Genomic DNA, 143,480 nt, shown 5'->3' on the forward strand with positions numbered 1-143,480 from the left:
GACCACCCTAGTGCAAACAACCGCCTCTCTGCCCTCCCAGCCCTATCATTTTTCATCTTCTTCCCCTGTTGTATTTTTATAGCCCCTCTCACTACCTGGCATTTTATTTAATTTTTATTACATGTTTACTTGTTTATTGTTGACAAATAAACATGGATGACAACCAAGCCATGCCTACTGGTGGAGACACACCTACTAACTGCTGCTGGGCTAGAGGGAGGAGCTGGGTTTGTTTTTTATTATTATTATTCTCCCCATGAGCCTCCTTGTGGGAGACCGCTGAGCATAAGAGTTACTTATGCAGGTTCAGGTGCCAACCTGCCAGGATTAAAAAGCTGGCTCCACCACTTGCCAACTATATGGCCTCAGGCAAACGTCACTGAACTGCCTCTGTTTCCTCATTTCTACCTACCACTCAGGAGTTCTGTGAGGGTTAATGAAGCAATCCATGAAAAGCATTTGGAGGGGTGTCTGGCACAAAGTAAGTGCTTAATGCATTGTTAGCTATGATTGTGGTTATTTTGTTAGAACTCGTCATTATACTTTTTTCTTATTGTTCTATTGTTATTTATTTTATTTCATCCTCCTCCTCCTCATTATTATTACTCTTATTTTGGTTTCTTCTCCTTGCATGTATTTTTCTTCCTCCAGCCCTAAGGATGCATGGTAGATGGGGAAATGAAGGCCCAGAAGCCCAGCGGTGGCTTGTCCGAGGTCTCAGAGTTCACCAAATTACCAAGAAGACCACAGCTTCTTGCTTTCCCTGAGCCTGGGACTCGTGGGAGACCTTTTGGCCACTGTGGCAGACTCTGGGTCAAGCTGCACAAGCTGAGTGGTGCCAAGCTCAAGGAGACCGACACTTCTGGGCTAGACTTGGTGCTGTGGGGTCTACTATCTAATGTTGCCCAGGACCCGGACACTACTGATCTCCTTCCTGCAAGGCTGAGACCTTTTGATCCCAGCTGTAGGCCGAGCCCCATCTCTGGCATTTCTCCAGGCACTGGGCAGCCCCAGGCGCACCTGCTGGAGTCAACATCAGAGCCTTGCTGTGGCCTGGCCCTGGCCCTGCATCCTGGTTCAAGTCACAGGGCTCTGACTAGTAACAGTGACCAAGTCCCCACTTTGATCCCTGGTTCCATCCTTGGTGACCTGAGAGCTGAGCCCTGCTTTGCCTTTACTGGTCCCCTCACAGACTAGAGTCTGGCCCTTTTTCCCCTGCTGGAATCCTGCCACTGCAGACAGACACCCCACTCCAGCTGCCACATCTTCAGTCGTCCCCTAGAGTACTTTGCGTTTCCTGCCCGTGGACTCCTTTTCAGTTGCCATGCTCTCCCCCAAGACACTGTATGAGACTGAAGACCTCCACTGCCTCCCTGAGAGTCCCCACTCCTGGTTGTCGCCTCAGCTCCCCAGAGAGCCCGTCCTGCTTGCTTTCCTGCAAGTGTAGCAAGGCTTACCCTGTAGTGCCTGCCCAGGTCCTGCCATCTCTCAGGGCATCCAGGTTTGCTGAAGCCATTATCCCATGACAAAGAATTTCATTCACCCACCAAGCCTGGCAAAGAAGTTCTAAAGCATTCACTGCCACTAACACAGGGTCTCCCTGAGTCATGTCTATGGGCCATCCTGGAGCCCTAGGAGGTCTCCGCTGTGTCATTGGCCCACAACTTGTTCCAAGCCTGTTTTCTTCTTTCTCCTGCCCTGTTTCTCAGTCCCCTTACCCTCATCTGTGACTCCTTCTCCCTTTCCCTCCCCTCCCTTGCTGGCCAATTTTCCACCCTGTGCTTAGCCCTGCCAGCTTCTCTCTGACCTGTGAGGGCCAAGACAGCAGCCCTTTTGTCAGAGCATTTGGAGCTACTACTTCATGTAGGAAATCGCTCATGTGCTGGGCCGATAATGACCAACAACCCTGCTGATAATCAGATGCTCGTGGGATTCAGTCCTTGGTCGCTACTACTTCCTGTGAGGCCCTGCCAAGCCAGTGGTGGCCTTGAGCGGCCGTCACACTTAGAAATGAAACCGAAGGCCTCTCCAGAGAGGTGGAGTGGGTTGGCCCAAGGTGAGCTCTGCTGGGCCTGGCTAGGAAATGTAGCAGAGCTTGGTCCTTGGGGAATTTCGTGTCCCCTGCCCTGCCTCTGACTCTCAGCCTATCAAGCTGGCTGGGGTAGGGGCCACAGGAGCTAGGAGGTGCCAAGCTGACCTACTTATGGGCAGAGCCACCGTGGCAGTGGGCAGGGACACTGCGTTCCTGAGCTGGGAAGTCTGTATTTCCCACCCGAGGCCCTGGTGACTGGGAGACCAGACTTTCTAACAGCAGGAATTTCACTTCTCCAAGGGGCATCTAATGGCTTTTCTGGAGATCATATTCAGGCCTGCCTCAGTCTCTGGCTGCTTGTTAATGGTCCTGTGACACACAGAACCCTAGTCTCCATCCCATTTCCCAACCATCTCTGGGCCCCTCCCTTGGGCAGGAGGAAATTCCTGCCAAGGCAAGGGGCATTTTGTAGCAAAGAGACGATTAGCTGCCTTTCATCTGCCAAAACTCCTCATTTAAAATGGTAGTATTCTGTCTCTGGGAGAGGAATGGATAAGGAATTCCCAGTCTTTTGTGTCTGGCCTCTGTGGTGAGGAAAAGGGGGACCCACAATTTACAGATGAGGAAACAGAGGAAACAGAAATGAGGTGGCTTTCCTGAGGGCACACTGCTAGAAGGTAGCAGAACCAGCATTCAAATCTAAGTCTGTCTGGTTCCAAAGCCTCAGCTTCTTCAATAATACCGAACAACATTTCTTGAGAACTTACTGTATGCCAGGCACTATACTAAGTGCTCTAACTCATTTAATTTAAACCTCCCAACCAGATAGGTACTATTATTATCCCCCATTTTACAGGTGGGGAAACTAAGGCAGCCCAAGGTCACCCAGTTAGAAGGTAACAGAACTTGGATTTGAATCCAGGCAGTCCACCGCCACAGTTCGTGGGCTTAACCAATGCATGCTAATATCCTCAAGGCTAAACTGGCGTGAGAGGCCCAGAACTGCAACCAAAGTCTCCTGGTCTCTCAGGTCAGTATGCTGTGCATTATTGCCTCCTGAATGAATGTCCAAAGGCACAGCTGGTGCACCGCCCCCCAGGGGCCTGAATCTAAAGAAGGGGGTCATTCTAGGAGGCCTGGGTTCCTGCCATGCAGCCTCCATGGCTCTCCATCCTCAAACATCTGGCTGTGGGGGAAGAGGAGATACGCTTCCAAGGAGGGAACACTGCTCCACTCTTGGTCCTTGTGTTACTCGCCTGCCCCAGGCAGGGTGCTTCCCCTCATAAGCGTGTGTGCAGTTGGAGGTAGGTGGGAAGGACCCACTTGCCTTGCCTCTGACTGACTATCATTCTGACAGGGCCCAAAAGAACAAACATCTGAGACGGCCCAGAGGCTAGAGAGAAGGTGAAAGATTCGTTATCACAACCTCCCCAGGGTCCAAATGAGGAAACAGAGGGCCACAGAGTAAGTTGTAAGCAGAGGTGGAGGGATCCTTACAGACCCTCAAGACAAACCTTTGGACCAAACCACAGATGAGGAAAGTCCTCAAACATAGGCAGAGCCTTGCTCAAAGCAGGCTTAAGATCTTCTAGGGCCCCAGGATTTGGCCCTTTGCCTAACCAGCTAGAGTCTTAGAAAGGGAAGCGAGGCCAGAGGGAGTAAGTTATTCTGGGACTGTGATGACATGTGCCCCAAGAGACCCAAGCCCGGCCCTCTGCCATGGGGTCCCTGAGAGCCTTCTGGCCACCAGCCATGGCACCTTGCCTGCTGAGGCTTGGGGGCAGGGGGGATCACTGCTTCTTAATGGCTTCCTGCCCAGAAAGCTTCTAGAAGTGCCTGATGCTAACTCTGTTTCCACTGAAAGAGCTGACTTCAGTGCATCCAGAGGGTTTAAGATCAGATTCCAGGCTAAACTGAATGTGGAGAGTTCTGAGCATGGAAGTAGATAAGGAAGGGAAGCCATCATCGCCTTAGAAGATGTTCAGAAAAGGACATATAGCCAGGCTATCTGATCTGGGAGAGAGCTGTGTTGCCCTGAGGCAGGGGGATGGAGGAAATGACCTTTGAGGGCTGGGATTCTCTTTGGGGCATTCCCTGGCTTCCCATGGATGCCCAGGGGCAGCACACTAGTTCTGAGAGGAGCAGTAACTGTCCAGAAGGGACTTTCTTCCAGACTTGCCCTGTACCTAACTCCAAACAGGCGCCATACAACAAACTTGACACTTAGCAACCTGTGAGCCCGCCTCTCATTGTACAGCTGGGAAAACTGAGGCCCAGTAAGGAGGGGTCTCCCCAAAGTGCCAGAGTGACTCATGATTCATGACGTTAGAGCGGGGTGGGAGAATGACCCTGGGACCCAGGGCCCAGAGCCTCCTGTCAGAGAAGGTTTCCTAAGGCCACAGACTTTCCCCTTCTGTGACTGTCTCCACACCAGCCTGGGTCCTGCCCAGGTTGAGGGCTCTCCTCCCTGGGTCCTTTTCCTTGGCACTCTTTCCAATGCCCCTGTGCAGTCTGGGTTCTACCCAGAGGCCCCCAGGAAGGGCTGGTGTGTCATTTGCAGGAGGCAGCGTGCAGGTGGCGGGACCGGCGGGTGAGCCACAGTGGGCGGACGCTCCAAGCTTCGGAACTGTAATGTTTGGGGAATTTCAACTGGCATTGCTGTCCAGTCCCAGCCAACTGGTTAACGGTGCCGAGTTTGAATCAGTGACCCGCCTCCTGGTCCCTCCTCCTCAGCCTCTCTTCCTCCCTCCCTCGGGCCCTCCAGGAGGCGCCTGGAGTGCAGGCGAGCTGAGCTCAGGCCGCTGCTCTCCGCCTCCTCCCTCTCCGAGCTGAGCTGGCTGATGGAGCGCAGGGCTAGGGCTGGCTCTTGCCGAGACCCTGGTCCCGGGTAGCCTGGTCCCCGGAGAGGGAGAGGCCTGTGCCCAGCAGAGCTCTGCTGGGCCCTGCCAGCTCCCCTCACCCCACCATGCCTCTGTTGGACGTGTTTTGGGCTTGCTTCAGGAAAGTGAAGGTAAGAGGCTACCCAGACCCAGCCCAGCCCACTGCTCTGGTTCGAAGGAGGCAGCTGGGGACCACTGTGTGCTGGCTGGAAGGCAGATGGGCTTCTGAGACTACCTTGGAGCTAGAAAGGCTTGGGTTCAAGTCTTGCCTTTGTCACCAGCTCTGTGATCTTCTGCTGCTTTCCCACGAAAATAAGTCGGCTAGCTGGCTCTTCTTCTAAAACCTACCTCTGTTGCTTCCCTGGCCTTGTCACAAAGGCAAGAATCTTAACCTCTCTGAGCCTCTGTTTCCTCAGCTTTAAAATAAAGACAATAGAGACACCAACCTTATAGGGTGGTGAGGTTGGTGTTATTGTTTACATATTAAATGTATTCAAATATAAGAGATAATATGTGTAAAGTTCCTAGCGTAATGCCTGGCATGTGGCATCCATACCATGTGAGTAATGGTAACTATTATTATGATTATTGTTACTAATTTCCTTCAACATATATGAAGTACCTACTCTGTGCTAGGCACCATAGGAGTTACACAAAAAACAAAAGGGACATGGCTTCTGTCTAGGCACCATAGGAGTTACACAAAAAAACAAAAGGGTCATGACTTCTGTCCTCAGAAAGGAGGTAAGAAAATGACAAATCTTTATCAGGCACCTACCATATGCCAGACACTCTGGTAGACGGTTAGTGGACCAATAAATGTTTGCTGAGTGCCTGCTGCATCCTGGACACGGGGAATATACGAGCACAGCATCACCCATGAGGATGTGGAGGGCATGGTTTCTGCTCTAGAAAACAAGGGAGCTGATATTTATTTAGTATCTGGTATGTATCAGACATAGGCACTTTCAGTCCGTAAACTGTGGTGGTGATTTTCACCACAAGCCATTGTTTTTCTGCTTTTATAGATGGGGAATGGACACTGTGAATGATTAAGAAATATTTACAAGGTCATTCAGATATGACTGGCAGAGTTGGGATCTGAACTCCTAAGTAAGTCCATACTCTTCTTGACAGTATATGGCTTCCCACAGCTGAACTCGGTAGGGAGACTTTTAAACAACTAGCCTGACTATACAAGACAGGATGAAAGTCAAGCTGGGATCCTTGGAGGGACTTGGAAAGGTTTCACAGGAGGTCACATTTGGGCTGAGCTTGAAGGAAGAGAAAAGTTTGTCAGTCCAAAAAGGGGGGAAGGGCATTCCAGGCATGCCTGGCAGAGGGAACTTCATAAGCAAGAGTCTGGAGGCAGTCAAGTTCTGGGTTGGGGGAGGGGCTGGTTTCATCATGTGCCTTAAGTGCCGGGTTCGAGGGGAGAGGAGCTAGAGAGAGGGAACCAGGGGCTGCCTCCCATACAATTTGGAATTGATCTGTGTGTTCATCGTCCTCACCTAGTGAGGGTCCCAAATGAGCTTTTCACTCATCTGCGGTAAAACGGGAGAAGAATGGGGCTGATGCAGTGCAGTTTTCAGAAAGCTAAATTAATTCAACTCAAAGGACTATTCTTATTTAGAGATTATAATGACCTTCTTACAGGGGTGGGGTTCAAATGATCTTTCTCTTATGAAATAGGAGTGTGAGGTTTTTAGAATACCTGTCCTCAGCAAAATAAAAAAGTTTGCAACACCCTGACTGTTGCCCTCCTCATTTATTTAAAAATTATCTTCCTTGTTCATGAAATTCCAGAGTCTGGGGACTGCTGTTTTAGGGGATGGGGGGATTTCAGTAAAGTAAGGATATAATTAAGTGGACAGTTTTAAGAATAGCACTCCAGCAGCCTTGGATAGAAATGGTGTGGAGGGGCCCAAGTAGTGACGCAAAGGCCAGGAAGGTGGCTGCGATGGCAGTGGGGATGGGTGGGGAGGGGATGATGGGGGATGGGTCTAATGATAAGAACAGGACAAGTGGGAAGTGAAAGTACCCGTGAGGTTGGATGCCAGACTGGCACCACTGTCCACTCTCTGGAGAGCCATTCTGGGTGCTTGGCATGGATTTAAATCCCTTTGCACTCATTACTCCAATCTGTCAGACTCCCAGCAAATGCTCCCAACCCATGTCAGCCTCCTAGAAACTGTTGGGGCCGGACAGCCCCAAGAGAAAGTCAGGGCCCTTTATCCCAGGTCCCAGACACTAGCACACATGCACACATTCACTCATGTGCATGTCCACAAAGATGGAGCCTACACATGCGTTTCTGCACACTCTCAGCTACACACACATATGCATAGACACGCCATTCAAGCGTATGCACACACACATATGCACATAGAGACAAACACACACACAATCACATATGCACACACAGATATTACATATCCACAAGCATGTAGACTCACATACGTGCCCACATGCACATACAGAGGTAGGCACGCCCGCACACAAATACATACCCTCCCATGCACGAGCTTGCAGGCACACACACAATTATGGAGGCATACAGAAGCATGCACACGGTGGAAAGGCACATGTGCACACACAGTGTTGTGGCAGATGCGAATCAACACATGGTTAGATCTCAGGGGTAAGAGGCAGCCTGCCAGACTAACGCACACCTTGAGTTTTGTGTCTCTTTTTCCAACGCTGCTGCTTTGAGGCCTCAGGGGCATGGGCTGCTCTGAGCCACCCTCCCTCTCTGAGCCAGCTCCCCTCCTGAGCAATTGCATGGCTGTGCGGGAGGGGAGCTGTGGCAAATGCAAGAGCTGCCTGCAGAGAGGGGCATGGCTGTGGCCAAGCCTGCTATAGCTGAAAGGGCCATCTCAGACGTCTCATTCGACCTTCTCGTGGTCCTAATAGGGAAACCGAGCCCCCAGCATCCTGCACCACATGGAGCTGTCCATCAACTGAGGAGGTTTGAGGAGGGAGGAAGCAGAGAAACTTAGAATCCCAGCCCCCACCCCATACACACAAGCACACATACTAGCTGTGTGCGTTTGAGCAAGTCCTTTCTGAGCCTCAGCTTCCTTGCCTGCAAAATGACACTATTCGGAGCCTGCCTCACAGAGATGATCTGAGGATTCGGGGAGGTTGTGTCTTTAAAGTGCCTGGCGTGGAGTAGGTGGTCAACACACATGACTTGTTGGAAACAGATTTCAGAACTGTACACCGGGGGTGTCAAAGCAAAGAACAAGGTTATTCCATGTTTGGCAATTCCAGGGTTCAGGTCTCAGGTCTTGTCTTCTCCTTTGCCACAACTCCCCTTCAGCCCTCTCCTCTGGCCCTGTCTGACTCCAGGACCAGAAACAACCTGTTTGGGAGCGGAAGGATGACATCTCAGTGATACTGGGAAGGTGGCGAGAGGTCAGGCCAAGGCCCAGAACTGCTTTGAGCTGCACTGGGGTTAGGGGTAGCCAAGGGGCAAGGCGTTTGGATGTGAGATGAACCCAGTGTAAATAGTTCCGTCCGTGTCTGATGTATCTTCCCTGGACACCAATGAGTGTTGAGAAGGTATCCATGACTTCTCAGCAGAGTACCATATATGCATGCGAGTCCCCCCAGCTTCACACTCACACGCGTACACACGGGACCGTTTCTCTGATGTGTCCTTTTGCCCCATTCCAGCAACTAGCATGGTGTGATGCACATAACGAGTGCCTGGAACATGGATACTCTTTCATGTTACTGTCTTTGTATCAGGTGGGCATATCAAGTCCTGGAGGGTACTGGCCTGGCAGGTAGAGAATCCAGCTGGAGCTCCATCTCAGCCATGACCTCTAGGTGACTTTGAAAGGGACAATACTCCCTGCTGGCCCTCAGTTCTTTCCCCTTATAACAGAGGTAGATAGTCACACAATATCAGAGATGGCAAGGTCCATAGAGGTCATCTGTTCCTTCATCCCTTTTCCTCCCTCCAAACTACCGATGAGGAAACTGAGGCTCAAAGAGGGGAAGAGATGTGCCCAAGGTCACACACGGTGTCAGGACATAGTTGGATCCACACACGGTCTGCGTAGTAGACTGTAGTCTCCCTACTGCTCTGTGGCAAAATCCAAACCCAGCTCGTCTCTGGTAGAATATAACAGCAATACCAGCGGGACATGCCACACACATGCACATAAAGGCATGTGGTAATAACACTGTCTCACCTAACTGCTTCTATGGGAGACAAAGCAAATCACAGATAGAAAATTCCCTTGTAAACTAGGAAGCTTTGTCAAGGTTGGCCACCCAGTTATAGTCCAACAAGCGACACCATGCTTTTCCCCAGTCATGTGCTCACACAGCCTGGCATATGACTGCAGATGTGCACAAGGGCTCTCCTGAGTTCACCCAAGGACACACTCTAAAGCACCACCTAGTCCTCAAGGCAAAAGGATGGCAATGGGCACTGGCAAGGTAAGATGGGGAGCAGGAAGCAAGGCTTTGACTCTGACTCATGTGTTGGACACAAATTCTTACTTTGCCTTTAGCTTCTTTGGTACCAAAAGGAGTATGAGTGGGGGCTGCTGGTGGTAGAGGACAGGCCTGATGATATGGCTGGTGGAGGCAGAAGAAGTGGAAAAGCCTGCAGATTGGCAGTGCCAGGGTTTTTTTCCCCTGCCCAAAGCCCTATAGAAAGTTAGAACTGATATTAGCTACATTTATAGAGCACACAGTATGTGGTAGACATTGTTCCAAGCCCTTGACATATATTAACTCATTTCACCATCACAATCACTCTGCAAGGTGAGTACTATTATTCTCATCATCCTCATTTTACTGAAGCACAGAACTTTTAGGAAACTTATCCAAGGTCGCACAGCTATTATGTGATAAACTTGGGATTTTAAACGCAGGTAATCGAAGTCCAAAACCCATGTTCTATCCACTATGTTTATGTAATCTCTGCCTCAGTTTTTTCCACCTATAAAATGAGGGGGTTAGATTGATTTATCTCTGAAAGTCCTTCCAGCTCCGGTACTCTCATTATATTTAATATTGTTGACTGAAAAAAAAAGCAGGACTCTTGCATCTTCCCATACATAGAAAAGTGCTAAATGCATTAACTTGAGATGTCTGGTTTTCTTTAATTAACGGTAATCCTTTGATGTTCCAACTTCTTTGTTGCAAAAACCCCATATAGCCAGGGTTCTCCCTTACCTCTTCAGAACAGTCCTTCAGAACTGTCTGAGAGGCTGTCTTCCAGGCTTGAAGTCCTCAGAAAGACTGCCAAATAAAACGTAATTCTCAACTTTTAGGTTGTGCGTTTCTTCTCTGAACCTTTAAGCCAAGTGAAAAAAAGAACTGCTCCCAAATGTCAGTGATTTCTACTCAAGGTCCCTGGGGAGTGGAGCTGAGCCCAGGTTCGGAGAAATGAAACTGCCCTGGAGGCTGGTCCTCCCAGCAGCTCCTAGGGCCGGAGAAGAGCTGGAGGGCTGGGAAGCTCTGGGAGCCAGGGCCTGGCCTGCATTTCCAAATCACTAGTAACAATAACAGGGAGCAGCAGCTCAGGCAGTCTGTGCTGGGATGTGGGGTCAGAGGTTTCACAGTGGGGTTGGGGAGTGGAGCTCCTTGACTGCATCCCTTTGGCCCACCCCTGAGCTGCCGCTGCCGCTAGGGACCTTGGAGTCCAGCTAGACCAGCAGCTCCAAGGCTGCAGCTGCCAAGGGACAGAGGAAAGGAAGTTCTGCATTTGGGGAATAGGGCTTGAGGCCCTGGAAATGAACATGGGTTGAGGACTTTCCCTGGCCTTTCCAGCTACTCTGGCTTCGGTCCCCCTGAGAGTTGAGAGAAGAATGTGGTATAATGATACAATGTAGTAGCTGCCGGAAATGGAATGCTGACCCACAAGCCCAGCTTCGGCCTCTTCTTTCCCTCTCTGACTCTCGGTTTCCTCATCTACAACATGGGGATAATAGTCTCCACTTCAAAATTGGTTGCTCTAGGTGATTCTGGGTTCATAGCTTGGGCCCTCAGTTTCCTCATCCATAGAATAGGGAGAAATTCTACCTGCCTGAGGAGAGCCTAGATTTGGGGACATCCTGTGGAGATAAAGACAGTAGGAAACACTGATGTTACTACACTGAGGCTTTGAAAGTGAGTTGTTTAAGCCGTTCCCCTCACTCCTCCTATCCCCACCCCTACTCCCACCCTGGGCCAAATTAGTTCAGAGTCTGGGAGAGAGTCCCCATTCCACCCTGGAACCATTGCGTCTCCTCCCTCCAAGTCCCTTCCTGCACTCACCCCATCTAAGGCCCCTCTCCTAGAAGGACTCCCAAGCTCTGGGCAGGAAGGAGTGTCCCTGTTGGCTGGTGGGAAAGTTAAGTCTTTGGGATGTGACATTCCTGAGATTATCCAGAGAACCCCTGGGGGTTGCAGCTGCACTCTCTCTCCTCTCTGGCCCGGCTCTCTGCCTGCTGTGGAGGAGGGGAGGGCAGTAGGTCACGAGGCTGGAGAAGGCTGGGGGGAAAGGGGCTCAAAGGCAAGGAGCCAGGCCTGGAGTGGCCCTTCAGGCCAGGTGAGGAGTAGGGAGTGGGGAAGGAGCAAAGGACACCCCACCAGGACTGGCAGGAAGGGATCAGGGCAAAAAGAGCCCAAGGCAGCAGGCTATCTGTCACAGGGTGAGTTATAAAATGATATACAGATCAGCATTCCTAAGGCTACAGGTCGGATCCCCTCTTGGGGGTGGATGAGTGGGGTATTAGACCATGGTAGTTCTGGTGGGTGGGAAAGGAGAGTCAGGACTTCTGAGAGGCTCACATTCCAAGCTAGTCTGGGACAGCTCGCACCCTCAGAGAAGGGAAAAAAATCCCCTCTGGGGATTCCTCAAAGTGCTGTCCCAGATTGAGTTCTACAAAGGCCATCTCGAAGTCATTTCTTCCAGTGTCTTTTCCCAGCTGGGACTGTCCCTCACCCTATTCCTTGTGATGGAAGGATAAGAATGGTCAGGGACCCACTTATTACAGGCAACAAGTCTGAGGCCCGGCAAAGAACTGGTCAAAGGCATGTGGTCAGGCCCAGAATGCCTGATGTCACTCAGTCCCACTTTAAACCATGTCTCCCCTGTCCTTCCCAGGGGAGAGATTGGCATCCCTCAGGGCTGTAGCATCTCACTCACAGCAGATATCACACCCTGAACATGAGCACATGTTCCCAGGCCATGGAATGGGGTTTAAAAGTGACACCATGACACTAATACTCCAATTGAGGCTCAATCCAGCCCCAGCATGCACACTGCAGTCCATGTACCCAGCTACCTTCAAGCTGTACTGTGAGCTCCTTTAAGGACCCAGCCTGTGTCTTATCCACCCCTGTGTCCAGTCCGACACAGCCTCTATTTTAGGCCCAGCCTAGAGGAAGTTGGCTGAGTGCATAGAATATATATGTACTCTCATGCACATACAAGGAGCCAAAGCCACTGCACCTTCTCCCGACGGAGAGACCCCAAGAGACAGAGGAATCAGCTACCAAGGGATCAGGGGAGTCTGCTTCTCACAGTGGCCATAGTCTGTGTTGGCAACACACAGGCTGGGTCTGAGGGCAGTGAGAGCCCACTCAGGAGGGAGGGAGGGGTCAGGCTGTGAATAGGGCTCTGTGTGGCCCAGCTGAGAGGACTGGGGGAGGCTGGAATGTCAAGAACGTGCTCTCATGACCAGATCCAGGCTGGGGCCTGTGGCACAGGGCTGGCCAGGGGTTGAGGGGGAGCAGGGAAGCCAGGCAAGGAAAGGACGAAAAGTCCCCACCAGCCTGTGCTCAGATAGCAGGGTAAGGGCTGGGCATAGAGGATGCTGGGAGAGCAAGCTCCAAACCCGCCAATGATGCTGAGGACTCCTCAGGTCTGGACAAAGCCTGTCAGTAGCCTTTGCTACTCCAACCACCCCTCTCAGATCCCGCAACTTCTCACCCAGCAACCAACTTCCTGTTTCCATCCCCCTTTGGGCTGTGGCCCTCTTTTTTCACTCTTTGAACAGGATTCCCTTTTTCTGTCAAAAACTCTGGATCTGTCTCTTTCTGTCTAGCCACTCTGTCTCCCACTAGATGGCAAGCGCCTCATGCGTAAGGTCCATATCTGCTTCTGTGCAAGTTTGTATCTGCAGGTCCACCACAGGACCTACTGCATAGTTCTGAGTCGATGCTGCACACAGGCTTCAAATCCAAGAGATTCAGAGCGAGATTCATTACAAAAGGAAGATTCCCCTCCCACTTACCCCCAACCAGGCCTTTTGCTCTGTTCCTGACCTCAGTTAATAGCACCTCCATCCACCTGGTTGCCCAGGCCAGAAACCTTGCTTGGACTCATCCTTGACTCCTCTCTTCAACTCCCATATCCTGTCATTTACTGTGGTTCCATTATATAGACAGTTCATATACTGGTCCCCTCCTTTCTATCCCAAAGGCCACTGACCCTATCTGCTCCAGCCTCCCCGTGTCAAGTTTTGCCTAACCTTCCCCACCCCCATTCCCAATGAATTCCTCACTCAACAGATAGAGTAACATTCTGAAACATAAACCTGACTCTGTTACTCCCCTGATTAGGCCCCTTCAAGAGCTCCCCACTGGGCTCTGGATAAAGTTCAAGTTCTATCACATTGACCTACAAGGTTCTTCATGATCTGGCCCTGACCACTGCTCCACACATAGTTCTTACTCTCTGTCTGGCACTCTGCTCTCCAGCCAGACTATACACAGTTCCTTAAACCTCATGCTTCCACACCTCTTTGACTTTTTTTTTGCTCTTCTGGCCATGCTTTTTTTCCAGTACTTACATGGAATTGTGATGATTTGTACTTGTGGCCTACCCCCTTGTCCCCACCTGGCTGTGAATTCCTCAAGGGCGGGGAACATGTTTAATTTATCTGAATCCCTGGGTACCTATCAAAGGGCCTGGCCTTTAGAGGCTCATAGTAAATGAACGAATGAATGAATGAATGGCACACTGGATGGGAAGACTGTCACCACCAATCCCGGCCTTGTTCCAGAGTGCCTATTTCTGCAACTGCTGGACTCCTGGCTCCTCTGTCCAGAATCTCCACATGACAGGAATATGTTCTACAACCCAGAAACAAAAAGAACCTTTGCCCTGTAGCAAAATTCTCTGATGTAAAAGTTCATACCTCAGTTTCCCCTGTAAGCCTCTCAGCTACCAAAATAGCACCAAGATCAGGGCCCAAAGACAAGTGGGTTTCATGGTCCTGGTCTAGGCCAGGTTATCCTGGACCCAGAGTGAAAAAGAATAGGATGCAATAAAACTGGGAGCCCCATAAGCCTAAACTGTAAACTTGGTTCTGCCATTTACTAGCTGTGTGGCCTTGGGAAAGTCATTTCTCTTCTCTGGGCCTCATGTTCTTTATGTGTCACATGAGTATAAGAAAACCTACCATGTTTGTGATAGCCAAACACGTTTACTTATTTGTAACCTGTAAATTCCTGTGTAAATTTAAAGCTTAATTAGCTCCTGAACGATCTTTAATTCTCTTAAACCTATGGTGCGTTGGGGGTAGGGTGGGAGACGAGGGAATTTAATAAGACTAGAACAGGATTACAGAGTAACAGTGTGCCCTACCCATCAGTTCATCTCCTAATATTCCAGAACTGTCACATTTAGAACCTCACAAGGCCCTGCTTCCACCTTCCCTCCCACCCCCTCAGCCTTTTTTTTTTAACTCCCCTTTTGTCCACCACTGAGAATTATATTGACTTGCTTAATCATGGGTCCACTTTGGAACTTTATAGGAGAATTTCATATCTTTCTTTCTCGATTGGTCTTTCCCCTCTCTTCACACCTATCTCATTCTAGAACTGTCCATGTCCCTCACATTAACATCCCTTGTGGACTTTTCCAATGAACAGTCAGGGGGGACACCTCCTACCCCTACACTCTCTTGTGGCCAATTGTGGGTTGGAGATTCACCAGATTTTGTCGTGTGGTCTACAAGGGTGGATCTGACTTTTGGTCATTTCAGAGTGATCTAGAGCTGAGATTAATGTCCTGGGACTAGAAATCATTGTAGTCAAGTGTCTGCACCTGGTGTGATGATCATTGTGCAGTGATAAGACAGATAAAAAGTACTGTGGCAACTCCTTTCCTTATAATATTTTGGTTGGCTTAGAGACTAGCTGCATGAAGCCAGGAGAATAGGCAAGAAAACCCTTCTACCTCTAAGAGGAGCCCTTCTTTCTTTCCTTAACTATTGAATTCACATCTATACCACTATCATTTTAGCCCAAGCCACCAACATTGCTTACCTGCACTACTGCAAAAGCCTCCTAAGAGACCTCCCTGCTTCCTCTGTAGCTCCAAAATCCATTCTCCACACAGCAGCCAGAGTGATCTCTCTACGATGGAAGTAAGATCTTGCCATTCTCCTGTTCTATGCCTTCCAATGGCTACCTACCATCGTTTGAATCAAAGCCAAAATCCTCACCCTGGCCTTCAAAATCCTGCAAAATTTGGTCCTTGACTCTCTCAACCTCTGTTTGGAACGTTCTGCACCCAGATAGTCACATCGCTGGCTCCTTCTTGTCACCCAGGCCTTGCTCAAAGTTCAGCTCCCCTGAGAGATGCTCTCTGGTCACCTTTTCTAAAGCAATCCCCACCTATTCTGTCTACCCTATCATTCTCTACTTCATCATGTTTTTTAAAGTTTCTCCTTCTTGGTTCTTAGAGATGTCTGTGATTTCCTTATTGATTTATTTGTTTACCTATTTATTGTTTGTCCCTGCTCCATGAGGACAGGGACCTTATCTGTCTAAATCTATGCTATATCCTTAGCATCCTATTATAGTGTCTTGTAGGGCATCGGTGCTCTATAAATATTTGTTGAATAAATTAATTTATAATATTGTTTATCATTTAAAAATGCTTTTGTGTATATCAATTTCTCACAAAATCTGTGACGTTGGGATTATTACTATCCTAGACTTATGGATGCAGAAAGTGAGTTTCAAGAGGTTATGGGTGATGTCCAATGTTATATAACCAATAAATAGGGGAAGGTGGCCCTGAACTTCAGCTTTCCAGTTCCAATTACTGCTTTTCCCACCAACATACCTTGCTTCTAACCTGGTTGATGCTATACCAAGGATGGCATGTTCCAAGCAAATGCTGACTGATTCTTTGATAATTTTTATTGTCAGGCCTTGGAACGGTACTGTGACCTGCACAGACTGCCTCTGATCTCCTGACTTGGGGGTGCTCTTATTCCATGAGAATGACATGAAACAGAGGAGTCAGCCAGTGGAGTGGGAGAAAGTAGTATGCAGTGGGCAGTCAGGAGTCTGGGCTTCTAAGCTCCACTTTGCTCCCTACTTGTACTCCATTTTCCTTTTCTGTGGGCCTCCATGTGTCTTCCTGTAAAATGGGTAGATTGAACTTGCTGACTTCATAGATTCCTTCCAGTTCTGATATTGTGTAGGGCTCTGCAATGCCTTAATTTCTTCTCTGTTTCCTTTACAGTGCTTCCCATTGCTGCAGGGGAGGAAGAATGCCGGTAAGTGCATGAGGTAGGGCTCAGAAGTGGCACGCAATGGCACTGAGCTTCTCAGTGGTCCTCACAGACTAGCTGATCGGGTCCCTGGGCCGTGGAGCCGATGTCCTAGATGCTGAAGCTGGAGATGTTCTCTGTCTCCCTCCAGTGGGCATTTCCTGGGCTCCTCAGCCTGGTCTTTTGGAAGTGAGTGGGTATGCAGAACTTCTGTATTTCTCAGGTTTTCTCCAGCCAGGGAGCCAGGGGAGGATCTCCCTACAGAGCTATCAGCAAGTGGCAGCCACCCATATGCTTCCCTTGTTCTCAGATGCCTTCTTTCTACTGGGAAGTATATTAGGGTGGGAGATATGTTGGGAAAGGGAACAGGTAAGATGAGGGTGAAGGAAAGAGACTTGGCTTTTGGAGTTCAGTGTGTGATATTTCCAATGCTTACCTTGTGTGGAAGTCTACCAAGAGGGTTAGTTAGGACTGAAGGGATAAATATATATATATATATATATATATATATATATATATATATATATATATATATATATATAGGCTTGAGAGAGAAAAATCCTTCCCTTTCCTCTTTAACAAGTTTCTTTGGGGCTGACTGCTTATCTGCCTTCTGCCTCTGGTGTCCTACTTGGGTGTGGACAAGTGGGGGGCATTCTGGAGCAACTCCCTTCCATTGAAGAGGGCACAGTTGTCTAGAGGGGGATGACTTCTTTGGGGAGGAAGAGAAAGAAGGATGTTGGCCAGGAATGAATTTGCTGCCAGAGCCTGGACTCCTGGCATCAACCAGGCTCTGCTGAGGTCATCTAGGTCATCCTCCTGGCTTCAGCCCGATCTCAGCCATTTCCACTGGCTTCAGGTTTTCAGCAGGATGAGTTCAGGACTTGAATGAGCATGGCTGCTAGACAGCACTTAGGGCTGGGGGGTCATGGAAACAGAAAGACACCAATTAAGAAGCGACATGCTAAGCGCCTGTGCGAGGCATCTTGGGAAGATGTTGGAAGAGACAACCCGAGCCCTCGCTCCTGATCACCTCCCCAAGTTGTTGGAGCTGGTTTGGACACAGTCTTAGCAGGAGGCAGAGAGGGGATCTGGTTATCCCTCAAGGACTTTTCCACCTCGGACCCTGAGATCTTGGGTGGTGGCTGCTCAAAAAGAAGAGCCAGCAGGGCGAGGTGTTTATTTACATTGCCATGACAGCAGATGAGAGGGGACCTATTTTGGAGCAGGAACACTGCTTTGATCAGCATACAGCATACATCTGTTTCTCTGTGCCGCACCCCCTCCCAAGCCTCCCCTGTCACCATTCCAGGGCTTCTTGCTGAGCACAGTTCCTGCTTTGCAATAGAGACTTCTGGGGGCACAAGATCTCTGGGCTGCCCATACCGGGGGAAGGACAAACTTCTCCATTTCAGAGACACCAGCTGCAAAGGCTAAAAAGAAACCCTCAGGCCCTGAAATAGTGACGCCCCCCCCTCCCCCGAGACAAAAGCACTCTCAGCAACTGCCAAGTTGCCTCATTAGAATGTCTGTGCCAGGACGAGTTGCCAGTGCTGAATCCCGGGAGGGTGGGCACCAGGTGGTCGGGTGGTCTGTGGTTTCTAGAGGAAAGAGGAGTGTCTTTTAGAGGGCAGGGTCAGGCAGAAGAGATTGCCACCTGCAGAACTGAGTTGGGACTGATTTTTGTGCTACTTCTTTAGGTTAAAGTTTGAAAATGTCTATTTAAGGACAAGTGTGAACACATTGTCTCAGGCTGATCCAAAGACAATCTGGCACAAATTAAGAGTTTATGTGGATGTGGCAGGGGAAGCAGCGAGGCACTGACAATCAAAGGACCTGGATTGTATACCAAATTTCATAACCAATTCACTGCGTGGACCCAGGCATGAAACTTCCTCTCTCTGGACCAGTGTCCACATCTGTAAAATGGAGCTTATTGCATGGGGGTCTTGCATGGATCGCAAGAGGTAGAGCATTAAAACATCAAAGCACGGGCTTCCCTGGTGGCGCAGTGGTTGAGAGTCCGCCCTCCGATGCAGGGGACACGGGCTCGTGCCCCGGTCCGGGAGGATCCCACATGCAGAGGAGCGGCTGGGTCTGTGAGCCATGGCCGCTGAGTCTGCGGGTCCGGAGCCTGTGCTCCGCAACGGGAGGGGCCACAACAGTGAGAGGCCCGCGTACGGCAAAAAAAACCACAATAAAACCCCATCAAAGTGCTGAGCAAATGTGATTATTTTTGAGATACAGCTCAAGGAGGGAGATAACTCTTGGTTTGTTCAGTTATTGATTTTTTGGACTAGCTAATGACTTCACCTGTTTTAAAATTCAGGAGGTATGAAAATAAAAATCTCCCCACTTCTGTCTCTCCACCACCCAGCAATCCTCTTGGATGTGACCAATGTTACCAGCTTCTTGGGCCCTTGATGAATTTTGAAGCTCTAGAGGAAGTGAGCTGTACTAGCCAAGACTTCAGTGGAGGCTGTAGATAGATGCCTGATTTGGGTTGGGAGTAGGATTGAGGGGAGTGTGCAAAAAGGGCAATGGGGCTTCCCTGGTGGCGCAGTGGTTGAGAGTCCGCCTGCCGATGCAGGGGACGCAGGTTCATGCCCCGGTCCGGGGGGGATCCCACGTGCCGTGGAGCGGCTGGGCCCGTGAGCCATGGCCCCTGAGCCTGCACGTCCAGAGCCTGTGCTCCGCAACGGGAGAGTCCACAACAGTGAGAGGCCCGCGTACCGCGGAAAAAAAAAAGGGGGGGGGGCAATGGAGAAGGAATTGCGGGGCAGGAAATGTGGAGCAGTGGTGGAATAAGCATTTGTTTGGGAATCAAGAGACCTGGGATCCAGTCTTGACTGTATGACTCATGGCTGAATGATCTTAAGAACCTTCCCCTTTCTAACTCTCAGTGTTCTATCTGTACATTGAGCCTGTTGTGTTCTCATATGCCAGTCTTACAAGTTCCACCAGAGTAGAGCAGAAGTGGTGGAGGGGAAGACTGACCAGGGACATTTTAGAGAAGGAGAAGCCAATACACTGACTCAAAGCTGATAATTGAGTATGCTTTTCATATGTAATCTTCTTCCTATTAAGATTAGTCAATCAAAGGGTTCTCTGCCACACTACTGCTTTTGTCCTAGTGGTTTCATTGACAGAGCAAACCTTTGGCACCATCTGCACAGGAGAACATTAGGAATGTCCACTGGCTTCAACATATGTAATGCTGCCCAGGCCCAGGAGGATAGCCTGAATAAACTTTGGTCGTCCTGCTATCATGGCCCAAGAATCCACTAGCACAATGTTTCCCAAATTTCACTTATTGGTGAACCAGCTTCACAATTTTTGCCATTATTTCGTCCTGTGCCATTATGTACTTATTATGTTTCTTTAACTCAACCCGATTTTAAACAATAACCTCACTTTAAGCCGTAAATATCTATGAAATGAGGGGTTGAGGTACTAGTTACAGCTTTCCTAATGCATATTGAATTCAAAATATATCTATCACAATTCAAAACATCAGTGTATCACTCCAAACCATCCCATGCATATATACCCAGCATTGGAAACCACAGAGGTAGCGGTAACACAAACCGGCAGGTCAAGAAGGCCTTTAGACCTTTGGAGCTCACTCCAAGACTCACTAGGTGCTCCCGGGCTCCCTGCATCACTCCATACTCCTTATGCTGTGTTACTTAGGGATGAATTGCTCCTGAGATGGAAATAGGTTCTGGAACCTAAAAGGAGCCCCTTCCCTCCAAACAAAATCCACAATTCTGAACTGCCTCACAGGTATTGAAGTGAGAACACTTGAGTAGAGCACCAGAAGTTCTAGGTTCCAGTTTTGGCTCTGCCCCTGACCAGCTGTGTGACTTTGGGCCTGCCCCTTCCCCTCTCTGGGCCTTCCTGTTCCCAACTATAGTATGAAGAGTCTGGTCTAAATGACCTCTAAGGTATCTTGCTGCTCTGAAATTCAACGACTTCTTGACTTGCAGACCCTACACTTCTGTTTAACTCATTAGCTCCCCTTCCCAGCAGTCCACAGAGGTGAGAAGGCTGCTGACCTTCCCTCCCATTGCCCTTGCACCAAATCCTCCCTGAGGCCCCTTGCTCCCAGTGCACAAGGCTCCTTTTGTTGCCTGGAGCCATTCAGGGCTTCTCTTCAAGCTCTCTTGTTGAAGTGGCTGAGGCGACCTGTGGGGTAATAGTTGGCCTGTAACAAGAGCCCTGGCTCCCCAACCCAACTGGCTCCAGCCTGGCTGCAGGCTTGGACTCAGCACCAGACTTTGTCCATCAGTTGCCCAGACCCCTCCCTCCAGTTCTGAGAGGGCAGAGAGACTAGTTTAAAAGGGAAAAAATAGAAACTAATACATTTATTTAAATGCATTTATTTAAGTTGCTCTTAGACGTCACTTCTAAGGCTCAAGAGGAGAATAGCCCAAAACACTGAGTCTATGAAAATCATCAGAATAATAATAATTCAATTAACTTCCTCTCTTTTGAAAATGACCAAATCATTACTGTAACTAATTCTTGACAGATCTGGCCATTTAACATTTGCCATTTTATGAAGAACATTTGCAGGGCATAGCTTATCTAGCATTTGACAGATATTTTACCCAGCAACTTGGAATAGTATAAAAACCGACTTAGGGGGTATCTGGAATTGATTATCATTTGAGACAGGAAATCTTTCAACCATGGTCTGCAGTGAATTCAGCCAAGGTAAAAAACACTGGACTGTGAGTTGAAAATTCTAAGATCTAATTCCAAGTCTGACATTAACTCCTTCTGTGACCTTGAGTTAGTTGCCTCCCCTGCCTGGACCTCAGTTTCCTTGTATGAAAAATGAGAAGGTTGAACTAGACGGTCCCAAGGTCCTTTGCACTCTACTCTGTGTCGTCCTCCACCCCCTGTCCCTGCCAGAGTCAGGCTGAAAGGAGGGAGAGGCAGGGATAAGGTCAGTGAAAAGGGCAGTTTCAAGATGTTCTTTGGGATAGGGGAAGGATTTCCAGACCCACGGAGGAGAGTAACAGCTTCCTTTGGGGTCAAAATGGGCTGGGAAGTCCAGGTCCCCGATGCTTGCTGTCAGGAGTACAAAACAGAAAGCCAAGTCCAGGCTTACCGATACGAGCCAAGCAAATGTCCTGAGGCACAGCTTAGTTGGCCATTTTCACAGCCTGGGCCAATCCAGAAGATCAGAGCAAGGGCTGCGTGGCATGGACAGCTACCCAGGGGCTGGGGAGGGAATGGGAGTTGCAGATGGAATGACAGGTCTGGAAAGCGTTATTGGATGCTTCCACCAGAAGGTCACATGAATCCTTCAAACTCAACACTAAAGAGCATAGTTCTTCATCATTCTCCTGGAAACCTTCTCCTTCTCTGGGATTCTCTTGCTTGGTTAATGTACCATCATCCACCCAGTCACTCAAGCAAGAATCATGGAAATCGCTTGGGCTCCTCCCTATCTCATTCGCTACCATGCAGTCACCAAATCAAGCCCATGAAACTTCTCTGTAATGTTTCTCAAATCTGCCCCTTCTTTTCCACCCACACTGCCATAGCCCTGCATCTTGGCCCTTAGCATCTCTGACATGGATGGTTGCTACAGTTCCTAACTGGTCTCCCTGCCAGCATGCTTTCCCTTCTAGTCCACCTCCCATACTGCTGCCAGAGTTCTCTCTTTAAAAGAAAAATTTGGTCATGCTCAAAAAACTTTGATTGTTCCCTACCTTTTGTCAAAGTCCAGATTTTTTGCGTTGGCAATCAAGGTTCTTCACAAGTTAATAACCTATCTTTCTTACTTCATCTCACACCACATCCCCACATTTCTGAGCCCCATGGGACAACTCAGAATTTCCTACGCATACAATGAACTCTCATATTGGACTCTCCACTGTGGGTGTCTTTGCCAGTCCTTCTACTTGGCTTGTCAAGCCATCTTCTGGTCCTCTGGACAAGCCCATCTTGTCCATATTTCTATTATAACACATCATGCAGTTCTGCATTTGCTTCTTTTCTTTCCTGTATCTTCCATGGACCATGAGCTCTTCGTGTACAATAACTATATCTGACTGACCTCTGTATTCCGAGAACTAAGCACAGGGCCTCACATAAACAACGAATCTGCCAAGGACTGTCTTTTATTTTTGATGGCGTAGCAAAGGAACTTCTGGTGATTAGACTAGTGACTTCTTTCTCAGCAGACTTTCTTCCCTATCATTTCAGCTCTGAACTAGCTATTACAGATGAACACAGAGCCCCCACTGGCTCCAGATGACAAATTGTCTTGAGACAGGGCTTTGAGGGGCTTAACAGTTGCAGCCAATGGTACAGATCCATGTAAAACACGTTTCCACCAAACCCTTGAAACTTGGAGGTTGCCTACATCTCAGGGCAAGAAGGGCACCTAAGGACCGTATTCGTATTAATCAATGGCTTACAAACTGAGACCCGAGGAACTGTAGAGTCCCCAGAGACTTACTGGGAGATGTGAGGAGAGGACAGATTTGGGGGGGGTTGCTTCACTCAACCAATCTATTTCACCTCTTGGAAGTTCCATAAAGATTTCATTTGGAGACTGAAGTTGGCCACATAAAAGTGGATATTGGAGACCGCTGCTCTAGTCCAGTGCTCACCTGCTTAACAGGCTCCCTTTATACCATTCCTGCTATGTGCCCAGTCAGGCTCAGACCAAACTCTCCAGGTATCGTCAAGCATCCCTTTTCATCCTGTACTCAGTCGAAAGTTCTTCTCTATATGCAGCCAGAATCTGCCTCACAACTTCCACCCAGTGGTCTTGTTTTCACCCCTTGGAGTCTCATGAAGTTGTTCTATTCATTCTTCCCCTATGACTAATCTGATGTCATTTAGAATTTCCCAAAGTCTGAGATGGAAGGAACCTTGTAGCTCATACAGTCCAATACTCCCATTGCAGTTGGTGAACCTGAAGCTCAGAGAAGGTAGGTGATCTGAAAAACAGCAGAGAGCACTTAGCAGTAAAACTGAGGCCAGAACCCAAGTCCCCACTCATGTATACTATTCTCCCAGAATCTGTCTTTCCACAGGATGAACAGCTCCCACTCCTAATTTCTCACAGTCCTGATGACTCTTCCCTAAACTTACTCCCAATTGACAGTACCCAAGTGCTGAAGATCAGCAGCTCAGCTGGTGAAAGCTCCGTGGTGTACAGGCTTCCATCAGCCTGAGGTAAGGGCAAAGGCGAGCAAACTGGCATCGCAAGCAGAGCTGTTTCCTCATCACAGCCTGGATGCTGTTCTCCTCCTCTTTCCGTGGGACTAAATTCCATTCCTATAGCCCTCCTCCCATGGCAGGGCAGCCAAGGGGCAGCTTTCAGAGGCCCCTTCTGACCTGTTTGCTAGAGGGTCCCTGCTGTGTGACCCTCCACATCCCCAAACCAGAAACAGGAAGAGTTGATTTGGTTTACGTTTCAAGAAGAAAAATGAAAACATAGGAAGTAGGGCTCCTGAGAACAGAGGCTTCCAACTCTGTGTCCATGTGCCCCTAGAGCAGGATATTTCAGGGAATACATTCCACAGGGGAAGGGAATGGCCTCCTTATTAAAAACAAAATACAAAACCCTTCAAGGTTTGGAAAAAGAAAATGGCCAAAGGAGACCCTTAAGGAGGGGAGGGGCAGTTGTTTCAGAATCTCCAATGCTCCCCGCCACCAACCCCCACCCCCCGCATCTACCACGTGGCACTTTGATCATACTTTGATCTCACTGCTGTTATCAGCACATCTGGCCCCCAGAGATGCCCTGTTCCCTTTAACCTATGGCCCAAGAGAAGGTCCAAGAACCTTTTCTTGTTTCCCTGAGGATCATCAAAGTAGGCTGGCACTTAGAACCTTCCTTTAAAACCAAGCCAAAAAACCCAGAATGAATAATGAATTCATTAACAGAACATGCAAATGGCAGAACAGCATTCAGACTTTGCAAAGTACATGCTTCTTGTCTTGAGAAAACGAGCAAAAGCAGGGAAGCAATTTGCCAATCCCTAAGTATCTCACAGGATAATTACTTCATTGCCCCACATGAGCTGCTGTAAATTTGCCTGACTTTCTCCCCTCTCAGCTCTCTGTTGCTGGGAGGTGGGTGCTATCTTGTTTCCCAACCACAGTTACCAAAATGGCCAAAGCAAAAGGTCTTTTGGAAAAAAAAAACCTTCCAGAACACCTAGTGTCCTTTCCAGTTCTGGTCTCTGGGCTGAGGAACATGGCTAGTTCACAGCTAGTTGACAGGGTAGAAGTGCGGATCATCTGGGTGCCAGAGAAACATGGTCCTGCAAAAGAAACAGTTCTGGCCACCTCTGAAGCTTCTACAGAGCTTCTATATGTGTCACATATGTGAATGCATGCACACACACATACAGCCTCTTCACCAAAATCTTAACCTTCACCACACAAAAACGTGCTACTGTCTCTTGCTTCTCAAAGGGGTCTCTGTGTCCCCTTGGGCCAGAGGTAAGCAGAACCTCTTCCCAGATGTTTCCAAGAGCATCTGTATGGAATAGCTCATTCTCCCTAAAAGATCTGGGGGGAAAACATCATTTTTAAATTAGAACAAGCATAAATATATGTAACGGAATAGCATGCAAAATTCACATGAATTTGTAAGATAAAAGTGGAGACTTCCAAGAAATTTCTCACTTATGGCTGGCTACATGGGCTCCCCGGCTCTTTGGGGCTGTGTGGGGAATGAGTTCATTCTGTTCAGTCGTTTGGGGGTACTCTGGTGCAAAAGTTTGAGAAGCACTCACTGAACTGGTAGGCTCCCTGAGGGCAGAAACTTTGTCTCATTCCTCTCTGCATCCTCATGCCTAATACAGAGAGAGTACTCAAGAACTGTTTGCTCCATCCTTCTATCAGCCTATCCATCCTCCCCAAGAAACCAGTGAAAAAGGTGGCTTCAGGCTGATGAAAAGGGCTCAGTTTCTGAAGAACTCAGACAGCTCTGGGTCTGAATTCTGACTCTGTCACTTATCAGCTATGTGATCACCTCTCTGAGCCTCAGTTTTCTCACTTTGAAAATAAAGATCCAAACACCCAATTCCTGGGTTGTTGTGGGAACTAACTGTGATAGTGGGAGTGAGACGGCTCTATAATCTCCCAGGCAATACACAAATAATAGTTATTAAATGATTATAAACGTGACCATCATGACCAGTCCAAGCAGGAGAGTGGGGGAAGGGAGAGATGTTTTCTCCAGTCCAGAAGTGTGACTTGAGATTAAGAAGGCAGGAGCTGAGGCCTCAAGAATGAGTCCCTGGGCCTCTCTGATGGGGAGGGCCCAGGTTGAATGGCTCTGGGGTCCACTCCAGGGAGACAGTGTGTATAGGCAGCTTCGAGCAGAGTGATGGAGGTATCAGATGTGCCTCTGTATACTTCCAGTCTCCAAAGACCAGATGGGCTTGCTTTCTCATATCTGCCAATGAGCCCTGTGGAGGCCTGGCTCACAGCAAGGGTCACACGTCAGCTGGGCTAAAGTTACAATCAGGCACGATGGCTTGGTGGCTAGCAGCTCTGTGGCCTTGGGCAAGTATCTTCTCTTTCTGGGCCCCAACTTCCCCATCATTAAAATGAGGGGATTGGATAGAGTGACCTCTAAGGCCCTTCCATCTCCTACACACTATGGTTGTATGGCCCTTAATCGGAAAGTGGTTTGACCTTGTTTTTCCAAAAATGTGATCAATCTGATCATCTGATAGTTTGATACTGAATCCTGGAATATAGTGAAAAGTAGTGTGGGGAGGCCTGGCTGGGACCCCTTCTGCCTCCTGGTCCCTATGGCTCCTTCTGCCTGGGTCTGGCTGGACTGGCCCATCTCCAGGGCAATTTGTGATCACGTTCCAGGTGAGGGGCAGGTGGGTGAAGCAGGTGTTTCCCAAGGCTGGGACTCAGGGCCAGGTACCTCACAATATAAAATGAAGAAAGGAAAGAAAACAGGAAATCCTGTCCACTCTATGCACCTAATTGTTCAGGAAAAATTCCTTCTAGGCAGGGCTGCTGTCGCAGAAGTCAGCAACAGCTGCTGGGCTGGAGAGCTGCTGTGGTCCCTGGGATTCTGAGACTCCTCACACCCATCTCAATCTGTTCAGACCTTTGCCGTTCTTTGACAGTCAGTTCAAATACTGTCCCCTCCCCCCCTTCAAATCCTCTGCATACTGTTTATCTGCCTTAGAGCACCGATCATGTTCTGCCTGTGTTGGAGCTATTTCCTTCACATAAGGATTAGAAATAAACTACATTCTCTGAGGAGAGACTTTAACCTGAATATCTGGATATAAAATGGAGAGCCAAAGTCCTATAACTCCTAACTCCCACTTTTAAGAATTAGCCAACTTTAGGAAGTTTTTCCGGTAGTTTCCAGAAAGCTTCTATTGTCAAAGCTATTGAAAATGCGAGAGAGCATGATGCTTTGGAGGGACCACTGGCTCTAGAAATTAAACACCTGGGTTTGTGTCTCAGCTCTCCACTTGCCGGTCAGATCAGCTAGGGTGAAATCTGTCTTCTCGTTGACTCTCAGTCCTCTGCTCTGTAAAATGGGATAACAGCTCCTCTCCTGCTATCTCACAGGGTTGTTGTAAGGACCAAATGAGACAAAAGAAATGAAAGCATTTTGGAAACTCTAAGGGATGCTCTATTTATCTCCATGCTTGTCTTTGCAATTTGACTGTAAGCACCTTGAGAACAGAAACCTTGGTCCATCTGGGGCTGGGTCCCCATTGCCCCTAGTTCTGACAATTTGTCTGGAACAGGCAAGAGGTGACTGTCAGGTGGGGCGTGTTTTCAGAGTTCTCAGAACACACACACACACACACACACACACATTTGTGTGTGTGTGTGTGTGTGTGTGCATATACATAGATATAAATATGAGAGAGAGAGAGAGAGAGAGAGAGAGAGAGAGAGAGAGAGAGAGAGAGAGAGAGAGAAAGAGAGGAAAGTGGCCAAGAAGATTCAATTTTCTAAATGGACCAGATATAAAATGGTTGCAAATTAAAGCTAGAAAACTCCTCGGATATCATTTACTACAATCACTGCTCCCCTTCAACCTTTAACAGATGGACAAACTGAGACCCAGAAAAGGGAAGGGACTCACCCAGGGAGTTAGTGGCTCTGACAGCCAAGTAAAGGTAGGGAGAAGGAGCAAGGCTTTGGGCTGGAGGATTCAAGTTAGGGGATCCAGCCTGGGGAAGATGGGTGGGGCCCGAGAAGAGATGAATGTGGCCAGAGTGGGAGGATCAATTAGAAGAATCAGTCAGGACCAGCTGAGAAATTTCCCTGGTAAGTGGAAATATAAGAAATATGAGGGTTGTGGTTTAGCAAGTTATTATGAGCCTTGCTGAGCAAGGAGAGGGAAGGGAGAGGAAGAGAAAAACAGAGGGGGCCAGAAAAGAAGAAATATAAGAAGGAAGGCTGACCTGGGTGAATGGAGGACATTTAGAGTGATGGGTCAGTAAGGGCTGAACTGAGCAAGTCAGCAGAGCCTTGTCACCTGTGGGACATCCAGCCACCTTACAGGTTCCCACCGGTCTGCTCCCTGGCTTCTTCTAGGCTCTGAGCATGCGAGCCAGTTCTTCTTTTCTTTTTTTTTTTTAACATCTTTATTGGAGTATAATTGCTTTACAATGTTGTATTAGTTTCTGCTTTATAACAAAGTGAATCAGTTATACATATACATATGTTCCCCTATCTCTTCCCTCTTGCGTCTCTCTCCCTCCCACCCTCCCTATCCCACCCCTCTAGGTGGTCACAAAACACCGAGCTGATCTCCCTGTGCTATGCGCAGCTGCTTCCCACTAGCTATCTATTTTACGTTTGGTAGTGCATATATGTCCGTGCCACTCTCTCACTTTGTCACAGCTCACCCTTCCCCCTCCCCATATCCTCAAGTCCATTATTTTCTTAGCAAACTCAGTCTTTTCCCACTGCCCACTGTTTGGGGAAGTGGCCCCAGACCATAGGCTTTATCTCTGCAGATTTGGGGCAAGGGCACCCTGAAGCCTGGCCTGGCTGGCTGTCAGAACAGGAATGTACCCACTCTACAGCCACGGTCTGGTTTTAGGTGCACAGTCACATTGAGAGGTGAACTCAGCGCAGCTTTCAGATGAAGCGTAAGAGAACATACCAATGGAAATAACCATAAGAATAACAAAAATAACTAAATATGTATGGAGAGCCAATAGTTGGACCGATCAAGAAGGAGGGCACTAGAGCCAAAATGCCTGTATTTGATTCCCAGTTGTACTCCCCATTAGCTGTGTGATCTTGGACAAGTTGCTTAACTTCTCTGTGCCTCAGTGTCCTATGTGTAAAATGAAGGTATCAATTGTGCCTTCTTGAGAAGATTTGGAAGGAGCAAATGAGTTGACCCTGGTACAGCCTTTAAGCGATGCCCAGCATACAGTGCTCAATAAATGGTAGCTATTATTGTCATCGTCATTACGTGCTGGGCACTGCTATAAATGTTTGACTTGTTTTATGGCCTGCAATGATCACTCAGAAGGGAACTGAGGCCCAGGTGTAAGGACATGTCTAGTCCATTTGCTTTTTCTTAGACGCAGACTTTTTTCCCCCAAACCGAATCCTGTGTGGAAGCTCAATGTATAAAACAGATAAAAAGCAACATGGCTCTGATTGAAGCAAGGTGGGGTAGGGATGGGAACCTGAGCTTCCAGGCTCAGCCTTCCTTTGTTCTCCCCTCCCCCAACATCCCCATGGTAGGCCTTGAGGCTCCTCCCCAGCCACTGTGAGGCACAATTTGCAAGCCTGCTGACCTAGTCCATCTAACTTTTTATGCGCAGATGAAGATATCATTAGACTTGAAAGGGCAAGTGACATGCCCAAAGGTTATACAGCAAGTCAAAGGCAGAAGGGAGCATGGGTGGCACCACCAGGCATGGAGGACAGTAACTTGGTCAAAGAGAACAGCCTCCTTGGTTAAACTAGAACATAGAACTTCCAGGCTTGGGTGGAGAAGAGCCAGGAAAGGAGGGGTGAGCAGGAGGGGAGGAGACCCTGACCCAGAGGCCCTGCCCCTGGGCCCTGAGTGTGAAGAGCCCCTCTGGACCTTCCTATCAGGCTGGGGCTACCCCAGACTTCAAGACAACAAGACAAGGCCCTGTCCTCATGGAGCCTCTCACTACACAGGGTGTGGGGTTCTGTTTTGACAAGGACGTGGTCCCTGTCCCTGAGCTCTCCAGTCTGGGGGATGCAGCTGATGTGGGGCTAAATCCTGCCATTCAGGCCTTCTGATTGAACTCTTGGTGGGAGAGAACATTTTCACAAGGCTCCTTCTCCTTCGGGGTTCCAGGACAGCAGCCTGGCTTCCAACGCATTGTTGTCAAGGAAGTACAGAGGGACAGCCTGGCTCACCATCCCTTTCACTGCTATGTGTGTGGACGCCCCCCTCTGTTCAAGACTCACCACTGTTTATCTAAGAACCCGCGCGTGGCCAGTTTTTGTTTTCAGACTTTGGCGTGGGTTACCTGAGGATACCACACAGAGGAGAAATGTTCCTCCTAGAGAACTGTGGGACTTCTCTGGAATCCCTTCTGACCTGATAGTTTGAGCCAGTTAGACCCGTAAGACCTCTGGAAGATGACTGAATCTGCAGGGCAGGGCAAGTCAGGGGCAAATACTGAAGGGCAAAACCTGGGTGCAGGGCCCTAAGTTGCTTGCCCCTCCCTGCACAGGCCTCAGGATCTCCATCTGTATAATGAGGGGGTGGAGCAGATGCTCTCTGAGGGCCCATCAACTCCAGGCTGGGCTTCTGTGGAGGCCCCAGCTACTTGGGCACTCTGTCACACAGTGGCCTGGAATCCTAAAGGAACACACCAAGTGACAGATACAGACAAAGCCTGTTCACTGCCATGGCTTGCCAGCCCTCGTGGCAAGTCACACAAGGGTGATGATGCAGGAGGCAGATGACTGACCCACCCCACCACCGCTGCCAAACTGCAAACTCCTTCTCTGACACAAAAGCTGCTTTTGTTCATGGCCGGGCCAGCTGCTCAAATGGACCGAGCCCTGGATCCCTGAGCTGGGCTGCAGAGTCCATGTTCCTGTTGGGTGGTGCTGCACCTTGCCAGGTGATGGGGAGAGGAGGAAGGCTTTCTGCAAGTTCCATCAGGGTGAGGGGTGTGTGCTAAGGCCCAGGAGTGGGAGTAGGGGCAGCTGTGGATGGGTGCTGTAACTACTTCCCAGATAAAGGCAAAAAGAATTAGTAGACATGAAATTGAGCAGCCTGCATGACACAAGGACAGGAAGGAAGTAGCCAGGCAGGCGAAAGGCTAACGGGTGAGTTTGCCACTGACAAGTGCATCTTATCAGTGATTTCTCATTTGGTTCACATGACAGTTTCGGGAAGTAGGTGTTACCGTCTCCCTTTAATAGTGAGGAAACTGAGGCCCAGAAAGGTGATATGATGTGTCTTCTAGTAAGTGTTGAAGCTGGAGTTCAAACCCCAGGCTGCTTTGAGAGTTGCAGTTCTTAAGGGCCCCTTCTCTGGAGCTGATAAAATCTGGAGAACATACACACTGTTGCTGCCCATCCAGTAGCTCTTCTAAGACTTGGCTGCAAGGACCTAGGAATGATCCTTCCCATTTTACTAAGGCCCAGAAAAGGCTAATGATTGGGCCATAGTCAGACACAGCCAGGTGGAGATGGGAAAGACTGAGGCTCCATCCTTCACCTTTCTGCCTTTAGTCGGAAAGCTGCAGAACACTGCTCCGAGCAGCACTCCACCGCTATTCTCCCTACGTCTGGTCATTTTCCACTTAAAAAGTGCTCTCAGATCCATTATCTTGAGGTTTGTGGGGCAGAGAAAAAAATATTTCAATTTTCTAGGTGAAGAAACTGAGGTTCAATAACTTGCCAAAGGTTACACAGCTACTGAATGGTGGAACTAGGACTTGAGGCCAGAGTTGTGCCCAAACTGCCCTCTAGTTGTCCACAGAGTGCATTTGGCCAGCATGGGAAGGCTAGAGCAAATTGGGTGAAGCATAATGTTTGAGACCCAAAGCAGCAAACCCCAACTCCCTGGGGTGACATTTAAACCCTTTGCTCTTTTCCATATGAACCTCTGAATTGCACAGAGTCATGGGGCCCTTGGGAGGGAAACACAGAAGCCAGTGAGGTCAGTTCTCTGGAGCAGACCCCGGAGCTGCCAGCTTTCGTGGCTTGCTAGATGTAGATGCCCCATCAGCCCAAATGGCTTTGCGGTCAGGGTGCCAGGTTTGAGTCAACCACACAAAGGGCACGAAAGGGTGGAAGGGCCTTCTCTCTCTTCCCCTCTCACCAAATGTGGTTGCATTTCATGCTTGGTCACCGAGCCATCTTGACATTCCTCTACCCCAGTGATGTTGGGGAAAGAAGACCCCAAATCTTTCTGCCACCACTGAGTTTGGGCAAGGCTGCTTCTGGGTCATTCGTTCAGTCCTTGAACAAATATTCCCTAAGTGCCAACTCTGTGCCAAGCTCCTTCCTGATCAATGAATATGCCATAAATAATAAAACTCAGTCCCTGGTCTCAGAGGATCCAAACTCTTTTTTTTTTTTTCCAAACTCTTATTGGACAGGAAGACATACAGATAACTCGACTCAATATAGAATTATTGCTGATGAAACTGAGCTGAAGGAGCAATTGGAAAGGGAACGGCTTATGCTATTCATAGGAGTGGCTACAAGGATCTGTGGGACTTTGCCAGGTGCAGGAGATAGGGCAAATACCTTAATCTCTTTGTACCTCAGTTTCCTCATCTGTAAAATGGGATAATAATAGTACCTACATGGTTTCTGTGATGAGTCCATGAGTTAAAATGTGCAAAAAGCTTAGAATAGTGCCAGGTACATTGAAAGCACCACGTAAGCGTTTGTGAAATGAGTCAAGGAAATAAGGATAAGCATTCTTTGTGTGTGTGTGAGAGAAGAGCACATGTAACACACTGGGAGGGTTAATGACGTTTAGTGTGTTCTGGGAAGGCCAGCTGCTTTGGCTGGGTGACCTTGTGTGGAATTATGAATGTCAACCTCAGAAGTGTGAACTTGTCCCTGTAGATGACGGGCAGCCCTTTCTGAAGTTGGATCTTTGCTATGGAGGGTGGCAGAGGACTCCTGTGTGAAATGCTAGTGCTCTTTCACCAGCCCAACAGGTGCTGGGTCCAAGAGACTGCCACCAGCCAAGAAGCAGTCAGCTGCCACACATGAATGGAGAGCCAGCCCTTTGCACAGCCCAGCTCCTGGCTTAGCATCCATCTAAGGAAGGCTGAGTTGGGGGGAGAGACCCTACATCTTTGCCCTCAAGGAGCTGCTCATCTCATTGGAATAAGGTCTGCTTCTGCTAAGAATCAACTGAATTTTCCTGGTTTGAAGTTGTGGAGATGTGTGGGTGAGAAGCTCTGTTGTGGCTGGAGAGGCAGTATGTATAGTGATTACTAGCCAAAGCTGACAGGCTTGTCTGGGTTTAAAGCCCAGTGGTCACTTCCCAACTGCGCTGCCTCGGGCAAATTACTTAATCTCTCTGTGCTGCAGTTTTCCCGCCAAAAATGAGGGCAACGATAATAACTTGACCTCCTCACAGAGTTGTCACGATGATTAAAGCACAAGCGTAAGTGGAAAGTGCTTAGAACTTTGACTCACATAACAAGTGCCTCATAAGTGTTGTTAGCTATTCTCAGTGACTGAGGGCCTACCGTGTGTCAGGTGTCTGGAACCCCTGGGGTCAAAGGCAGTGGCCTAGAGGCATATGGATGCACAGGACCAATGGGGCTCATCTTCCTGGAGTGTCAACTTTCCTTAAAGGCTTAAAGGAGAAAAACACCCATTTTTATATGAAAACAATATGGATGCACACTGGAGTTAACTGGAAAATTCAAGTAGATGTTTAAGAGCAGGGATTTTAAAGACATTCCCTGCTTGGAGACAAAGCTTCAGGTTACATCTTCAGCCCCCGGGGTTTCTACACATTCTTCCCCCTCAGCCTTAAGGGTTCTTGGGTACAAAAGTTCCAGCCACACAAACACATGTGAGCTCACAGGACCTTTATGATGCATCATTCCCCGGGGTAAGGATGATCACTGCATCATATGGGTGAAAACTGAGGATCAGGGTTCAGATTCTGCCATCGCCACTTGTTAGCTGTGTGAACTTAGCCAGTTACATTATCTTTGTCGTCCTCAGTTTCTTCATCTGTAAAATGGGTGTGATGATGATGATGATTACCTGCTTTATCTGGTTGTAGTAAGAATTAAATAGATTAGTATGCAAAAAGCACTTAGAACAATGGCAGGCATATAGTTAGTGCTCAATACACATTAGCTTTTATTAAATCCATTCTCACATTTCCTCCCACAACAACATTGCCAGGTGGGTGTCATCCTGTCCATGTGATGAGGCATGAAGTTGAAGCTGTAAGAGATTAAGTCAGATGCCCCCTCCTCTTTATTAACAGAGGGCATTACTGCAGTGGGGAGGAGGTGGGAATAAATGACCTCTGGGGTCCTTCTCAGTTCCCAGGTCCTATGATTCAAGTTAAACTTTGGAGCCTTTTCATATTACTGTTCTGGCTGGAACCCAAGAAGCGGAACTCAGGAAACAGGGGAGGGACTGGCCAGGGAGGAAGATGCCTTAGCAGGGTAGGAAATGGCTGCTGCCACCCTTCCTTCTAGGCTGCTGCTGCAAGGGGCTGTATCCTGCACTCCCGCCCCACCAGAGAGCAAAAGGGAAACTCCTGTGCTTGGAAGGAGCCGACCAGGGCCTCCGTTTCCTCAGAAGGGAAATTGCCCCTGTGGCAGGTACTGTGTAATGGCTGCTGGAAACTCAAAAGTCAAAGGCTTGGAAGCACTAAGCTGGGCACCGAGAGGGGCCTCCTGATGGCTGTTTATCCTGGCTGAGCTAATCCAGGATGGGGACTCCTGATAGGCCAGAGGGTGCTAGGAGAGAGGAATGGGCTCCCCACTGGTTTGTGATCATATGAGAGAAAAACAAAAAGAATTCCATGAGACAGAATGGCCTAGTGGAAGGAGTAGACAGGAGATCTGTCTCGATTCTGAAATGAATTCACTGTGGGACCTTGGGCAAGTTCTCTTCCCCATGTAAAGAATACATTCATTCAATAAATATTTTGTAAACACCTACTGTGTGCCAGCACTGCCTTGGGAAAGGGCAAATGACATGGAGATCATCAACATGCTAATCTCGCATTCTATTCCAGCTCTGCCACTGAGTCTATAAAAAGTGGGTGCAAATTTCAGACAAATAAGAACAAATCAATTCACAAACCTCTCTTCCTTTTCCCAGCCTGTCCCTCACATATGGGTTTGCTAAGCCCTTGTCTTGTGGCACAAGGGAAGGAGACAGTAGAGGGAGGGGCTGTGAACTTCACCTGTGTATCCCCTTATCCTTATTCTCATGTGTCATGGGATTGTTATCCTCATGTTGCAGATGAGGAAATTGAGGCTCAGAGAGGAAATGGGCCCAGGTTATGCTGCGGTTAGCGTAGTGCCACTGTTAGACTCTCCACCCCCTTACTAGCCACCACCACAAGTGGAGTGGAAATGGCCAGGTCTGAGAACTGGCATCTTACTGCCTTCCCTCCATTGTCAGCAAAGCGGGATAGGACAGGGAGTGCAGAGCCGGCGGGTGGCAGCACGGGGACTCGGGGGCATAGATGGAGGTTAGGGGTAAGGGAATGGGTTATGCAATTTAGGGTCCTGGGTCCAGGCTGTTTTTGGTGGTGGATGCCCAGTGCTGATCTCTTTGAGAATAAAAGCAAACCTTTCTTTATGGAGACTGTACTCTGTGCCAGGTACCATGATCAGCCCCTTTACATCCTCATAACTGTCCTGCAACAGAGAGATAATTGTCCCCTGCTTAGATGATGGCCAAGTCATTTGTATTCTTGGGCCTCAGTTTTGGATTTGTAACACAAGAAAGTCTTTAAGGAATGCTTCCGCTCATAAGGTCCAGGATATTCTTGGCACTAGAAGGGTTTCAAGGGGTCCTTGTTGGAACCCAGGGTCCGTTGCTCTTGTCAGACAGACAGAAAACGGGGTTGGGGGGTAACGAGAACTATGGGGGTGGAGGAGGCCCAGGAGTGAGTCAGTCAGCCAAGATGGCAAGAGCCATTGTTTCCTTCTGCATCTGGATGTCGCACAAGGTCTGCCGTTATGTCACGTGGTCGGTGAGATGGCCAGTGGACAGGAGGTGGAGGGGCTGACCTGGTGACTAGAAAGACCCTCAGTATCTCGAACTGGGGTGGGAGAAGTGGTATGGGTTGTGAGACACCTCTCAAATAGGGGGCCCGGGTGGAGAAGGCCGGAGGGGCACTCCAACCCCAAAGAGGAGGCCCGATGGCGATGGGGAGGCTGAGAAGTGGAGCTAAATGACTTGAGGCTGGTGTAGGACAGAGAAGGGGGAGTTTCTGCTCAAGGTGGGGGCGGGGAACTTTCTAGTCGCCCCTGGGGGCGGGGCTAGCTCGGCCCCTCCCTCCCTTCCTCGGCGCTGCCCGGCCGCGGGCTCAGTCCTGGGGCCTCCACCCGAGGCGCCGGAGCCGCCGCGGACTCATGGCCCAGGCGCAGGGCTGGGGACAGGCCTTGCGGCTCCCAAAGCTCCGGACGTGGACGCCGCGGGGTGTGAAGGACACCCGCTGGGACCCGCCGAGCTGGAAACCAGGTGATCAGAGCCGGGCGGACCCTGCGGGAGGTCGGGGCTCGGCTGCACTGAGCCCAGAGTCCCCGTGCTGCCACCCGCCGGCTCTGCACTCCCGGCCCCCTCGCCGCCTCGTCTGTTGCTCCAGTCCCGTTTTCGTGGATTTCATCTGTCCGTTTGTCTAAACCCCGCGCCTGGCTGGCAGCCCCCTTTTTCAGACGTTCCACCCCCGCAGCCTGCTTGCTTCTAATTCTTAGCCAGCTCTCTCAGTCCCTGGGTGCACCATCCTTTGATCCCTATGGTCTGACTGGCTTCGTTCCTACCCACCTCTCTCCCTGTGTGGGCATCCTCCTCTCAGAAAGAACAAAAACAGGCTACTATGGTTATTAACACATAGTAGGCAGTTTTAATAAACAGTATGTTCCTGGCCCCTTATTCCTCCAGCACTTTCTTTGTCGCTGCCTCTGGCGTGGCGCTTGCACCCTCCTCTATGTTTTCCTGTTCCACTATATGTCTGACCCTCGGTCTGTATTTTTACCTCTTCGTTCGAATATCTGTCCTTCCTTCTATCCCACGTTTTGTCTCCATGTCTTACTACCTAGCCGGTAGCTCCCTACACTCCCCATCACCCCAAGGGCCCCTTTCTGCCCCACTTTGTCCCCTAGTTGTGTGACACAGCCCAGCCACCCTGGCAGCACATTTTAGTCAGTTGGTAAAGCTTAAAAGCTCCATCCCAGGGCCTGTTAACACTCCAACAGGCCTCCAAGAGTCCCTGTCACTTTGTCTTTTTTAAAATGGAAAAAATAGGGTTTCCCTGGTGGCGCAGTGGTTGAGAGTCTGCCTGCCGATGCAGGGGACACGGGTTCGTGCCCCGGTCCGGGAAGATCCCACATGCCGCCGAGCGGCTGGGCCCGTGAGCCATGGCCCTTGAGCCTGCGCGTCCGGAGCCTGTGCTCCGCAACGGGAGAGGCCACAACAGTGAGAGGCCCGCGTACCGACAAAAAAAAAAAAAAATTAAAAAAATAAAATAAAATGGAAAAAATATATGTTTCTTTGAGCATGGAAAAAAACCTTCCAGGCTCTGCCTGTTCCTTTTCCCTGGTAATTTTCCCCTTGCTCCCACTCAAAAGGCATATAGGGAATAGCAAACCAGGTTTAGATTTGTCATGGAACTTCAATGCATTGAAGGATGGGGGCTGTGGAGATCCTCAGACCATACCCTCTGATTGTATATATGTGAACACTGAAGCCCAGAGAGGGCAAGACTCTCAGTCCAGTCACACAGCGTCTCTGTGGTAGAAGCAGCATAGAAGCCAGAGTTGCAGTGTCCTGTCCCCTGATCCAGGAGCCTTCATGAGAGTGGGACCCAGAAGCTGCTTTCCTGGTGTTTCTTGGGGATCAGTTGATCCAGAGACATCAGATATGCAACCTGGGAGCCTTGCTGTCCCCTCCTGTCTCCTTGTCCTCTGGGACCTAACCTGGCTGCCCATCTGCCTGGGTTGAGCATTCTCCATCCGGGGCTGCTATTGCCTCCTACACTGACATGGGAGTTCCAGGAAGGTAGGGACCCTTGTTGGGCCTATCTACCCTGTTCCCCACGCAAGCCCCTGTCAGTGCCTGGATGTCTATGTTGACTGACAGGTTGATGTGTATGCGTAGGGGAGCCCTGGTGCTGGCTCAGGGTCAGATCAGAACTTTTGTGTGTGTGTGTGTGTGTGTGTGTGTGTGTGTGTGTGTGTGTGTAGGGATGTTGAGGAGGGGGAGAGCTGTGCTTGCCGAAGGGCCCACTGAGATGAGACAGGGACTCCAAGGCCAAGGAGAACCCACACCCTTTGCTGAGTGGCCCTGGAGCCACATCACACATCCGTTGCCCTCTCTGATGTCATCCTGGGGCCTCTAAGGGCTATCCTTCAGGGGAAGGAAGCAGGGTGGATGGGTGGCCAGGGGCCAGGCACTGTCTGTCTGAATTGAGATTGCCAAGCCCCAGAGACCCACAATCACAGGGTTGGTCTGGGCCAGGCTGTGGGCAGGACCTGTAAAAGCTACTCTCCGCCCCCATCCTCCCCCTCACCCCAGCAGCCCTCCAACTTTGTGGGCTGCAGCATGAGGTCAGGCTGTGGTGGGCTGGTGGTGGAGCCTGTGGGTGGGGAGGAAGAGTCCCCTCTTTCCTCCTCCTTCATCTCCTCCTCACCCTCCCAGAGTTTGTCTTGGGAGCTGCTTCCTGGGAGGGACATGTGGAAGGGTCCCAGGCAAGGGGGCAGGATCCTGAGCTCTGTTCAGGGTTTCTGGGTGTCTGCTGCAGGGTGAGCTGAGGACAGCACTGGAGGCAGAGGACGGGTCTCCAGCCATCTGGACCAGCTTGGCCTCAGCCCCCTCGCTTTCTCTGCATTTCACCTCAGCCCTACCCCTTCCTTTATTGCACTTTCCTCTGCTCTTTCTCACCTGGCTGCCTGCTAACCCCCAGCCTCAGAGGACCCTCACACCCCACTACCCCTTCCTTTACAGAAGCCCCATGCATGTAGGGTTTCTGGGAGCCCCACCCCTTGGGGACACACAGAGAAGCTCACAGGAGCAGAGAATTATCTGGAAAGAAGGGACCGTAGAAACCCGGACCCAGCCCTGTTTTTCCAGATGAGGAAACTGAGCCTAGACAGGAAGGAGCAAGTTGAGGGCTGAAACTAGATCAGGCAGAGGGAGCTGTTGGGGAGGTTAGAGGGACTTTTCTCTGACCTCAGCTGCTTGTATGTGTGCATGGGAGGGTGCGAGACAAGGTGAGGGGTTCGAGCTGGAAGTGGGCTTGCCTTTGCTCATTTCCCTTCAGCACACTGTGACCTTCCTCTGAAGGACAGGAATGGCATGGGGTGTGGGGGCTGGGGGTGGACATCCTGCTCCGGGTGTCCGTGCCCAGTGTGACCCCACCTATTTCGTTTGGCCCAAGGCAGGCCGACTTCCCCAAGGGAATGGGGTGGGGGGTGGGGAGAGTACTGTGGGGTGGTGCACCATCTGCTTGCAGCAGAAAACCTCTAGCTCCTTTGAGATAGGCCAGTAAAGCCAGGCAGGGGTCCTATCCTGGGTGTGAAAGGGGCCCATCGCTGGGTCTGTTGTGTGGATGCTGCAGGATGCCATCAAGCTGACACTATATCTGGTGTTTGTTAGGAACAGGGAGACAGGCTCTCGGATGTCTGAGGAAGAGCCCCGGACAGGGACTGAGTAGGCCTGGGTTTTCTGCCTGCAGCTGTCTAGTCCAAATGTCTGGAGGCAGTCATGAGCTGCCCCAACACTCTCCTCTTGACGGCTGCAGAAGGAAGGTGGGAGGGAATGAGTGCCTCTGTGTCCTAGCTCAAGGAGGGAGAGCCCAGAAAGGGCAAAAGTGACCCTTGAAACTCCCCTGGCCTGTGCCTGGCTTGGCCAGTGCTCCAACTCCCCTCACAGCCAGCCCAGGGCTCCCAGCCCAACACAGAGCTCCCTGCTGCAGAATGCTCTGGGGTGTGGGGTGAGCACAGCCATGGCAGACCCCTGGGTTGTGAGCTGGCAGGGGGTCTTTGTGCTCCTCCCAGGACATAGCTCTCTGTCCCCCACCCCCGCTTGGCAGTGCTCAGTGAGGTGTCTGTGTGCCCCTCACCTTTGCAAGCCCCTCCCACCACTACATTTTCCCCTCCCCACATCTGGCCCTACTCCAGCTGCCCCCTTAGTGCACACTCCCCTGACATGGCCACAGCTCCTCAGGAATTTTTTTTTTTACCACCTGTCACAATCCCACGTTGTGGCAGCCTGATCAATAGCCCCTTTTCATGAGGCTGGGTGGGGGCCCTAAACCACCAGGGAGCGGTCCTTTACCCTCCCAGGCCTGATGGGTGGGCTTTCCATGAGGCCTGCAGGAATATGTGTGCAAGTGTGAGTGCGTGTGTCAGGGCACCCATGGTCTTGTGCTGGGCAGGGCTGGTCTGAGGGCAATTGATTTTCCCCTCGCAGCTCCTACTCCTCTTTTTTTCTTCCCAGCTGAGTTCCCTGGAATTATTTGCTGCTGCACCTTCAGCTGCATGGAAAAGAGTAGTGGAAGAGTCTGTTGGGTTCCTACCTGACGTTACCCTGGGCCATTCTGGAGTGGGGCTATGGGTCTACCTGCAACAGCCTGAGGAACCCCCATCCTGGGCAGGGAGGGGTGTAGGGACTGTTTTAAGTCCTCAGATAGGTGCTTATTGGGATGCAAGTGTCTCAGAGTGAGGCTCAGGGTAAGGGCATATAGAGTTTCGCTCTGCCACTGCCTAGAAGGAAAGAGCTGATTGGCCCTGGCAAAAAGCTTAGCTCTGCAACACCTTCAGTGCTATCCTGTCACCTGTCACCTTTTACAGTACAGCCTCACATCCATTGTCTCAACTTTGCCCACTAGGGATTGTACTCTCCCCTCATTTTACAGATGAAGAAACTGATGGTTGGAGCGGCACAATGACTTTCCCTGGGTGGCACAGCCAGAAAGCTGTAGAACTGGGACTAGCACCCAACTCTCCTACTTCCTGATCCAGGGCTCACTCTACCATTGCTCAGTGCCTCTGTCACCATATCTAACACTTAGAAGCACTGTCTAGGTGCCAGCCACTGTTCTAAGTGTCACTTAGTCCAGTGGATCTGCTTAGCAGCAGAATAAGGTCAGGACTATGATTATCGTCCACACATTACAGATGAGGAGACTGAGGCACGGAAAGTTGGAAAGTAATTTGCCCAAGGTCACACAGCTAGTAAGTAGCAGAGTTGCACTTTGTACCCAGGTTGTCTGGCTCCAGAATCCATTGTACTGCCTTTTGTATGACACAGTTGGGCTGTGGTAGTGGTAGAATGAGGGAAGCGCTGTGCCTCAGGCATTGAAACACACGCATTCACACTGAGGCTTTTTCAGCTGCCCTCAGCCTACCCCCATGAAGACTCTACATTTCTCTGCCTGATGGTTGAGCTGACATCCGGGGCGGCAGCAGCACTATAGGACACACAGGAAATAGGGGGGTTTATGGAAAAAGGGATGGCAAAGACCTGGAGGCTCCAGTTATCTCTAGAGTCATTCAAGTTGCAGCCCAGAAAGGAACCTGTGAAAAGGTACCATGTTCTCATCTTCCAGGCACCATTACCGAATATCTGTTCTATGCAAGACTCTGGCTTAGGTTGGGGGTGGGGGGCTTGGGGAACAAGGGCTGCTGGTGGTTGAAGGAGATGAACTATCTTTGTTTTCCTGACAAGGCTGAGCTCTCCTTGCTTTTCTGAAGCTCATGGGATACGGGAAAGATCAAAAAACACCTAGAGAAATAGCCTAGACATTGCTTGGGCCATTTCAGAATGTCACAGTGTGCATGGCAAATATTAGGATTGTAGCTTTCGCTGACTATTGTGTTCACTCATTACCAGATTTTTTTTTTTTTTTTTTTTTGTCGGTACGCGGGCCTCTCACTGTTGTGGCCTCTCCCGTGGCGGAGCACAGGCTCCGGACGTGCAGGCTCAAGGGCCATGGCTCACGGGCCCAGCCGCTCAGCGGCATGTGGGATCTTCCCGGACCGGGGCACGAACCCGTGTCCCCTGCATCGGCAGGCGGACTCTCAACCACTGCGCCACCAGGGAAGCCCCAGATGTTTTTATTGAGTGCCTAGTCTATGCCAGGCACTGTGAAGCTCTTGTTCTCATTATTTATAGCAATTGCTCCTTTTGTAGTTTTTGTACTCTTTGTAGTTTTTGTACTTCCTGCAGTTTTCTCTTTTGCAGTTTTCAGGTTTGATTGCCTTTTTTTTTTTTTAAAGAATTGGGTATCTCAGAACCCATCATATCTGATTCAGTTAAATGTATATACCAAAAGGTAAATTGGGTTTTTTGCTCATCATTCGTTTGATTGTATTTATTCGTGGTTGTCCCTTGAGTATCTTTTAACATACATTCACCCATTAGCAAACATTATTGAGAAGCTACTGTAGGCACTGTGCTTGGTGTCATGCGGTGGATGGAATCTGCTCTGACATGGTTTCCTGCCCTTAGGGAAGCTCTAGGATCATTGCAGGACCCACACTCTTATATTGTTCTAGCCTTTTCCAGAAGCAAGATAAGTTGGGCTCCAACTCAGAGCCTTAGGGATACTTACAAATATAGCAACCCAGTCTCAGGAAGGTCATCTTGAGTGACCCATCATAAAGGTTTCTTCCCACCCATCATAAAAGTTTCGGACTCTGGGTAGGATTTTGTTTCCAGGAGTGAGTTCTGGCATACAGGCCTCATCCACATCCAAGACCCAAGGGGACATGGCTCATCTGGAGCAAAGTGCCAGCTGTGTGTGGTTATGCCATTGAGAGGAAAAGAGGCGTACACACTGGAGGTAGCCTTGCTTCACCGTTTCTCCTCTGATTCTCATCAGGGCTGGCAGGGAAGGAAGGTGGAAGAATTCCAATTTGGCCTAGTGTACTGAAGGCCAGACAAGAGGGGTCACCTGGGGCTAGGTCTGGCTCTGCCATTGCCTCGCACGACCTTAAGAAAGTTGTAGTCCTAAGAAACATTAATTTTTGCTCTCCTCAGTGTTGGGTACCCTAGGCAACAAGTTGGATGCAGTCCCTGCTTTCTAGGAATCTCAGCTTCGTTTCTCCCATCTGTTAGGTATGAAATCTCCCATCTGTTAGAACACCGGTGTGCAGGTATTGTTACTGACATGGATTTGCTGGGGAAACTTGAGTGAGTCATCTCTTCTTAGTTTCTGTATTTGTAAATGTGGAGGATGGTGATTGGATGGCATGGGGTCTTGGGTATTTCCATCCCTGGCTAATAGGAGTCCCCAAGTCAACAATGAAATCAAAATGTGAACTTGTGCTGGACCCTTGTGAGGAAAGGCAAGAGAGAAATCAAATCTTAACACTCGGTTTCTTACTGAATTTAAACAGGCTTTCTGGTGGTACTTGCTGTCACAACTCTTGGGAGCCCTCTCCTACTATGATTAATGCAAACGCCCCAAGTTTTCCGTGCATTTCTCTGCAGAGGTAGAGTCTGGACACGGGACAGAGAGTGGGGGAGTTGCAGAATGCTGAGGCCTGAACAAGGTGGGAATGGCAACTTCCTTCTCAAATATCTAATGTTCTCTTGGTTGCCCCAACTAATTGGAGATCTCACCAAAGTTGTGTCTTCTGAACTCCCTGTAAATTATCCTCAGCAAGCCACTGAACCTTCCCGTGCACATGGCGTAAGTATTTAAATCCCCCCCCCCCCCCCCCCCCCCCCCCCGCCACGGTGCCAGTCACTTACAGAGCTCAATAGATATTAGTCTGCGTGCCCGGCCACCCGGTTCCTTCACCCTTAGTTGCTGGCCCTGGGCTTGTGCCTTGTCCCAGCCCCCCCGCATTGGTGTGACCGGAGGAAGTGGCAGCAGCGCGGGGATTGGAAGAACTCGAAGGCAGAGCCCCGCCCACCACAATTTGGGCCGCTTTCTGGGGAGTTCGGTGGGCCGGACTGCGCCCTCATTGGTCGGAGGTCCCGTAGGTGGGCGGGGCGTCCCCGCCCCCCGACTCGCCGCTGCTCCCTCCCCACCTGCGCAGAGAGTGGCCGCGGCTTGACAACAGCTAAGCAGCCGCGGCAGCTGCTCCTCTGGCTGGCACCGTTACCCCCGCCCAACCCCAGGCTCCGCGCGTGCCTCCCGCCCGCTGGCAGCTGCGTCGGGGTCTCGAACCCAAAGCGACGGACGCGGCCTCCAGGTAGGAGTTGGGGCGACGGCCAGGGGAGGTCGGGGCCGGCGGGGGGCCGGGGCTCTCTCGCCTCGCCTCTCCTCGCCTCACCTCTCCGGCGCGCTCCGGCCCCCGCTCTTAGCGGTTCGGCTGCGCGGCGTCCACGGGAGACGCGGAGGGAGCGAGCCGAGCCATTTGCGTCCCCAGGATTTGAGGCCGCTGTCGCCGAAATTGGGGGAACCCCGGAGCCCGCCAGCCGCGCTTCTCCCTAGGAAGCCTCGGGAGTGGGGTGGTGGAAGGCGGCTGTCCGCCCATTACCCCCGGGCCTGACTGGAGCCCGGAGCCGTAGCTCAGGGGCTTCGGAGACGGGCTGGAACTGGGCGAGGTGGCAGGGCTTGGGCTTTGCGGTCGGGTCACGCCGCTTTTCCTTTCCTCTCCTCCTTCCTCTGCTTTGAGCGCATTTCCAGGAAACCCCTGGTTGGGCGGCATGGGCTTTCCCCTCGGCCACTGCCTTCCTTCTGAGAAATGCCCGGACTTTCCTGGTATTGAGGTGGCAGCGGGGATCAAGCGAAAACCTTTGGATAAGTCGCTTCTTCCAGGGCTCAGTTTCCCCATGAAGTCCAAAATGGGTTTAGATTAGAGAACCTCTGAGCAAAGGCCTTTTAGTGGAAGTTTTTGGGATTTCCCAATTAGATAGTCTGAGGTTCTCTCCATTTCTCTTCTCCCAAACTCTTTAAAGTACTGAGTTACGACTCAGGGAACCAGGGCTCAGCCACTAATTCATGTGACCTTAGGCGAGTCATGCTACTTCTGTGGGCCACAGTGTTTTCAACTGCACCTTGGGTGGTGGGCTGGAATTCGGTATCTAAAGGGCCAGTCTCTTCCACCCTGACATCTGGTGACTTGTCCAGGCTCCTAAACTGGCAGGTAAAGGGTTGTTTCTGAGATGCTTGGGGCGACAGGAGCTTTGCAGATGGAGAGCCTTGTGGTGATTATGCAGCTAAGCCAGCTGGAAAACTAGTGGTGTTGGGAAGGGCAAGCAGGACAGCAGCCAGACTGGTGGGGAGTTGTGGGGCCAATGCAGAGCCCTGGGCCCCAGAGGTTGGGCTGGAGGGCCCTGGCATGTCTCCATCTCACTCAGAGCACCCACGTCTGCCGACCCCGAAGGAGACGGTGATGAATCACACCCAGGGCTATTTTCAAACCCTGACTCCTACTGTGGACCTGTTCCTGCTCCCACTCTAGGGGTTGATGTCCCCACCCACCGTCTGTCTTACTGCTCTCTGAATTTTCCCTTCACTTTCATCCTCCTGGAGTAGAAGAGAGACAGTTCTTGTCGGGGGAATGAGAGGGCAGGCAGCCCAAGGGCGTAGAGAAGGTGGTGACTGCAGGTGGTTTCTGAGTGGTTGATGGAGTGAACCAAAAGAATGTGATGGGAATGATGGTTTTAGGGGTGGGGGATTCTTTCACCCTAAAGCTACAGCTACCATACTGCTGGACATTCTGGGCTGGTCCTCATTTCCAGGATTTGGCCTTTGTCCAACTATGTTCTGGATTTGGGATTTGGAATTTCTATTCCCTGGACCTCTGTAGTTAGAAAACACCACATGGATAGAGTCTGGTTTCCCCTATTTGCTTGCCTTTTCTCCCCTCCGTAAGCAGTTCTTGGAGAAGTATGCTAAACCTCTCTGTGCATCTGCAGCTCCTCTCCCTGATCTGGAGAGGAGAGGGAGATGATATCTGGAGGTGTTTAGGGCAAGAAGAGGCCGAAGTTGCACTAAAGGGCTGTGTACCCTGTGTGAGTCCTGGGGCGGGGGCGGGTGGCATGAGTCTTGCGGGGAAGACAGAAGACAACACTTCCTGAGTTTGTACAGAGGAGTGAAGGAAGTGGCACAGAGAAGTCCAAACTTTGACACTCTCTGTCTTCTTGAGGTTTAAAAATTCCATTCTTTTTTTTTTAAACATCTTTATTGGGGTATAATTGCTTTACAATGGTGTGTTAGTTTCTGCTTTATAACAAAGTGAATCAGTTATACATATACATATGTTCCCATATCTCTTCCCTCTTGTGTCTCCCTCCCTCCCACCCTCCCTATCCGAACCCCTCCAGGCGGTCACAAAGCACCGGGCCGATGTCCCTGTGCCATGCGGCTGCTTCCCACTAGCTATCTACCTTACGTTTGTTAGTGTGTATATGTCCATGACTCTCTCTCGCCCTGTCACAGCTCACCCTTCCCCCTCCCCTTATCCTCAAGTCCGTTCTCCAGTAGGTCTGTGTCTTTATTCCTGTCTTACCCCTAGGTTCTTCATGACATTTTTTTCTCTTCTTAAATTCCATATATATGTGTTAGCATACGGTATTTGTCTTTCTCTTTCTGACTTACTTCACTCTGTATGACACACTCTAGGTCTATCCACCTCATTACAAATAGCTCAATTTCGTTTCTTTTTATGGCTGAGTAATATTCCATTGTATATATGTGCCACATCTCCTTTATCCATTCATCCGAGATGGGCACTTAGGTTGTTTCCATCTCCGGGCTATTGTAAATAGAGCTGCAATGAACATTTTGGTACATGACTCTTTTTGAATTTTGGTTTTCTCAGGGTATATGCCCAGTAGCGGGATTGCTGTAGATTGGAGAGGGAACAGAGGACCCCTGGAGCCGGGTATAGGGATAACAGCAGCAACACAAAAGCAAGAAAGTCCGGAAGGCCTCTCTTAGAGGATTGAGTCTTTAATGGGGCTGCTGTGGCAGCAGTCAGTGCTTTTCTGCCCGGAGACTCCTGGAGCTCCCTGTTCCAGCCTTGGAAAGTTCAGTTTCAACAGATGACAGGTTTAACAAAGGCAGGCTGTGCCTCCACCTTCTTGGGGAAGGTGGGGCATAGGGTCTCTCACTGGAAGAAGGAGTTGCCTCTGGCTTGAATAGGATAAGGAGAACTTTTTTCTTGGACTCCCAGTTTGGGTAAGATGAAGTGTCATGGCCCTGGGCCTTTGGAAGGCTGTTATCAGATAAAGTAAAGATAGGGGATCTGAAAGATGCAAGGGCTCTAGGATGGGATGTGTGAACTCCCCCACCCTGCAACCCTAAACAGAGGAGTTGAGCACAGGGCTGGAAACACAGTTATTGGTGTCAAGTGTTTATTACAGCTTTATTCATCTGTGACCCGGGGCCTTGGTTTATGTGTGTATATTAAGGGGGAGCGGGTCCTAGTAAATTTGAATCAGTGGACAGGAGGCACCAGTCTGGGCCCTTGTCACCAGTCTGAAGTGCTGTGTTTGTGTGTTGAGTCTCCTCTTGCCCAGCCTGCCACCTTGGGAACTTGCATGCCCACTGTTGCTGTCCCTATTTACCCTAGACCTCTCAGGGACTGCAGAACTGGAGGTTAAGTTCCTCAGGAGTCCAGCATGGTGTGGGGCCAAGAACTGGGGACTGGGAGCAGGACTCATGGAGGTTTAAATCCAGGCTCTGCTGCTCCACTCAATCTCTCAGACTCTTAATTTTTCCCCGTTTTTTTCCACTTTACTGGATTAAACAAGAGGATCCATGGCTAAGTGCTTGGTGAACTACCAAGTGCTATATAAATTATTAGTCATTAAGTTCTTGGTACTAGGTCTTGTGGAGGACACAAAGTGTAACCCCCATCTTCAGGGAACCTACCATCTAGTAGATGGGGGTTAGTGGCATGAATGATACATGACACACTAAGTCTTTACCTCAGTGAGGGCTTTAAAAAATTATTATGGAGAATTTCGAACATACATAAAAGTAGAGATGATTAATGTAATAAGGTCCCATGTGCTTGTCACCCACCTTCAACAGCCGTTAGCCCATGGCCAATCCTTCCCTGTATATGCCTTCATCTACTTCATTCTCTTTCTTGTTATTTTGACATGAATCCCAGACACCTTTTGATTTATCTATAAATAGTCATATATATATAATATATATGTATATATTATATATATATGTGATAGGGACTTAAATGATAGACACTGCACCACTATCACACTTTAAAACAGTCCCTTAATATCATCAAGTATCCTAACAGTGTTCATATTTCCAATTGTTAAGGAGGATATTTTGCCCTGGGAGGCCTGACCAGGGAGCAGTGGCTTTTGACTGAGGGGAAGGGACTGACAGAGGCAGTGACATTTGAGCTGAACCTTGAAAGAGAGGCCCAGGAAAGGTCTGAGCTGGAGGGATTATGGAGCCCTATCCCCTTGTTTTACAGTGCCTGCTGCCATCTCTGAAGCTCTGGCTCTGGGGCTCGGGCTCCCAAGGCTGACTTGTGGAGGCTTCTTGTGGAAAGTACATGCGTGCTTTGGTTCTCTAGTAGTAAATGAGAGTTCTGACTCTCTTGCTGGCCTCCCCAGTTCCAGGGCCACCCAGGATCTTGAGGTCGGCAGGCCTGGGAGAATTCCTGGGAGGCTGCTTGCCTCCTGGCCCCTCCCCTGCCCCTGGCCCCTGAGGCCAGTTCCATTTCAGAGCAAAACAGGATGCATTCAGGATGAGCGTCTTTCCCAGCTTGTCATCTAATCACCATGACCCAGCTTGGAGCTTCCTCTCTCATTCATGATAAAAACCCTCACTGTCTCGCTTTTCCCTCCCACTCCAGTAAGGGTGTGCTGACTTCCTCCATATCCGGGCCAGCCTTCCTCCACCCCTGTGTGGAGCTGAGAGAGAGCTTCCCTCATCCAGGCCTTGCTGCCCCAGAGTCTCCTGCTCTTGGGCTGTCCTTGGGAAAGGAGTGGCTCCTTTCCAACAAGCCTGGGGTCCTGTCACTGCTTGGTTAATGATTGAGCCACATAATAACCACTTTGGAAAGTCACCTCTAGGGATGGCCATTAACTAACTCTTTGTCCACCCCAGGCCTTAAAGGGACCCCATTTCTGAGCCCTTACCTTCCCCCAAGGGGACATTAATGAACATTCAGTCATGGGAACTTCTGGGGCCAATTAAACTTCTGCTCCTCTGTTTTCACTTGAGCAAACAGAAGTAGTCATTCACATTGCTTGAAGGACACATATGCAACTTGGGTGGTATTACAGAGAGGGGCAGGGAGTTGAGTTAATAGGGATTCAGATGGACAGTGGGGTAGGAGTTTTTTGGGGTTTTTTTAGGCATCGGAGTCATAAGGGGGTTGGGGTGTTTCCAGGAGCAGCTGACTCCCTCATCTCAATCTGAAAGTCTAAAAGAGCAAGAAATGCCCACCCAAAGGGTTTGCCATTACTGGGTTTTGGGGTGGAGCTGTGTGTGTGTGTTTTCAGTCCACTGTAGGTCCCTTCACACCAGGTTGGGACATGAGGCCTGAGACCTCCATAGTGGAGGAGGAGACCTTCCTCAGAGAACCTGTATCTTGACAAGCAGTGGGAGTTGGGAAGGGTCAAGCTAGGACCCAGGTCCAATTTAGAAAGCTCTAGACCACAAGAAGCTTTCTGCAGTTTCAGTGAGACGGGAAGGAAACAACATTTAGTGAACCCTGTGGGCCTACGATAGGGTCAGGAAACCTGGCTTCTGGTTGTGTCTCTCTATAGCTACCTCTCCATGAGTGACTTCAGAGAAGACATTTGCTTTCTCTGGACCTAGATCTTTAAAATGCAGGGCCCATGGCATGGACTCAGTGGTCTCCCAGGCTTCCTTTTAGCCATGAGAGTATGCGTTTCCAGTCAAGAGCATTTTCTTATCCACAAGGCAAAGGTGAGCTGGCTTCAAATTCTGCCAGGGCCAATCACTAAATACTCTTAGCCGGCTCGTCAGTTAGGGCTGCTGGGGCCTTGAGCTGCCAGAGCTTGGGTTTTCCTTGAGCATGGGCTTTTGTGCAGTTTGCTCTCTCGCCCCTCCTCATGTTTCCATCTGTCTCAGGTGGCCACCCTCTGACCCATTCAGCCACAAGTTAATGAGTGACCTGCTCCCCCTGGGTAGTACCAGCCCAAGGTGCTCCTGAGATCCCAGGTCTCTGTGGGAATCAGCCGAGGGCCTAGCCAGCTCCAGTCACCTTTATGCTTCTCCCACAATACCCCAGAGGTGGGAAGCAGACAGAGCTTGGGGAAGAAGAACCTTTAGAGGGCAGTGGGTCTGACTCTCTTTCTGAAGCTCGGGTCTTCCCCCTCCAAGTACTTGTGCAGCTCCTGTCACCCATCTTCAATAACTGGGAGTGCAATGTTTCAAGGTGGTTGCTTACATCCCTGTAATCTCCAAAAGTTTTTTCTGATGTTGAGCTGATCTCTGTCTCCCTATGGCTTTTACCCCTGAGTCCCAGCTCTGCCCCCGGGACCACTTAGATCCTATCTGTTCTCTCTGATCTGTAGGTGTCTGAGGACAGAGCCCAAGTTCCCCTGTGTTTTCCCCAGGCCAAACAGCCTCAGCTCCTCCAAGTGACCCTCAGGGGACCAGGGACCAGTCCCCTTCCCAGCCTCATTACTGTCCTTTGCACACGCTACCCTTTGTGGCTCTGGGGCACGAAATGGGGCTCTGGAAGTTCCTCAGTCTCTCTGTTTTTCTGTAGCCTGAACTTTTCCAGAAGACTTCTCCATTACCTTTTCCTGGTTGACTCCAGAATCTCAGGTAGATTCTGAACCCCAGGAGTCCTGGGTCCAAACACCTCATACGGTTCTCTCTGATTTGTTTGTCATTCCGGTCCAGCCAGCTCCCATGACTGTGGTGCCCTGGGAGGGTAGGGCCTTCTTCTCAGTGCTCCCACAGCAGAGGGCAAGCCTGAGGGGAGGAGGTGCTCACTGGGATGGGCCGACTGCATTGTACTGTGTGTGGGGTGCCCGTATAGCCCGCTTTTCTGTGACTTGCTTTTGCCTCTTGAGCTGGTCGGGGGGTGGAGGAAGGGGATATTTTAAGGAGCATCGAAGCTGGAAATGAGTCTGAGCCATGCCCACAGTGGGGCCTAGAAGGGTGAATCAGACGGGGAGAAACACCAACTCAGCCACGCCTCTAGCAGTTGATGACGATGACATTGACACGTCCTCCCACTTCTTTAAAGTTTCCAAGGCACTTTCAGTTCCATGATCCCATTCTGTTCTCAGAGGAGCCCAGTCAGATAGACAGTGTGATCCCCCCAGTGCGATCCTGGCTGATCCCCACCTGAGGCCCAGAGAGAGGAAGGACACAGTCTCCAGGGAGGGAGGATTTGGAACCCAGGTCTCTGACGCTCAGCCCTCCCTGTTTCCCCCAAACCACACTCGGCAGCCAGGGCGGCTGGGGCTGACTTGGCAGCTTCCCCACCACAGAGGAACCTCTGCCCAAGCTGCAACTCTGTTCCCATGGTAGAGGGAGTGACCTCCAGGGGAGGTGCCCGAGGATTTCCTGTCCTTTATCTGGACTGGCCAAAGGCAGGCCTGTCTGAGGTGTGAGATAGGCACTTGCAGCCAGCTTTTCTGCTCCAGGCTGAAGTCAAGTCAGGAGGGACAGGGGCAGCGAGCTTGGGAAGCACCTTGCCCCAAACATCTGGTCTGAGCCGCCCTCACCTGAGTAGGGCCTTCTAAATGGTAACAACAAAGAGGGGCATGTGGGAAAGTGGCCAGAGTGGAGCCGAAGCAAAACACCCCCCGAAGTGTACACACGGAGCCTGGGGCAGGAGAGTGTCATGGTGAAGACTGGGGACTCTGGTATAATGCAGCATTGGGTGACTTTGGGCAAATTACGTAATCTCTGTGAGCCTCCATTTTGTCAGCTATAAAATGGAGATATGTACTTACCTCATGGGTTGCTGAATATGAAATCCAATAATATAAGTAGTACTCTCACTGTTATTGTTTTTTAGTAGTACTTTCTGCCACCTTGTCACTTTACTGTTTCTCACTGACCTGGGGACATGCTGTGCACAAACCTGCCACCTCCTGGGCATAGGTCTGGACTTTTCTGTCACTTCAGATTCCACCTCCTCCCGAAAAGCTCTTCCTGGCCATGCCTGCCTACAGGGTTCCCTTCCTCTGGCCTCCTTAGTGGCATTTATGACACTGCAAGAGGCTGTAGTAATGATGATAACACCAAGAATAATAGTGAACTCTTCTCAATTTTTCACACATTTGAATTTACTTAGCTCCCATGACAATTCAGCAAAGTAGGTACTGCTGTCGTCACCCCCATTTTATGTATGAAGAAACCGAGGCAAGGAGAGGTTAAAAGAAGAACTTCCTCAAGGTCACTCCAGCAGCTCGGGAATGATGGAGCTGGGATCAGGACACAGGCAGTCTGAGTCCACCACCCACACCCTTAGTGACTGTGTCATGCTTCCCCCTTCCCTTTCCCACATGCCTGGCTGGGAGGCACGACCTGAAGCTTGGGTCTCCCTTCTACCCCTGACTGCTCCCCGCACCCACCAGCAATCAGTCACTGCTGTTGCAGTGACAGTCCCCAGGCCCTTGCCTGCTCCCAGACCCCCGAGGTGGACAGATGGAGAGCAAAGAAAACACTGAGGGCTGGGTATCCATGCTCTAAAGCAGAGCTTCACTGGGGTGGGGGAGTGTGTGCAGGAGGGATTTGGGGGTTGTTCCGATGTCAGCAGCAGGCCTGCCTCGTTAGCACTTTCCAGCACTGAGGGCACAGAGCAGGCTGCTGGGTGGCATCAGGGGAGAAGAGACATTTTAATGAGCTATCTCCACAACCAGGTTGCATTATTTAGAAGGTTAGGGGCAGGCGGGAGGCTGTCTGGATTCACTTTTGTGAGCCCTCCAGCTGGTGTGGCCCATGCTAAAATTGGGTATGTGTGTGGTGGGCTTTTGTCTGGAAACTCTAGTCCTCCCCACAATGTTCCCACCTCAGGGCTCTTGGGTGCTGCAGGCGTCCTTCCCTCAGGCTGTACCAGTTGCCAGCTCCATTGCTTTCGAGCTCATTCTCTGTTACTTGCCTCCAAACAAGCTCCAGGGGGTGCTTCAAAGGACATTCCATCTTAGCCTCTGCCTCCTTGAGAAGGATGGGTGTGGTAGCAGCTCTGGCCAAGTACTCCAGGAGAGTTCAACATTTGTTCAGTTTTCAGACCTTGGTGCCTACCATAGGGCCTGGTGTGGAGTATGTGCTCAGGTAGTAGTGGTTGAATAAGTACAAAACCAAGGGGGAGTGGATTTGGAGGGGAGAGCCTGGGGAGGCTGACATGGGAACAGATCAACAGGAGGGCGGTGGGTATTTAGGCAGGCTCCTGGCTCCATCTGTAGTCCAGTAGAAGCCACTTGGCCTTTCCATAGCCTTAGTTTCCCCATTTGTGTGGCAGGCCTGCTTTGGACAAGGCTGTTGTGGAGACCAAAGAGATATGGGATGATTAGGTGCTTTCTCCACTACTCTGAACTTACTTCAGGTTAAGGGTTCATGCTGCAAAAGCCCTGGTATATGTTTTTTGTGTCTATAGCCTAGGCGATTTCTCCTATTTAATGAGGAGGATTCTAACTTAGTGGCTCTGACTCTGGAGCCAGACTGCCTAGATGTACATCTTGGCCCACCACTTCTTCACTGCTGATCTTGGGCAAATTACCTGATAGCTGTGGGCCTCAGTTTTCTCATTGGTCAAATAGAGATATTGTCAGAGCATTTACCTCACAGGGTTGTTGTGAAGATTCAGTAACATAAATCATCTAAAAAGTACCTAAAGTAATGCCTGGGACATAATGATGACTTGTACCCTTTGGCTGTTATTATTATTATCTCATTTTATACTTGCAAATACCTCATGTTGTCGGTACTATGATCGTAACGCTATTTGACAGATGAGGAGACTGAGGCATAGAGAAGTTGTCTTATACAGTATGATCTGTGTAAGGTCCTTAGCCCAGGGTCTGGCACATAGTAAGTGCTCAGTAAATATTAGTGTCTATTATGAATTATTCTTAATAATTACATTTAGTATCATAAATATTGTTGTCAATAATGATCACAGCCACAGCTGAGAAGTAGCAGAGCCAGGGCTAAAAGCCAAGTCTTCAGATCGTTAGCCTGTTACTCTTCCCACTCACTGTACCCCAGAACCTCTATGCTCTGAGGTCTTAACACAGCCATTAGACCACTGTTTTGGGTTCTCCTTCCCTTCACCCCATCATGGCCTGAGCATGCCTGTCATCACCCCTGCCCCGACCCTCTCCTTTGTGCTCCTCGTCCTGGCCCTCCCTTTGGCTGCTGTGGGGCTCCGCGGCGGGCTTGTGTCTGCTGGCTTCCAGAGGGAGAGCAGGCCCCACCTGAGGAGGCTACTTCCCTCAAGCCCATTTCCTTTCTGTCAGAGACAATTTTCTCTGGATCTCAGGGTGGGGCCAGGCTCCTCCAAGGCATTTCCTGCACGGGAGTTTATATTTGGCCTCAGCCAAAGGAAAGGGAAGTAGGACTAGGAAGTGGGGGTGGGATGTAGATGTGGTGGCCCAGGGTCAAAACAGGCGAGCACCAAGACTTTGCAGGCCAGGAGAAGGAAGCAGGAGATGGCACATAGCCCTGCTCTCAAGTGAGCTTGGATGCCCTCACGGGAGCTTGGCATGGGAGAACTAAGTGCTCCTTGAGGCCAGAATGCCTCCACCCTCAGGCAGAGTTCATTTTCCCTTCTCACATCTCTGGGTCTTGGTTCCTGGCCGTGTGGTTTCTGCCCTGGGGCAAGGTGGGTTGCCAGTCAGCCAGTCTGCTGGGTCGCAGGTGTGTGCTCAGTTCTGTGTCCTCATTACGGGGATACCAGAGGAGGGGGTGCAGTCAGAGGTCTTCACCCTGTTGAGTTGGGAAGCAGGACTTCTTATCTAGGTGTTGCAAGAATATTCAGTAGCCCATACCACACAGCAGTGGGGATACTGAGACCTAAAGGACCCCAGTGCGGTGTAGCTCCAGTTGAATGGGGGAGACAGGGTTATGTGCTGCCAAGAAGGTATGGGAAATGCTCTGGGGGCCACTTAATTTAACTAAACCATTGGGTGGTAGGGGGTTGGTGAGAGGTCAGGGAACGAAGGCTTCATGGGAGGTGGTGTTTGACCTCCATCTTGAGGAGTAATAGGAATTTGCAGCTTCAAGCCAGGCTGGGTCTAGAGTGTGGAGGTGGAAAACAGTCTGACGTCTGCCCTGGGCAGTGGGCAGTGGGGAGCCCATTAGGTTGCAGAGTAGGAGAGTGGCCAGGTCAGAGCTGGGCTCTTGGGAGAAGAAGCTAGCAGGATGACCTGTTGAAAGGAGAGCCTGGAGGCTGGGAACTTACAGGGCTGAAGTAATCCAGGCATGAGAGTCTAGGGCATGGTTGGGCCTGGGAAACCGTGACCATTGGATGGAAAAATTGATAGGAGTTGGTGGCTAAATACACAAGCGGAGAGAGGACGGACCAGGCTGACTGGAGGTTTAAGCCTCGATGTTTGGTGCCTTTGGAGGCAGGAACTCAGGAGAGCTGGATTGGGAGGGAAAGATGGGTTTGTTCTTGGTCCCTACAGAGGGTCCTCTCTTGAGTCTCCCAGAAGAGAACGTGCAGGAGAGGCTCCCCTCTCTACCGAACCAGCCACTGCCAATTACACGTACTTCTGTTCCGGGTCTAGATTTTGGTGAGTGGCCATGAGAAGATGGGGAAACTGCAACTTAGACAGAGGTACTGGCTTGCCCAAGGTCACCCGACAAGTTCCTAGTGGAGCTAAGGCCAGAATGTAGTTGTCCTGACCTTCAATCCAATATTCTTTCCACCCATACCACAGTGGAGAGCGGTTCCATCTGCCCCAGACCGGTTAGGCTGGCATCTCTTGCCTCCAGGCTCCAGACTGGAAGTGATGGAGTAGCACGTGGATTATTAAAACACCTGTCTTTCCTTGTCACCATGACCTTGTCAGAGCACCTGGGACAGGATCCCCTGAGGGCAAGAAAGCTAATGGAGCCGCTGCGGCAGAGCACGTGACAGCTTTGACCTTCGCTTTCACAAGGAAGCCCTGGGCCAAGCAGGAATGTCAGCTGCCTGCTTTGGCTCTGCTACATCAAGTGCTTGCCTAGGAGACCACAGGCTGGGCCAACCTTGGACCCAAATTGTCAAGCAGCCCCAGCAAGCCAGAGGTCTGGGTTAGCCACAGGGCCCTCATGACCCTCCTCTATTTACAGCTGCATACTAGAGCTCAGGCCACAGTCTGTGTTTGTGTGTGGGAACACAGTGGAGGGTTCCTTGTGTCACTTCCGTATTTATTTATAAAAACTCCAAAAACGAGAACTGTCACCTCCCCTTGGCTGACCCTGCAAGGGGTCCACAGTGTGCAAAGACAAGGGACCTCCAGTGAACACTGTATCCATCCTTCACCTCACTCCTCAGGACATCCCCAAGGTGGGCTGGGGATGCCTGGAGGTACTTGAGGCCCCCAGGTAAGGTGGAAGGAAAGTGCCTCTCCTGGTCTCGCACTTCAGGTCTGGAGTCAGCCTTTCTTTTATTGTGGGAGGTGTCCTTTGCACGGTAGGATGTTTAGCAGCATCCCTGGCTTCTACTTGGCAGATGCTAGCAGCATCCTCCCCCAGTTGTGAAGACCAAAAATGTCTCCTGACATTGCCAAAGGGCTCCTGGGGCCGGGGGGAGGGTAAAATTGTCTCTGGTTGAGAATCCCTGTGGCCCTGTGGCCGTGACATGGATATGGAGTGTTAAGGAGGGAGGGCTGCATGTGTGAACCTGCTACTGGCTAGCAAGAAGATTTGATGTCTTCATTTTGTTGCCACCCAGTCCCACAGTAGTGTATTCTCCTGGGCCATTTGCCTCGGTGGTGCCCCACTTGTGATGGGGAGGCTCCAAAAGTGCTGCTCACGTGGGCCCAGGGCCTTGGCATCCTGCCGTAGCTCCAGATGAGAGACCAAGGATTGCATCCGAACAGGTGCAGCAGGGGCCCCGAGTTCTGACCTAACAAGCCAGAGGCTGGTCAGCGTCCAGCACTGTCAAGCTCAGCCGCTTGACATCGGCAGCCCTTGCTGTGGCTCCCCTCCTGCGAGGGTTGGAATGTGGGATGAGAGCTATTTTGGTCTCAGTCTCCCTTCCTCCCTCTCCCTCCCTCCCCTGGAACAATCTAGTTAAAGTTGTGATTCCAGCTAAGAGCAGCAGGAGCAGGAGAGATGATGGGTGCACCTGACCTCCCAGAGGACAGTGCATGGTAGACCCCCCTGAATGTCCGCTTCAAGGTCAGGAGGGGAAGGCTTGGCAGTCGTGGCATCCATGACAGCTCTTAGTACCGGCCCTTGTGAAGACCCCTCTCCTTCAGTCCCCCAGAGAGAGAGGTGGCATAGCCAGGTGGTCACCTGTTGCAGCACCTATGCCAGGGTCACTACCAAGCTCGAGGACCCCTTTGTGCAGATTCAAATGAGACACCACCTTGGGGCTGGGTGGGCACTCTTCTCGTGGCCAAGGCCCCTTAGTGTAACCTTATGGGAGGGTGAAAGGAGCTGGTCATGAGCACTTGGGGCCAACTGAGATATGAGCCCTCTGCTGGAAGGCCAACATCTCCTCCTCAAGCGGGGTCCCTCTCTAAGAGTGGGGGTGGGCAGAGGAACTGAGACTTGCATCAACCAAGAGAAATGATCTGAGAAGCTGTTTGCCAGAACCTGGCATTTCCCAGGTGCAGCAGCAGGACCTGGAGTGGTAGGCGGCCCCTCTGCCTACTTTGGCTACCAGCTTGGCCTCAGAGCCCACCTTCGGAACTTGGGTTGTCACATAGACAGCTGCCTCCCAGGTCTTTCTTTACCCCTCTGAACACTGGCGCTACCTTCTGGGTTCACTGAAGGTGAGAGAGATCACGCTGGAGACACCCATCCTGCAGTGAGGGCCACAGCGGAGACACCTTTCCAAATAGGCAACTAAGTAAGGGAAAGGAAACCAACATGTTTGTTGAAAGCTGCCTCATGGAGTAAGTAAGCTTTGAATAAATTACCTTCACAAACACCCACAGATGTGCCCTCTCCTGTCCTACCACATGCGTTCAGATCACTGTTCATTGGGCCCGGAGAAAACGCAGGCCAGTGATGAGAACGGGCCTGAGTATCGCCTCCAGCTAGAATCCTCCTAAAGACCTATGCTGTGGCTTTTTAGCTGGTCGTGTCTGTTTAGGGCAGCGGTTCTTGACCCTGGCTGTGCTTTCGAATCACCTGGAGAGCTCTCAAAAGCATAAAAACTAACTCTATCCCTAGAGAGTCTAATTTAATTGGTCATGATTTAATTGGGGCCCAGGCACTGGCATTTTAAAGCTCCCCAGATTATAATGTATAGCCTGCGTCGAGAGGTGACTGCTCCAGCAGTAACAAGGACACTTTGATCTGGGCCCTGGATCTTGCCTGGTCCCTAGGCCTGGGCTGGACTTTGAGTTGGGAGGGAGCAGGCTGAACCGGGCCCTGGGCAGCAGCTGTCTCACAGCCCACTGAGTGACCAAAGGGTGTAAAGGGCTTGAGTTCCCCAACAGTGGTGTGAAGAGAAGTGGGGGGGATTGGTGAGGGAAGAGAGTGGCTGGCTGAGGCCTAAGCGCTGGCAGCTTTGTTGCCGATTGCCTTTTATTCTCCTTCTAGCTCACTTACTTTCTCACTTTACACCTAGGACACAATCGGAACTGAACTTTAAAGACTGTGAATGCAGATTTCAAGTTGTCTTAACAAAACAGCCCTCTCTGATGATAACTTTCATAGAGCTGCTTTCAAAACCAGACAGAAGCCAACCAGATGCACACAGTAACCTCAGAGGTAGGCAGGAAAGTTGTTAGTCCCCATTTTATAGATTTGGAAACCAAAGCTTAGAGAGTAAAGCAACTTGCCTAAGATGACTTAGGCAGCAAGTGGGGGAGTCAGCGTGATTGGACAAAACTTTTTCTCCAACTCAGTTGTCATCTTTGGGCATTATTGTATTTCCTCAGTGGAAAACATTGCTGCCCTTTTCCTGGGTGCATAAACTCTTCCCTCATTCATATAGCATTTCTCAAAAACAGAAGCCCTGCATTTCTCCTCATTCTGTCCATCTTTGCATAGAAAAATGTGCCATGCTAAGAGGATCCCTGGACGTGGCCTGTGGAAGTGTAGGTGTAGATACTGTCATTGATCCCCGAGACAATCCGCTGCTGCTCGGCTATTCCTTCTTTGTCACTCCCTCTGGGAGACCTGTGGGTGTGGCCCTGAGGCCTGATTTGACTCTGGAGCTTTCTAGTATGTTGTCTCCCCCATCTCCTAAGGGGATCAGTTGGGCTTCTCCCCAGGGAGAGAGTCTGGGGTTAAATCTCAGTGGAATCCAGCTTGTGCCAGCTGAGTGCCGTCCCTGACCTGTCCTGGCATATCACCCTAGCCTTGGCCAGCACATGGCCTGCAGAACATAGTGGTTGAAACTGCTGGAATCTGCACATCTGGACAAAGAGGCAGGACCAGGGGCCACAGACATTCCTCCATCACTCGCCTCAGCCTGCCCAGTGTCACTCTTCCCGCCAGGCACATAAGGCAATCCTCAGTCTGGGCTGCCTGGGCCCCAGCCCCAGGTGGATTGACTCTCCTGGGCGTAGGTGGTCACTCCTGGCCCCGGCCTGGGCAGGCTGGGATGGGCGGGAGGGACAAAGCAAAGCACCTTAGCTCAGCCCTTAATCACCGAGACCTACGTCCTTGACTGCTCCATCTGGGAGGGAGCCTCAGGGCCTCTCAGCCTTCCATGAGGTGGTGTATTGTCAGGAGCCAATGTCCCTGACATCCTGTTGGGTAATAACCCATTACATTCTCCAGATTCCTGCCAGGGAGGGCTGCTGGGGATTCATTCGGAGCCCTGCTTCTAACTCCTTGGCTCCTTTGTCTTTTGGAGCTATTGTGGCCTCTTTGAAACTTCTGCCTCTTAATCTCACTTCCTTGAGCCATCTGGCTCCAATTCTGACAGAGATACAGATGCAGCCACTCTCCAGACCCAGAAGGGAACACTAGCTGAGTCTCTTCCTCCCATTTTCTCTTTCTCCTTGGGACCCTTCAGTCAGTGTGGGGAAGGAACTCTCTGTTGAATGCTTGGTACAATGTGTGGTATTTCATTTAATGTTCTCAGTAGCTATTAGAAGTGGATTCTATTATTCTCATTTTACAGAGGAGAATACTGAGTCATAGAGAGGTTAAACAACTTGCCCAAAGTCAGAGAGCTAGTGACCGGCTAGTCAGAGAGCTAGTGACTAACCAGGATTGGAACTCAGACTTGTAACTCCACTAGACCAGAAGGGGCAGAAAAAAGTCTGGGGGCCTGGGGTTGGTTCCTTTGAGTCTAAGCCCTTTGTTTATCTGGCATCTGAAGGAAGGTGCCATAATGCAGTGGAAAGAGCGCTGGACGTGGAATTAAAAGATCAGGGTCGTAGTCTCAGTTGTGACACTTAACTCTGTGACTTGGTAAAGTCCCTTGGGCCCTTTCCAGTCCATACAGTAGCTTTTTAAAAAAATACTGATTTGGAGAGTGTCACCACAGATCAATTAAACGGGCCTCCGGAGACGGGGCCCCGGGGGATTGGTATTTTTACAAAGCTTCCTAGCTGACTCTAACGTGCATCGAAGGGTGAAAAGCCCTGAGGTAGGTGATTTATGCCAGCGCTTCTCAAACTTTAATGTGCATGCAGATCATCTGAGGACCTAGTTAAATGTAGGTTCTGATTAAGTAGGTCTGGGATTCTGCCTTTCTAACAAGCTCCCAGGTGATGCCAGTGCTGCTGCTGGTCCAGGGATCATGCTTTGAATAGCAGGGGCTAGAGGCCTCTACATAGGAATGAAAAAACTTGGCGCCCACCTGAGTGAGCTGGTCCCCTTTCCGCCAACCCTGGCCAGGGCCGCTGCCGAGCATTAGGGGAGTGGGTAGCCTGCCCCTCTCCCACGGGACCTGTGACTCAGGCAGGAGGCACAGATGTGTAAGATCAGGACTTCATCACTGCACTCTTCCGCCACCTCCAGGCTCAGGAAGGGCAGTCAGATTCCTCTCTCCTCCCCCTCCTCCTCCTTGTTCTGCCTCTAGCCACGAGTGACCGAGGGCTGCAGTGGTCTTCAAGGGTGTGTTCTTGACATGCAGACCTGTTCCTGGGGACTGGCTCCTCTGCCTTGGGTGGCCATTCTAGACCTGTGGCCCTTTAGAGGTCACTGTCTCCTTCTGTGTCTGCCTTTCTGGAAACTCGGACCTGGTCCTTCCTTTGGCACCTCCCCTTTGTCCTAATGACAGGAAAGCAGAGCTGGTTGCCTGGAGGGGCTCTGAGGACAGGGATGGGCCTTTTCACGAGGGCGTGGTAGGAGCAGGAGACAGGGAAGTGGCTGTGGCAGCCGGCTCAACTGTCCTAGCAGCAAAACCATGTCCCTCAAATGCTGCCTGGGCTGGTGTGAAGTCCCTTTGGGCTACTTTTACCACATCCGGAGATCATCACTGGCCTAGAGACCTGGATCATTTCCTGGGCTTGCATTGCCCCCTGCCAGAGGGGCTGAGGTATTGCTAGCTGGGCTCTGCGGGAACAAACACTTTCCAGTACCTCTCAGAGGTCCTGGTGATTCCTAGATTTCTATCGTAGGTTGGAAGGTTGTAGTAACATAAAACACACACATGTGCACACAGATGCAGGTGCAGGTGCGTGCACAGACCGAGGGGCCTGTGGGGGAGTGTGCACAGGTTCATGGTCCCATGCTGATCTATGTGGATCATGGACATGAGGAAACTTGGCTACAGTTACATGCAGAGACAGATGCTGGGACAGCAGCGACCAACGCACATGCTTTCAGAAATGCACAAGTGTTCATCCCCGCCCCACCCGTTTGCCCCCAAAGCCCTCAGGGGCTCCAGAAGCTTCAGAGCCTTCTCTTCTCCCCATCGAATCCTCACTAGTGTGCGACCCTTGAGGAGCCTGTTATTTCTTCTGACCGACTTCCACCTTCCCGCACTGTTCCCTCCCTTGTCTACCCACCTAGCATCTCTGAAATACCTTTTTGTCCTTTAACTTATGATTCCTGGCTACCAGAATCTCATCTTGTATTTCCTTGTGGGAGAACACTGGGGAGAGAGCTCTTCCTGTCTTGGAGAATGCCCCCCACCCCCAGTCTCCTTGGAGTCTCCTGGTCACAGGCACTAAGGAAGTAGAAGAAATGTTGGGGGCAGGACTCCATGGGCAGAGAAGCTCTGCTGAGCCAGCAGCCTCTCTGTGCCCCCAACCACAATGCCAGGTCCCATGTTCCCAGCCCCACTGCTTCCTGGTACCACCTGTGTAGGGAACTGGCAGTCCCAGGGTTCTGCTGCAGGTACTCAGCCTACCATGGCCAGGAGGACCTCCTTTGTGGCTTCAGTCCAGCTGCAAGTCTCCACTGAGGCTGGCAGGGGTGCCCCACCCTGTGCCAGGCACTCTCAGAGCAGAGGTAGGAGGCTAACCCAGCCATTGCCCTTCAAGACTCCCATAGGCCAGCACTGTCAGCTTGGCAAGCAGCATTGAGTTGTGCCACAAAGAGGCCAAGCCACGGGAGAGTGCCGGAACAGTCCTGGGAGGCCCCGTGGGGAGGGAGGGCTGGGACTTGGTGAATGGGGGGGGAGGGAGTGCACTGGGGAAGCTGCCATGTTAGAAGGGGTCGGAACCCCGAGCAGGAGTCAGACTGAGCTTGGACTCCGGCCCCTGCACTCTACTTTGTCAAGTGCGAGACTTGTAGACGAGCCCTTCCTTTCTGAGCCTGTTTGGAGATATGTAAAATGGGCATATTAAAATCTGCTCAACTTATGGTGTGTGTTAAATGAGATTTGCTTATCAGAGTGCTGGGGAATGTTAGGTATGATGATAGGAAAGAGAATAATAGCTGTTGAACATTGCGTATCCCTAGCTGTACTAGGACGGTCTACTTGGGTCATGGAAGGGGGTAGCTCCCCGGGGGTGGTGGGAGGTGAAGACACAGCAGTGGTTTCTTCCCCTGGTAGTATTCCTTGACCCCAGATGTTCCTGGGAGTTGCTGCTGCTGGTGGTCCTGTTCTTGGGCAGGGGTGGGAGAGTGGGAGGGGGATTGGGACAGGTAATGAAGCATAAGAGAGGTGTCCCAGCACATCCTGGGAGTAGGGCTTGGGGAGCAGAGGGGAAATCCTAGCTGTGACATGGAGTGAATGTGCCAGCCTGTTTGTGCTTCTGTTGTCATTTCTAGGTCACCAGAGCTGTAGGTACCTCCCTACTGGAGGTGCAGGGGCGCACACCAGGGCGGCTTGGCGCCAGCACCCCCTAATCTCCTTTCTCTGTCTCTCTCCCCCTCATCTGTTTTAGAAGCTGAGGCCAAAAACGCATGCAGGTGGCTCCGAGCGACAGGATTCCCTCAGTATGCTCAGCTTTTTGAAGGTAAGGCCACTCAGTGGCTCCCCCTCCCCACCCCCAAACTTGCCTTCTCCCTCCATTTTTCAGCTGGAAAATGGGGTCCCTCAGATCTTTTCTTCAACCACACAAAAAGCTGCATACCCTGGCCCTGCTCCCGTAGTCACAACCTCTCTCCTACACCATCCTGTCCTATCTCCTGCATGCTCATCAGCTCTCACAAGCTCTGCAGTCACCCGTGTGTTAAAGTATCTTGTCTCAAGCCAGGCCGCTGCTTTGTACCACCACATCTGCTTTGTACTGTTTCTGAGAACCCTATTTACATAGATGCAACATGGAGGGTGCACCCTGGCAGCCCTGCTTTCACCTTCCCTCCCCATGGCCTTATTTCTTTGCTTTCCTTCATTTTTCTGTTTTTCTCTAGAGTTGTTCATACTTGCTGTTTTCAGTTCCCCTCTTCTTCCCACACCCCCACTGTACCCTGGCTTCATCCCTACCTTGCCAACAAAACAGCCCTTGTCAAGCTCACCAGAGATCTCCAACGTGGTCAAATTCAGCGGTCACTTCTCAGTCCTGACTTAGTCTCTCAATAGCATTCAGCACAGTTGGCCACTCACTTCAGCTCCTAGAATGTCCTCTTCTCCCGGCTGTCTCTCTGGCTGCCGCTCTCAGTCTCCTTAGCTGACTTGGCTTCCTCTAACTGCTCCTAGTTGTTAGGGTGTCCCAGGGCTCCATCCTGGCCCCTCTTCTCGCTCGACATCTCTCTCCCAGGAGATCCTTGTCCAAGTACCATATATATTCTGATGACTCCCCAATGCCTCTCTGTCCAGACCTCAGTCCCAAGCTCCAGATTCATCTCTTCAACTCCGAATTCAGTATCTCTGCTTAGCTGTCTGACAGATGTCTCAGATGTCACCACCTGATGGCACCCCATATCCAGGCATCATCCTCCGTTCCTCTTTTCCTTCGTCCGCATATCTAACCCTCCAGCAAGTCCCTTCTCCCTCCAGAATATATATATATATATATATATATATATATATTTTTTTTTTTTTTTTTTTTTTTTTTTTTTTTTTTTTTTGCGGTACGCGGGCCTCTCACTGTTGTGGCCTCTCCCGTTGCGGAGCACAGGCTCCGGACGCGCAGGCTCAGCGGCCATGGCTCACGGGCCCAGCCGCTCCACGGCATGTGGGATCTTCCCGGACCGGGGCACGAACCCGCGTCCCCCGCATCGGCAGGCGGACTCTCAACCACTGCACCACCAGGGAAGCCCCAGAATATATCTTGAATCCATCCACTTCCTACCACCTTCACTGCCACATAGGTGTGACCCGCTCGCCTGGCCTAGTGCTGCAGCCTCCTTTCTGTGCTCCGTCCTCTACTCTGAATGTACAGCAGCTGGAGGGACCCTGGAAGTGCAGTCCTGACCACATTACTCGGTTACTCTGCTCTGTGTTACTCCTCCGCTGGCTTCATAGCACACCCAGAATGAAGTGAGTGTCAGCACTTTGTTCCCGCCAACGAGACTGCATCACCCAGCTTCCACATACTTCTCTCTGCTTTGCTCACTACTCTCTGGGCTGCTTTCTACCACTTGCTCACACCAGGCTCTAGCCCTCCTTGGAGCCTTAGTTTTGGTCCTGCCTGGGACTTTCTCCCAGGCTCTTTGCATGGCTGACCCCTTCTCGCTCTTCAGGGCTCAGCTCAGAAGTCACCACCTTAGCAAGGCCTCTCTTTACCCCGTCACCCTGGCTCATGTCTTTGCTAGCATTTATAACTGCATAGTTTGTTTCTCTCACATATTGTTCACTGTCTGTTGCCCCTGTGACAATATAAACTCCATGTAGGCTTGGATCAGTCTAGTCTCATTCACTGTTGTGTCCCCAGTGCCTGGCACAAAGTCGATGCTCAATTAATAATAGTAAATGAGTCCATGGGCTTGTTTTACCAGTAAGGCAGAGAGGTGTGGGATTTGGGGATGCTATTTCCTCTTCCCCCACTCCTTCCTCTTTCCCAGACCCAAGGGAGTGGGTGCCCTTGCTCTGAGCGGTAGTGGAAGCGAGGTGTTGTTTGGCTGCACATGCACACTGTCCTTGCTCTCTCCCTGGTCTCCCCGGTTCACCTTGGGTCAGGGAAGAGGTTCCCTGTCTGAGCAGCCCAAGATGCAGAGGGGACTGGAGGAGCCCACATGGGCTCTGGGCAGCCACTCAGGGCCTCGAGCCTGCCGTCCCCCATGGACCTGCCAAAACTGACTGATGGGTCCTCTTGTCCAGCTTGACCCTCCTATCCTTTCCTTGACCTTCCCCCAACGGCCAACCATGAGCTCCCTGGGCCCCTTCTTCGCTGCAGCCTTTCTCCTGCCTGCCTGCCTCCCCGCTTCCTGGGCCCCCTTCTTCTCGCTCAAGGGTCGCTGGCACTGAGTTTCTAACCTGCCACCCTCGACTCATCTTGGCTTTTCTCTGGCATACAGAAGGTTCGTTTCCTGTGGATATTGGCTCTGTGAAGAAGGACCACGGTTTTCTGGACGAGGACTCTTTGGGGGCCTTGTGCAGGTAGGGGTGCTAAGGGCCAGGCCTGGGAGGTCAGGGGCCTGGCTTGGGGCTTCCTCATGGGAAAAAGCAATCCTTGTCCCCTCTGACAGAGGAGGAGCCTGCCTATTAACAAAGGTCATCTGGTGCAGTCACGCTGTTCACTCTGTCGACTGTGTCTGTGACGTCCTCACCCACCCAGGCACTAGAAAGCCAAGGTCTAGCCTTGGTTCTTTCTTCCCTTCAGTTAGAGCCTCCGAACATTCCTCTGATTTGTCCCCTCTCTACTTGTTTGAGGCCAAACCACGACTTCTTGGATTCATCCTCCTAACTGGCCTTCGGGCCTTCCCGCTCTGCATTCCCCTCCTTGCTGTGATCCAACGTCCCTATAGCCACCAGAGTCAGCTTCCCAGTGGGTACTCGTATGCTTCAAATGTCTCGCTGTCTGCAGGGAGAAGTCCAGAGCTTTTTCAGCATGACACCTGAGGCCTTTTGCAACTTGGCTTTGACTGACCTTATCAGCCTCAGTCCTCCCCTCACACACACACTGGTCTGTTTACTGACCGTTTCCCTCTCTACATTGTCACAGGCTCTTATCGAAGCCTGGTATATGAGTCCCTGTTTCTCTCTCCCTCTGAATCCTATTTCTGTTCTCCAGCAAGTCTTCCCTGACTGCATTCCCCTGCCTTCATGGAAGTTCCTTGTCCCACCCCCTGTGTGCCTGCTGTGCCTTCTGTCTACTCTGTTTTTGAACATGTCCCATCTCTGTAGTGGGTTTTCCCACATCTATATGTTCCCAGAGGGCAGAGCCCATAATCTCCACAGCATCATGTCTGGCACTGAAACCTTCATGAACATGGGGACTTGGGAGAAGTTTTGATGTCTTGGGCACGCAAAGCAGTGGGTGGCATCTTGGGAGTGTCTTGGCAGGCTATGCCCTGCAGGCTCTGGGGCTTGGGACCCTTGAGTGAACCCTGCTTTGTTTCCTTGCAGGAGGCTGATGACCTTGAACAGTTGTGCCTCGATGAAACTGGAGGTTCATTTTCAATGCAAGCAGGTGAGTTAGGACAAGAGTAGGCTCTGTGGTCTTGTGGGGAACCCAGGTCAAAGAAAAACCACTTATGAAACTAGCTCCAGTGTCCTGTGAGTCTGGGCTGTCTGGAGCAGTGCCTTGCTCCAGCCTGGGAGTGGGGTGTAGGGGGCTGTATGAGGCTGTTGGGTTTTGGTGAGCCTGGTCTCAAAGTTGGGGTGTGAGAACAAGTACCTTGGCCTGCAGCCTTACCCACCCCCTTCAGCCCACCCCTACCTCCTGGACTTACTAATAACCTGACCTAGTGATGGCCGTCCCTCAGGGAAATCCATCTGCCTACACTGCTCTGTGATGGCAAAAATTCCTTGACTAGGGGGCAGAGACAGAATAATGTGATGGAAAATCATGGCCTGTATGGTCTTAGAAGTCAGGATCCCCAACCTCACCCCACAGGGTCTTACCCCACTGAGCCTCATTTTCTCCATCTCTGCAGTGAATTGGGGGTGGCATTAATAGTCTCCAAAGGCCTTTCTGACTCCGCCAATCTGCGATTGTAGAAACGGAGAGGGCTCTTGGTCTGCATGTAGCCCTGGAATGTGGGCCGGATGAACCCATCCTTCCCGGGGTCAGGCTTTGTGGCTTTTCTCTGGAGCTTTTCCTACCAGAGTCCTGCCATCTCCAAGTTGCCAGAGCACTGGCCCGGGAAGCAGGAGACACCTGGCGGCTGGTCCCAGCTTTGCACTGACTTTTCAGTGACCTTGGACAAGCCTCTTCCCGTCTCTGGTCCTCAGTTTCCCCACTTTGCAAATTAGAAAACTAGAAAATCTAAAATATCCTTTCTAGCTCTGCCATTCTGGGATTCTAATCTAAGAGTATAGGCTAGAGACTCACTGGGAGGCTGCTGAGAACAGGAGGTCAAGATGCTTGGATTCTAGCCCTGGCCCTGTCACCGACTTAGTGCAGACATTGTATGACCTTGGGCAAGTGGCTTCTCATTTGTTTGGGTTTCCCTGTCTATAAAATGGGGAAGAATTTGATTGATCAGATGACCACTACCCTCCATCTGGGCTTCCTCCATGACTCCTAGCTTCTTCTGGCAATCCCAGAGCCAGTTCCCCCCTCCTAGGACGTGTTCTCAGCCAGAGAGCAGGGCCCTTTGTCCCAAAGTCCCCCAAGAGTTTGGAGGCAGAGAGTGGAGCCCAAGCAAGGGCTCGTGGGCTGGACACCTCTGACCCCACCCTGTGGCGCCCTTCCCAGAATGAAGACTCAGAGGAGGAAGAGCATTGTACCATCAACAACCACTGGGCCTTCCAGAGAGAAAGTAAGCGCTGGTCTCATGTGGGCTCCTCTGACCTGCTGGCCCCACCGAGCCCTGGCCTGCCAGTGACCTCCAGCTGTGAGAGCGTCCTCACTGAGCTTAGTGCCACCTCCCTGCCAGCCATCACTGTGAGCCTACCACCCGAGCCAGTGGGCCTGCCCTTGCTAGGCTGTGCTCCCAGCCCAAGTGGCCGGCCCTTCCACAGCCCCACTCAGGACCAGGAGACTCCACAAGGCAAAGCCAAGAAGCACCGTTCCCGGAGCTTCCTCAAGCACCTTGAGTCCCTGAGGCGGAAGGAAAAGGGTGGCAGCCGGCAAGCAGAGCCAGAGCGTAGTTCAGCCACCTCGGAGAAGGCCACCAAAGCCGCCTCTTTCCGAAGTCGCCGTGGCTTCCTCTACAGGGCCAAGAACCGGGCGGCCACCTCAGCCAGTGGCAGTGGCACTGAGACCCAGAGGGCCTGGGAGGCCTGGCCTGTGGCCACATTCCAGCGTCCTCAGCGGGCACACTGGGGTGACTGCCTGGTGCACGTGCCCAGGGACCACAAACCAGGCACATTCCCTCGCTCCCTGTCCATTGAGAGCCTGTGCCCTGAGGATGGACACCACCTGGCAGATCGGCAGCCAGGTAGCTGCTGGGGCTATGAAGGGCGCCGGGGCTCCTGTGGCTCCACGGGCAGCCACGCCAGCACCTATGACAACATGCCTGAGCTGTACCCAGCTGAGCCTGTCCTGGCTGGTGCCGAGGCTGAAGAGGAGGAGGAGGGTGGGGACAGCCATACTCACCTGGATGACATCCTCCAGCACGTGTGGGGGCTGCAGCAGCGGGTGGAGCTCTGGTCTCAGGCCATGTACCCAGACCTGGGGCCTGGAGATAAGGAAGAGGAAGAAGAGGAGGAAGCCGCTTCATCAGTAGAAATAGCCACCAGTGGAGTGGAAGGCCAGACCGCTGAGGCTCGGGCCCAGGGAGAGGCTCCAGCCCTCAGGGAGTCCTCAGCCCCGGGCCAGGCGGATGTCCAGCCAGGAGTCCCGGCTCAGGCTCAGGCCCCAGCTGAGGCTGAACTTCTGGCACTGGCAGAGGCCGGGGCCCCCGGCTTGGCTCAGGATCATGAGCAGGAGGCAAATTCAGGCGGGGAGCCCACCTCTGCCTCCAGTCTGTCTGTGGAAGGACACTCCATTTCTGACACTGTGGCCTCCTCCAGTGAGCTGGACAGTAGCGGGAACTCCACAAACGAGACTGAGGCCACAGGGTCCCTGGCTGGACTCCAGGCATCAGCACCCCGTGAACGACGAGATTCAGGTGTTGGGGCCTCACTTACCAGACCCTACAGGTGGGAGTTCAGGGTAGGGTTGGGGCAGGGCTTCTGTTGTCCCTCTCTCTCTCTTTCCCCCATCTCCCTGCCCCTCTCCCTCCCTTCATCTCTTCCCCTACCCCGTTTCTCTCTTCCCTTCCTCTTTCCCTCCTCACTCCCCCAAGCCAATTGCTTCATCACAAGGCGCAGGGGCAAGTTCTTAGGGGCTGAGTGATTGCCCCTGGGAATCCAGTCCCAGAAGAGAAATAGAAAGAGTAATGGGATCAGGAATCTGGAATGTGAGGTTCAGGACCCGCCTCTGCCATGGCCTTGCGCAAACTGTGGCTCCTTTTGGGTCTCAGTTGCCCCGTGTGTAAATCAAGGGCATCACAGGAGATGGTCTCTGATCCCCAGCTTCACTATTCTGGGTTTCTCAGAGCAGCCCCTCCACTGCAGTCTTGAAAGGAAGGGGGACTGATACTGTTTGCTGGCACTAGATGGGCCTGAGCTCGGTGCCACCCTTTCTGACAGCATCTGGCCGCTGTGCAGCCCTGGAAACCAAGACTAAGCTTTCTCCACCCTGGGGCCCAGCGTCATTGCTGACAGTGGTCCCTTCTCCTTGTATATTTTTTCTTTTGGGGAAAAATAAAAAGACCAGAAGAACACAATTTTACTAAGGTTTACTGAAACCTGCTCCTCTGGCCTTCTCTACCCCCTCACCCCTCACCAGGAAGCTCCGCTGGCACAGCTTCCAGAACTCCCACCGGCCCAGCCTCAACTCAGAGTCGCTGGAGATCAACCGGCAGTTTGCCAGCCAGATCCACCTCTTGCACAAGGGCTCACTGCTGCGGCTCACCGCCTTCATGGAGAAGTACACTGTCCCCCACAAACAGGGCTGGGTCTGGTGAGTCCTGGGCCATGGTGGGCACCAAGCTGCTCATCCAAGTCCTGGATCCCTCTCTGCCCCCACTCCAGGGCCCTGGGAGGGTCACCCTCAGAAGGTGGGTGCAGGCAGGTGGAGCCCCTAGGCCAATGGAGTGGTGGGATGCGCCAGGAGGCTGGAGAGGTCAGTGTGGCTCTGGGTGGCAAATGTATGTCTGTGGGGGATGCACATGGGATTCACATGAGTGTGTGCCATGAATGAGGAGGGCTGGGGTGGGGGTTGGGATCCCAGGCCCCCCAGCTATACCTCCTCCATTCCAGTTTCCATGCTGCCACCAGGGAGATTGTCCTAATATGCATCTTTGGTGGTCACTCTCCTGACAGATACCCTCCTGTGGCTCCCCATTGCCAAAGAATACGGTCCAGTTTCCTTCCCATCATGATCCTTTCACGTTCCAACCCCGCCTCATCTGTCAGGCTCTTTAGTCCGCCATACCCAAGCAACACCACCATACAGGCCAGCAGACTAGTCACCCTTATCTGAATGCACCGTGCTCTTGTTCCTGCCTCTTTGCCTTTGCCCATGCTGTTCTCTCTGCCTGGAATGTCTTTTTCCCATTTATCCTCTGGGACAAGGCCTACCCATCCCTTAAGAGCCAGCTGAATTTCCACCTTCTCTCTGAAGCCTTCCCTGACCCCCTAGGTACATACAATTCCCCTCCCTCGTGGGTCTTCCCCTAAGTTCTTGGCATACTCCTGGCCACGTGTATTGTCACTGCCTGTCAGTGCGGTCATCTCCTTGACTAGACTGAGAGCTCCCTGTGTTCCTCTAGGACTCCCTAGGACTGGGCCCAGAGCAGGTGCTCAATGAATGTTGCCTGTGGGGAGATGGCATGTTTCTTACCCTGCTCACCCACACCTGAGTCCCCCAAGACTGCAGACAGAGTCTCCAAGCTGTGTCTGGGCCTACCCCATCCTTGTTCCTGATCTTTTGTCCCTCCCCCAAACAGGTCAGTGCCCAAGTTCATGAAGAGGAACAAGACACCGGACTACCGGGGTCAGCATGTGTTTGGGGTGCCGCCCCTCATCCATGTGCAGCGCACGGGCCAGCCACTACCCCAGAGCATTCAGCAAGCCATGCGCTACCTGCGTAGCCAGTGCCTGGACCAGGTGAGGCCTTCTGGGGAGCACGAAGAGAGGTGGTGATGGGAAGGAAGTCCAAGGCTGAGGGATTAGGGAGGGGAGCTGCTCTGGCCTTCCCCCTGGGTTGGGCTGGCCCACCAGAAGCTTTTCCTATCCTCAGGAAGGCCCAACAAGGATGGACCCAAAGCTCCCTTCTGCCCGGCTCTGTGCCAGCTTTTTTCTGGCCCAGGCGCATTAGCCCCCACCTTCCAGGAGCCCGCCTTAGCCTAGGTCCTCGTTTTCCTACTCATCTCCACTAAAGCCATCTTTCTCCTTGGCCCCAAGGCTCTTTGGTTTTGCCATTTCTCTCCTACCCTGCCCAGCAGGAAGCTTGCCAGGCTTGGATGTCTCTGGGGTGGCCTACACTCCTAACACACACGGTCTAGGGCTGGCCTCACAGTCTCCCTCCCACCCCTGCATGTCTCCCTCTCTCCCTCCCCTGCATGGGCCAGGTGGGCATCTTCCGCAAATCCGGGGTGAAGTCCAGGATCCAGAACCTGCGTCAAATGAACGAGACCTCCCCCGACAACGTCTGCTACGAGGGCCAGTCTGCCTATGATGTGGCTGACCTGCTGAAGCAGTATTTCCGGGACCTGCCTGAGCCAATCTTCACCAGCAAGCTCACTACCACTTTCCTACAGATCTACCAGCGTGAGTCGCCTGCACCTATCCTCAGTAACCTGCCAGGTTCTCGGCCTCCCTGAATCCTAGGGCTTGTGGAGGATAAACCTTGTGCAGGCAAGTGTAGCTGCGCCAATGAGCTCAGTGGAAGATTTACTATGCCGAGTTGGAAAGGTCCTTAGAGACCACATTCTATTCCCCAAACCCATTATATGGACTGAGGCCCTGAGGAATGGCAGGGACTTCCCCAAGCTCATGCTTCGCATTACAGCCGGGCTTGATCTAGCACCCAGAGACCTCCCAGAGTCCACCTTCCCCCTCACCAACTTCCCCTTGGGACCACTGTGCCTTCTGCATTCCTGGAAGCAGGAAGCTTGCTGCCAGAGGCTCTTGGGGAATAAGGAAGCCCTTCTGTCTGCCTTCCTCACAGTCCTCCCCAAGGATCAATGGTTGGCAGCCGCGCAAGCCGCCACCTTGCTGCTCCCCGATGAGAACCGAGAGGTGCTACAGACCCTGCTCTATTTCCTGAGCGACATTGCCTCAGCTGAGGAAAACCAGATGACAGCTGGTAACCTGGCTGTGTGCCTGGCACCTTCCATCTTCCACCTCAACGTCTCCAAGAAGGATAACCCCTCCCCCAGGTGAGGCAGGGCAAGGCATGGCAGGGCCAAGCAGGAAGGGTTTGGGCCCCATTGGCTTTTTGGCCCTGGGTGCTTGGCACTGCAGTTCCCAGGCATCACCACAAGGGGCCAGCCTGACTCCTCAGGGGCCCTGGGCTGGTTGGATGGTGTGAAGCAGCAGGTTGTTTTGTGTTCAGGACTGGCAAACAGGCTTCTGGGGAGCTTGACTTGTGCCCTCGTGCCATCCTCTCTTCCTGGCCCTTCCCTCCAGGATCAAGAGCAAACGTAGCCTGGTTGGCCGGCCAGGCCCTAAGGACTTGAGTGAGAACATGGCTGCCACCCAGGGCCTATCACACATGATCAGTGACTGCAAGAAACTTTTCCAGGTGAGTCACTCTAGGCCATGGTGCCTACTTCTCAGACCCGGCAGAACCAACATGCCTGACCTTTGCACCCTAAGTCAGGGATAGGGCGCATCTTGACACATAATGCTTCAATGTCCTACTTTCAGCTCTTCCCCTACAAAGTTTTTCATCTACCACACCGCAGTAGCCAGGTCTCTCCGCTCCCTTAAAATGAACCTGGCAGACCCCGTGGGCTCTGGGACTGGGCGTCCCTGACTCTGCTGCTTCCCATGGCCCCCAGCCTGGTGTGTGTGTGCTCTCCCAGGTGCCCCAGGACATGGTGCTACAACTGTGTGGCTCCTACAGTGCAGCTGAGCTCAGCCCTCCGGGCCCAGCCCTGGCTGAGCTGCGGCAGGCCCGAGCTTCTGGCATGAGCCTGTGCCTCTACATGGAAGAGAGCATCCAGGAGCTGCTGCGCGATGCCGCTGAGCGCTTCAAGGGCTGGATGAGTGTGCCAGGGCCCCAGAACACGGAGCTGGCTTGCAAGAAGGTGAGGACCACACTGCCCAGGGTGACCATGGGGCCGGGAGAGGGCAGAGTGCAGGCTGTGTGCAGGGATCCTCAGGGAAGGAGCTGCCCCCGCCTGTCTCGCTGTGCTTCCGCCTGATACTTGGAGAATGTCAGCCAGCAGAGCGAGGACCTTAAGGAAGTGAGAAGCAAATGAGACCAGGGCTCGCTCTCTCAGGGAGCACCTGCCGGAATTATCTTCCCGAAAGCCCACTCCAGACATGTCACTACTTTTAGAGCCTCACCTGCCATCCCTACCTGCACTGCAGTCACGCTGAGCTCCTCACGTTTCCACCTTTGTGCTTCCACCCCTGCTGTCCTCCTGCCTGGACCTGCCCCAAGCATTATATTTCCGCAGCCATTTTCAGCCCCAGCTTGATACGCCCCTCCTCCATTCAGAGCCTCCAGTCATACCCCAGGCTGGAGGTGACTTCTCTCTGTCCTTCTCTTGGCACTAGCCATGTTCTTTCTCGGATTCTGATTATAAGTAACACTGCAAGCCCAAGGTTTGCCATGGATAAACCGGTCATAGTAAAAGCTTCTTTACAGGGTCAGGGTGAGAAGCTTGCACAGGGCCTGGCACATGCAAAAGGCTCAGGAAGTGGCGGCTTTTGTTGCCATGCACGTGTTCCGCTTCCCACACTAGACGGGGAGTTCCTTGAGGATGACCACCATATTCAGTTCCAGAAATTCCAAGCACTGTGCCCATTGCTTGGTAGAGCCTAGTAGGCCTCAGAGAATGTGTGTCCTGTCATCTCTTTGTGCCCTTGAGCAGGCGGAGGAGCAGAAATTTGGAAAGGAGAAAGAGGACAGGGAGCGCAGGGCTGGCCTGTCTGGATCTGGCTGGGGTTAGCGGAGTAGTCCTGCCTCCTTCCCTTGTTGGGGGCTGGAGTGAGGGCAGGCCGGGGCCCAGGGGTGGATTGGGAGTTCTCCAGCCCTGACAGCTTCCCCCGTCCCCACTCCTGTGGCTCGCAGGCACCAGACGGGCACCCGCTGTGTGTGTGGAAGGCATCCACAGAAGTGGCTGCCCCTCCGGCCGTGGTGCTACACCGTGTCCTGCGGGAGAGGGCCCTCTGGGATGAGGACCTTCTGCGGGCCCAGGTGTTGGAAGCCCTGATGCCGGGTGTGGAGCTGTACCACTACGTCACCGACAGCATGGCGCCCCATCCCTGCCGCGACTTTGTGGTGCTCCGGTGAGGGGCTTGAGCTGTCACCCTGCTGTACTTGGGGGACTGAGGAGGTGGGGTGGGAACCGGCGCTAGGAAGCTGAATGTGTGTGTCCCTTCCCCACAGGATGTGGCGCTCTGACCTGCCCCGTGGGGGTTGCCTCCTCGTCTCTCAGTCCCTGGATCCTGAGCAACCCGTGCCGGAGTCGGGGGTGCGGGCCCTGATGCTCACTTCCCAGTACCTCATGGAACCTTGCGGCCTGGGCCGCTCCCGGCTCACTCACATCTGCCGCGCTGACCTCAGGTACCAGTCCACCTCAGCCCCGCGCCCCCCCCCACCTCTACCCCATGCCCCTGATCCTGGGGGGCAAGTCCTGTCTTCCTTGTCCCTGGCAGGGGCTCCAGGGAAGTACCCACGGCTCATGGCTTCCTGCTTCTACTTCCCCAGGGGCCGTTCTCCTGACTGGTACAACAAAGTCTTCGGGCACCTGTGTGCCATGGAGGTGGCAAAGATCCGGGATTCCTTCCCGACCCTGCAGGCAGCTGGCCCTGAGACAAAGTTGTGAGCCTTGGCCTGGTCCCAGATTGGCACCACTCAGGCCCCCTGGCACCACCTCAGTGAGGGGGAATGAGAGCAGAGCCGCCCTCGGATGGTTGCTGCTTCCAAGGGTAGAGGCAAGGCCATGCGGTCGCCCTTACTTCCTGAAGCTCCTCCATATGTACAGGGAAGGAAGAGAGAATTTCAGTGTCCTGTCTCCACTCCATCTCCACCCCCAAACCTGTGTTCTGCCCTCCCGAGAGAGAGGAGTCACTTTTGGAGCAGGAAGACGGCTACTGCCCTTCAAGTCCAAGGAGCCACCGGTCAGTCTGAAGCCTTCCCAGCTCCTCCGCCTGCGGGGTGAGGAGGCAGAGAGTAGTGTGTGCTCCTAGCACTCTGCCATTCTGAGAGGCCAAGCCATCCTGTTTGGTGCTAGGGTCCCTTTGAGTTTGGACAGGAGGTTCTGGTAGTGCCTTGGGGCCCAACATTGGTCCTAAACTGGTTTTTGCAGAGAATTTGGACCGGAGTGGATAGGCACAGGGGCAGAGCACAGAGCAGCCCCAGCCACCATGAGCTGTTTGATTTGTGTAAATATGATGCTGATTTTTATGAGGCTGATTTAAAGAGGAGGCACTGATGGGTCCCAGTAGGTGACATGACGATTTGGGGTAGCTTGGGATGTGAGAGTGGGGGGAACCTTCCTTTCTCAGATCTCAAGAGACCAATGAACCAATCTCCCCTGACTCGGGCCCCATACTTTATCTGCCACTCCCTGGGGTCCTGTGTAGCCGTTGGCCACGCACTGCCATGTCTAGAGGGTAAACAGCCTCGCTCCCACCACACGGGCTGAGCAAAAGCAGATGGTGGTGAGGAGACACTATCGATGTCCGCGTCGCTTTTCCTGCTTTTCCTGCCTGCGTTAGCAGGCTGATATGACAGTCCCTTCCTCCAGCAGAGACCTGGCCCCTGGTTCAAGCAGCCAGCTAGTCAGATGGAAGGGCATAATGTCATCTCAGCCTGCTGGGGCTTGATCCAAACCTGACCTATCCCACCCACCAGCCATCTTGGTTCACGTGCAAAGTCAAATGCCAAACGCCAGCTGGTGCTTTATTATCGTTTTTGGCTGAATAAACTGGAGTGGGATGGGTTCCAGCCAGTCAGTTGTAATGTTTAAACCTATCTATTTTATTTGTATCTGTAAATACTGTACAGTCAGAATATAAAAAATGTATTTGTGTATATATATAGATACATATATACACACACACACATCTATACACACACACACACACACACATACACGTATTCTATCATTAGTGTACCATAATCTGTTGGGTGGGGGCAGGGGTCTGGAAAGCCTCGGCGGGAAGGGCACTTAAGATGAGACAGGGGAGGTGGAGAGCATGGTCCATGTGACCACCCCTAGTGGAACAATAAAGCATTCCTACAGATGCACTCTGTCTGTGTGGGTGTCTTTGCTGAGACGATGGGCCAGGGACAAGAGGCAAATTACGATGCAGTTTCGGTGTTAGGGTCAGAGGTTGTGCGTGTTACCAACGTAGGACTTGAGGGAGGCCGCAGGAGAAATGGGGAAGGGCCTCAGCCTTTCTCTTCGGGAGATGATTGGGGCTGGGAGAGGCAGGATTCTGAGAAGCCAGGGCTTGGGCAGAAGCCGCAAACCCTATTCCCTGACCTGACCAGGTCCCCTATCTGAGCAGCCCCCAACATGACCTCATGCATCCTGACGATAGCCCTATGGAGGGATGCCTTTGCTATGCTGTCCTTTCTTCCCCTGCTGCACATGGCTCAAGCTGAAGGATGAAGAATGGAGACCCAGGCTCAAGAGGCTTGGGGACCCTGTTCTACCCATAAGCCAGCCTGATACAGGTCTCAGTGCCTCAAGGCAGCCCCTGGCCTGGCTCCAGTGGCCGGCAAAGAGAGGCCCCTCATATAGACTTCCTGCTTTCTTTGCCACATTGCTATAGCCATAAAATCCCCAAGCTCCGAGGGGCAGCTAGAGAGAGAGTACAGGCTTTGCAATCAATCTGTTTGCATCGTTTGAGTGCTGTTGAGTAGCCCGGGGTAAACAAGTCCTGTTTCCTTCTCTTTCTCTGAACCTCAGCTTCCTCTTGGGCCAAACAGTCCAGTGATCACCTCATCACAAGTCTGGCTCAGTAAGTGTTCAGCACTTACACTCGGTGTCTGTCAAGTCCCACTTTCTCTGTCACTTTCTTCCAGTCTCTTCTTCTGGGTTCAGCTGTACCTACATGCCTTTGGCCTTTCCTCACTGCTGCTGCCTGGGGGTCTTGGCTAAACCTGGAGGGGAGTGAGGTGGAGCAGAGAACCTGTCAGCCCCTTGACTTTGGGAAAACAATGAAGGCACCCCGTGTGTGATGTAGGATGGGAGATCACTCAAGCAGCTCTAGTGTTAGGGGACACCGGCGTGAAGCTCGAGCCAGTACTTTTCAAGGCAGGCAGCCAGGGGAACTTTTGGCACAGGCACTGCCCCACCTGGTCATGGAAGAAGGCCGTGGTGATGGTACAGAGGATACGGTTGAGCATGCTGTTCATGGGTGGCATGAAAATGCCAGGAGACAGAAAAGAGTTATGGAGGAGGTTCTTGGAAGGGCCAGAGAATTTCCCGTGTTTCAGCTCTGGACTCCGAGGCCCTGGACCAGTTGCCCAGCGTGGCTCCTCTATGTTTGGCACTTTAGGAGAGGTAGTACCAAGCAGGGGAGCTGCTCTGGGCCTTTATGCAGTGTTACCCCCCTGCATAAAGCAGAAGCTTCCATTCCTCCATCCTGGCATCTCTGCCTGGCCCACCATGCAGTCTGTGAATGGACTGCCATGGCTTATAGACATCAGAGTGGGTATCACGATGATGAGGCCGCCCAGGCCACTCACTCCCACACATGGCAGGCACCACCCATGGCCATTTCTAACCCTCAGTCTTGTACCTTGATCCACCTTGAGTTGGCCTTTCCCTGGTGCCAGAGAATTCTCACCCTCAAATTCCCAACCCCATTGCCTGTACGTTCTACTCTTATGCTTCCCCCGACCCAGTGAAACCAGGCTGTGGGTGAATCCCACGTGGGAACTGAACAATCTGTCCACGAGCATCAATCTGTTATTTTCTAGTCTCCAGAGCCCTGTTGCCAGAGTGGCTGAGGGTAGATGGTAGACAGACCCAGGCTCAGAACTAGCTATATCATCACCTGGCTCTGTGACCTTAAGTGGCACATGTAACATTTCTGATTTGGTTTTCCTCGAGGGTGTCATCAGGGTTAAATGAGCCAGCGATTGTGAATATGGCTACACAGTGCCTAGGACATGGCGGACATGAATAAATGGTAGTCTCCCCTGCCCTGCCGCCTCCCTGCCAGACTCCGTGGAAGGCTTGGACTTAGGTGGGTGGGAGTGGGGTGCACATGCATATCATTTCCTGATTCGCATCAAGGCCCTACCTACCCTTTTGGCTGCCAGACCACCACAACTTCGGCTTACACCATTTTGGACACAGCTACCCCTTCACCAGGCTCTAAATATCCTAGTGACCTCTTTACAGCCTAACTACTGATTGGTTTTCACTCTACCTCCTCCTTGAGAATTTGGCCCCATGGCCTTAGCTTTAGTCTTGAAGCCTTCCTTCCTTATCCTGTCCTCTCTGCCTCATCTTGCTCATTAGGGACCTCGCTGACATCCATTGTTTCACTTTACACCTCTGTGCGGATGCCGTCCCCCGCCCCATCACTACCAAGATGCCCATCACTTCCTTTGGCTCTGGCCAGTATTTATCACTGCGTGAATGGACCTTTGCACCTGAAGGCCCCACCTGCATATCAAAATTAACAGGCCCAAGGCAAACTCACCATCTTCCCACACACAGTCTTCTCCCTGCTGCCTGCTCTGTCTCAGTTCATGGTACATGTTATCTTCCTGGCTGCACAGCTCAGATCCCCAAATCAGCCATGATCCCACCTTCCTTCTCAACCAATGCATCCATCCATCCATCCATTCAAATTCTCACCCATTCTGCTTTTCAACAAGTGGTTGTGGAACGTCTGTTTGATGCCAGACTCTGCTGAGGCACAGAGAATACATCAGTGAACAAGACTCATAAGATTCTCACCTGCCTTTAGTGCACATTCTAGTAGATGGGTGAGTGGAGGGAGGTGGATGATAAACACACAAGCTAACTTCAGCTATTATAAGGGTGATGAAGGCAATAAAGCAGGCTGAGGTAGTAGTGACTGAGCACTTGCTCCAATAGGGTGGTCACAGATGGCCTTTCTAAGCAGGTTACATGGAAGCCAAGACCTGGGGAAAATGAATGGGCTATGCAAAGATCTAAGGTAAAGAGTTCTGGGCAGAAGAAATACTGAGCAAGTATAATGACCTTAAGGTGGAGACAAAGTTGGCATTCCCAGGTCAGAGTGGCTAGGGTGCAGGGAGCAGGGGAGAGTGGGAGAAGATGGGGTCAGAGAGGTAGGGCCAGGTCACGTGGGCCTAATGGGGAAGTAGCCACGTCTTGCTGAGTCTCCTTGCACGGTGTCCCCACTTCCAGCCCCTGACCCAGTGTCTGCAGGAGCCCAGTTCACATTGCATTCCTTTCCACCTGGATATTCGGGAGAGGCCCTCATCTCTTGTCTCTCCTCTCCCACCCTTTTCCACCTATACCCAGTACCAGGTCAATCTTTCTAAAGTCGAGTGTCACCCTGTCTTTCTGACTCAAAAACTGTCAATGCCTCCACTTCCCCTCCCCCCACAATGCAGCCTTGACCTGTCCACCAAGTTTCTTCCCCCTTACCCTCTGTTCTCCAGCTGTGTTCCAGGCACGCTCCCTTAGTTCCCTTTGCCAGGAGTGGAAGTAGGACTGTCTTGGACTCAGAGGACCCAGGTTCAAGTCTCAGCTCTGGCAGTGGTTAGCTGTGGGGCTGTGGGCAAATTATTTAAACTTTCAGGGCCCCAGTTTCCCCATACATAACTAAAATGAGGTTCAGAGAGATGTGTGAATTACTTAGCAAGGTAGGTTGATTATTGCAAAGTGCTATCACCGTCCAACCTCACCAGTCTGGCAATAATACTCAATTCCAATATGTCTCCACCATGAAGTCATTCCCAAAACTTCCAGCAAGGTTTGTTCTATCCCTCCTCTGACTTGTCATTGCCCTTTGCATCTAAGACCTCCATCTTACTGATGCCTCCTCTTAGGGTTTTTTGGGCACCAGTCACGTTGCCAGTATCCCCAGTAGTCTGGGAGCACCTGGGATCAGGATCCTGGTGGGGTTCACCACTGAGTCCTTCATAGTGCCCAGCTCGAGGAGGCAGGGAGGCCCAGGGAAGGCATCTGGAGACACAGAAGTGGGTTCAAGTCCTGGTTCTGCCACTTCTTGGCAGTGTGAACTTGACTTTCTGAACCTCAGTTTTCTCATCTGTAAAATGGGTACAGGAATGCCTACCTCTCTAGGGTGTTGTGAGGAACCCACCTACCCAGCACAGTGCCCAGTACAGTCCTAGGCAGAAAGGGAGCACGTCATCACTGTTTATTGTGTAGCCTCCTTTACTCCAAGCCCTTGCGCTACAAGCCCCCCCACCAGCTAGGTTTGCCCCCTTCCAGGCTCAGCCAGCCTCTCCCAACCAACCTGCCCCTGAGCTCATGAAGTACTTTTTGAGTGGAATTTTGTCACATAAAACTAACATCAAATGTACAAGCTCATCTCCTCATCTAGGTTACGACATCCAGGACAGGGACCAGGTGAGAGGCATCTCTGTAGCCCCAGTGGCCAGCACCGGATCTGGTCTAGAAGAGCCAGTGTCAGGGAGCTCAGGGAGTGTGTGCTGAATGCAGTTAAATATTTGTGTGTAGGAGCAGGGAGACATGAGAGAACATGAGATGGGGGCAGTGAGGATGGAAAGGGGCCCTGGAGCTTAAAGGAACCTGGGGAAGAGTGAGTGAGGATGGCATCAAACTTCTGCCACCCAGGAGTGAGCACGTGGATACTGAGCGCTGACTCTATACCAGGCCCTGTGCCATGTATTTCCCACGCAGGATATCCTTTAACCTCAAAAGTCCCCTGGGCGGTGTTAGCACCCCCTTTCCCTGGATGGAGATCTGAGAGTCTGAGAGGCAAGGAAACTTGCCCTGGGGTCCACAGCAAGCAAGCAGTTGAGCTAGAACTTCTGCCCAGATTCCCAAACTTGTCTTCTTCCCACTGCCATCCAGAGTGAAGGGAGAGGATGCTCCCACCTCTTGCTGGTAGCGTCAGCGTGTCTGCCGGAACAGTGGGGAGGGAACCGGGAGTGGAAGGTGTGAGAGCTGTTGAACAAGGGAGGAAAAGCATTTGAGGAAAGCTGAGACCAGGACGCAGGGCAGAGGGGCAGGACTGCAGGGATGCACACTGGTCATCGAGGCTGCCTTTCTCTGCCCCAGGCCACCCCCGCAGCCTGCTGGGGGTTGGTCTGCCCTGTCCCTAGGATTCCTGCCCTGCCCAGGAAGGGCCCTAGGGTGGCCTTGGGCTGCCACGGCCTCTAGACAGGCAGATGGTGTCTCAAGCCAACGGGGAAGGTCTGTGATTGTGCGGAGACCAGGGCCGCATATGAGCTTTCATGGCCCTGCCTACTTTTGCCTTCGTAGGCCCTTCCTTCCTAAACAATATTTTAATATATATTTTACAACTACATTGGTATAAACTCAAATATTCTCTGGGCTGAACTAATCATTATATATTCACTGTTATTATATTCATTTTTTTCTTCCGATGTTAAAATAAATTAAAATTAAAACATTTTCTTGGGCCCTAGATGCTGGACCTACACAACTAACAATAAGCTGGCCCTGGCAGAGGGCAGCACAGAAGCTATAAATGAGTAAAAACAACTCTGCTCAGAGGGAGAGAGGTCCTGAGGCCTGGACAGCTGGGTGTCCGTCTCTACAATTCACTTTGGGTGCATTGAACACGAGTGAATGTGGACACCGCTTCTCATTTCCCAGCTCCACCTCAGCTATGCTTCCTAGTCCAGAGAGGCAAGCACGTTCCTGTCAGGGCCTCTAACTGGCTCCTATGGCCTTGGACCGACTTCTTGCTGGCAAATGAGAGCGATTTATCGCCCCAGGCTCCTGACTGGGCGGCAGAGCCCCTGGTTCCCAGCTTCCTCTCCTCTGAGGGGCCGGGGAAGAGCTGGGCCCAACCTGAGGCTGGCCTCCTTCCAACCAGCCCCCCGGGGGGCGTCAGCTGAACCAGTGGCTCCAGCTTGTCCCTGGAGTGGGACATGTTGTAGAGGTCACAGAAGAACACCAGCATGAACAAGCACTGCTTATGTAGGCAGAAGAAATGGCCATGTCTTGGCCTGTGACAGCTTTATGAGAAGGGGAAGCAGAGATGAGGGGAGTGAAAGATGGGGGGTGGGGGGCAAGGTGCTGAGAAGGGAGGCAGGGCCCAGGGCGAGGAGGGGGAACTACAGAAATGAAACCCAGCCCCTCCCTCTTCGGTGTGGTTGACACAGCTCGCCTACCTGTTTTCTCATTACATGTTCACAAAACCCTGAAGGTAGGTACACTTTTATCCCCACTTTTGAGGTGCAGAAACTGAGGCTTAGAGAGGTGAAGGAGGGCACTTGCCCAACATCATACCCAACTAGGGATTCTCTGTTAGTGGTGGAGTTAGATTTGAACAAATTGGGTCTGTGTGATTCAGTGTTGGGTGGGTGAGAAGAGCTCAGTCAGTTAGGTGGTGGCAGAGAGGTGGGGGTGAGTGAGGCAGGAGAGCCTTTTATCTGCACTGTTTCCCATAAAGTACACTTGATTTGTTTCCAAAATACTCTGGGGTGGGTATCAGCATACTAGTAGCTGATGTTTACTATATGCCAAGCACCGCTTACATACTTTACATGTCTCTCCTCCTCTAGTGCTTAGTGTGCTTTGATTATGACAGGCACTGGCTTGAGTACTTTAAGTGTATTTGCTCGTTCACTCTTCACAACACTCCTGTGATGAATAGCCCCATTTTACAGATGAGGACAATTGAAACCCAGAGAGGTGAAGGGACCTCCCTGAGGTCACAGAGCTAGCCAATGAGAGACCCTGGATTTGAACCTTGGTTTGTCAGACTCTAAAGACCAAAGAGGAACTGGGGTTGGGCAGGGCAGTGGGCGTTGACGCAGTGGGATATACTCGGCAGAGCGAGAGGGCTGAAGACGGAGCCCAGTCAAAGAAGGAACCTCAAATGCCAGAGACTGTTCTTCACCCAGAGGGGTGGTTAGAAGTTTCCATGTCCAGAAGGAAAGAGAGGAAGTAGGTCTAGGGAGTGGCTGGAGAGATTGGGGTTGGATGTTGGGAAGCACTTCCTCATTCTCTGGATCACTAAAGCACCACTTACCTGGCAGCATCTTGCCTGGAAGCAGGGGCTGTCTAAAATGATTCCCCTGAGGCTTGGAGATTGAATCAGACTTTGGGGAGGACATGCAAGGACTTAAATTGTCTCAAACAGCAGGGCTGAGTTTCTCCTTCGGAGACCAGCTCCCAGTTACAGGTGGAAGGAGAAGAAATGGGCCTGAGCCCCCAGCACCAGATTCCTCTCACTGTCTTCCCCATCCCAGGCCAGGTCTGTCCCCCAACTGTGTATTTCACTGTTTACACCTGAATGGCAAACTTACATCCTACTCTGTCCAGGTCTGAGAGGCCCAGCCCCTTGGAAATATTTGCATGCTCTTGTCCCCCCACGAGATGGGGGCTGTGGTACAGTGTACAGCGCTGCAGCATCACTGAGTTAGGCACCTCATCAGCTGAGGCCTTGGGCCGCTGGGGACTGTGAGATGAGGAAGGATGATGGAGACCGCGGTCAAACACTTTCATGCTACACAGGCTGCTTTGGTCTGAATCTCACAGCAGTCCCATGTGCTGAGAGCTTAGAGCCCCATCATACAGGCCAGGGAAACAGACTCAGACAGGACTAGAACATGAAAGGAAACACAGGAGATGTGCCAAGTGGCAGTGTTTAGAGGAGGGCAAGGTTTCATCCTAATGGGATAGTGCAGAGGGGGCCTCATTCCAAGGTAGCATTTGGAAGAGGCTAGAAGAGTGGGTACAACTGCAAATGTGGGGACAATATCAGGAGGATGGGAGGAGGTACCATGGAGGACGGAAGAGTGTGAGCTAGGGTTGGAGTCAGGAAAGCACGGGAGGTGAACTTGAGGAACTGGGTTGAACCTGAGGAACTTGAGGAACTGGGTTCGCAGGAGAACACAGTGGGGGCAGGGAGAGAGGAGGGGATGGGTCTGGAGCAGAGGCTTGCCCCTACATGCCCAGAGGGAGATTTGCTTTGAACTCCCTAGGAGCCACTGAAGGTTTTTGAGTAGGAGAGGAGTCTGGCCAAAGCTGTGCCCAAGGAAGATAAACCTGGCAGCGTGGTGGGGGGGAGGGGAGAAAGGGGAGGGTCTGGAGACAGAAAACCCAAGGAGAAAGCTGTTTCTAAGACTCCTGGAAAGAGAAGGTTAAAGTCATGGCCAGGGAGCCAAGAGACATCAGTTCTCGACAAAAGCACAGCCAGTGAGTCACTGTCCCTCCCCTTCTCTCGGCCTCAGTGTTTCAATCTGCACAGTAAGGGATTTGGGCTTCGGTTCTCCAAGGGCCCTTCGGCCAAAACATCCCAGAGCTCTGACTTGCCAAGGTCCCTCCAAGATTCCCTGGAAGAACAAACTCAAAACCTTGACTACTCCTGCCCTGCGAGCACAGGACTGGAAAGGTGAAGGTGCCCAAGGGGTAGTAAAGCAGGGTGGGCAGTAAGGGCAGGGAGGCTGAGAATGGAGTTGCTCGGGCCACTGATGTTGTCACATTCCAGGTCCCTGACAGCAGAGGAGTTGGAGGGTGGAGCCCAGGGACACACCCGGAGGCACTGGTCTTGCCCACAGTGATGGCAGAAAGCCTCGAGAGGAGAAAGCCAGGAGCTGTCGGGCTCGGCAGTGGTGTGAGCACCTAGCAGGATAGGCAAAGTCTTAAAAAGACCCAGCTGGGGTACAAAAAGTAAGTGGTGCATTGGCCTAGGGCTTGGCATTACAAACACATACAATTTCGCTACTGATATACTGGCGAGCCCCAGTGTCCTCCGCCAGCCTCTGCCCCCTTCCCTCCCTACCAGCTCTTACCCCAGGCCACCTCTGAGTCCTCAGGACTTGTATGGATGGGAGTGCCCAGGCCTAGCCACCAAATGTTGGCCCTGGAGTTATGGGATTTAGTGCCAACCAGGCAAGGAACATGGCAGGGAAGGGGCTTCAAAGAGGTACTGGGAGCTTTGCAGCTGGACTAGCTCACCACCCACATGGCGGCCTTCCCAGGAAAGGGAGGCAGAACCACAGTAGCTGCCTTCAGTCTAACCCAGTGCTTCTCAACAGAAGGCAATCTTGCCTCTCAGGGGACATTTGACAATATCTGGAAGTGTTTTTGGTTGTCACAACTAGGGGGCAGAGGGGAGGCGTGTGCTAGTGACACACAGAATGGCACAGAGAGGCCACGGATGCTGCTGCTTAGGACACGGGACAGGCTCCACAACAAAGAATTTCACCACCCCAAACATCAGGGTGAAAACCCCTGGTCTAACCCAAAGCCTTCCAGCCGTGATTGGGGTTAACAGGCCAAGGCCAGTGTGACCAAAGTCTGTAAAGCCAGGAGATCAAGAGTGAGAAGGTGAAGGGAGAAGAAAAGGAGGGCTATAAGGAACCGACTGTGTACCATGCAGCCCTGCTCTCAGAGCTCTGAAAAAGCCGCCCTCCCAGACAGTGAAGCTATGTAGGGAGAGACTTGTCGAGCAGGTGCCTAGAAGGGGCAAGCAAGTAGACAGGACTGAGTGCCCTCCCGGGGCTCAACACTCTGCCAGGCACCCAGGGAGACACAATGCCTCAGAGTCACCTCTCACAGCCACATGGCCCTTTACATCTAACCAAGTCTCACTCTGTCCACTGGCTCCTGTGGGCTTCATCAGTGCTCCAGGGAGAGGCAGGATGAAGATGCTTCTCTCTGCTCTGGGGTAGTATAAAAAAACACTGCTCCATGAAGCAGGAGCCATAGGGGGGTCTTAGCTCTGTTGCTCTGAGCAAGACCCCCACACCCGGCTCTTCCTCCAAGCCCACAGGGTCTAGGAAGCTGAACCAGGGTATGTGTTCCACGCCCTCCACCAGTCCCAGGGGCTAGACTTGGGGGCTTCTGGGATCCTTTTCCCTGGGAAGAAGTCCCTGGCCCTCTCCTGGGTGCAGGTAGGCCTGTGCATACACACTCATGTCCAGGGACATGTGCGTTGCACACACATACTCATGTGGGCGCACACAAAGTCACGCACACACAAAGTCACACACACACACACACACTCCAGATTCTTTGTTCCCTGGCTGGAGCAATTGTGGGGAGAAGGGCGGATAGGATCGAGAACTTACAGAACGTACAAGGATCTCAGCCCCAAGACAGTGTCCAGGAGCAGCTGTGTGAGCTTACTGCCAACCAGCCTCCTGCGAGGAGGTAAGCCTCAGCAAGGTGGTGCAGCAGGCCGGCGCTGCCCAGGCAGGAGGCCTAGCTCTCAGGTGGGGTGCAGTTGGAGGCATGGTCTCCTGCCAGCCTTCCCCCAGACTGCAGGCCTCATCCTAGACAGCCTCCAGGAAAGTGTCACAGATTTGCCCTGTCAACGTAGCCAAGAATTTTGTGGACATCTGAGGTGACATTTCCTTCTGAGTGGGGGCTTCCCAGGTCTTCAGCCTTGCATTGTCCTGGTTCGTCCACATACAAAGGGCGAAAACCACCAACTAATGTGTGAAGGGGTCTCACTGTGTCATTGTTCGCAGGGTGCTCAGGCTGAGTGGCCAAGGTTAAAAGGCAAATAAGTGCCACTGGGGGAAGAGACCAGCGTGTGATTCCAGGTTGCTGAAAACAGAGGACAGGCACACCAGGTTTTACTTACAGCAACAGAGGAGAAAGACACTGCACAAGATCCAGGAACTTGCAGAGTGTGGGTCCCCCAGGGCCGGAAGTTCTGTTCTGCAGCCAACTCGTGCAGTGTGACTACAGGCGCCCCACTTCGTGCTGTAGAAGAAGGACAACATCCTTCCCCTCTCCCTCTCCAGGGTCTGAAATACAGAAAGCTGGGGGCGTGCCTGAGGACCACTGACGTGGGAGCATAAGCAGAACAAAGGAATCTACATCAAGCCCAGAACAGAGAGAGAGTCCCTCACGAGGCCGTAAGCCCAGCACAGTATTCCAGGTCCAAGGCCCAGCAGGGGTGGGAGGTGGACAGCTGCAGGAGACTGCCTTTCCCAACACTCGCTGAGCCTTTTCTTATCTCCTCTCCATCTTGCTCCCTCATCCAGAAGGAAAGAAACCACTCACAGCCACTCCAGGGAAAGGTCCTGAAAGAACCAGGGAGGGAGAGCCAAAGAGGCTCCAAAGGCCAGAGAAGACTCAGGGACAAGGGCAGGGCTGAGCTTGAGGCTTACCTGGGCAGTGGGTGTGCTGAAGGGCCCGTGAGGGCTGGCTTGAGTGGAAAGGTTGTGTGTGGGCTGCAGCCTCATTGGATGCCAATAAGCCATTTCTAGTAAAGCTGCATAGAGCATCTTATATAATGTACTGTTCTTCTGTTTCAAGTCCATTAGCTTGGCACATAGAACCTGGGGCATTCTGAGTGCTTCCTGACAAAAGCTTTCATATACTTGCTTTTGCTCTCTCATTCCCTCTTTCTACTCTTCTTAAACTCTCTTTCTCCTTCTTTCTCTGTTGTTGTTTCTGTCTCATCTCTCCATCCAGCATTCACTGAGAACTGGCAGGCCCTGTGCTGGGCTCTGGGCCCAGAGTTGAATAAAGCCCAGACTCTGCCTACAAGGAGCTCAAAATCCCATGAAGGAGGCAAATATGGAAATTGTTTCAATACATGGCAGTAATTCACAAGCCAGAGATAAGCACAGCCTGGAGAGTGAGGATGCGGAGTGGGTGGGGAAAGCCAAGGTAGGCTTCCTGGAGGAGGCACAGTCTAAAAGTCTTCAAAGGTGAGTATGAATTAGGCAGGCAATGGGAGGGCCAAGGAAGGCATTCTAGTTTAGGGGACAGCATGAGTGAAGACAAGGGGGCTGGAGGTACATGCAAGCACCAGGTCGTATATGGCATGTAGAGCCAGTGTTTCTCAAACTGCGTTCTTTTGAACACTATGTCCTATGAGAAAGATGTGGTAGATGACATACACATTAGCATAGTACAGATGCTGATCTGTTCTACAACAAAGACATCTGTTTTACTTTGTTGAAGGAAGCATTCTCCTAAGTTATTTGCCCTTGGAACCCCTTTTGTCACCAGATCCCAATGATCATCCCAGGCCACATAATTTGGGAACTGCTGCCATAGACTCAAGGGAACCAGCAGAGGGTTTCAGGCTGGGAGTGACAAGATTGGGCCAGTGTTTTGGAAGGCTCACTCTGGATGCTTGTGTGGGTTGTGGACTGGAGAGGGCAAGAAGAGCTTCAGGGAGATCAGGGGAGATACTGCAATCATCTAGGCAGAAGAATTAAGGGTCCCACCCATAGCAGGGATACAACAGGGATGGTGAGTGGCATTGGAACCTGTCTCATCTTTGAATTGGCCCAGTCCATGCACCCTGAAGCCTGCCCACAGCCCAGGACTGAGCCCTCATTGTCAGCCCAGTCCTACCTTAGGTCTGCCTGCACTCTCCCTGACCAGCCCTATTCTACCTTTCCAGCCCCAGCTCCTCCAGACTGCCCAGGATGCCAGTGCTGACACTCGAGGAGGTTGGGTTCCTGGCTTCTCTCCATCTTAAAATCTTGAAAGACTGGGGTCCCGCAAGGCCCACAGTCCTCAATTCCATTTCTCCCTAATAGGATTTGCAGTCTGAGAACAACTGGCCCCAGGCTTCCTTCTCTTTTATGAAGCATTTTATGACCTCCCACTGGACGGATTTTGTTGGGAAGGCTAGCTGGACAGTGAGGAGGGTGCTTCTTCTCATGGATTAGCCTCACTTCCACACTCTGGTCAAGTGTGGAAGCACTCTGACAGGCTACTGCTGTAGGCAATGGCAATGGGCACCTTTCTCCACATGGACACACTCTGCGTACACTGAGCAAGGTCCCCAGGCCTACAGGTACCTGGCCTGGCCCAAATGCTCATAAAAGAGAGCATGTAGTCAGTGACACTCATATACTCACTCGGAGGCTCAGACACACACACACACACACACACACACACACACACACACACGTACATAACATCTTGACCTGGCTACTTAGATGAATGCATTTGGACACCAGGAATATTTTGTTCTGACTGCTTTAATGGGTGTATTTGACACAAAGATATTTTTATAAGGTCTAAAATCAAACCATTACATGTTCAGCTTGAAAAAAGAGTATTATTATCAAGTTCTATTTGAATAGGACATCCCAAGTTAGATCCTGTAATTGGTAATGGTGGTGCATAATTCTCTTCCAACTCCAGTTTAAAAGTAAAAAAATGAATGTAGTAAGTATAACCATAGCTAGTTGTTATCCATGAGTTATTATCAGCTTAAAATAGGGTATTACAAGTTTAAGATGTTTTATATAAGCCTCATGGTAACCACAAGGGAAAAACCTCTACAGGTTTTTACACAAAAAGAACATTTCACAAAAGAACATAATAAAGAAATCAAAGCGTACTAATACCAAAATACATCAAAACATGATAAAAAGATATCAGGACAAGAAATAAAAGACAAGAGATCTAAAAAAAAAAAAAAAAAAGAAGACAAGAGTTCTTGAAAACAACCAGAAAACAATGAACAAAACAACAATAGTAAGTCCTTACCTATCAATAATTACTTTAAATGTAAATGGATTAAATTCTCCAATCAAAAGACACAGAATGGCTGAATGGATTTTAAAAAAAACAAAAATAAGATCCAACGATATGCTGCCTACAAGAGACTTGCTTTAGCCTTAAAGATGCAAATAGACAGAGTGAAGGAATGGAAAAAGCCATTTCAAGAAAATGGTAATAAAGAAAATCAGGGTAGCTCTAATTATATCAGACAAAACAGACTTTAAATATTAAAAAGAGACAAAGTCATTACAAAATGATAAAGGGGTCAAATCCATCAAGAAGATGTAACAATTGTAAATATTTACGTGCCCAACATCAAAGCACCTAAATATATAAAGCAAAAACTAACAGAGCTAAAAGGAGAAATAAACAGCAATACAACAGTAATTGGGGACTTTAACACCCCACTCTCAACAAAGGATAGATCATCCAGATAGGGAATCAATAAGGAAACAGCAGATTTGAATAGCACTATAGACCAAATGTATCTAACATACATATATAGAACATTCCATCCAACAACAACAGAATACACGCTCTTCTCAAGTGCACATAGAACGTTTTCTAGGATGAAACATATATTAGTCCACAAAACCACTCAGCAAATTCAAGAAGATTGAAATCATACCAAGTATCTTCTCTGACCACAATAGCATGAAACTAGAAGTTAATAAGAGGAAAACTGTAAAATTCATGAATACATGGAAGTTAAACACTCTCCTGAAAAACAAAGGGATGAAAGAAGAAATTAAAGGGGAAATGAAAAACTTTCTTGAGATGAATGAAAATGGTAACACAATAGACCTGAATTTATTGGATGCAGCAAAAGCAATTCTAAGAGGGAAGTACATAGCATTAAACACCTACATTAAGAAGCAACAAAGATTCGAAATAAACAACCAAACACTACACCTTAAGGAACTAGATAAAGGAAAACAAACTGAGCCCAAAGTTAGCAGAGCAAAGGAACTGATATATATGAGAGCAGAAATAAATAAAATAGAGAACAGAAAAACAACAGAAAAGATCAACCAAACTAAGAGTTGATTCTTTGAAAAGATAAAATTGACACGCTGTTAGCTAAACTAACCAAGGAAAAAGGGGATAGGACCCAAATCAACAAAATTATAACTAACAAAGGAGACATTATAACTAATACTACAGAAATACAAAGGATCATAGGAGGCTGCTATGAACAATGATATGCCAACACACTGGCCATCCTAAAAGAAATAGAAAAATTCTTAGAAACATACAACTTACCAAGATTGAATTAGGAAGAAATAGAAAATTTCAATAGACTAATTACTAGTAAGGCAATTAAATCAGTAATCAAAAATCTCCCAATGAAGAAAAGCCCAGGACCAAATGTCTGCCTTGGTGAATTTTACCAAACAATTAAAGAAAAATTAACACCAATCTTTTTCAAATTCTTCCAAAAAACCAAAAAGGAGGAAGTACTCCCAAACTCCTTTTACAAGGCCAGCATTAACCTGATACCAAAACCGGAAAAGGACACTGCTAGAAAATAAAACTATAGACCAATATCCCTAATGAATATAGATAAAAAATTCTAAATAAAATACTAGCAAATCAAATTCAGCAACACATCAAAGGATCATGCATCATGATCACATGGGATTTATCCCTGGGATACAAGAATGGCTCAACATACACAAATCAGTCAATGTGATATATCACATTAATAGAATGAAAGAATCATATGATCATCTCAATAGATGCAGAAAAAGCATTTGACAAAATAAAACATCCATTCATGATAAAAATTTTTTAACAAATTAGGCATAAAGGGGGTATATCTCAGCATACTGAAGGCCATATATGAAAAGCCCACAGCTAACATTCTACTCAATGGTGAAAGGTGGAAAGCTTTTCCTCTAAGATCAGGAATAAAATAAGTGTGTCCACTCTCACCACTCCTGTTCAACATACTACGAGAAGTCCTAGCTAGAGTTATTAGGCAAAAAAGAAATAAAAGTTATCAGAATTAGAAAGGGAGAAGTAAAATTGCCTCTATTTGCAGATGACATAATTTTATATATAGAAAATCCTAAAGACTCATGCATAAAACTGTTAGACCTAATCAATGAATTCAATAATTTTGGCAGGATACAAAATTAACATACAAAAATCAGTAACATTTCTATACACTAACAACATATTTTCTGAAAAAGAAAGAAATTGACTCCATTTACAATAACATCAATAATATTAAAATACTTAGGAATAAATTTAACCAAGGAGGTGAAAGAGCTCTACTCTGAAAACTATAAGACATTAATGAAAGAAATTGAAGAAGACAAATAAGTGGGAAGGTATCCTGAGTTCATGGATTGGAAGAATTAATATTGTTAAAATGTCAATACTACCAAAAGTCATCTATAGATTCAATGCATACCTGTCAGGATTCCAATAACACTGTTTACAGAAGTAGGAAAAACACTCCTAAAATTTATATGGAACCACAAAAGACCCCGAATAACCAAAGAAATCCTGAGAGAGAAGAACAGAGCTGGAGGCATCACACTTCCTGATTTCAAGTTGTAATATAAAGCTATAATCATCAAAACAGTATGGTACTGGTATAAAAACAGAAAAAAAAAAAAAGGAAAAGAATCAAGATGCCAGAAATAAACACAAGCATATATGGTAAACTAATATATGACAAGGGAGCCAAGAATACCCTACAGAGAAAAGATAGTCTCTTCAGGAAATAGTGCCAGGATAATTGGATATTCACATGTAAAAGAATGAAACAGGACCCCTAACTTACACCACTCACAAAAATTAACTCAAAATGATTAAAGACTTAAATGTAATACCTGAAAATGTGAAACTCCTAAAAGAAAATACGGGAATAAATCTTCCTGACATTGGTCTTGGTAACAATTTTTTGGATATGACACCTAATGCACAAGCAACAAAATAAAAATAAACAAGTTTGACTTGTTTACTTTGACTACATTAAACTAAAAAGCTTCTATACATCAAAAGAAACAATCAACAAAGTGAAAAGACAACCTACAGAATGGGAAAAAATATTTGCAAACCATATAACAGATAAGGGGTAAATATTCAAAATATATAAAGAACACATACAACTCAACAGCAAAAAAACAAATAACCCAATTAAAAAATGTGTAAAGGACCTGAATAGTCAATTTCCAAAGTATATATATGAAAGGCCAACAGGTACATGAAAAGACACTCAACATCACTAGTCATTAAGGAAATGCAAATTAAAACCACAATATGGGGGAGAGCTTCAAGATGGCGGAAGAGTAAGACGTGGAGATCACCTTCCTCCCCACAAATACATCAGAAATACATCTACATGTGGAATAACTCCTACAGAACACCTACTGAACACTGGTAGAAGACCTCAGACTTCCCAAAAGGCAAGAAAATCCTCATGTACCTGGGTAGGGTAAAAGAACAAAGAAAAAACAGAGGCAAAAGAATAGGGATGGGACCTGCACCAGTGGGAGGGAGCTGTGAAGGAGGAAAAGTTTCCACACACTAGGAAGTCCCTTCACTGGCAGAGACGGTGGGGGGAGTGGTGGGGGGGAAGCTTCAGAGCCATGGAGGAGAGTGCAGCAACAGGGGTGCAGAGGGCAAAGCGGAGAGATTCCCACACAGAGGATTGGTGCCGACCAGCACTCACCAGTCTGAGAGATTTCTCTGCTCACCTGCCGGGGCTGGTGAGGGCTGGGAGCTGAGGCTTGGGCTTCAGAGATCACATCCCAGGGAGAGGACTGGGGTTGGCTGCATGAACACAGCCTGAAGGGGGCTAGTGCACCACAGCTAGCTGTGAGGGAGTCCAGGAAAGAGTCTGGACCTGCCTAAGAGGCAAGAGACCATTGTTTAGGTGTGCATGAGGAGAGGGGATCCAGAACACCACCTAAACTAGCTCCAGAGACGGGCGCGAGCCACGGCTATCAGCACAGACGCCAGACACAGGCATGAAACACTAAGGCTGCTGCTGCAGCCACCAAGAAGCCTGTGTGAAAACACATGTCACTATCCACAGCTGGCCTTCTGGGAGCCTGTGCAGCCCGCCACTGCCAGGGTCCCATGATCCAGGGACAGTTTCCCCAGGAGAAAACACGATGTGCCTCAGGCTGGAGCAACATCACGCTGTCATGACGGCCTCTGCCACCGCAGTCTCACCCGCATTCCGTACCCATCCCTCCACCACCTCACCTGGCCTGAGTGAGCCAGAGCCCCCAAATCAACTGCTACTTTAACCCTGTCCTGTCTGAGTGAAGAACAGACACCCTCAGACGCCCTACGTGCAGAGGCAGGGCCAAATCCAAAGTTGAACCCCAGGAGCTGTGCAAACAAAGAAGAAAAAGGGAAATCTCTCCCAGCAGCCTCAGGAGCAGCGAATTAAAGCTCCACAATCAACGTGATGTATACTGCATCTCTGGAATACCTGAATAGACAATGAATCATCCCAAAATTGAGGCAGTCGATTATGGGAGCAACGATATATATATATATATATATATATTTCCCTTTTTCTCCTATTGTGAGTGTGTATGTGTATTTGTGTAATTTTCTCTGTATAGCTTTGCTTTTACCATTTGTCCTAGGGTTCTGTCTGTCAGTTTATTTATTTATTTTTTTAGTATACTTTTTAGCACTTGTTATCACTGTTGGATTTGTTTTTTGGTTTGGTTGCTCTCTTCTTTCTTCCTTTTTTTTTTTAAATTACATTTTAATTTTTTAATTTTTAATAATTATTTTTTATTTTAATAACTTTTCTTTTCTTTTCTTTCTTTCTTTCTTCCTTTCTCTCTTTCTTTCTTTCTCTTTCTTTCTCTTTTTCCTCCTGTTTACTCTGAGCTGTGTGGCTGACAGGGTGGTGGTGCTCCAGCCAGGTGTCAGGCCTATGCCTCTGACATGGGAGAGCTGAGTTCAGGACATGTGTCCACCAGAGAACTCCTGGGTTCACATAATATCAAATGGCAAAAGCTCTCCCAGAGATCTCCATCTGAACGCTAAGACCTACCTACACTCAATGACCAGCAAGCTACAGTGCTGGACACCCTATGCCAAACAGCTAGAAACACAGGAACACAACCCCACCCATTAGCAGATAGGTTGCCAAAAATCATAATAAGGCCACAGACACCCCAAAACACACCACCAGACGTGGATCTGCCCACCAGAAAGAAAAAGTCCAGCCTCATCTACCAGAACAGAGGCACCAGTCCCCTCCACCAGGAAGCCTACACAACCCACTGAACAAACCTTAGCCACTGGGGGCAAACACCAGAAACAACGGGAACTACGAAACTGAGCGTGCAAAAAGGAGACCCCAAACACAGTAAGTTAAGCAAAGTGAGAAGACAGAAAAACACACAGCAGATGAAGGAGCAAGGTAAAAACCCACCAGACCAAACAAAGAAAGAGGAAATAGGCAGTCTACCTGAAAAAGAATTCTGAGTAATGATAGTAAAGATGTTCCAAAATCTTGGAAATAGAAGGGAGAAAATACAAGAAACTTCTAAAAAAGACCTAGAAGAACTAAAGATCAAACAAACAATGATGAACAACACAATAAATGAAATTAAAAATTCTCTGGAAGGAATCAATAGCAGAATAACTGAGGCAGAAGAATGCAAAAGTGACCTAGAAGATAAAATAGTGGAAATAACTACTGCAGAGCAGAATAAAGAAGAAAGAAAGAAAAGAATTGAGGACAGTCTCAGAGACCTCTGGGACAACATTAAACACACCAACATATGAATTATAGGGGTCCCAGAAGAAGAAGAGGAAAAGAAAGGGACTGAGAAAATATTTAAAGATATTATAGTTGAAAACTTCCCTAATACGGGAAAGGAAACAGTCAACCAAGTCCAGGAAACACAGAGAGTCCCATTCCTACAGGAAAAATTCAGGGAGAAACACACTAAGACACATATTAATCAAACTATCAAAAATTAAATACAAAGAAAACATATTAAAAGCAGCAAGGGAAAAACAACAAATAACGTAAAAGGGACTCCCCATAAGGCTAACAGCTGATCTTTCAGTAGCAACACTGCAAGCCAGAAAGGAGTGGCAGGACATATTTAAAGTGATGAAAGGGAAAAACCTACAACCAAGATTACTCTACCCAGCAAGGATACCATTCAAATTCGACAGAGAAGTTAAAACGTTTACAGACAAGCAAAAGCTAAGAGAATTCAGCACCACCAAACCAGCTTTACAACAAATGCTAAAGGAACTACTCTAGGCAGGAAACACAAGAGAAGGAAAAGACCTCCAATAACAAACTCAAAACAATTCAGAAAATGGTAATAAGAGCATACATATCGATAATTACCTAAAATGTAAATGGATTAAATGCTTCCACCAAAAGACATAGACTGGCTGAATGGATACAAAAACAAGACCCATATATATGCTGTCCACAAGAGACCCACTTCAGATCTAGGAACACATACAAACTGAAAGTGAGGGAATGAAAAAAGATATTCCATGCAAATGGAAACCAAAAGAAAGCTGGAGTAGCAATTCTCATATCAGACAAAATAGACTTTAAAATAAAGACCATTACAAGAGACAAAGGAGGACACTACATAATGACCAAGGGATCAATCCAACAGAAGATATAACAATTGTAAATATTTATGCACCCAACATAGGAGCACCTGAATGCATAAGGCAAATGATAACTGCCATAAAAGGGGAAATCGACACTAACACAATCGTAGTAGGGGACTTTAACACCCCACTTTCACCAATGGACAGATCATCCAAAATGAAAACAAATAAGGAAACACAAGCTTTAAATGATACATTTAACAAGATGGACTTAATTGATATTTATAGGACATTCCATCCAAAAACAACAGAATACACTTTCTTCTCAAGTGCTCATGGAACATTCTCCAGGAGAGATCATATCTTGGGTCACAAATCAAGCCTTGGTAAATTTAAGAAAATTGCAGTCGTATGAAGTATCTTTTCCAAACACAATGCTATGAGACTACATATCAATTACAGGAAAAAACCCTAAAAATACAAACACATGGAGGCTAAACAGTACACTACTTAATAACCAAGAGACCACAGAAGAAATCAAAAAGGAAATTAAAAAATACCTAGAAAGAAATGACAATGAAAACACAACAACCCAAAACCTATGGGATGAAGCAACAGCAGTTCTAAGAGGGAAGTTTATAGCAATACAATCCTATCTCAAGAAACAAGAAATATCTAAAATAAACAACCTAACATTATACCTAAAGCAATTAGAGAATGAAGAACAAAAAAACCGCAAAGTTAGCAGAAGGAAAGAAATCATAAAGATCAGATCAGAAATAAATGAAAAATAAATGAAGGAAACAATAGCAAAGATCAATAAAACTAAAAGCTGGTTCTTTGAGAAGATGAACAAAATTGATAAACCATTAGCCAGACTCATCAAGAAAAAAAGGGAGAAGACTCAAATCAATAGAATTAGAAATGAAAAAGGAGAAGTAACTGGGCTTCCCTGGTGGGGCAGTGGTTGGGGGTCCTCCTGCTGATGCAGGGGACGCAGGTTCGTGTCCCAGTCAGGGAGGATCCCACATGCTGCAGAGTGGCTGGGCCCATGAGCCATGGCCGCTGGGTCTGTGCGTCCGGAGCCAGTGCTCTGTAATGGGAGAGGCCACAGTAGTGAGAGGCCCGCGTACAGCAAAAAAAAAAAAAAAAAAAAAAAAAAAAAAAAAAAGGAGAAGTAACAACTGACACTGCGGAAATAAAAAGGATCATGAGAGATTACTACAAGCAATTTTTTGCCAATAAAATGGACAAACTGGAAGAAATGGACAAATTCTTAGAAAAGCACAACCTTCCGAGACTGAACCAGGAAGAAGTAGAAAATACAAAGAGACCAATCATAAGCACTGAAATTGAAACTGTGATTAAAAATCTTCCGACAAATAAAAGCCCAGGACAAGATGGCTTCACAGGCAAATTCTATCAAAACTTTACAGAAGAGCTAACACCCATCCTTCACAAACTCTTCCAAAAAATTGCAGAGGAAGGAATACTCCCAAACACATACTATGAGGCCACCATCACCCTGATACCAAAACCAGAAAAAGATGTCACAAAGAAAGAAAACTAAAAGCCAATATCACTGATGAACATAGATGCAAAAATCCTCAACAAAATACTAGCAAACAGAGTCCAACAACACATTAAACGGATCACAAACCATGATCAAATGGGATTTATCCCAGGGATGCCAGGATCCTTCAATATATGCAAATCAATCAATGTGATACACCATATTAACAAATTGAAGAAGAAAAACCATATGATCATCTCAATGGATGCAGAAAAAGCTTTTGACAAAATTCAACACCCATTTATGATAAAAACTCTCCAGAAAGTGGGCATAGAGGGAAACTACCTCGACATAATGAAGATCATATACAACAAACCCACAGCAAACATCATTCTCAATGGTGGAAAACTGAAAGCATTTCCTTTAAGATGAGGAAAAACACAAGGATGTCCACTCTCACTACTATTATTCAACATAGTATTGGAAGTCCTAGTCACAGCAATCAGAGAAGAAAAAGAAATAAAAGGAATACAAATTGGAAAAGAAGAAGTAAAGCTGTCACTGTTTGCAGATGACATGATACTATACATAGAGAATCCTAAAGATGCTACCAGAAAACTACTAGAGCTAATCAATGAATTTGGTAAAGTTGCAGGATACAAAATTAATGCACAGAAATCTCTTGCATTCCTATACATTAATGATGGAAAATCTGAAAGAGGAATTAAGGAAACACTCCCATTTACCATTGCAACAAAAAAGAATAAAATACCTAGGAATAAACTTACCTAGGGAGACAAAAGACCTGTATGCAGAAAACTATAAGACACTGATGAAAGAAATTAAAGATGATACCAACAGATGGAGAGATATGCCATGTACTTGGATTGGAGGAATCAATATTGTGAAAAGACTATAATACCCAAAGCAATCTACAGATTCAATGCAATCCCTATCAAATTACCAATGGCATTTTTTACGGAACTAAAACAAAAAATCTTAAAATTTGTATGGAGACACAAAAGACCCCGAATAGCCAAGGCAGTCTTGCGGGATAAAAACGGAGCTGGAGGAATCAGACTCCCTGACTTCAGACTATACTACAAAGCTACAGTAATAAGAAGATATACAGATTGCCAACAAACACATGAAAGAATGCTCAACATCACTAATCATTAGAGAAATGCAAATCAAAAGTACAATGAAGTATCACCTCACAACGGTCAGAATGACCATCATCAAAAAATCTACAAACAATAAATACTGGAGAGGGTGTGGAGAAAAGGGAACCCTCTTGCACTGTTGGTGGGAATGTAAACTGATACAGCCACTAGGGAGAACAGTATGGAGCTTCCATAGAGAACTAAAATAGAACTACACTATGACCCAGCAATCCCAACTACTGGGCATATACCCTGAGAAAGCCATACTTCAAAAAGAGTTATGCACCGAAACATAGTTCAGGGGTCTGAACCAAGATGGCGGAGTAGAAGGACGTGCTTTCACTCTCTCTTGTGAGAACACCAGAATCACAGATAGCTGCTGGACAATCATTGATAGGAAGACACTGAAACTCACCAAAAAAGATACCCCACATCCAAAGACAAAGGAGAAGCCACAATGAGACGATAGGAAGGGTGCAATCACAGTAAAATCAAATTCCATATCTGCTGGGTGGGTGACTCACAGACTGCAGGACACTTATACCACAGAAGTCCTCCCACTGGAGTGAAGGTTCTGAACCCCATGTCAGGCTTCCCAACCTGGGGTTCCGGCAACGGGAGAAGGAATTCCTAGAGAATCACACATTGAAGGCTAGTGGGATTTGATTGCAGGACTTCGATAGGACTGGGGTAAACAGAGACTTCACTCTTGGAGGGCACACACAAAGTAGTGTGCACATGGGGACCCAGGGGAAGTAGCAGTGGCCCCAGGGGAGACTGAACCAGACCTACCTGCTAGTATTGGAGGGTCTCCTGCAGAGGCGAGGGGTGGCTGTGGCTCACTGTGGGTACAAGGACACTGGCAGCAGAAGATCTGGAAAGTACTCCTTGGTGTGAGCCCTCCCAGAGTCTGCCATTAGCCACATCAAAGAGCCCAGGTAGGCTCCAGTGTTGGGTTGCCTCAGACCAAACAACCAACGGGGAGGCAACCCAGCCCCACCCATCAGCAGTCAAGTGAATTAAAGTTTTACTGAGCTCTGCCCACTAGAGCCACAGTCAGCTCTACCAACCACCAGTCCCTCCCATCAGGAAACGTGCAAAAGCCTCCTGGAAAGCCTCATCCACCAGAGGGCAGACAGCAGAAGCAAGAGGAACTACAATCCTGCAGCCTGTGGAACAAAACCCACATTCACAGAAAGATAGACAAGATGAAAAGGCAGAGGGCTATGTACCAGATGAAGGAACAAGATAAAACCCTAGAAAAACAATGAAATGAAGTGGAGATAGGCAACCTTCCAGAAAAAGAATTCAGAATAATGATACTGAAGATGATCCAGGACGCTGGAAAAAGAATGGAGGCAAAGATCGAGAAGATGCAAGAACTGTTTAACAAAGACCTAGAAGAATTAAAGGACAAAGAAACAGAGATGAACAATAAAATAACTGAAATGAAAACTACACTAGAAGGAATCAATAGCAGAATAACTGAGGCAGAAGAACAGATAAGTGACCTGGAAGACAGAATGGTGGAATTCACTGCTGTGGAATAGAATAAAGAAAAAACAATGCAAAGAAATGAAGACAGCCTAAGAGACCTCTGGGACAACATTAAACGCAACAACATTCACATTATAGAGGTCCCAGAAGGAGAAGAGATAGAGAAAGGACCAGAGAAAATATTTGAAGAGATTATAGTAGAAAACTTCCCTAACATGGGAAATGAAATAGCCACCCAAGTCCAGGAAGTGCAGAGAGTCTCATACAGGTTAAACCCAAGGAGAAACACGCTGAGACACATATTAATCAAATTGGCAAAAATTAAAGACAAAGAGAAATTACTGCAAGTAGCAAGGGAAAAAACGACAAATAACATACAAGGGAACTCACATAAGGTTAACAGCTAATTTCTCAGCAGAAACTCTACAAGCCAGAAGGGAGAGGCATGACATATTTAAAGTGATGAAAGGGAGGAACCTACAACCAAGATTACTCTACCCGGCAAGGATCTCATTCAGATTCGATGGAGAAATCAAAAGCTTTACAGACAAGCAAAAGCTAAGAGAACCCAGCACCATCAAACCACCTCCACAACAAATGCTAAAGGAACTTCTCTAAGTGGGAAACACAAGAGAAGTAAATGACCTATAAAAAGAAACTCAAAATAATCAAGAAAATGGTCATAGGAACATACATATCGATAATTACCTTAAATGTGAATGGATTAAATGCTCCAACCAAAAGACACAGGCTTGCTGAATGGATACAAAAACAAGACCCATATATATGCTGTCTACAAGAGACCCACTTCAGACATAGGGACACATATAGACTGAAAGTGAGGGGATTGAAAAAGATATTCCATGCAAATAGAAATCAAAAGAAAGCTGGAGTAGCAATACTCATATCAGATATAATAGACTTTAAATTAAAGAATGTTACAAGAGACAAGCAAGGACACTACATAATGATCAAGGGATCAGTCCAAGAAGAAGATATAACAATTATAAATATATATGCATCCAACAGAGGAGCACCTCAATACACAAGGCATCTGCTAACAGCTATAAAACAGGAAATCGACAGTAACACAATAATAGCAGGGGACTTTAACACCTCACTTACACCAATGGACAGATCATCCAAAATGAAAATAAATAAGGAAACAGAAGCTTTAAATGACACAATAGACCAGATAGATTTAATTGATATTTATAGGACATTCTATTCAAAAACAACAGATTACACTTCTCAAGTGCACACGGAACGTTCTCCAGGATAGATCACAGCTTGGGTCACAAATGAAGCCTCATTAAATTTAAGAGTATTGAAATCATATCAAGCATCTTTTCTGACCACAACGCTATGAGATTAGAAATGAATTACAGGGGAAAAAATGTAAAAAACACAAACACATGGAGGCTAAACAATACGTTACTAAATAACCAAGAGATCACTGAAGAAATCAAAGAGGAAATCAAAAAATACCTAGAGACAAATGACAATGAAAACACGATGATCCAAAACCTATGGGATGCAACAAAAGCAGTTCTAAGAGGGAAGTTTATAGCTATACAAGCCTACCTCAAGAAACAAGAAAAATCTCAAATAAACAATCTAACCTTACACCTATAGTAACTAGAGAAAGAAGAACAAACAAAATCCAAAGTTAGCAGAACGAAAGATATAATAAAGATCAGAGCAGAAATAAATGAAATAGAAAAAAGAAAACAATAGCAAAGAAAAATAAAACTAAAAGCTGGTTCTTTGAGAAGATAAACAAAATTGGTAAACCAGTAGCCAGACTCATTAAGAAAAAGAGGGAAAGGACTCAAATTAATACAATTAGAAATGAAGTCCTGTATGCAGAAAATTATAAGACACTGATGAAAGAAATTAAAGATGATACAAATAGATGGAGAGATATACCATGTTCTTGGATTGGAAGAATCAAAATTGTGAGAATGACTCTACTACCCAAAGCAATCTACAGATTCAATGCAATCCCTATCAAACTGCCACTGGCATTTTTCACAGAACTAGAACAAAAAATTTCACAAATTGTATGGAAACACAAAAGACCCCAAATAGCCAAAGCAATCTTGAGAACAAAAAATGGAGCTGGAGGAATCAGGCTCTCTGACTTCAGATTATACTACAAAGCTACAGTAATCAAGACAGTATGGTACTGGCATAAAAAAACAGAAATATAGATCAATGGAACAGGATAGAAATCTCAGAGATAATCCCACGCACATGTGGTCACCTTATCTTTCATAAAGGAGGCAAGAATATACAGTGGAGAAAGGACAGCCTCTTCAATAAGTGGTGCTGGGAAAACTGGACAGGTACATGTAAAAGTATGAAATTAGAACACTCCCTAACACCATACACAAAAATAAATTCAAAATGGATTAAAGACCTAAATGAAAGGCCAGAAACTATCAAACTCTTAGAGGAAAATATAGGCAGAACACTCTATGACATAAATCACAGCAAGATCCTTTTTGATCCACCTCCTAGAGGAATGGAAATAAAAACAAAAATAAACAAATGGGACCTAATGAAACTTAAAAGCTTTTGCACAGCAAAGGAAACCATAAACAAGACCAAAAGACAACCCTCAGAATGGGAGAAAATATTTGCAAGTGAAGCAACTAACTAAGGATTAATCTCCAAATTTACAAGCAGCTCATGCAGCTCAATAATAAAAAAACAAACAACCCAATCCAAAAATGGGCAGAAGACCTAAATAGACATTTCTCCAAAGAAGATTTTGGAAACAGATTTTGTAAAGTCTCTGAGCTTTTTGACTGTTATTTTCCTCTGTCTTATTTTTTAACATGTTTATTGGAGTATAATTGCTTTACAGTGGTGTGTTAGTTTCTGCTTTATAACAAAGTGAATCAGTTATACATATACATATCTTTCCATATCTCTTCCCTCTTGCGTCTCCCTCCCTCCCACCCTCCCTATCCCACACATCCAGGTGGTCACAAAGCACCGAGCTGTTCTCCCTGTGCTATGCGGCTGCTTCCCACTAGCTATCTATTTTACGTTTGGTAGTGTATATATGTCCATGCCACTCTCTCACTTTGTCAGATGGGAATAAAGACACAGACCTACTAGAGAATGGACTTGAGGATATGGTGAGGGGGAAGGGTAAGCTGTGACAAAGTGAGAGAATGTGGATGTTTAACAAGTAACCCAGGTGATTCTTACCAGGGATGTTTAGGAAACCCTGGATCAGTGGCTCTCAGCCCTGGCTACACATCAGAATCACTGGATGCCCAGGTCACACCCCAAACCAATGACATCAGGGTCTCTGGATGTGGAACCCAGGCATCGGTATTCCTTTTAAGTTTTGCAGACGATTCCAATGTGCAAGCAGGACTGAGGACCACTATCCTAGATGATCTGTGAACCCCTTTTCAGCCTCAAATTGTATGGCCTAGAGACCACATGTGGCTGATAAGACCCCTAGTGGAGGGGGAGAGGACACTGAGGGGCGAGAGGAGCAGGCCTCTCTGGGGAGGCAGTGTGTTGAAGTGGAGAGAGCACTGAAGCATCTCTGGCTACTTGCTTAGATGGTGGAAGAGGAGGGCAGCAGGGAAGCCTGCCTGTGTACAGGCATAGTCTGAATATCCAGCTTGAAAGCCCAATTTCTGGAGCAGTCAGTGACTCAGATGGCATCCCAAAGTGAATTAAAGGCTAGTGTGGGAGTCTGATGGGGATTTGCTCTGGACGCCTTCTCCTGGAGCTCTCAGCCTCTCACAGAGCCCACAGTCTGGCAGTAACTCCCTTTCCACATCTCCAGCAGACAGACTCAGGAAGAAGTAGGGGCCATGCGGAAGCTCACATCTTCCTAAGTGCAGCAGGTACTACCCACCCCCCGCCTCGACAAATGCATCCAGGGCTCCCCTTCACCTTCACCTGCCTCACTTCTCAGGCAGGAATTCCAGGCTCTTCCCTATAATAGGGAAGAATAAATCTGACTCCATATTAGATCTGTTTATTTTACTTTAATAGGGAAGAATAAATCTGGTCTTGTAATAGGGAAGAATAAATCTGGTCTTGTAATAGGGAAGAATAAATCTGACTCCATATTAGATCTGTTTATTTTACTTTAACTTTTGTATTCTATTCCTTTTGCCTCCAGTTACGAATGTTTTCTATAGCCCGAAATGTACAGGATAGCCCATTCTCAAGGCTCTGGCCTTTAAGGGTATAACACTTTTCCATCCATATAGAGATTAAAAGTTGCAGAGCAGAGAGTAACATTTGTCTTGGAGGTTTGCAGGAACATCGTGACCTGACCTAACCTACATGGACAGCTGCAAAAACAAAGGATTCCTATACCAAGAAGTTTGCAACAACCAACCACACCCCTCCCTCACCTTGCCTTAAAAATGCTTTGCTGAAACCCTTCGGAGAGTTCGGGGGTTTGGGGCCCTGGGCCACCCATCTCCTTGCATGGCACTGCAATAAACATTTCTCTGCTCCAAACTCCAACATTCTGGTTTCTTCGGCCTCACTGTGCGATAGTCTCAGCTGCTCTCAGCTCACTTGGTCTTTAGAACCTCTCCTACCTTCTCAGACAGGGGCCCACGTAGGGCAAGGAGCTTAGCCCAGGTTACATGGCACAACAGGAGTGGAAAGGAATTTCTGCCTCCCGGTCCAGTGGTCTTTTGATTATAACATGATATCTCATTCACTTTCACATCTAAGCCCTCTTCCTCAAACCCAGGCAGGGCCTCAAATCGTAGTAAGGCAATGCATTTCCCAGAGAAGCTCAAAGGCAAACTGGAAGAAGAGCGGCTAAGGCAGGATGGAATTGGCTGTGGGACCCTGCCTGCCACTTGGCTTTTTCCAGTGAGGTTTTCAATAAGACTGAACACAGTGTGTGCCTCCGGGGCTGGCTCTGAGCAGGCTGCGTCTCTTTCCTCCACGCTGCTCCCTCCCCAGACACTGCAGCTCTCACAGAGATTTCCACCCAAGAGTGTATATACGTTCTAGATCAAAATGCTCCCCACGCCCGTAGAGCGTTCAAACTTATGAATACTTCAGGTTTCGGTACACACAGAAATGTGTGTCTATACAGAGACATTCATTCATCCGGTGAACACATATGTTCCCCTGCTCAGAGAGATCCCAGGGCCTCCTGTCAGTATGATTACTGTTTCTCACCATACTTCCGATTTACCTGGTGATTCATTGTTTTAAAAATACTTCCTCATCCATTCACCATTTCCTCCTTATAAAACTCGTTAAGGTATAACAGTGAACAGCTTTCACTGTTATAAATGGAGAAACTGAGGTTCAAAGGCCAGAACGTACTTTTTTCAAGATCAGAGTCAGTGGCGAAACCGGTCCCAGAAGGCAGGCTCCCTGACTCCCGGTTCTGTGTGGACTTACTAGCAGCAGGCCATCTCCTCCAGGCACAAGCTCCCACACCCTCTCATGGGTGACTGTTTCAGTGTTTGAAGTTGATAAGAGGCCAGACAAGAAATTCAGGCAAGGCTTTATTGGGACTTGTGCTACAGCACGAAGGAGCAAGAACAAGTAACAGTTGCCCTTGCTTGCTCCCTGGGGGGTGTGGGGCGAGCTGGTTACTTAAATGGCGTGAAGGTGGGGCGAATCAGTGGGTCAGGGTGGAGGGGTGGCTTAGGTGGTCTGCCCACCCCCTTGGTGGTGCTTTGTGCAGGGATCACACTCAGTAGCCTGCTTGTGCTCCCAGCACCTCAGAAGCGGCAGTTGGGTTTTGGCCTTTTTGTATCTTGTTCATAATTTTCCCCAACTGTGCTTGCATGCAGTTATCTGTAGTCCCTTATAGTTTCTTTATATTCTGTTGCTCAAGGAGATATTTACCCAGATGCAAGCACTCCAGTAAAGGGTCCCAGGTCCCAGTCTGTCTTATTCCTAAAGTGACTTCAGTGTCGGGGCAGCAAAGAGAAACTGAATGTACTTGCTCCATCCACATCTCCATCCACATCTCCCACCGTGTACTTCTCTCTCTGGCTGGCATTCCAGGGTTTTCTAAGACCTCTGGAGGATGCTCTTATTCAGAGAGAGAGCAATCCCTGTGCAGCCCAGCAGTGCCCACCCAGATGGCCTGCTCTGATGACTCCCTCTTGGAGGGAGATGCCCCACCCCATTGCACAGCTCTGCCTGCATTCCCTGACATCTCCCACTCTGCACAGTGACCAGAACTTCCCCCCAAATATATGACTGCATGGTGTCATTTATTGACCTCTACGCAACCCTGCCCAGAACTAGGCTAGTGGCCCAAACCTGACACTTCCTGTTCACTCCACTCAATCTGAACTCAACTGCTAGGCTCTCAGGGGCTGGCTCCCTATCCTCTCCCTCAAAATTCACTTCTTCCAGCAAGCCTTTTTTGATTAACTCCATTTGGCTCCTAACCCCCTCCCCCAGCTATATTCTTTCCCCTGCTATTTACCCCCTGGAAGCAGGGGGCAGGTGACCCTTAGGGACTACATCACCTGTCTGCCTGGCCCTCTGGGCTCTTGTTGGGTTCAGTCAATGGGAGGCACCTGCAGGGGATGGGAGGGTGATGCCAAAATCTTCGCTCTCTGTGCGCTGATGTCGAATAGAAGCAGAGACGGAGTTTGGAGGAAAGAGAGAGTAGCTTTATTCTTTGCCAGGCAAAGAGGGAACACAGCAGGCTAGCACCTCAAGGACTGTGCCCCCCTTCCCTGGGGAATAGGGAAAGGTTTTTATAGCCAGCGTTCATGGTCCGAGGTAGGTAATAAGGCTCAGAGTAATGAAGGTCTTGCATTTTTTTCCTTTTCTTCTGTAAATTCACGGCCAAAGTTGCTGTCAGGTGGCTCAGCAACCGGGTCTGGTGTCCCTGAAGTTTTTGGCCTGTGACCTTTCTGAAATGAAGAGTGCTACAAGGGAGTGTAGGGGGAGAAGAATGCCAGGTGCAGAGTGTAATTCATATGGAGTCAGAGAGTAATTTGCTTTGTGAAGGACAAGTCTAGCTACAAGTATTTGTTAGTAGTAACAGCTAAAGAATAACCAAGATTGCTTAACTCTTTAAGGCCTGTTTATGCGGTTTCCCCAGCCTGTTTATTGTTCCCTTATTTTCCTTGTTTATCAGAAAAGTCTCATTTCTATTTTTGCTGCAACAAGGGGAGTAGAGAGAAGTCAACATATTTCTTCTCCTCTCCTTCCCCCCTGCAGCAGCACCTTCTTCTGGCAGAAGCACCCCTCTTGTTGGTGACCAACCTTCCATAATTCAAACTCTCTGGGACAGCAAACAGGCCAGCCTCTCACTCATCTTCCCGCCTCCCTCCCTCCCATCCTCCTTGCTCTCACACAGTCACAGATGCCCTCATTCACATACTGTCACACACATACACATGAGGTCTTGCTCCCCCCATGCACTAACCTTCACATGCAGCTGCCAACACACCTCAGCCCTTCAGAGACACAAGGCCTCACACAGAGACATACTGGAGCTCATACACACATGCTCACAATCACACACACACATACACTCAGAAGCCCTGTCTGAATTGCTCTTAAAGCTTTCTTCCTTTGTCCTCCCTCAGGTGCTCCCAGCTGCCTCTCCAGACTGGGAGAGGAACTTAAGAAGCCAGGCCTGTCTAGGGTCCCACAGTGCCAGCTGAGCCTCGGGACCCTGCCAGCTTCTTTCTCTCCCAGAGAGTCAGGAAACAGTTACCGCGAGAGGGAGAAAGAAGGATCAGAGGACTTTCCTGCTGTCAGGTGCCAGGCACCCACCCTGTCTGCCCCAGGCCTCAACAGGCAGGGCAAAAAAGAAAAGCTGAAAAAGGCCCAGCTGGCGCTGCCATCCTGACCTCATTAGGAAAGTCGGAGATGGACGGTCACTTTTTTCATCCAAACAAATATTTTTGAGTGTCTCTCCTGCGCTAGGCACAGGGGATATAGTGATGAACAAAAGAAATGTGGCCCCTCTCCCTTATGAAATTTACAGTAGAGGATGAGACAGGCTGTAAATCTGTCAGATGGTTAATTACAGTTATTTGTGGTGAGCTCTATAATGGGAAATGATGGGGCATAATGAAAGCATGCATAGGGAGAACAAACCTACCTTGGAGGGCCAGGGAGGCTTACCGGAAAAATGTTACAAACTGAAATCTGAAGAATGAACAGGAATTAATTAGGTAAAAGTGGGGTGGGTGGGTGTGCAGGAGAAGGCTGTTTCAGGCAGCGGAAACAGCATGGGCAAACGCCCTGAGGCTGGAAACATTTGGAGTGTTTTAGAAGCCCGATGTGGTTAGAGCATAGTGAAAGCAGAAGAGACGGCTAGCAGAGGACATGTGACAGGTAGAGCTCATGAAAGCCGTGGCAGAGACTGGACTTGAATCTAAGGGCAACAGGAAGCCACTGGAAGGTTCTGTACATGGGAGTGCATGGTTTGATTTGCATTTTAGAAAGATCATTCTGGCTTCTGTGGAAAGGATGGTTTGGAAGAAGGCAAGAGCCAACTCAGAGAGACCAATAGGGAAGGTATATTGGGCAGAGTCCAGTTAAGAAAACAACCCACTCTGTGTCTTCCAAACAGAGGGAATTTAACATGGGGACTGGGTTACATAGAGGACAGAAAAGCTGAGAAGCCAAACAAGGGAGAGTGAGGCAGCCCACAGTTTAGCAGCAGCAGGAGACAGCTATCACCCCTAGGCTGGGGGAACAATGGGAAAAGGGGGGTTACTTGAACCTGGAAGCTGGGCCAATCCAATGGAAGCTAGAAGCACAGAGAGTTGTCCGGTGAGAGATGGAGCATAGAGGAGAGACACAGCTACTGCCAGAGCCACCACCCCAGGCAGAAACAGAGGCGGAGAAAGACCCAATTAGTCTTGTCCTCTAGTCTCCCACCAGTGCCTCCCATTGGCCAAACCCAACACAGAACAGGGTGGGGGGAGGAGTAGAGGCAATATCTGAGTGTAAACTGGCAAATGATTGACACACAGAGTCCAGTATCACTAACCAGGTAAGGAATGCTGGTGGCCTAAGCTAGGGGGACTAAGTCTTTGCTCACAATTCCCTGCACCCAAACATTGTGACATTTCCAGCAGCCAGTCTTCTACGGATGAGGCTACCTGAGTGTCTGATAGTCAGGGAGGGAGTGGTAGGGTTAGGGCACAGAGAGCAGAGATGCCTCCACTCACAGTCTGTCTCATTCCCATGAGACCAAATCCCAGAGCAAAGGTTTCAGGTACTCAGGCTACTCCTGCTTCCTCCCCACCAAATCCCCAAAGTACTAATTGCTCCCATCTCTTCTGGACATCAGGAAAATGTCGTAATTTTCAGTCCTCTCTAAATGACTCTGTTATTCTGGTCATCCTAGAACACAGCTCTGTTTCATGACACTCCTTGGCTCAAGAACCATCAATGGTTCCCCATTATTTAATAGAGAAAGTCCAAATTTAGACTGTGGACATCCATGATGGTCTATAACCTGGCCCCAGTCTACCTCCCTCACTTGATCTTCCCTCTTCTATTAAGTAATAGTGCTAATTGCTATTTATTGAGGTGTCTACTATCACCCGGATATTATTTTAAGAGCTCTACATGTATTAGCTCATCAAATTCTCATAACAGCCCTATACAAAGGTCCTATAACAGACCCATTTAGTAGATGAGGAAACTGAGATGAAGAGAAGTAAGGTAAACCACTTATGGTTACATGGCTGTAGGGACAAAAGTTGTAGCCTCCGTCCATGACTGATGCTTTACTCAGTGTTCAACACATCATGCCATGTATATTTGGACTGCCTTTTTACTTCCTTTTCTTTGTTTTACTTAACTCTATGGGGATTCTATGGGACTCAGGGCCTCACTGGGAGGCTTCCTGATCACCCCCATTCATGCTACTGTGAACATAGCAGTTCAGCGAGCAGGAACCCTCTTGTGACTCTCATGGGGCATCATGAACCAAGCAAGCTTGGCCTTCCAAGATAGACAGAGCTGTCTGTGAAAGCTGTGACCTTGGGCAAGTCACTTCGCCTTGCTGAGCTACCTCAGCTTCCTCATCCCTAATATGGAGCTAATGACAACATCTGCCTCAAAGGCAGCTGGAGAGATTGAGTGGGCAGTGGATAAAAGCAAAGCCTCTGCAGAAAATAGAAAAACAGGAGACTAAATAAATCAAAATCTTTGTTTTTTGAAAAAAATCAACAAAAGAGATGAACCACTAACAAATTTAATTTTGAAAAGGGAAAAAGCACAAATGAAATGACAGGAAAGAAATAACTATTAATACACAGCAAATTTTAAAAAGTAATAAAAGACTACTTTGTATAACTATATGTACATAAATTAGAAAACCTAGATGAAATGCATCATTTCATAGGAAAATACAATTTACCAAAATGGGCCCAAGTGTCAATAGAAAGCATAAGCAGAGCAGTTATAATAGAATTAAAGGAAATTATTAGATCCCACAAAAGTCAGTAGACCCAGATGATATCATAGGGAAATCCTGCAAAAGAGACCAGATAGCCTTAGTGCTACGTAAATTGCTTCAGAGAAAATGAAGGAAAACTTCCACATTCTTTTTACAAAGTGAGTGTAACACTAACATCTAAATATGATATGATATATACTATAATATGATAAAGATAGTTTTAAAAGGAGGAAATTTCAGATGAATGTCACTTATGAATATTGATGCAAAAAATTCTGAAATAAAACTTAAGTGAACAGACTTCAACAGCACATTAAGAAAACATCATGACCGGGGCTTCCCTGTGGTTGAGAGTCCGCCTGCCGATGCAGGGGACATGGGTTTGAGCCCTGGTCTGGGAGGATCCCACATGCCGCAGAGCGGCTGGACCCGTGAACCATGGCCACTGAGTCTGCGTGTCCGGAGCCTGTGCTCCGCAATGGGAGAGGCCACAACAGTGAGAGGTCCGCGTATCGCAAAAAGAAAAGAAAAGAAAAGAAAACATCATGACCAAGGAGGGTTTATGAAGAAATGCAAGGATGATTCAACAGTAGAAAATCTATTAATATAAACTACTATATTAATACATTAATAGTTCTGAAAAAGCCTTTGAAAAAATTCAACATTCATTCTTAATAAAAACTCTGAAGAGAAAAAAAAAAAGCCTCTGGCAGTGGAAGTAAAATCTCTTGACTAAGACCTGACGGTAACTTGCTGGTTTCCTCACGTCCATTGGCTGGCTCTCTTAGAGAGTGAGGCTGCAGTTTAGGGAAGCAAAGGCCCTTGAGTGGCTCTGTCCCTGGAGAAAGGAAAGGAAGTGGTCAATTACTGCGGCCCCTCCACAGGCAGCCCTGTACTCTGTGTTCCAGACACCTTCTCTTTTGGACCTTGACAGCTACCCTGTGGGGCAGTGTCAGTATCCCCGTGTCGCAGATGAGAATGCCAAGGCCTTTGAAAAGGAAGGGAAGGTAGAAAACAGGAAAGAGCCTGAGGCTCAAGCTCCCACCCTGGGGATCAGGTCCCAGTGCGTTGTGGGAGAAGTTGTTCTATTATCGCAGAAGGGCCCAGGCCCTCCCACATTTCAGAGTCTTGGTCTAGAAGAGACACCCTCTGCTCGCCATGGGTGGTGGTGCCCACTGTGTCTGGTGAGCCTTGCCCTAAAGGCTGCACGTGCCTTCGAAGCACACCCTGGGATTCAGCCGCTTACCAAACACTTCTGAGAGGACACCACCACAATATTACCAAAGCTCCTTATGCAGACAAATATTCACAAACCATAAAGATGTTTCAAAACAATTTATAAAGGAGTGGTGCATCCTGCCCAGAAGAAATGGGGCTGGTCCAGAGTGGGAGCCACAAGTCTGGTGGCTGTGTATTCATCTCTCTGCAAGTATATACAAATTACTCCAACTTTCAAATTGTAATAATTTATGTGTATATTTCCTGTAGCAGATACTTCCAGAACTCCAGAATGGCCCCAGCCTATGGCAGTCATGACCATGAAAAGCTGAGACAGAAAGCAAAGAAGAAACAAAGCAGAGAAACAGCAAATCCTCACGTACCACTTAATTTATTTCAGATACTGGACCTGTGCCTGGTGCTTATTTGCATGTCTAGAATCTGTTCTCACTGGCCACCTCTGCTCACTAGCTTCTCTCCTAGAATCATGTGTTCTTCTGTGTATTTCTCATCCTCCAGAAAGCTTTGCGCAGCCTGGGCACTGATATATATATACATACATACACTGATATATATACAGTCCATATCTATGGACTGATAAGTCATCAAATTTCTGTAATAACAGTCATCCTTCTCCCACATATATGTATTACATTTAACAGTTTAGAAAGTACTTTCAGATAAATTATTTTATTTGCCTCCCAACCCCAGTTGTATAGAGAAGTACTATGAGAGGGAGATGGTAAGTGGAACACACATTGGTCAGGGATGCAGGGGTCCCAGGTGCAAGTCCTGGTGTGGCTACTTACTCATTCTGTGGCTTTGAGAAACTTTTCTCCTTAACTGTAAAATGAGGGGATTAGATCAGATTGGAGATAAAAGGGTTTTTATTGAAGTAGAGTTGCAGTACAATATTATATAATTTATAGGTGTACAATGTAGTGATTCACAATTTTAAAGTTATAAAATATATGAATAATTAATTAACATTAATAATTAATAATATACCCTTTTTAGTTATAAAATATTGGCTATAGTCCCCATGTTGTACAATATATCCTTATAGCTTGTTTTGTACCTAATAGTTTGTACCTCCTAATCCCCTACCCGTACATTGCCCCTCGCCACCCACTGGTAACCACTAGTTCGTTCTTTATGTCTGTGAGCCCGCTTCTTTTTTGTTATATTCAAGAGTTTGTTGTATTTTTTAGGTTCCACATGTACGTGATATCATACAGTATTTGTCTTTCTCTGTCTGACTTATTTCACTTAGCATAATACCCTCCAAGTCCATCCATGTTGTTGCAGATGGCAAGATTTCATTCTTTTTATGGCTGAGTAGTATTCCACTGCGTATCACATCTTCTTTATAGATTAGGGATAAAAATTTGCCCAATAGGCACTGGCTACCTGAAACACTGTCTGGAGGCAGATTTTGAGGGCATCTGTACTAAGGGAGAAAGAGTTCCATGATTGGACCAGTGATATCTGCCATGGATGAGGGAGAGAGGAGGCATAGCACATGTGCCACCTATCCACGCTCTTTGGACTAGAGGGTATTTAAGAGCCCATTTCAGTTCGGAGAATTGGGAGTTTTCAAATACTGTGCCCCCGAGGTAACTCAGGGAGATCAAGGCAGAGCTGGGACTAGTCTCGTTCCTCTACCAAATAAGCTTTCCACCTCCCCTCCCAAGATCCATCGGGGGCACGGGACTCATTATTTACTTCGGTCCTAGGTACCCAGTAGAGATTTGCTGAGTATTTACTTTGTAGTTTGTGGGAAGCCACTCCCCCAAATGTTGTTTTCAAGGTATATTCATGTTGTAGCCTGGATCAGTACTTCAATATTACATATATTTAATGGATAAAATTTGTTAAGTACTGACAGTACAGGGAAGAAAATAAAAATCATATTTAACGCCACCATCCCGGGAAATCAGTGTACACATTTTAGTGTATTTCTTTTCAGGCTTTCATATATTATGATATTATATTATATATTATATATAGTATACCATTAAGGAGCTTCCAAAAAAATAACGTCCAGTGTTCCATCCTGTGGGTGAGCTGTATGAATTTAAACAACCCCCTATTGTTGGCTGTTTAGGTTGTTTCCAATTTATTTTAAACTGCCAAGTTTTAAACAGTGCAGAGAGTCTCCTTAGTCTGAGATGGTTTCAAGGTAGCCCAGCACAGAGGCAGGGAGACTGTTGATATGCACTCTTAAAGTTCATCTTGTGCTAAATTCTCTCTCCAAGGGGGTCGCTTTTGTTCTCCTTGAGAAGTTTATTTCAGCGATAGCTAGGATTACTTTTGTCTGCTCTCTGAGCTGACACACTCTTCCTTCCAGTTCCAGGCTGCTTATAGCTTTAGCCTTCTTGGTGACAAATCCCAATTCCTGTCTTGTCAACCACTGTGGTAGCTGCCAAGAAGTAATCTTTGTTGAGGCTCACAAGAATAGCTTTAGGGATACCTTCCAGGGCCCAGTGGGAAACCATATCCTTCCAGAAATGAGCGGGGGCAAGGGCAGCTGAAGCCAGACTATGGGGTCAAGAATGGTGGAAGAGGGCCCTTGAGACGGGAGTCTTTTGTTCATGGCTGGGGGACCCCTGTAAGCTTCAGGTGGAGGAAAGTTGCGGGAGGGAGGTCCTGCTGAGGAGAGGTGTGGAGCCAGAGACAGGAGGACCAGTTAGGAGAGGTCGACACTCCTCTGCAAATAGAAGGAAATAAAAGGTGGATAAAAGGACAGGTAATACCAAGGATTTCTCAGATCCTTTCCAAAGTATGCCAACTGACTTTGCATTCCCCCTCCCAACGACCATCCTCAGGAGCTAGGTGAGACAAGAATTATGATGCTCATTTGAAGCATAAGGAAAATGAATCTCAGAGAACTGAAGTAACTTACCCAAGGAGGAGAACTCATCCCTCCATTCATTTGACAGACAAGCTCAGGCACTGTGCTGGTCACAAAGATGAATACAGCTTGAATCCTATCCTTTACTGGGCAACAGCCATATGATAGGAATGGTGAACAAGAAAGATGTTGTCCCCACCCTCAAAAAGCTCTTGTGTCTATAAGCACCTTGCCCATCAGGTTGGCAGGTTGTACAGTCCGCTCTGTCTGGCCTCTGGCTGGACCTGTATACTAGGGTCTTAAGCAAGGTCCATCAAACTTTTGGAGGTCTGACAAAAGATTCTAGCCCTCCACACCTCCATATCCCCTGACTGAGGGACAGACCAGTACCCTGGATCAAGACCATCCCCAAGATGGGATCTGAGCTTTGACCGAATGGTCCAGTGGGGAGAGACACCTGGATGAAATAGCAGAGTGTCCAGGTTTTTCCCTCTTCAGGAGTAGTGAGTGCCCTGTGGCTGGGGATGTGCAAGCAGACACTGTGAGAACACTTGCTGGGGAAGCTGTAGAGGAGGAGTTTGGGGCATCGGATACCAGTGGCAGTGGACATGGAGAGGAACTAGGTGGATCCCCATGTCCTTTTCTGCTTTGAGAGCTGTGATATGGATATTCTGCCCAGCTTTCTCCAGAGACAACCCCACAGATTTCCCCCATAGATGGAGAGTGGAGTGCAGTTCCCCAGCCAGGTCAACAAGCTTCCCCTGGGGCTACTGGGTGGTCCAGAGAGACATTTTAATATTCCTGTCATTCTCCCTACCTGTCCCGTACACCTGAGTCCCTACCCTCAGTGTAGCCTTGGTTGCTAGGTGAAGGATCAGCCTTGGACACTGAAGCCTATTGTGGTTTGGCATCTGCCCACTCTTACAGTTGAGCCTGGTGGAAGTGGGAGATGCTGGGGATCAGGTAGCCTGTTGTCTGCCTCCTAATTTGGCCTATTCTGAGCTTGGGGTGGCCCAGCCACGCTCTTTTCTCCCGCTGACTCATCTGGAGTCTTAGTGCCTGAAGTTCGCACAAGAAGACACATATCTAAGCAGAAGTTTCCCAGGGAATGGGTCAGTGAGGGAAGGAAAAAAGAAGGGAGAGAGGAAGGGAGGAAATTTTTATTGAACTTCACTTATGTGCCAGGTGCCATGGTAAGCACCAAAGGGAAGTCTTTGATGGAAAGAACAAAGACTTTAGAGTTTGACATTCATTTATTCATAATTTTATCCATTTATTTAAGAAACATTTGTCGAGCATACTATGTCAGGCATTGGGCTAGGTACTGGGGATATTAGAGTGAAAAACCACAATCTCTGACCTCATGAAATTACAGTCTACTGGGAAAGACAGACATAAAGCAAATCATTCCCCAAATTGATCTCGAATTACAAAGTGTGATAAATGCTCTGAAAAAAATTAAAGTGGCTTTGAGAGTGTATAGCAAGGGGAGCCCAATTCAGATTCGGGGAGTGGGGAGGGAAGTGTCAAGGAAATCCCCTATGAGGAAAAGACCCCATAATAAGAACTTAAGGATGCGTAAGAGTTAGCCAAATCAAAGTGCAGGGAACAATGTTCCAGAAAGAGAAACTACACCAAGCTAGGGCCTCAGGATGGGGAAGAGATTAGAATGCTTAAAGAATTAAGAGACCGGTATGACTGGGGCAAGAGATTGATCCTGCAAATTGATCCCTGCAGGATTTGTTTCTTCCTAATCCTCTTTCAGGTACCCAAGGGTCAGGGACTGCAGGCTCCATTGGAAGGGGGGAGAGTGAAGCCCCACAGAGGAAACCAGCCGCTCAGTTCCTACAGCAACAGTAGCCTGTCAAGCTTCCCCAGGCCTAAGCCCAGCTCTGCCTTTCATCGAGCAACCCGTGGTATATGAGCACTTAGTGGGAGAGTCTTTAACCTGGAAGGGGCCTGAGTCTGCCTGGCTATCTCCACCTTGTTCTTAAAAATCTGCTTCTAGTGTGGCCCTTCCCCACAGTACTTTCTGAACACCTGCTCTGCTCCAGGCCTTTGCTGGGTGCTGAGGATATAGAGATGAATTTAACGGTTTCTTCTTCAAGGAGTAGGGAGACAGGCATAAAGAAAGAATTGCCTTTGTCATCAGGAAGTCCTCAGCATCTAACTTTCTCTCCTGCTGCAGTCCAGGACGATGTCACCCTAGACTCCTTTACACCAGCCCCCCCTCAGCTTCCTGACATCACCTTGGTAGGATGTAGTAGGAGCTTCAGACTTCAAGCTGAACTTTGGCTAATGTCCTCTGCTCACCAGGACAAAGACCTTCCAATTCCCTCTGGCTTTTCTGTCTGCATTGCTCTATCACTTAGCTCTGAGGACACAACAGAAAAGTATTTCTGTGAACCTGAGCTAGTGACAGGGTAGGGGTGAGGTGTGGTTTCCTGGAAGCTTATGTACTCCTACCTCTCCCAGGTCAGAGAATAGAAGGACACTGGACTGGGACTTCTTCCAGGAGTGGGGGTAGAGAGCACCCTGGGACCATAAGGGATTAGGTGGCAAGAGTCATGGGAGAGACACTGAGCAGTCAGGGAGAGGCCCTAATCTCCCACCCCTCCCACTTTCCCCAAGCCATGTCCATTGCTGGCTGTCTCACAGGAGGGGTTATTGGCCATTCCTCCCGGGTGTGCAGAGGAGAGCAGTGGAGCAGTGATAAAGAGGGAGGCTTGGAAACTGGGCAGCCTGGGATTGAATCTTTGTCAGCTTTGGATTGTGATGGGCATCATCAAGGGTTCATCAATGTCAAGTTCTCTGTACTTCCAGGTACACAGGGATTATATGTTCACACTTGTTTGAAGTTAGATTTGGCCATGTGACTTGTTCTGGCCAAAGAAGTGAGGGCAGAAGTGACAGGGGTCACATCAGAACCTAAGCATTTAATTGTAGGTCTTCAATTCTCCATCTTTCTCTTCCACAGTCTTGGTGATGGGGCAAGTGCACATGGAGATGTGGTGTCATAAGATGGTTGCTGTCTCCCCAGCCTGGGTCTTAGAACCCTCCTGCTGACCACGGTAGACATATAAGATGAGTGAGAGTAAACTTTCTTTTGAAGTCACTGAGATTTGGGTGATATTTATTACTGTAGCCTAATCTGGCCTGTGCTACCTAAAATAGAAATCATGGGCAAGTTACTTAACCTTTCTGTGTCTCAGTTTCCTTGTCTGTAAAATTGGGTTCATAAAAGTCTCAACCTCCTGTGGACATAAGGAATAAATAGAGCAATACATAAGGGACTTAGAACAGTTTGGAGCATAAAATATTAATATATTCAATGAATGTTAGATTTTTACTATTATCTCCCACCTGGAAAATCTCCTAAAACTTGATTGGATTAAGCATAGAGGTACAGAAACAGACACTTAGGGTTGAGAAAAACTTTAAAGTTTTCTGATTCCACATTTATTTTGCGTTGGGGGTCTTTTGTGCAGCACCCTTGACAAGTGCTTTCCAGCTCTTCTGGAGGTCCTTGCACTGGCTGCAAACGCAGAGCTGCAACGTGTTCATAGATACCTTCCCTCTCCCCGTCCCTAATGCATCTATAGTAGGGGTGCCACTCACACCTGGTATTCCTGCCTCTCTGTCTGGTGTGTATCTGATGACACTGTTACCATACATAGCACCAGTTCCTGCTGTCACTGATATAGTCATGGAGGGAAGGAACTGGGTGACACTCCCCTCAAGCTGCTTGCAAATCGTATCATGCCTCACCCTCACACAGTCCGCTGCCCTGTGCTCCCATCGGTCTCCCCTCAAAGACACTTCCCTGAACATGCATCCTGGGCTCAGAGCCCCTCTGACCATCTCTCTCAGTTGCTCCATCTCCTTTACTCCTCTTTTGTCCTTTCTGAAAGGGGCTTCCTGCTGTCTTCCTCCATGAAGTCACTCTGTGTGTTCTTCCCAGGCTCGTGAAAATTGACTCTTTGCCTCCCCATGATCTGTGCTTCCCAGGGTGGTCACAGCTCCCCCAGGCTGAGCTGTAGCAGAGGCACCTATGGGCCCATGTGGTCACATGCATGAGGTACCACCTGAGAGAGGTGGAGAGGCTGGATGCCAAATACCACTCCCACCTGTCACTCACAGTGTCTCACTGCCACCATTTGGGATAAATTACTGCCTTGTGTTAAGTTGCAAAAAACACAGGCGGGCTAATTACTGGCTCCAGCCATGTAGAGGAATTTGGGCAGCTGTCCTTAAAGCCCAGTCTGAGGTACTCTTCATTGGAATCATCTCGGGTGCATGTTCAAAATGCAAATTCCTGAGGTGGTCTTGTGGGACTGGTTTTCTGCTATCAGAAGAAGGATAGCTGGGAGAAGAAGCAAATTTTGAGCATAGGTCCTTCCTCTCCCACCCTGGGGCCACCAAGATCCCATCTACGAGCTCTGCTTGTGACAACACCTTCAAGGTATAAAGTCAGAGACCATGTCCTCTTGAGTCTTGACTTTTAAGTAAAAGGAATATGGGGGCTTCACAAGATTCAGGAAGGCAGTTGTACCGTTTGGACAACACCTCATTCCACTTTGAAGAAGAAGGACTAGCAAGATGGTATGGGCTGAAACTACAACAAGGGGCATTCATGATAGAGGTGGGTTGCTAGTCAGACAGTAGGAAGATTTCTGTCAATAAAACTTCCTCTCATTTGTGCAGTGGTTTATAATTTATAGAGCTCTTTCATGTTCACACTCTTCTTTAAGCATCTCACAACATTGTAAGGTGGACACGAATTACTTCTATTTTACAGAGTTAGAAATTGGGTTCAGAGAATTTAGGTAACTTGCCCAAGATCACTCAGCTACTAAGTCTTGGAGAAGAAATCTGGCTCCAGGTCTGCCCCTGGGTGATAATTACGGGCAGTTCTGTGTCAGTTGGATGAATCCTGGAACAGATTCCAGGTCTCAGAGAGGTCACCAAGTGGGTTAGAGGCCCCAGGGGTTCCCTACTCCCATTGTGATGCCTTCCCTCTCCCTAGGGTAGGTCTGGAAGAGATGGAACCTGTCCTTGTGGATAATTAACCTTCATTGCTCTCCATAGGGCTCTTGGCTCTCAGCAGCCACTGTTTGAACAAGGGTGTCGTCTCCAGGTGATCTCTGAACTGGCCGATAAGGCACCGATGTCTCTACTTGAATGAGATACTGTCGGCGAAGAAGATGCCTGTCTCCATTGTCCTCCAAAGGGCTGGTCCCAATAGCTTACCTAATACTTGCTAGGTGACATTTACCCCAGTGAGAACACATGGGGGGGGGGCAGAGGTTAGCCTAGTACAACCCTTATCTTGAAGCAGGAGAGCCAGAGTCAACTGAAGAGTGACTCTCTGCTGAAGGAGTTTGGAAGACGAGATTTCCTAGCTCCTCTTCATGTCTTCATGGTAAGTGGACGCCCTCTGTGTTTGCTCAGTATCTCAAGAACCCGTTTTATTCTAGGAAGAATCTGCTCTATGCACTCAAGGACCAGCCTGGGCTACAGAAGTTCCAGGTTCTAGTCTGTCTCTGCTATGGACTCACTGTGTGACCTTGACAATTCAATTCCCCTCTCTGAGCTTCACATTCCAAGGGCCTTTCTATTTAGTAACCCAAAAGCCTCTGATCAGATGATGCTATGTCAAGAGTTAATGTGCATATCTGCAGTTAAAAATTCACTATGGGGAAGAAACTGACTGACAGGAAAGAGTAATGTATTCATTAGAAATATGCAGTTGTACTCAGACATACTTAGGGATATTTAGTTGGGGTGGAACAGAGAATAAGGTAACAGGAAGGAGGTGGGCAGACTAGTAGATGGCCTCACAAAGAAGAGGGAAGAGAGGTATGAACAAAGAGATCTGGTAGAAATGACAGGGCGAAGGGGTGAAAATGAGAGAAGGGAGAATCCAAAGATGGACAGGACAGAGCTACTGGAGGGAAATGTTGGCACTCATAAGTCTCCCTGCCTGCTGGATATCTCCCCTTGGATGTCCCATCAGCACCTCAAAGTCACCATAGTTCTACCCCAACTCAGCATCTCTTCCCTCTTGAGCCAGATCCTCTGGTCAATCAGTCCCCAAGTCCAGGGGTTTTTCTCTCCTCCTTACCATTCACGTTTGAGTCTGTCCCCACCTCCATATCCACACTGCTACTACCACACCATCATCATCTTTCAGCACTCACCCGTCCATATTCTTTTTATTGAGGTATAGTTAATTTACAATGTTGTGTTAGTTTCAGGTGTACAGCAAAGTGATTCACACACACACACACATATATATATATATATATATATATATATATATATATATATATATTCTTCTTCAGATTCTTTTCCATTATAGGTTGTTACAAGATACTGAGTATAGTTCCCTGTACTATACAGTAGGACTTTGTTGTTTATCTATTTTATATATAGTAGTATGTATATGTTAATCCCAAACTCCTAATTTACCTCTCCCTGCCCCCTCAACCGGAATAACATAGTGCCTCCTGTTTCCCTGAGTTCACGCTTGAGTTCTCCAACCCATACTCCGCACCCCTGAAAGACCCTTCAATGGCTCAACAGTGCTCCCCAGTTAAAGTCCAAACTCTTCTCCATGGTCTCCAAGGCCCTGTGTGGTCTGGTGCTTGCCTTCCTCTGCAACCTCATCTCTTCCACTTCCCTTGTAGATGGCAACACTCCTATCTTACAAAACAGCTCTTGTCCATCTCCAGACTTTGGCACATGCTGCCTCCTCTGCCTAAAACATCTTCTTTCTTCCTACTTCATCACTTGGCAAACTCCTTCTCATCCTTTGAGCCTCGTCTCATACAACCTCTCCTTCTGGGAGCCAGCCTGGGTTGGCGGTTCCTCTTCTGGGTCCCCACAACCCTTGGGTGTCTCTTTGTGACTGAGCTGATCACACTGACTTGTATTTATCTGGTTACATTCCAGACTCCCGCACTAGACTGGGAGCTCCTTGAGGACAGGAATTATGTCTTTTTTGTCCTTGTATGGCATTTTATATATGGGTGTTTAATAAATGTGTGTCGAATGAATGTTGAAATGGCTTGGTACCTTATACATAGTAAGCCAATGTTTATCGGCTTGAATTGCTATCCAGGAAAGAAGCAGTAGATGGGGATGTCAATGAAACGGCATAGGACTAGAAAAGAGTTTGAGGTAGTGGAGCAGAGTTTCGGCTGGAAGCCAAAGTTCTTGCTAGGAAGGATTACATGAGTTGAGAGAAGGGGAAGCCGGTCCAGGCCACAGGTGTGGGTGGGTGTTGTGCCATGGAGACCTGAAGGAAAGACACCAGATTTAGCTCTTCAAGCAAACCAGATGGTTCTCTGTAACCACACTGCTCATTCCCCACTGTGGAGGCTGGCTGTGTGCTTTTGCACACCGGGGTATTTTGCAGCCTGGATGGCTGGCAGAGGGAGATTCGTGAGACCTCATTCACTGCATAAATATTAGTTGAGCACCTATGTTATGCCAGGCACTATTCTATACACTGAGGAACTCGGCAGTGAATATAAGAGGCAAATACATACAAAAATCCCTTCCCTCATGAGCCCTCCTACACTGTTGGTGGGTAAATTGGTGCAACCACTATAGAAAACAATATGGAGGTTTCTTATAAAACTAAAAATAAAGTTACCATATGATCCAGGAGTCCCACTCTTGGGTTTATATCCAGAAAAGACAAAAACTCTAACTGGAAAAGATACATGTACCCCAATGTTCACTGCAGCACTATTTACAATAGCCAAGACATGAAAGTAACAAAAATGTCCATAGACAGATGAATGGACAAAGAAGTTGTGGTGTGTGTATATATATATATATAGGAATATTACTCAGCCATTAAAAAGAATGAAATGATGCCATTTGTAGCAACATAGGTAGACCTAGAGATTATCATACTAAGTGAAGTAAGTGAGACAGACAAAGACAAATATCATATGATATCACTTATATGTGGAATCTAAAAATTGACACAAATGGACATATTTATGAAACAGAAACAGACTCACAGACATAGAAAACAAATTTATGGTTACAAAGGGGAAAGAGGAGGGTAGGGATAAATTAGGAGCTTGGGGTTAACAGATACAAACTACTGTACATAAAATAAACAACAAGAATTTAGTGTATAGCACAGGGAACTATATTTAATATCTTATAATAATCTATAATGGGAAGGGAATCTGAAAAAGTATGTATATACCAGAATCTAACTCAACATTGTAAACCAACTATACTTCAATTAAAAAAAAATCCCTTCCTTCATGGAGCTCACATTCTAGTGAAGGGAGACAGACCAAAAGCAAAATAAATAAAATTTATAGACTGCTAGATGGTTATATATATATGGAGAAAAATTAAGGAGGGAAGGGAGTTAAGAAGTTGCTAGAAGGGGCATATGTTTCAATTACAAGTAGGGGAGTCATGGGTCTGCAGGAGGTTAGAAGCCTTTCCTGTGGTGAGGGGACATTGTAGAGGGGACTGGCGGTGCGAGCAATAGCAAGCTCCCCAACAGGCCTCCAAGTGGAGGGAGGCTATAATGAGGAGCCAGCGACCAAACTGGCAACCCTGGAGTTTGGGCTGATCCTGGAATTGCACGGCGCCTGCAGTCCCATCTCTTCCCATGTCCCACTCAGCCCCTGCCTTCACCACATACACACATAGAAATAGCACATCCACCGTCACAGTCCCAGAGCTACTTCTTGGTGGCTTATGTGTCATGCTTCACCTTACTTCCTTTCAGCTGAGACTGGTGCTCTTCAGTGGTGTGACCAACAAGTCTGATTAACCAATGCAGATTGTATCTGCTATTTCAGGTCCCTGCACTTATCAGGATGGCAGGAATGCTTGTGAGTGAAACTGCTGCTAATGTATCCACAAGCGTGCTCCAGCACTGCGTGTGTGTGTCGGAGTTAGGATTGCATGGGCAGCCTCGCTGACTCGGGGCAGTTCACTCTCTGAGCCTTAGTTTCCCCATTTGAAATATGAAGCCCCTGCCCTACCTCCCTTACAGCATTTTTAAAGATAAAAATGACGTGGAAAGCTTACAGCAGTGTATCAAGGCCCTTGGTGGATGCCACCCTGGTGTAGTCTTTCCTGAGAGGTGGAAACAACTTAGCTCCACTAGCCATCTGTGTGTCTGGCCCTTGGATAAAACTCTGAGTGGTTTCACCTAATTGTTGATAAGATGAGTCTATATCTGTCATACAGAGCTGCTGGTGACCCAACACAAGGAGGGAAAGGATACTTCCTCATCAGCTGGTAACAATGCTCAGGGTCACGGTAGGTTGGGGGCACAGGGACATGAGGGTGGTGGTGGTGCAGGCCTTTCCCCTACCATCCTCAGTGAGGAAATAGAAATCTGCCCTCTTAGGTAGACCCAGGAAACTTAAGAAGCATTCAGCATACCAGGCACGGCACTGAGCACATTGTATGTGTGTGTTTGTGTTTGTGTGTGTGTGTTTCTTTTTTTGGTGGTGGTGGGGAGAAATACAAAAATAAACAAATCTGGACTCTACCTCAAGGACTCACAATTTAGTAAGGATAGATAGAAGTCTTAAAGGGGAAGTGTGCCAAGTAGGGTTTTATAATCTGCCTAGGTGTGGAGAAAGGGGTGGCTGCAGGCAATGTCACCTAGGAGACTTTTCTGTGGTCTAGGGAAGGGATGGTGGTGTCTTAGACTAGGGCAGAGTCAGTGAGAATGGAGAGTAGGGCAAAGGTGGGGCAAATATCATGGAAGTGACCGCAACCTCACTTGGCAAATGGTTGAGGGGAAAAGGGAAAGTTCAAAGGGGCTTCCAAATTTGCTGCTGCTAAGCCCATCTTCCTCTTCCTAGACTTGTGCAGTTGGATTGGGGCATTTGGTGCTAGAACATTTCAACTCATCATTTCAGCCTGTAGAGAACTCTCTGAAGCTTGAATCACTATAATCCTAGGGATCTGCTAGTCCTCTGGGTTGTATGTAATTTGCAAATTCTCAAGAGCCAGGATGCTTGTGCTTTATTCCATGGTCTGCCACTTACTAGCTGTGTGATTTGAGGCAAGCTACTTAACTTCTCTAAAGCCACAGTTTCCTTATCAGTACTGTGGGGATAATAATAGTATTTACCATATAGGGCTGATGTGAGGATTGAATGAGTTAATTCATGAAAAGGGCTTAATACCTGTCACATTGTAAACACTTGGTAAGTGCTATTATCATTATTATTATTATTTTTTTTTTTTTTTTGCGGTACGCGGGCCTCTCACTGCTGTGGCCTCTCCCGTTGCGGAGCACAGGCTCCGGACGCACAGGCTCAGCGGCCATGGCTCCCGGGCCCAGCCGCTCCGCGGCATGTGGGATCTTCCCGGACCGGGGCATGAACCCGTGTCCCCTGCATCGGCAGGCGGACTCTCAACCACTGCACCACCAGGGAAGCCCTATCATTATTTTTGAATGCTTTTTTCTTAGTACATATATTGTACCTGGCTGTACCAGATGCCCTGCAGGAAGCAGAGAAAAATTAGGCCAGGTTTCTGGGAGAGAAATGTATAGTTACTGGCCAGAACCCAAGAGGCTAAAGTATATAATAGACAGAGGTTCAGAGTGCTGTTGGAGCAAGGGAGAGAAGAGGAAGTAATTGAATCCAGTGAGGTGGGGTAAGGGTGAGCATGGTTAGTTGGATCAAGTTGTCCATCTGACCAAAGGGCAGTCTGCTTGGTGGTGCCTTGAAAGTGGTCTGGCAGGAACTTCTATGCAAAAAGGATTCTGAACTGGGAACTAGAGAAAATCAAGAAGCTGACTGGGAGATTCAACTGGGAGTTGAATCTGAAAAAATGAAAAAAAAAGGCTAAGAGTGAATAAAGTTCTGCTGCAGAGGTCTCCAGAATAGCTTCGGCTTCAGTTCCAACCTCCATGAGGCCAGATCATCCTAAGGTTCTGTCTCTTCAAGTCCCATGTTTCTTTCCCAATTTTTCACTAATTGAGTTGGTCTGAGTGGATCACAGCTTCTTTTTTTAATGTTCGAAGTGGAGCTTCCTTTAAAAAGAACAGCTTTATTGAGATATAATTCACATACCATACAATTCATCCATTTAAAGCATACAATTCAACTGTTTTTAGTATATGTGTAACCACTACCACAGTCAACTTTAGAATGCTTTGTCACCTCAAAAAGATATCCTATACCTGTTAGCAGGCATTCCCCTTCCCCCTGTCTCCAACTCCTGGAAACCACTAATCAACTTTCTGTGTCTGTGGATTTGCCTATAATGGACATTTCATGTAATTGGGATTATACTGTAAGTGGCTTTGTATGACTGGCTTCTTTCACTTAATGTGATGTTTTCAAGGTGCATCCATCTTGTAGCATGTATTAGTACTTCATTTATTTTTATTGCGGAATAAATTTTCACTGTACAGATATAACACATTTAATTTATCTATTCATCAGTTGATAGATACTTGGGTTGTTTTCACCTTTTGGCTGTTTTGAATAATGCTGCTGTAAACATTCATGAACAAGTTTTTGTGTGAATGTATGTTTTCATTTCTTTTGGGTATATACCTAGGATTGGAATTGCTGGGTCATATGATAACTCTATGTTTAACCATGTAAGGAACTGCCAAACTGTTTTCAAAGTGGCTGCACCATTTTACTTTCCCTCCAGCAGTGTATGAGGGTTCTGATTTCTCCACATGCTTGTCAGCACTTGTTATTATCTGGCTTTTTGATTATAGCAATTCCAGTAGAAGTGAAGTGGTATCCCATTGTGGTTTTGATATGCATTCCCCTGAGAACATTTTCATGTGCTTATCTGTCATTTGTATATCTTCTTTGGAGAAATGTCTATTCAGATACTTTGCCCATTTTTAAAATTGGGTTGTCTCTTTATTAATCAGTTCTAAGAGTCGCTTATGGATACTAGATACAAGTTCCCTGTAAATTGAAAACATTTCTCCCATCGTGGGGATTGTTTTTCCACTTTCTTGATAGTGTCCTTTAAAGCACAGATGTTTTTTATTTTGATGAAGTTCAATTTATGTATTTTGATTGTGTTTCTTATGCTTTGGTGTCATATATGAGATTCTGTTTCTAAACCTAGGGTCATGCAGATTTATCTCCATGTTTTCTTTTAAGAGTTTTATAATTTTAGCCCTTATATTTAGGTCTTTGAGTTAATTTTTGTATATGGTGTGAGGTAAGTGTTCAATCTCATTCTTTTGCATATGTCTATCCAGTTGTCATGGTACCATTTTTTGAAAAGACTATTCTTTCCCATTGAATGACCTTGGAACCCTTGTTGAAAACCAGTTAACCATAGACATATAAGTTCATATCTGGACTCTTAATTCTATTCCATTGATCTATATGTCCATCCTTATGCCAGTACCATATGTTCTTAATTACTATAGCTTTGTAGTAAGTTTTGAAATCAGAAAGTGTGAGACCTCCAACTTTGTTCTTTTTTCAAGAATGTTTTGACTATTCTGGGTCCCTTGCATTTCCATATGAATGTTAGGATCAGCTTACCAATTTCTGCAAATAAGGCAGCGAAGATTTTGATAGGGGTTGCATTGAATTTGTAAATCAATTTGGGGGGTATTGCCATCTTAAAAATATTAAGTCTTCTAATCCACAAACACAGGATGTTTTTATGTGTATTTAGATCTTTAATTTCTTCCAACAAAATTTTGTAGTTTTTAGAGCATGTATAAGTTTTACACTCCTTTTATTAAAGTTATTCTTAAATATTTTATTCTTTTTGATGCTATTGTAAATGCAATTGTTTTCTTAATTTCATTTTCAGATTGTTCATTGCAAGTATATAGAAATACCATTTATTTTTGTATATAGATCTTGTATCCTGCAACCTTACTGAATTTGTTTATTAGTTCTAACAGGTATTTAGTGGATTCCTTAGGATGGTCTATGTATAAGATCTTGTCATCTGTGAATAAAGATGGGTTTACTTCTTCTTTGCATTTTGGATGCCTTTTATTGCTTTTTTTATGCCCAATTAGCCAGGCTAGAACCTTTAGTACCATGTTGAATAGAAGTGGTAAGACCAGATATCTTTGTCTCATAACTGATCTTATGGATGTTAGATGCGGGGATATCTTACATGTCTTCTATATACTTAATAAAGTTCTTTTGTATTCCTAGTTTGTTGAGTGTTTTTATCATAAAAAGGTGTTATATTTTGTTGACTGTTTTTTTTCTGTATCTACTGAGATAGCTGTGATTTTCATTTTCTATTCCATTGATATGGTATATTAATTATTTTTCAGATATTAAACCATCCTTGCTTTTCTGTGATAAATCACACTTGACCATGGTGTATAAATCATTTATGTTGCTGAATTTGGTTTGTCAGTGTTTTCTTTTATGGCTTAGCATATGGTCTGTTCTGGAGAATGTTCCATATGTTCTTGGGAAGAATATATATTCTGTTGTTGGGTGGAATGTTCTATAGATGTCTCTTTTCTAGTGTTTTGTTGAGGATGTTTGCATCTTTATTATTATGAGATGCTAGTCTTTAGGTTTCTTTTCCTGTGATCTCTTTGTCTGGTTTTGGTATCAGGGTAATACTGGCTTCAGAGAATGAGTTGGGAAATTGGGAAATATTGCTTCCGCTTCTATTTTTTTGGAAGAGTTTCTGAAGAATTGGTATTAGTTCTTTTTTAAATGTTTGGTACGATTCACCAATGAATCCATCTGTGCTAATACTTTCTTTGTAGCTGTTTTTTAAAATTACTAATTCAACTCATGTTATAGATCCATTCTTATTGTCTGTTTCTTGTTTAATTGGTTTTGGTGGTCTGTGTCTTTCTAGGAATTTTTCGATTTCATCTGAATTGTCTTATTTATTGACACACAATTGTTCAGAGTATTCCTTTTTAATCATTTGTATTTCTGTAATATCTGTAGGAATGTCTTCTCTTTAGTTTCTGATTGAGTAATTTGAGTCATCTATGGTTTTCCCTTTGTGAATATAGCTATAAGTTTGTCAATTTTGTTAATCATTTTAAAGAACCAGCTTTTGGTTTCATTGATTTTCTCTATTTTCTACTCTCTATTTCATTAATTTGCACTTCATTATTTCTTTCCTTCTGCTTGTTTTACATTTGTTTATTCTTTTTTTCCAGTGTCTTAAGGTGGAAATTAGGTTACTGATTTGAAATATTTCCTCTTTTTTAACATAAGTATTTACAGCTATAAATTTCCCCCTGAACACTGCTTTAACCACATCTTAAGTTTTGGAATGTTTCATCTTCATTTTCATTGATCTCAAAGTATTTTCTAATTTTTCTTTTGAGTTTTTTCTTTGACCAAGTGGTTATTTAGGAGTTTGTTGTTTAGTTTCCACATATTTGTGAGTTCCTGAAATATCTTTCTATTTCTAAATTCAATTCACTGTGGTCAGAGAACATAATTTATATGATTTCTATCTTTTTAAATTTACTGAGGTTTTTCTTATGGCCTACTAAATAGTCTATCCTGGTAATTGCTCCAGGAGCACTTGGGAAGAATGTATATTCTTTTTTTTTTTTTTTTTTGCAGTATGCGGCCCTCTCACTGTTGTGGCCTCTCCCGTTGCGGAGCACAGGCTCCGGACGCGCAGGCTCAGCGGCCATGGCTCACGGGCCCAGCCGCTCTGCGGCACGTGGGATCTTCCTGGACCAGGGCACAAACCCGTGTCCCCTGCATCGGCAGGCAGACTCTCAACCACTGCGCCACCAGGGAAGCCCAGAATATATATTCTTATCAAAAATCATGGAAGCTAGTAAACAGTGGAATGACATATTTAAAATACTGACAGAAAAAAAATTGTCACCCAAAACTTCTATACTCAACAAAAATATCCTTCAAAAATGAAGGAGAAATCAAGACAATCCCAGATAAACAGACACTGAGGTAGTTTGTCACTGGTAGACCTGTACTACAAGAAATGCTAATGGTACTAATTCAGGCTGAAATAAAAGAACATTAGACAGTAAGTCAAAGCCATATAAAGAAATAAAAAACAAAGGTAAAGGTAGCTATGTAGGTAAACATAAAAGCCAGTATTATTGATTTCTACCTCATAAATCCTCTTTTTTTTCTATACGATTTAAAAGAAAAACACATAAAACAATAATTACAAATCTATGTTAATAGGTATACAATGTATAAAGATGTGATTTGTGAAAATAACAGCATGAGGAAGATGGGATGGAGCTGCATAAGAGCAATATTTTTGTACAGTAATGAAGCTAAGCTGGTACTACTTCAAACTAATTGGTACAAATTTAAGATGTTTATTTATTCTTTAATCAGTTTTGGTAGTTTGTATCTAGAAATTTGTCTATTTCATCTAGGTTATCTAATTTGTAGGCAAACAATTTTTCATAATATTTTCCTATAAGTTTTTTTTTCTGTAAGGTATAGTAGCAATGTCCCCACTTTCGCCTATGATTTTAGAAATTTAGTTCTTTCTCTCTTCTTTGTCTCTCCCTCTCTCTCTTTGGTAAGTATAGATAAATGTTAGTCAGTTTTAATAATCTCTAAAAAAACAACTTTTAGTTTCATTGACTGTCTCTATTATGTTTTTATTCTCTATTTTGTTATTCTCAGCTCCATTCTTTATTATTTCTTTCTTTCTGATAATTTTTTGTTTAATTTGCTCTTCTTTTTTTTACTTCCTTAAGGTATGAAGATAAGTTGCTTATTTGAGATTTCTTTTCATTTTTAATGTAGACATTTACAGCTATAAAATTCCATCTGAGCATGGCTTTCATTTCATCTTGTAAGTTTTGGTATATTGTGTTTTTAATTTTAACTTGTATCAGAGTATTTTCTGATTTCCCTTCTGAATTTTTTATTTCATTCATTGGCTATTTAATGTATGGTTTTATTTCCACATATTTGGAATTTTCCAGTTCTCCTAATGTTATTGATTTCTAGTTTCATTTCTTTGTGTTCAGAGCATATCCTTTGTATGGTTTCAGTCTTTTTGAATTTATTAACACCTGATTTGTGGCCTAACATATGTTCTGTTGTGAAGAATGTCCTACCTGCAATTGGAAGAAAAATATGCATTCTGCTGTTGTTGGTTGGAGGATTTGTGTATGTCTGTTAGGCCTAGTTGGTTTATAGTGTTGCTTAAATTCTCTATCTCCATAATGATCTTCTATCTGATTGTCCTATCATTATTAAAAGTAGGGTATTGAGGGACTTCCCTGGTGGCACAGTGGTTAAGGATCTGCCTGCCAATGCAGGGGACACAGATTTGATCTCTGGTCTGGGAAGATAGCACATGCCGCAGAGCCCACGTGACACAACTACTGAGCCTGTGCTCTAGAGCCCGTGAGCCACAACTACTGAGCCTGCGTGCCACAACTACTGAAGCCCACACACCTAGAGCCCATGATCCGCAACAAGAGAAGCCACCGCAATGAGAAACCTGCGCACCACAACAAAGAGTAACCCCTGCTTGCTGCAACTAAAGAAAGCCTGTGCACAGCAACAAAGACCAAGTGCAGCCAAAAATAAATAAATAGATAAATTTATAAAAAAATAAAAGCAGGGTATTGAAATCTCCAACTATTATTATAGAATTGTTTATTCTTCCCTTTGATTCTGTCAATTTTTGCTTCATATATTTGGGGATCTGTTGTTGGGTGCATATATGTTCATAATTGTTATATCTTATTGAAAATCTGATTAGAGCAATAACGAATAAAGAGATTGAATCAGTAATCAAAAACTTCCCAAGCAAGAAAAGCTCAGGACCAAATGGCTCCACTAGTTATTTCTGCCAAACACCTAAAAATAAGTTAACACCAATTCTCAAAATCTTCCTAAAGAAGATGAGAGAACACTTCCTAAGTCATTCTATGAGGCCACCATTACCCTGATACTAAGGATAGACAAATATATCACATTAAAAGAGAGCCACAGATCAATATCACTTGTGGCTATATATCCAAAAATTCTCAACAAGGCACCAGCAAACTGAATTCAGCAGTATATTAAAAGTATTATACACCAAGACCAAGAGTGATTTATGCCAGGAATGCAAGGGTCTTTCAACATATAAAAATCAATCAATATAATACACCAGCATGGGCACATGCACTCCTGGGCACACAGAGAACAGGGCATGTGCCATGGAGCAGCGGTTAGCTGAGTTGGAGGTAGGGCCCAGAAACCAGCCAGGTTGGCGGCAGAACCCAGCACTTCAGAGCTACTGTGCACAAACCTCGGGAGAGAAGGCGGAAGCAGCTGCAACTCCAAAGGCAGCCCTAGGCTGGCTAAAACAGTTCTTGGTGTGGAAACCGAGGCCCTTGAGTGCCCAGGCCCAGCCCAGCCTTGCTCAGGGAGCAGCTTAGCCTGTAGACTGCATGTCACAGCCACCGCGGAATCCAGCCAAGCCACCACCTCTGCCGCCCTTGCCCTAGGGGGGCCAGTCTCCCCTGACCGACATCACCTTCTTGAAGGTGCTCCTCTGGTTGGTCCTGCTGGGACTGTTTGTGGAACTGGAATTTGGTCTGGCCTATTTTGTCCTGTCCCTCTTCTACTGGATGCATGTGGGGAAATGAGGCCCTGAGGAAAAGACAGAGGGGGGAAAAGCGGGTACTCCGTGTTCAACCCAGGCTGTGGGGCCATCCAGGGCACCCTGATTGCCCAGCAGCTGGAACGCGAGCTGCACCTGAGACCTCTGCAGGGGAGATAGGGCCAGCCTTGCTGTTGGCTGGCCCCCAGGGCCCTCACACCCCTGGGGTATCGATCTGTGGGTTTGGCTGAGGGTAGCTTGCAGGTCAGTTCTATGACCCTGCAGTTCCACACACTTTCCCTGATTTCCTGCTGCAGTTTTATATCAGAACTTCTTTTTGGTTTTGGTGAAACTCCCAGAAAGACACTCACTGCGGGTCTGATGCAATTTATAAAAATTACACACTCAAGAAAGGAGACCTATTTGTCTCTTTATTTAAGAGAGGTGATTTTTAGAACAGTAGGAGGGCACTGGGGAGATAACTGTTTAAAATATCCAGCTGTTTGAAGTAATGGTTTGGTACATCAGGACTATATGTTAAAAGTAAGTATTCTCTTTAAGTATTTTTTTAATTAATTAATTTTTAAAATTGACATATATTTGATTTACAATGTTGTGTTAGTTTCAGGTATATAACAAAGTGATTCATTTATACATATATATATTCTTTTCTTATACAGGTTACTACAAAATATTAAGTATTTTGTAGTTCCTGTGTTATACAATAGGTCCTTGTTGTTTGTTTTATATATGGTGGTGTGTATCTGCTAATCCCAGGTTCCTAGTTTATCCCTCCCCCTCACCTTTCCGCTTTGGTAGCCATAAATTTGTTTTCTATGTCAAAAAAATTATAATATACCATGTTAATGGAATGAAGGAAAAATCCACATGATCATCTCAATTGATGCTGAGAAAGAATTTGACAAAATCCAGCACCATTTCATGATAAAGAAAACCTTAACATACGTACTAGGAATATATATATATATATATATATATATATATATATATATATATATATATGTAGAGAGAGAGAGAGAGAGAGAGAGAGAGAGAGAGAACATTCCATCCAAAAGCAGCAGATTACACATCTTTTCAAGTTCACATGGAACATTCTCCAAGATTTTAAATCACATGCTAAGCCATGAAACAAGTCTTAGTAAATTTAAGAAGATTAAAATCATATTAAGCATCTATTCTGACCAGAAGGCTATAAGACTAGAAATCAACTACAAGAACTGTATAAAACATAAAAATGTGGAGGCTAAAATATATGCTGCTAAACAATCAATGGATCACTGAAGAAATCAGAGGAAATAAGAAAAATACCTGGAGACAAAGGAAAACAAAAATGCAACAATTAAAAATCTATGGGACATAGCAAAAGCAGTTCTAAGAGGAAAGTTTTTAGTGATACAAGCCTACCTCAGGAAACAAGAGAAATCTCAAATCAACAGCCTAACCATACACCTAAAGAAAATAGAAAAAGAAGAACAAACAAAACCCAAAGTTAGTAGAAGGAAAGAAATAATAAATATCAGGGCAGAAGTAAATAAAATAGAGAATAAAAAATATAAAAGGTCAAAAAAATATAAAAGGTCAATGAAACTAATAGTTCTTTTAAAAGATTTTAAAAATTGATAAAATTTTATCCAGAAACATCAAGAAAAAAAAAAGAGAGGATCCAAATAAACAGAAACAGAAATGAAAGAGGAAAAGTTACAACTGATACCACAGAAATACAAAAGATCATAAGAGATGGCTATAAATAATTATGCACCAATAAAATGGACAACCTAGAAGAAATGGACAAATTTCTAGAAACATATAATCTCTCAAGGCTGAACCAGGAAGAAATATAAAATATGAACAGACTGATTACCAGGAATGAAATTGAATCATTAAAAACAAACAAAACAAACAAAAAAATCACCAACAAACAAAAGTCTATGACCAGATGGTTTTACAGGTGAATTCTACCAAACATTCAGAGAAGAGTTAACACCTGTCCTTCTCAAACTATTTCAAAAAATTGCAGAGGAAGGAACCCTTCCAAACTCATACTATGAGGCCAGCATCACCCTGATACCAAAACCTGACGAAGATATCACAAAAAAAGAAAATTACAGACCAGTATCTCTGATGAACATAGATGCAAAAATCCTAAACAAAATATTACAAACCAAATACAAAATGATCACACACCATGATCAAGTGGTATTTATCCCAGGTTTGACATCCACAAATCAATCAATATGATATACCACATTAAAAAATTGAAGAGGGCTTCCCTTGTGGCGCAGTGGTTGAGAGTCTGCCTGCCGATGCAGGGGACACGGGTTCATGCCCCGGTCCGGGAAGATCCCGCATGCCGCGGAGCGGCTGGGCCCGTGAGCTGTGGCCACTGGGCCTGCGCGTCCAGAGCCTGTGCTCCGCGACGGGAGGGGCCACAACAGTGAGAGGCCCATGTACCGCAAAAAAAAAAAAAATTGAAGAATAAAAAATCATGCGATCATCTCAATAGATGCAGAAAAAGCATTTGACAAAATTCAACATCCATTTATGATAAAGTCTCTCAACAAGGTGGGTATAGAGGGAACATACCTCAACATAATAAAGGCCATTTATGACAAGTCTATAGGCAACATCATACTCAATGGTGAAAAGCTCAAAGCATTTCCTGTAAGATCAGGAAGAAGACAAGGATGCCCACTCTCACCACATTTTTTTGGTTTGTTTTTTTAAATTATCTTAATTCCACTCTCATCACTTTTATTGAACATAGTATTAGAAGTCCTAGCCCCAGGATTCAGACAAGAAAAAGAAATAAAAGGGATCCAAATTGGAAAGGAAGAAGTTAAACAGTCACTATTTGCAGATGACATGATACTCTACATAGAAAATCCTAAAGATGTCACCAAAAAACTACTAGAGCTCATCAATGAATTCATAAAGCTGCAGAATACAAAACGAATATACAGAAACCTGTAGTGTTTCTATACACTAACAATTAATTATCAGAAATAGAAATTAGGAAAACAATACCATTTATAATCACATCAAAAAGAATAAATCTAACTAAGGAGATGAAAGACCTGTACTTGGAAAAATATTAGACACTGATGAAAGAAATTGAAGACAACATAGACAGATGGAGAGATATACTGTGCTCATGGATTGGGAGAATTAATATTGATAAAATGACCATTCCCCCCAAGGAAATCTACAGATTCAGTGCAATCCCTGTCAAAATACCAATGGCATTTTTCACAGAACTAGAACAAATAATTCTAAAATTTGTATGGAAACACAAAAGACCTTGAATAGCTAAAACAATCTTAAGAAAAAAGAACAGAGCTGGCAACATCATGCACCCTCACTTCAGACTATGCTACAAAGCTACAGTAATCAAAACCAGTATGATATTGGCACAAAAATAGTCACATAGATCAATGGAACAGAATAGAGAGTCCAGAAATGAGCCCACCTTTATATGGTCAATTAATCTATGACAAAGGAAGCAAGAATATACAATGGGGGAAAGACAGTCTCTTCAATTAATGGTGTTGGAAAAACTGGATAGCTACATGCAAAGGAATCAAACTGGACTACTTTTTCACACCATATACAAAAATAAACTCATAATGGATTCGAGGGATAAATGTAACACCTGAAACCATAAAATTCCTAGAAGAAAGCACAGGCAGTATTCTCTTTGACATTGGTCTTAGCAATATATTTTGGATATGTTTTCCCAAGCAAGGAAAATGAAAGCAAAAATAAACTAATGGGACTACATCAAACTAAAAAGCTTTTGCATGATGAAGGAAACTATCCAAAAACTGTGAAGACCACCTACTGAATGGGAGAAGATATTTGCAAATGATATATCCAATAAGGGGTTAATATCCCCAATACACAAAGAACTCATATAACTTTGTATCAAAAAACAAACAACCCAATTAAAAAATGGACAGAGGATCTGAATAAACATTTTTGCAAAGAAGACATACAGGTGACCAACATGAAAAGATGCTCAATATCACTAACCATCAGGGAAATGCAAATCAAAACCACGATGGGATATCTCCTTACACCTGTCAGAATGGCTATCATCAAAAAGACAACAAATAACAAATTGTTGAAGAGGATGTGGAGAGAAGAGAACCCTTGTACACTGTTGGTAGGAATGTAAATGGGTTCAACCAGTATGAAAAACAGTATAGCAGTTCCTCAAAAAACTAAAAATAGAACTACCATATGATCCAGCAATTCCACTATTGGGTATTTATCGAAACAAAACGGAATCACTAATTTGAAAAGATATATGCACCCCTATGTTCACTGCAGTATTACTTACAATAGTCAAGATGTGGAAGCAAACTAAATGCACACTGATAGATGAATGGATAAAGAAGATGTGGTGTACATACACAATGGAACATTACTCAGCCATAAAAAATGAAATCTTGCTACTTATGACAAAATGGATGGACCTAGAGGGTATTATGATAAGTCAGTCAGGGAAAGACAAATACTCTGCAATTTCACTTATATGTATAATCTAAAAAACTAAGCAAATGAACAAATACAACAAAACAGAAACAGAGTCATAGAAACAGAAAATAAACAAGTGGTTGCCAGAGGGAAGGGGTTAGGGAATGAAAAATAGGTGAGGGAGATTAAGAGGTACAAACTTCCAGTTACAAAATAAATGAGTCATGGGTATGAAATGTACAGTGTAGGGAATACAGTCAATAATTATGTAATATATTTGTATGGTGACAGTGGTAACTAGACTTATCGTGATGAGCATTTTGAAATGTATAGAAATATAGAATCACTGTATCATGCACCAGGAGCTAACATAGTGTTGTAGGTCAATTATACTTCAAACACAAACAAACTCATAGAAAAAGAGATCAGATTTGTGGTGACCAGAGGTGGTTAATGGGGCAGGTTGGGGGTGGGGGAGAATTGGATGAAGGTGGTCAAATGGTACAAACTTCCAGTTATAAGATAAATTAAGTACTAGGGATGTAATGTATGACATGATTAATATAATTAACACTGCTGTATGTTATATATGAAACTTGTTAAGAGGGTAAATTCTAAAAGTTCTCTTCACAAGGAAAAAAACATTCCTATTTCTTTAATTTTGTGTCTGTATTAGATGATGGGTATTCGCTAAACTTATTGTGGTAATTGTTTCATGATGCATGTAAGTCAAATCATTATACTCTACACCTTAAACTTATACAGTGCTGTATGTCAGTTATATCTCAATAAAACTGGAAGAAAAATAAAGAAATAGCAGCTTATGTATATAAATTAGGAATAAATGAGGAAACTAATTACCAGGAGAAACCACTAAAAGAGGAGAAGGTCTGGCATGGGAAAGGATGGGGCAAGGGATGGTTGGTTGTTATATTGAACACTTCTGCTCTTTGATTTTTAACCATATACATGTGTAATATTTTGATTTCAAAAGTACTTTTTAAACTCTGTAATTCTAAATCTGTCCCCTCCTGGCCTCAAATCCTTCTAAGGCTCCCCCCTTCAAATGATACATGTTAAACTATAAATTATTTCCTTGTCACTAAAAGCCCTTCAACATCTGGCCCCGACCTACATTACCAGCATCATTACTGCTCTTTTCCTTAAAGTACCTGGGCCGCTAGTCACATCAATCTATTTGCAGCATCTTGGGTACCATTTTCTTTCATGCTTCCATGCTTTTGCACGTTTTGTTGCCTCTGCTTGACTTTCCCCTCTCCCTCCCCCTCTCCTTCTCCTCCTCTTCTTCCTCCTCATCTCCCTGATGAAGCCACACTCATCTTCCCAGAGTCTGCAAATGTCACCTTCCCTAGGAGGCCTTCCCTACCACCCCACAGGAAGATTTTTGCCCTTTCCCCTGTGCTGTCCAAGCATTTAGTACATTGCTCTACTATAGCACAGATCACATGGGATTTAACTTGTTGAGTCTGCTTTCCCCACTAGATTGTGGGCTGCTTGATGGCAGTGGCCAGCTTTTATTCGTGTTTATATTCCCAGGGCTTATCCCATGCCTTATTGAATTGAATGTGTTTTTAAAGGACATTTGAAAAAATATTTCACTAAGAAACTAGGGAAAATCAAATAGTCTCAGAAAGCTAGTATAGGTGATTGTATTACAGCATCACCATAACTGTGAAGAAAGAAATGTTGATAGTGTGTTGGTTCCTCAAACTATTAAACATAGAGTTACATATGACCCAGCAGGCCCACTCCTAGGTATATATCCACTCTTAGGTATATATCCAAATATATATCCACACAAAAACTGGTATATGAATGTTCATAGCAGCATCATTCATAACAGCCAAAAATGAAAATAACCTAAATGCCCATCAACTGAAGAATGGATAAAAAATGTGCTATATACATAAAATGAAATATTATTTGGCCATGAAAAGGAATGAAGTACTGATACATACTACAACTTGGATGAACATTGAAATCATGCTAAGTGAAGCCAGACACAAAAGGCCACATATTGTATGACTTCATTTTTATGAAATTCTCAGAATAGGCAAATCTATAGAGACAGAAAGTATGTGAATGGTTACTTAGGGCAGGAGGTGAGGTGGAGGTGAATGGGAGTGACTGCTAATGGGTATAAAGTTTCTTTTTGGGGTGATCAAATGTTCTAAAATTAGTTAGTGATGACGGTCACACAACTTTGGGAATATGTTAAAATACATTATATTGTACACTTTAAAACAGTGAACTTTATGATTTGAATGATATCTCAATAGAGTTGTTTAAAAAAAAAAGGAACGTATAAAAAATCCTGGAAGGAAACACACCAAAAATTTAACAAGTGGTTGTTAACTTTGAGTTGTGGGGTTTTGTGAGGGAGATCGTTTCATATTTTTCTTTTCTTCTGCTTTACAGCTCTTTCCATACACTCTATGATGAACATGTAATTAACGTCAGACACTTCATGCTTTAAAATATCAAGAAAGAGGAGAGAGAGAATTAACATATTCTGAGTACATGCTATGTACTCGTAAGGTAATCCCCACAGCATTCCTGTCAGGTTGCTATTCCTTATTTTCAATTTCACCAGGGTGACAGGGGAAAAAATGAGACTTAAGGATTCACTGTCTTTCCCCATTCTCCTCCCACTTCTAAAAAGCTTCTTGGGTTTTCTGGCTTGATTTGGGGCCTTTTGGTTTGTTGAACTGGTAGTAATGACTAAAGGAAAATTGAAAGAGGCCTTGAAAGTCAGGACCGATTTACAGTAAAAAGAGTAGAGAGTGACCAGAGAAAGCAAAGAAAGCTCTGGGGAAAGATCAGAAGAAGGCAGAGAAAGAGAAGACGTAGCAGGGGCTGATTGTGGGGGGAATTAGCCCCATGTGTAAAAGGATGGATTGGATTCTGGATGCCTGACCCTTTTAATCATGCTGATTTCAGCTCAGACATGGCCACTTCAAAGGTCCCGTGATGATGTGATACCCACTTCTGAAGGAACCCCTGCCACTTCTATCTCGACCTCTTTCCATCCCATTACCCTGCATTATCCTCTCCATAGTATTGATTACGATCTGAACGTGTCCTGTCTTCTCTTGCTGGGATGCGAGTACCATTCCAGAAGCAGAGCCTCCTCTGGCTTGTTCACTGCTCTATTGCAGGACTGGGAACCAGGTCTGGTAACTTGTGGTGTTCGGAAAATGAGAATTGCGTTTTCTGTTGTCATTCATCGACTCCTCTCCCCTCACTTATCTCCACTTTTTCCAACGCTATTCATCCTTCAAAGCCTCGCTCAAGACCCAACAACTCCTGGAACTCATATCTCTTGGCTAGAAGTGAGCCCCTGTCCTTGACACATGAGCCCTCAACTACTCCCATACCGATCTCATAAGCTCTTTGATGCTAGGGTCCATTTCTTATACATCACAGCAACACATTTTACTGAGATTATTTGTGTGTGTGTGTATGCCAGAAAATCAACACATAAGAAAAATAGTCATTTTAGACTGAGAACTTATGAAGAAAATAAAATAAATTAACGGCCTAGGTGAAGACAAGGGTTGGGGGAACGGCACTAATTTCATCTGGATGGTTGGAGAAATTTCCCTGAGGAAGTGGCAATTGAGCTGAGACCTGACTGATCAAATCTGGATCTTTCTGTATCTCCCACAATGCCCTACATATCGCATTTGCTGACTGACAGACCATGGAGTGTCAGGAGTAGAATGTTCCTAAAGGTTATCTAGTCCAGGTCCAATCTTACATAGGTTTCACCTCCTGACAGTAAGCTGCTGCCCCCAGGTAGGACAACCTGCCTCAAAGTTTCCCATTTCAGTTGGTTCTCAAGACTCCCTTATGGATAGCTGCAGAACCAGCATTTTCTAGGCACCAGCTGTGTGCCAGACACTTTCATACCCAGTATCTTACTTAACTCTTACCTAGTAGTGCTATTATTATTATTCCTATTTGAAAGATGAAGGAAGCTCAGAGAGTTTATGTAACTTGCCCAAGGCCACACTGCCAGCAAGTGCGTAGTGAGTGTGCCTGACACCGAGGCTGGCGCATCTTGCTACCATCCCTTGCTCTCCCTTCATTCTGAAGTTTAAACCATCCTGCTCAGGCTTTAGAAGTTCTTTGAGATTCCTAACCTTGGGACTGGCTTGATTTCATTGGACCTTTCTCAGTAGAGATATCAAGTTAGCCTTTCCCACGAACTGACCCTTTAGAGACACAAAGTTTTGCTCGCTTTATTTTTCATAATCACTGCATGAAGACTGAGATCGTGTCTGACCCCAAATGCCCCTGGCTGGACAATCTCATGCCTCACTCAGGCTCCTTTCTCCAAATCTGGGACTGCCTCATAACACCTGTGTGTGTGTGTGTGTGTGTGTGTGTGTGTGTGTGTGTGTGTGTGTGTGTGTTTATGTGTGTGTGCGTGTGTGTGTGAAAGAGAGAGACAGAGAGAAACAGAGAATAACAGACTGATGCTGTTTACTTGCCTGGTCCCCAGGCTAAGAGGTCATTCTGATCTCCTGTATTGTGACTTCTTTCCCCCCTCAACCTTCAGATCTGCTGAGTCTGTTCTACTTCCCCTTTTATTCTCTTCAGGGGGTCGACACCCTGTATCTGCTCTTTTGTGCCCCAGAGAGGACCTTGTTAATCTCCTATGTCTCCTCCCTCCCTCAGCCTCCTTCTCAGTCTCAGAGCCAGGGCCAGCTGCCCTAGAGGTGAAAACAGGGAGCAGGAGCCCTGGCTTCTGGGAGTCTCTGAACCAGCCCATTTTGAGGGGCGCATGCCCTCGTGTGTTCGCCTTGTGTAAATTCAGCCTGAGATTACAGCCTAAGGCCCTGCTGGCAGAGCCTTCTTCTACTAACCTGGCCAAGGATCCTAGCCTTTCTCCGCCTGCCTGTGCCATTGCCTCCCTGGCGTTTGAATCAGCCTAGGTCTTGGGGACTGCCTCTGGTCTCACTCCAAATGGGACACCTCCTGGTCATTTCCCCCTTTGTCTCTTTCTCTCCAACAACTGCAACTATACAACAATAATAATAGCCACTATTTGGCAAGCATGTAGTATGGGCCAGGGGATTTATATATATATATATCAGCTAGTTCAAGATGCACAGCACCCCCATAAGTAAGTGTTATTTTCTTGGCACATGGTAGGCACTTATGAATGAAGGAACGGTTTTTCCCCAATTCATCATAGAGCAAACAGAAGCTCAGGGAGGTTGCAAAAGTAATAAGGGTCAGAAACAGAATTGAAACCCAAGCCTATTTGATCTCAAAGCCTGGGCTCTGAACAGTCATATCAGGATGCTTCTAAAACCACTGCAGCACCTTGAATCCCAATCCCCGGGACTGTGTGAGGGAGAAGCTGATGGATGTGGTTAGGGATACTGGATTTGAAGTCATATAGCTAGTAAGCAGGCACCACCACTTCCTGGTTCTGTGAGTGTGGGCAAGTTGCTTAACTTCTCTGTACCACAGCTTCCTTATTGGCAAATGGCGATAATAATAGTAACAGCTCAGAGGGTTGGGCCACTTTAATGAGATAATATCCATAAAGGGCTTAGCATGGAGCTTGGCATATGGTAATCACTCAAAAAATGTTTGTGATGGTGATGATGGTTCAGCTATGTGCTAGGTGGCAGCATGTGAGCTCATCTTCCCTAATGAGCTCCTGTAGTACAGATATTCTGTATGGTGGGGTCCATGCACACCAATCAGCCTTAGCAATCAGCTAGCCTGGGAGGGAGGTTGTCAGCTACTGATGAAAGGTGGGTTGCTTGGCTAGGGCACGTCTGCTTCTAGAGGAAGACCGCTGTGCTTCTGCCCAGAAGTGGGCCCTGGGAAGCCCTTCTGGCAGGGCTGAGATTTCTTGCAGGAAGCAGTTCTATTCTGCACCAACATGAGGAAAAATGTGTAATCAGAGTCACAGAAGCCTGTGCCTTATTACCTGGCTCTGGTCATTTCGGTCTGGACCTTTTTAAAAACAGGTGTTACCGATCCACTTTAGCCATAAAATCCCTTCATGAAGTGCCCCTGGGAAAGTCCAACCTGAAACCTGCAAGCTCTTCTCCTTGGAGAATGTGCCTGGGAAATGGAATAGGCTGCCTGCTTTCCAGAGCTGTCAACTCCAAGCCAGGGCCTTGTGAGAACCCTAGTGGTGGGCGCAGGTAAGGGAGTGTGGGTTGAATTACCTCAGATCCCCTCAACAGGTTATTTTCCTTTTCAGTCCGGGCAGGCATTCTTCACACCAAGAACCAAGTGACTGAAAGAGAGTCTCAG

General features: G+C 47.7%; 1 protein-coding gene and 1 pseudogene across 9 annotated transcripts; both read left to right on the forward strand.

Annotated features, from left to right (window-relative positions):
- Positions 1 to 645: 645 nt before the first annotated feature.
- Positions 646 to 76,239, forward strand: STARD8 (StAR related lipid transfer domain containing 8). Of its 9 annotated transcripts, none has more exons than XM_073799021.1 (15): positions 646 to 5,042; positions 16,403 to 16,436; positions 62,934 to 63,005; positions 65,449 to 65,530; positions 66,500 to 66,563; positions 67,794 to 69,181; positions 69,873 to 70,046; positions 71,035 to 71,194; positions 71,659 to 71,857; positions 72,258 to 72,468; positions 72,719 to 72,833; positions 73,093 to 73,341; positions 74,334 to 74,551; positions 74,652 to 74,828; positions 74,973 to 76,239. In XM_073799021.1, exons 1-15 carry the CDS (start codon positions 4,998 to 5,000, stop codon positions 75,088 to 75,090), a joined length of 3,306 nt encoding a protein of 1,101 aa, XP_073655122.1. In that variant the 5' UTR covers positions 646 to 4,997; the 3' UTR covers positions 75,091 to 76,239. The 9 variants fall into 9 exon arrangements, with proteins under 9 accessions (XP_073655122.1, XP_073655119.1, XP_073655121.1 ...); XM_073799023.1 differs by lacking the exons at positions 646 to 5,042; positions 16,403 to 16,436 and adding exons at positions 36,003 to 36,119; positions 58,265 to 58,407; XM_073799022.1 differs by lacking the exons at positions 646 to 5,042; positions 16,403 to 16,436 and adding exons at positions 43,663 to 43,801; positions 58,265 to 58,407.
- A 56,052-nt stretch (positions 76,240 to 132,291) lies between these two features.
- On the forward strand, positions 132,292 to 132,857 carry LOC101339627 (SAYSvFN domain-containing protein 1 pseudogene; annotated as a pseudogene).
- Positions 132,858 to 143,480: the final 10,623 nt, after the last annotated feature.

This window comes from Tursiops truncatus, chromosome X (genome assembly GCF_011762595.2).
Source record: "Tursiops truncatus isolate mTurTru1 chromosome X, mTurTru1.mat.Y, whole genome shotgun sequence".
In the NCBI taxonomy this organism is placed as follows: Eukaryota; Metazoa; Chordata; class Mammalia; order Artiodactyla; family Delphinidae; genus Tursiops; species Tursiops truncatus.

Coding starts and splice junctions, on each gene's coding strand:
- STARD8 (XM_073799018.1), top strand. CDS start 36,011: ATGGCCCAGGCGCAGGGCTGGGGACAGGCCTTGCGGCTCCCAAAGCTC. Junction 65,531..66,499: donor TCTTTGGGGGCCTTGTGCAG/GTAGGGGTGCTA, acceptor GTTTCCTTGCAG/GAGGCTGATGACCTTGAACA. Junction 66,564..67,793: donor TTCATTTTCAATGCAAGCAG/GTGAGTTAGGAC, acceptor CGCCCTTCCCAG/AATGAAGACTCAGAGGAGGA.